This window comes from Carettochelys insculpta, chromosome 18 (genome assembly GCF_033958435.1).
Source record: "Carettochelys insculpta isolate YL-2023 chromosome 18, ASM3395843v1, whole genome shotgun sequence".
NCBI lineage: Eukaryota > Metazoa > Chordata > Testudines > Carettochelyidae > Carettochelys > Carettochelys insculpta.
Genome location: NC_134154.1, coordinates 1382617 through 1504512, shown reverse-complemented (window position 1 = coordinate 1504512; position 121896 = coordinate 1382617). Strand labels below are relative to the sequence as shown.

Below are 121896 nucleotides of genomic sequence, written 5' to 3'. Positions count from 1 at the left end.
GGGGGCGCGCACCTGCTCTCCCATGGGGAAGAGGAAGAAGCCTGAAGAGCGGGGGATGGGAATGGGGAGGGGTGGAGCAGAGCAGAGCTCAGGGCCAATTTGTGGCACTCTCCTCCCCTCCGCAGAGCTCTAAGCACCGAGAGGCAAAGTAGCACTGTCTCCATCTGCCAGACTGGATCCCCACACAGGGAACTGCCGCCTTCCCGCACAGCAACGGAGCTGGCGCCCAGGGGGCTGCTGGGAGAGACGCAGGGCAGGTCTGCGCTCCGGGAGTGGGAAGACCGGCAGAATGGAAGGAAAGTCCCCAAGGGACTGGGCGTGGATTTAATACCCACCTGCTTTGGCCAGCAGGCTGAGCAGCACCACCTGGATCCTAAAGCCCGAGCCCTGGTTACCTGAACTCTCAGGAGCTGCCGCGGCACTGGAAGAGGTCACCCCATAGACGCAGACTGTGGGGGGGCCTACAGCTGGCCAAGGACATAAGAGAAAGCCCTGGAACTGGCAGCAGGGGACCATGGTGGAGGCCCAGCAGGAAACCAGGATCAGCCCAGCTGGGCAGTGCCCTGGGCCTAGCCTTGCAGGTGACTAAATGGCACTGCCAGCTGGGGCCGGCAGGAGCAAGCTCCCCCACCCCACCATCCACTTCCTGCTCTGCGAGCTGGGCTTTTTCTGCTGTCAGCTGGCACGCTGCCAACAACAGGCGCCAGGCTGCAGCATCACTTCCATTAAGGGGCTATTTTTATCCTCAGTCTCAGTCTTCATCAGCACAGACAGGGGGCCGGTCGCTGGGCAGAACAGAGCGGCAGGCGAGACAGGAGGGGGTGAAATCAAGGCAATTTCATGGGTGGGGGGAAATCAACAAAGCCAAGCTAATTCCAGGAGCCCCCTGCTGCCAGGTCTCTGAGCAAACCCTGAGCTAGGAGACCTGTTGCCCCCTCTGAGCAAGGGCCCAGCCAAACTCCTGCAGCTGTGGGGTCGCACCCCCCCCAGCCCACCTCCCACTGCCAGGGGCTCCTGGTAATCCAGGGAAGTGGCTCTGCAGTCAGTGGAATGGGGTCCTCCATCTCCGACAGCAGCACTGCACGGCAGGAGGGTTGCCGGGGTGGGCGATGATCGAAGGCCTCTTGTGGGCCCAGCAGAAGGGCAGGAGGGGCCTGCCCTGCCCCAGAAGGGAATGGCAGTCCAGTGACATCTACACAGAAGCCTGGAGACTGCTAGCTGCTGACCCACACCCTGGGGACAACCCTTTGGAGAAGCTGTGAGCAGACATACCTAACGAGTGGTGCTCGCAATGCCCCAGCTGTGGTCAGAGCCGCACACGCGCTGCAGGGGGCCTTCCCGCACCAGTGAGACAGAGACCTTTCCTCAGCCGGCATTTAATGCTTCAGAGCAGTCCCAGGAAGCGCTGCTGGAGCGAGCGCCTTGCACAGGGGAGGTTCCTGACCCCTAACCGGCTGCAGGGAGAGGCGGGTGCTGGAGAGCTCAATGGCAGAGGCAGGACAAGCTCAGCGGTGACTGAAGAACCCCTGTGGGTGGTTGTACTTGAACGGCTTCATCCGGCTGGGCCCCCTGCGAGAGGAGAGGACGTCAGGTGGCAGGACGCACTGGACCAGGGCTCTCAAAGGCCAGTTCTCAAGTCTTCCAAGTGCGCCACTGGGCAGCCCCCTCTGGCAGTACTCTGGGGTCTCATCCCCCTCCCTCCTACCCCAGTACATCGCCCTTCCCTGCCTACCACTTCTAGGCCATTTAAAGAGCCCTGGGGCCCCGACGCCACCAAGGGCAGGGCAGGAAAAAAAAGCAGAAGAGCAGCTGCCAGAGCAGGAGGCTGCGTGTTAAATGAGGGGTGCATGGGGCAGGTTCAGCGGGCGATGCCCCGGCAGGGGTGCTAAGTCTAGGGCACGGGGGAGAAGTTTCTGTCCAAAGGCAGGACTGACCATGGGGATGAATCACTTTCCAGGCCAGTCACTCACACCAGTCTTACTCCTGGGCGGCTGCAGGTGGTGGCGCTGCCATCAGAGCTGAGCAGCAGCTGCTGGTTTGCAGAGGCTCTGAAGACAGCGTTGCCAGCAGCAACGCTGCAGGAGTGAGGCTGGCATGGCACTGCACCATGAGCCTTACTTCTGCGCTGGCCCTCCGCAGCCGCCACTCTCTGGCCAGCTCTAAAAACAGCAGCACAGAGTAAGGGCAACATGGGGATGGCTTTGCTGCCCTTACTTCTGTGCTGCTGCCAGCAGGGCGCTGCCTTCAGAGCCGGGCACCCGGCCTGCAGCAGCCACTCTCCAGCCATCCAGCTCTGAAGGCAGTGCCCAAGTGTGGCAACAGCCCAAGCCCCCTAAAACAGCCTTGCAAACTCTCTGCAACATCATTTTGGGTTTGAGAAGTACAGGTCTCCCGTGACACCTACCCAGCGTAAGGTAAACGCACACAAAGCAAGGCTCACAGTGGGAGAGCAGACATCACGGCTTGTGACATGTTCTTCCTGGTTGTGAATTTGGCAGGGTCAAGGGCCAGTGCAGCAGGTGAGGCTGAGCCCAAGGCAGCTTCCTTACCAAGATGCAGCTGGCATCTGGGCTATGCTATGGCAGAAAGCAAGGGGCAGCCACCAGAGAGACAGGAGCCTCAGCTCACAGGCTGCCATACTGCACGGCTCTGCCCAGGATCTTGGCAGCTCAGGTGCAGGAGTCAGTCAAGGGCGTGCATGGTGCAGATCAGTGGAGGGGGAGGAGAGAGATCCTCTACAGAGACTGAGGCTTGGAACAGAGGGGTAAATGGTACTGGCTGATCTCGGAGTGGCCCAGAACCACTCCTGGGAGGAGCTGTTCCACATGCCACTGGCAGCAGGGAGAATCTGGGGGCTGGAGGAACCAGATGCTCACAGGGGTGAGGTGAGCTCTCTCTTCTGGCAGCAACAGGAGATGCTCTGAGTGATGCTCAGCTGGTAACCGGGGAGGGGAGCGAGGGCTCTGCAGAACTGCACATTACAGGAACAGGACAGCTCTGGAAACCACCTCACCGAATCGCCTCTGAATTGCTTCAGTTAATAATTGGCTTAGCTCTCTGGCCAGCAAGAGGGATGTACAGTCCTGGCATGTGTCTGCACTGGCTGCAGGGCAGCCCTGAGCCCACTCCCCAGGGCCTCCGGGCAGCAGGCTGGGCCCTCACCTAACGAGACGCAGGCACATCTTCTCCTGGGGGAACTCCTTGGGCCCTTCCACGCTGGTGTCATGGGACTCCGTTTCCAGGTAGACGTCCAGAACCATGCACAAGCGCTGCAGCTGATTGGTCAGCAGCTGGTGGCCAGGTCTTGGCCCACACAGCTCCTTGTAGCACACGTTGACCTCGCTCTCCATTGCCTGCAGAGCCCGGGGATGAGATTAGTCTCATAGGGAACTCTGGCTGGCTGACCCCTTGGTCCTCTCTGCTACAGTGTCTTTCCAGGGAGCCCCAGTCTGCCGCAGGAACCTCTCGTTATGGTGAAGTGGCTGGCTCAGCATCCCCCGAAACCCACAACCCACCCCCGTGTCAGGCCTGGCACAGCTGCTACCCAGGTGCTTCAGCCAGGCAACCTGCGAAAGGCCAGAGGAGTTCAAACCCAGAGCCCATTCCGCTCCCGGCCTTGGCTGAGCTGGTGAGGACAGTCACCCAGGGCACAGCAGATCTCCCCCCCGCAACAGGCCAGCTGCCCCAGCACTGCCAAACCGCACCCCAGGTGAGACGGCTCCCCAGGTCACGGCAGCCCATCTCTGTCCCTCCAGCTTACCTGAATGTTGTCATCATTGCTATTGGTTTTCTCCCCTTTCCAGCTCAGGCACAGGCTGAAGATGGGGGGCATGGAGGAGTAGCCCGGATTCAGCACGACAGCAGCCTGGAGTTTGGCTGAGACAGGCAAGGGAAGAGATCTAGGACTGCACACGACCCACAAACCTCTCCGCCCCTTGGGGAAGCACAAGGCCCCTGCCCTGCTCTCCAGCCTATGGGCAGCTCCCCGTCCCCTCATCCCATTCAGCATCTTCCCAGCACGCTGGAGCAGCTTTTCCGACTCTCCAGTTTGATGGCCTGGGAAGACTGACTCTCCTCCAACCAGCCACTCTGAGTTACCAAGTCAGAGCACAGGGGGAGCAGCCCTGCTGCTGCCAGGAGGCGATGAGGGAAGGAAAGGCAGCGTAGGTTCTGCCTGTCAGCACTCCAGGGGGGACCCAGGATGCAGGCCGACAGACAGGAGGGCAGCCAGCTTTCCTGGCCCCCAAATGGCAGACTGTAGCCACGGGCCGGCCCCGTCTGTCACTGTTTGGGGAAGAACCATGGCAGAGCCACTGCCTAGCAAAAGAACACAGTTCTCCACAAAGGTTGAGACCCACTGTCCCAACAGCTCATGATGGCTCAGCCTCTCCAGGTCAGTCAACATTTGCTAACACAGCCCAGGGGTGCATGCCCTGCTGCAGAGGCTCCTGGGTGTAATGGAACCAAAGAAAGCCACACATGGCAATCCCTGGAGCCTGAAGGATGGGAACACACCCACCTGTCCCTCTCTCTACCAGCGCCATATAATAGAGGTGAGTGTCTTCAGCCAAGCCAGCCTCCACGACCTCTTTGGTGTAGGACAGCTCCTGCAAGGGACAGACAAAGCTGTGCGCTTAGATCTGCAGCATGGGCCCGGGGATGGGGAAGCACAGGGTTACGGGGCTGCTTCTCCCATGGGGAGCAGGAAGCATGGGGAGCCAATGCAGGTTACTTCCCTGGCACGGCACCTACCAAGTAATCCTCGTAGGAGAGCGCTGCCCACTTCACCAAGCGTGACACCACCTTGGAAGGGAAGAGGTGCTGGCACTCGCTGGAGACTGGCACGATACCATGTTCTGAAAGCAACCACAAAGCTGCTGAGCACTGAAAATCCCCAGGCTGGGTAGCACCCACTACTACTGTGGGCACAACCAAGACAAGGGGAGGAGGGAGAAGAGAAAAGTTCAGGTGCGGTCAAATCTGGAGTCCAGGAGCCTCAATAGTTGAAGATGATGTCTACAGACACTAAATAGAGGGTGCCAAGAGCATCCGGCAGTCTCACCAATCTATGCTGTCACCCCACCAGAGCCCATGGGCTGGGCAAGGCAGGTCTGCACATCCTGGGACTCTCCGTCCACGCACCAAACTGAAGGCCCAGCCTGGCGTTAGAGGGCAGAGAGCAAACCCTGCCCCTCCCTCTGCACAGCCGACAAGGGTGGGGACAGCCCACAGGCTGGAAGAACGGCTGGGCTTCCTGAAGCCAGGTGGGACTGGCAGCACTGGCCAGTCAGACAAACTCCCCAGATGCCATGGGGAAGGCTGGGGCTGGCCTCAGAAGACACCCCTAGAGCTGCTGGTGCAGAGCCACTGTATGCAGAGCTCCAACAAGGGGACCCTCGCTGCAGAGACCAGAGTCTTGTTTTCCTGCTCTGAAGGCAGGAGCTGCATGCTGTGCCTGCAGGAAGGACAAGGGAGCACGGGGCAGCCCCGGACTCTCTTCAAAGGAAAATCTTTTCCCTTCTAAACAGGCTCCAAGTGGGCAGCCCTGCTCTGACAGCCGAAGTGCTGCACGCAGAGGACAAGGGCACCGATGTCAGGAGGTAGCGTCTTTACCAAGTGAAGCAAACTGCTTATGGAGAGCTAGGCGGGACTGCAGCCTCGTCCTGAGAAGCTTCATCGTCCTCTCCATGTGGCTGGCACTCAGCGAGTTGTCTGCAGTCACCGTGTGCTGCAAACAGGAAGGGCTGTGACCTAGAGCCTGGATTTCCCGCCTCATGCACTAGCAGGGGCCTCCAGCTGCACAGGAATCCCTTGGGCAGAGTGGTCCACAGTGCACAATACATTTACCAAGGCTTGCCCTCTGGGACACACCCATCCCTCTCCAGCAAGGTCCCTTCCTTCAGGCCAGCGCCTGCTTGGGAAGAGGAGTCAGATTTGGCTCCAGCCAAGTCAACAAGGCTGGGCCCTGGTTGAGCCAGACTGCAAACACCAACTGGTACCTGCTCCAAGGAAGCCCCTCAAGCTGCGGTCAGATTCCTGCCAGTGAAGGCACAGCTGCCGGCCTCATGGCACTGGCACCTCAAAGCACAGACCCGTCAGCTGGAGAAGCACCCGCGGGCAGAGAAGAGGGGACAACGGCCTGGAAGCGAAGTTCTCGCTAAGCTGCACGCCAAGGGCCATGCAGGCAGGGAGAGGTGTCCCTCCCCGGCTCAGCTCAGCTGTGCCCTGCATGAGCTACCACACCAAGAAGCAGTGCCTCTCACCTGGCCCTGAGCTGCTGCAGCAAGAGAGGGCTGGGGGGCTTCTCTCCCTGCCACAGTCCTGGGGCAGCCCGCACCCCAAAGCCCTCATTCCCTGCATTCCCAGCCAAGCCCTCACCCCCGCCCCCAACCCAGCCTTCCAGCCTACCCTGAGCGCCTCACACTCCGAACCTCTTCCCCCACCAATCACACACAACCCCATATTGGGGCACTTAACAAGCTTCAGTCTATACGTGGATGTAAAAAACTAGAGGAAACGTTGCCTGGCTGGGCTCCAGAGAGCCCCTCCCCTCCCCAGGGCTTTGCTTTGCAGGGGCTGTGTCACACATGTAGGTACCTGGGGCTGATCCTTGGGGAAGTGCAGACCACCCAGCTTCTGCACCCACACGTAGGGGTGCCCCAGCTCTGCCACGTAATCGCTCAGGGTCAGGATGCTAGCAGACAAAAGGGAAACATTGCACGGACATGCTGGACGGGGTGTGCAGGCCAGCCTGAGTGCCCGAAGCAGGCAGATACCTCCATCCCTCCCTGAGGCCGGGCCCTGGTCAGCCATGCACGCACCAAACAGGCAGGCTTTTGCACCCCATACTGCAGGGATCCAAGCTCTTTTCCCAGCTAAACAAGGCTGCCATTAGAGATGAGCCGTCCTTTCACCCAGCCTTAAGCATAGGGGACTGCCCTTTGGCCTGCCTGCCCCAGCCATCCCGGGCTAGCGGTGGGTGGCTTCCATCTCACAATGGACCAGCACAAAAAACCCAGTCCACTGTTCGAGGCGGCCTTAGTGGTGCTCAGGAGAGCGCTGGACATGACGCAGCATGGGGCAGACGTGCAGCCAACTCACCCAACTTTATCAAACTGGAACTGGTTGGCAGGGTTTGGAGTTCTCCTCCCGTGATCGCCGGGGTAGAGGCAGTTCAACAAGGAGCCTGGAGACAGCAGATCTCTGCGGGAGGGTGGGGGGGAGGTAAGGCGAGTCAGCCACATGGTTTCCACAGCTCCAGGGTTTTTGGGAGCTGCATGGCCTGGCCACAGATGAGGCACATTTCAAGCAGGGCCCCAGAGCCACAGATTTTAGCCCTTGATGTAGAACTGGGATCCAGAATCTATCTCCTGCCCTGCCTGCAGCTATGCCCTGGAAACCAGGGCTCGACTGTAACCCGAGGCACAGCAGGAACCTGGGGCGCAGCTGCGAGAAGCAAGCTCTGCTAAGCCATGGGACTCCGAAGCCCAAATGCGGGCAACCCGCTGAAAAGCTACTGCAGGACTGGCAGCCAAAGTCCCTGCAGACAAGGGGGCAGCTGGCTGATCACACCACACCACAAGAGCCTCCCTTTGGAAGGTGTCTGCAGTCACCACACCCTGCGAGGCACAGGACACCTGCGGCAGAACTCAGGGTGACGGCAACAGAGGACCCAGCTGGGACAGGTGCGCAGGCACCCTACGGCCCACAACAACTCCACCAGTGGAAGTGTTTGCTGCACAGAAACCCCCAGCCCAAAGCTGGCAAGGGGGAGCCTCCTTCCCCACCCCTGGTCAGAATGCAGGCACTGCCAGGGAAAAAGCTCTCCCAGCCAGGGGCTGTCCACTGGCACGTGGACACAAGGTGCACAGACAAGCAGCCCCCACTTCCCATCCTGCCCCGAGAGCTCCTTCTGCACTGGACTTTCGCTGCTGAATTAATGCCTGGGCAGGCTTCTGAAGCTGCCATTTCAGCCCCGTTTTCACATTAACCAAGCTTGGCTGGGTTCTCTGGCAGAAGGCCTTATCCATGGCAGCTCAGACAAGGTGACCCGGAGAGCCTGGAGGTGGAGGGAGAGTGCCAGACAGGCCTGGGGAAGGGAAGGGAACAATACATCTGCAAGACAGTAATTAAATGTGGCAAGCAGACAAGGTGCCCCAGCTCCTCCTCTGCCTGGCGCTAACCTATTAATCTGGGCCTGCTGGCTGCAGCAGCAGACACATGGCACTCCAAGGGGTGCAGACTGGTTTCCCCAGCGATCAAACCCAAGCGACTCTCTCTCTTTACTCTGCCCCTCCGTTTCACCACAGGGGATAAATCAGACTGGAGAAGAAGTTGGTCTCTATGCCAACAACCCCCCATCCCCAAACTGCAGCCGAGTGAGTAGCTGCGTCACCCTGGCAGCTGACTGACAAAGGGAGGTGGGACCGGTCCCCCTTGCTCAAGGGAAGGGCACTGCATGAGCAGTGTGGGAGGATTTTCAGGTCTCTGGCTCTCCCTGCTGGTAGTCTCTTCACCCTGTGCCTCACGCAGGGCAGGCTGAGAAAAAGACCCCAGATTCAAGCTCTGCTGAGCTGCTGCAGCCAAGGCAGGAGGAAAAACACAAGCAGCTTTTCAACTGCAAGTAGCTGTAACTTTGCCGCCAGGGAAGGGAGGAGCAGGGCACCTCTGAGGACAGCTCTCCTTTCTCAGCCCCACCGCTGCTTTGTAGAGATCTGGAAAGGAGTCCTGCTAAGCACTCTGCCAGCCAGGACTTCGTTATGTGGGGTGCTTGTGACCTTCCCTTAGGGTCCCTTTGCAAGAGAAGATCAATGCCAGACAAATTTCATCCCCAACGCCAGGGCTGGGAACAGACCTGGCCTTGACACCTCCCTGGGCTCGGCTTACCCAGCACTTATGGGCGTGGTCATCTCCGTAGCAGTGGTCACCTTGGTTTTCACAGTCATGACGTTGAGGTTCATCAGGTAGTAGAAGATCAAGTGGAGCACGCTGTCGTCTGCACCATGACATTGGCGATGGGCGGGGGAAGGAAGGCCGTTTGTGGGAAGGAAGGAGCAGAGCAGAGAGGGAACAGTCAATAGGAGCAGAAACTCCATGACACTTTCACTGGCTCAAGTGGCTGCTGACCGACCAGCCAGATGCAAATGGGAGGAACCAGGTACCGATCACAGCTAGAAATCAGGGAAGGAAGCCTGAGATAAGGGAATCCCGAGGAACTGAGACCACTGGGGCAGCATGTAATAACTCACCCTGAGCTGGCCAGGCCATCGGGGCTAACACCCCTTCTCTACAGAAATGTGCTGGGGACCTCTACTAAGCAGAGGTGGGAGGACTTTGGGTCTAGGTCTTCTCTGGAAGGCAGTCAGATCTCTGCCTCACAGGCAAGTGCTGGGGCAACGCAGACTCAAAGCAAAGCACACCCCTCACCGAACCACCAGCACCACTCCGCTGGGAGCTTTCCCATCCTACTTCTGTCCAGCCAGCTCCTGGACAAGCTCTGGAGCCTGGCGGGACTACAGTCTGCTCCTGTGGAGAATCCCAACCACGTGAGAAGAGTGCAACCTGGGCCAAGCAGCCCCTCATGCCACCAGGACACGGCGCACAGTCACCTATGAAAGGCCCACACCAGCACAACCGCTGTCCTCTGCTGGGAGGTACCAACTGCAGGGTGAGGATCCCCTTCGACATGCTCCTGGCCAGCTTGCCGAGACCGGCCCCTGAATTCGGGCTTTGCAGGCTGCCAAGTGCTTCTGTGTGAGCGCAGAGAGCCCTGGGTTTTGTAGCAACAGGTAAAACTCTGCTCCCTCTGTGCCTGAGCAGTGACTGCCTAGCGATTCGGGACAGCAAACGTCCTGGCCCAAGCCACGAAGTAGGAAGCCCCACAAGTTTCTCCCCCCAGCACAGCTGCTCTGGCAACTCCACCACTTCCACAGCTTAATCTCACTCTCCCCTGTGCGGGGGAGGCCAGGGTGCTGCTCTGCCCTTTATCCTCCATCGCCCACCTGCCCCGATCAGTGCCCATCCACACAAGTGGGCTCTGGTGGAACTCACCCCAGCTACTCAGAAAGGAGGCTCTTTGCAACTCAGGGCCACACTCTGATCTCACAGGGGCTGCTGCTCATCCAGCACTCAGCTGAGTCAGTGGATCAGAACCTGCCTCTCACTGTCCCAGCCCTCGTACCTTTGCACTTGAGGTCAATGGTAACAGACAGTGGGTGTCTCTTCAGCATCTCCTTGCGCTTGTCGTCCAACTGCACCCCCAGCGTGGGGCGGCGACGCTTCTGCAGCAGGGGAGAGCAGAATCACAGCACCTGAGAGCATGTCTCATTCCCCCCACCATGGCGACGCGCTCTACGTGGGCAAAGGAGGCAGGCCTCCCTTTGAGGCAAAACAATGCTTCTTGCTTATGCAGTACAGGAAACTCTTTTATATCCAGCATTCTGTTATCCAGAAGTCTCAAATAAGTGGCATTTTAATCATGTCAGCATGGTTTCTGTAGAGGGAAGTTGTGTCTCACTAATCTATTAGAGTTCTTTGAAGGGGTTAACAAACATGCAGACACGGGGGATCCAGTGGACATAATATACTTAGATTTGCAGAAAGCCTTTGACAAGGTCCCTCACCAAAGGCTCTTATGTAAATTAGGTGGTCATGGGATAGGAGGAAAGATCCTTTCATGGAGTGGAAACTGGTTAAAAGACAGGAAACAAAGGGTTGGAATAAATGGTAAATTTTCACAATGGAGGGAGGTAACTAGTGGTGTTCACCAAGGGTCAGTCCTGGGACCAATCCTGTTCAACTTGTTCATCAGTGATCTAGAGAAAGGGGTAAGCAGTGAGGTGGCAAAGTTTGCAGATGATACCAAACTGTTCAGGACAGTCAAAACCAAAGCAGAGGTGAAGAACTTCAAAAAGATCTCAGCAAACTGAGTGATTGGGCAGCAAAATGGCAAATGAAATTTAATGTGGGTAAGTGTAAGGTAATGCACATTGCGAAAAACAACCCCAATTATATATACAATGTGATGGGGGCAAATTTAGATACAACAGATCAGGAAAGGGATCTTGGAATTATAGTGGATAGTTCTCTGAAAACATCCACACAGCGTGCAGCGGCAGTCAGTAAAGCAAATAAGATGTTAGGAATTATTAAGAAAGGGACAGAGAATAAGACGAAGAATATCTTACTTCCCCTGTATAAAACTATGGTACGCCCACATCTTGAGTACTGCGTGCAGATGTGGTCTCCTCACCTCAAAAAAGATATACTGGCATTAGAAAAAGTTCAGAAAAGGGCAACTAAAATGATTAAGGGTTTGGAAAGGGTCCCATATGAGGAGAGGCTAGAGAGACTGGGACTTTTCAGTCTAGAAAAGAGGAGATTGAGGGGCGATATGATAGAGGTATATAAAATCATGAATGGTGTGGAGAAAGTGAATATTGAAAAGTTATTTACTTGTTCCCATAATATAAGAACTAGAGGACACCAAATGAAATTGATGGGTAGTAGGTTCAAAACTAATAAAAGAAAATTTTTCTTCACACAGCGCACAGTCAACCTGTGGAACTCCTTGCCGGAGGAGGCTGTGAAGGCCAGGACTCTAACAGAGTTTAAAAAAGAGCTTGATAAATTTTTGAAGGTTAGGTCCATAAATGGCTATTAGCCAAGGGTAAAGTATGGTGCCCCTGGCCTTTAGTCAAAGGCTGGAGACAGATGGCAGGAGACAAATCACTTGATCATTGTCTTTGGTTCACCTCCTCTGGGGCACCTGGCACTGGCCACTGTCGGCAGACAGGATACTGGGCTGGATGGACCTTTGGTCTGACCCAGTGTGGCCGTTCTTATGCTCTCATGTCAATTTTAGTTACGTTTTCCACACACACAGTATAGTAAAGGTAAATACAAATACACACAGCAAGTACAGTGCACGTTTACAGTGTACAACACTCCTGTTTGTAAATAAAGTACTCTCGTACATTTGGTTTTTTTACTATCTAATCTTGTTTTCCTGCAGTGCGATGCATTGCTAGGTCTACCTCTCTTTTATCCAGAATATTTGAATATCCGGCCACCTCCCAGTCCCGGGGCTGCTGGATATGAAAGAGTTCATGGTCTGTTCGTTACAACTGCTCCATGCAGCATCTTGGGCGCTCGGGTAGGGAACTTCCAGCAAGGGAAACTGAGGGTCAGAGGTGTGATTCAACAACTCCATCAAGGGCAATTGGGGCCAGAGCTCAGGAGCTGCTGAGTCCTCTCCGCTATAGCATCTGCCCACCTGACTGCCATGTGCACCTTCTCCCAAGGTGCTACGAACCAGAGCCCTGCCAGAGCCAGCTATGGGCAATGCTTGGCACACAGACAGCCCAGCCACACAAACCTTCCAGCAGGAGAGTTTCAAAGACACTCAGGGCAGTTGGTGCTCAACACCAATTGCCTTAAAAAAAATCTAACACCTGGGGGCACTGCAGCACCCCAGCAACACCCCCCACTTCCCCCAATCACAAGCCCACCTAGGGACCTACTCTTCTGCCCCTATGTCAATCCCCAGCCAGCTGCTGGCAGGAGTGCTGGGGCAGGCAAGCAAGAGGCTGTCTGCCCCTCAGCCAGACCAGAGCACACACATCTGGGCTGAGGCTGTGAGCTGGGTGGGCCGTGTTGAGAATGGCTGCTCAGGAACACAGCACAAGCCTCATGGTGGACTCTGGATTGGCTGGATTTGCTCCAGGGAACCAAAGAAAGAGTCAGGAAAGGGCCTACTTGGGTGTCCTGGAAGACACGGGCCTGCGCGTGTGGAACTGAGAGGTGCCCGGCACACGAAGGGATTGATTAGAGGCTGGGCTGGGCATGGACCAGCCCCTGCGAATCCATGACAAGGAGACACCATCATTCCTGTTTTACAGACAGGCACGTGGAGGTGTGCGGATGAGAACTGCTCAGGGAAGAGAGCCCCAGCCCCAACTCAGCCCTCCACTCAAGCACTACCCAAGGCTTTGCTGGCAGAAGCAGCAGTGGGTCCCTGCATGCAAGGTCAGAGAGCAGGCCCTAGAATGTCGGTCAATACTGGGGCAGGGCTAGTCCCTTACCGTGGTCTGCTCCTCTTCCGCATCAGAATCACTCTCATCATCTACACAAACAAGAACAATAAGCAAGAGTCATGTGCTGGGATTCACTTGCCCAGAAGGAGGCAGCCAGACACTGCACACCCCAGAGCCCCACTACCTCTGCTCTGCAGGGACACTCAGAAGCACCAGCACTGCCAGGGGAGACCCCAGTGTTCCACAAAGGGTTACTTGGCACAGCCAAGGCCCTCGATGTGCTACATGCCTCTTGGTCCCCGTATTACCAGCATTCCCTGAGTGCCACTCAGAAGCGCTGCAAGAACTCGTGCTACCGCGTGGCAGCTTGTCTCTCCAGCAGGAGCCGCATGTGAGGAAGGAGCCAAGACTATGTGAGCAGCCACTGTGCTGATATAAGACAGTGGGCTATTTCAGCCCTGCCCCAGGAACAACACTGCTCCTCCTATCCTGCAGCCCCCAGCTGGGGCAAGGCAGTCTGGGCACCAAGTTGTTGCGTACCTTGTGAGTCCTCTGGTGGCTTGTAGAGGGCTTTAGCTTCTTCTACGCTCCCTTCAATTGCCACGGCCAGCTTCTTGTCTGGGGACGACAAAGCCATTCATTCAGGACACCTTGTGATGGGGAAGCCAGGCAGGCAGGCAGGCAGAATGTTGCTGCTGCCAGCCACCCAGAGAGGGAGCAAGCTCAGAAGCACGTCAAGTTACTTCTGAACCCTCTTCCCCTCGCACGCCATGCAGACTCAGTGCCTAGTCGGCAGCTGCTCTGAACCACGCTCACTCAAACAGTGCTGCTGAGATGCAAGGCATGTGTGTGTGTAAGCATGCTCCAGAGCTGCTGGACAAGCACTCCCCCAGCCCAGGCTTTGTGCACCTCTCCACAGGTGCAACAGCAGTAATGACACTTGTGATACTGCAGTGCAAGGAGGGGCACAAATTTCTCACTCCGATTACCACTTGGCATCCTCCAGGTTTACATCAGCAAGTACCTCCCAGGCATCGATACGCCCTACCCCGAAACGCAGGCATCTCCCGTGTGAGACCACCACACAAGGCTGGTTGTGACCCTGTCTAACACGGATTTTATGCAACGTGATATCGGTCAAGGCCTTTCTCCCAGGCTCGTTGCTCTTACAGGGCACCTGGGCTGAGAGGCCTGACCTGAGACAGCACAAGAAAGGAGAAAGGGAGATGAAAGCTGGTTAGCGATTTGCTGCACACATCTCTGTGTGTCAGCAACTGGAAAGGGTGAGTAAAAGAACAGTTTAAAGCTGATCGAAGCTCAACCCCCTTTCACGCCTCATTCAATCAACCAGTGGAACAGGAAGTCGTTGAAGCCAAGAACTTGACAAGAAGGGTTGGGCACATATATGGACAACAGAACAGCCAGTGACAGTGATCAGTGCGGGAGGTTTGGGACACAACTATCAGGGATCAGGCGGAAATCCCATCTGGGGGAACACTGCATCCCACACCTGCTATGCAGAGTTCTTATGCCTTAAAACAAACAAGAGGAAGCTCTTCACACAGCACACGGTTGACCTGTGGAACTCCTTGCCAGAGGATATTGTGAACACCAGGACTTCAACAGGGTTCAAAACAGAACTAGATCAATTCATGGAGGTTAGGTCCATCAGTGGCTAGTAGCCAGGCTGGCTAGGAATTGTGTCCCTGGGCTCTGTCTGTCAGAGGCTGGAAATGGGTGACAGGAGAGGGGTCGCTCAATGACTGCCACTGCATGTTTAGTGGATGTTTTCAGAGAACTAGCCCCAATGACTCCACGATCTCTCTCAGTAGTAACTAATTTAGTCCCCAGCATTTTACAGGCATGCTGGGATGATGTACTTTGGATCGTCTCTCCCTGCCATTTCACAGGCTTTGTCCCCCTACAGGAAGCTGATTTCCCTCTGTACCCAGTAAGCAGCAAGGCCTGGTTCCTGCCACTACATCATTCAGAGTTTGAAAAGCCCACCTCTCCGAGTGCCTCAGCTATGCTGACCAAACTCAGGGTGTAGACACAGCTAGGCTGACAGAAGAATGCTTCCGTTGCTCAGAGCACTAGAAACCCCTTGCTGTCACAGGGCTATGCCTATATTGATCCACCACACAGCTAGGTCACTGTTGTCCCAATGCAGACATGGCCAGCAATGCAGCCCTCTCTCAATGGCCATGTATCAAGAAAGCCCAAGAGGCAGGAATGCCAAGTACTAATGCCATGCCACAGGGGGGAGGGGGGGTGCACATGGCATATCTGAGCTGCAGTGCCCACAATCCCTGATCACCTTGACTGGGGCAGCAGGGACGGCAGAGAGGTTTGAAAAGTGCTCCCAGAGCAACTCTTCCAGGAGAGGCACGGTTGGCGGGTGCGAGGGATTCAGCCCCAGCAGCCAAAGGAATTAGGTTCTCCAATGACGCTGCCTCATCAGGAGACAGCAGCTCCACAGTGGGCGCTGAGGGTGGAGGAGCTACACGGGGCATGCAGCACCAGCACAGGCAGAGTGGGTCAGATGAAGCGAGTCTCACGGCAGCAGGGCTTTCTGCAGGGAGCTGTGAAATCTGGCCCCGTCGGGAACAGAGTCCAACTTGCCAGGCCCGTTCAGACCACAGGTTTCAATGACACAGATGAAGGCTGCCTCGGCCTCTGTACCCCCGCCCTCCCCCCAACACGGACACTCACCACAGGCCTGGCCGTAGGCATTGGCTTGGACAAAGAGAACATAGAGCGGCGGAGGCAAGTGTCTAGCTGTCTCATACTGCTTGTGTGCCTGGTCGAAAGGCATGAAGAGATACTCCTGGACAGGGAGGGAGGCCTGGCGGGACACAAATCACACATCCACCATTGGTACTGCAATCGTCTGCACCCCAGCCCAGTCACCAAGTGGTCTGTGCTGGAGACTGGAACCTGCACCGGGGCGCACGACCCTCTGGGCTACAGTTGCTCTCCAGGGAAGATCCTGTCTAACAAGCACCCAGCACCTTAGCAGGAGCCCCACACAGAGAGGCTGCCCTAGGACAGTATGCAGGAGCAGGTAAAGCAACAAGGAGCAGTTCCACCAGCTCTGAATAGACTCAGTCCCCTCACTACCAGTGCTCTAAACCTCCTTTTCTCTGGATTTAGTCAGCCTGTCCCCAACCCATCCACTTCCCAGCCAGTGCTCCAATTTGCCCATCCAGGGGCAAAATAAATGTTATTATGTGCACCACCAACGGAAACATATGCCAGCTGTGGGCGCTCTGCTAATCAGCTGGGTGACACCTACGTCGACCTCGCAGGAAATACACAGACTCTCACTGCAAACAGTCTCCCAGGCAAAGAGGAAGGCTGAGTTAAGCCCTGAAAGTACCTGCATGATGCTGTTGAGCCGAGGCTGGAGGCTGCTCAGATATTCCTTCTTCACTTCTATCTCCTTCAGGATCTTCTCCTTGTTGGCCAGACACTCCTTATACTTCTCCGCCAGCCTGCACAAGAGAAGCTGTTACAGCCCGCACTCACAAAGGAGACAGATGTCAGAGAAACAGGACTGGAAGGGACCTCAAGAGGTCATCAACACCAGCCCCCTGCACTCATGGCAGGACCAACCACCATCTAGGCCCATGGCTTCCAACCAGTTCTGAAGCAGTAGCCACTGCAGTGACTACTGCTATAGCAACTAGCCACATTATTCTGAAAATCAGAGAAACATAGAACACTAGAACTGGACGGGACCTCAAGAATTCATCAAGTCCAGTCCCCTGCCCTCACAGCACGACCAAGCACCGTCCAGAGTCTAAACCATCCCCGATAGGTGTCTGTCTAACCTGCTCTTAAATATGTCCAGCGATGGAGATTCCACAACCTCCCCGGGCGATTTATTCCAGTGTTTCACCACCCTGACAGTTCGGAAGCTTTTCCTAATGTCCAACCTAAACCTCCAATGTATTTATTGTTCAAGCCAACTAGGCGCCCTCAACCAGCCAAACAGCCACATGTGGCTCGCGTGTTGGACACCACACAGCTAGACTCTCAGAGCCCCAGATGTTACCGCCCATGCTCACCATTTTTAACTGCGAGAGGAGGATAACCACTGGTCAGAAAATGGCACTTTCCTTCCGTGCTTATTTCATCAAATAACAAGAGCCTGGAAAGTCAGAATATTTTGATTTGGAAATGCTGCCACAGTATCTGATTGCAACTGTATTTTGAGTGCCTAACGCTTCCATTCTGCACTACGCCAGCTCCTTGCTTGGGCTACATCTCCCAGCATGCATCACAGTTTCCTGCTTCAAGAGGGATGACATATCATCTCAGTTTTGCACCAGGGCAGACGAAGCCCAGCTGCAGAGCCTGGCCCATGGAGAAAGGAGAAGAATGGAAGTGTGAGGCAGCCAAACCCCAATTTCAACTGCATACTGTGGTAGCATTTCAGAATCAAAAATATTTCAGCTTTCGAGCATTCTGTTTTTTACCCCAAACTGAGATTTGCCCCAGAAAGTGTATTGCTCTGTGGAAAACCCAATTTTCTGTCTGGAAACCAGTTTCAACCAAAACGGCAGAGGGGCTGCAAGTGGAGCTGTGGACACAAACATGGAACCCCATAATTTCAGTTTTGCACAAGCCCTCGCTTCGAAATGTAGCATTCTACAAAGGAGCAGAGTCATGAATATCCCATGCTCTCATGGGCTGGCATGACTGGCTGGGCAGCGACAACAGCTAAACACACCACAAAGCTTCCAGGCCAAAGAGTTAGCATACAAATAAAATATACTTTGAAGCTAGGTCAAGAGACTACACTCCACAAGTCTGAGGTGCTGAGCAAGGGGAGAGAGACCACGAACACTGTAGGCACTAGGGCTAGGATTTGCACAGATGACACCACTTCCATGCACTTCTGGGGAAAGCCCTTCTTTGCTCTTTAAAGACAACTTGCAGTGTGCAAACACTTCTAGCGAAACACTAAAGCAATCTGATGGCGGGATGCTCCTGTGTAGGTAACCTAACTGAGGGATGATTTAGGATGGGTGATGGCTGATGATGACCTTTACAATGCAGCAATGGATAAAGAACTGTGTGCTTTCAGCTCCACCCTGTGGTGCATATAATGCGTGCAACTAGCACAAATTCACAGCCATGGACTTGCCAAGAGTTGTATGTCTGTTTGCTGCATGGTCAGCTACACCATAAAGACTATGGTAATCCCCCTTCTAGCACAGGACTGCTCATCAATTCCACAGCCAGTCTTCTGGACACTGCATTTCAGGGGAGCTAAGCACTGCCACCAAGGCTGTACTGCTGGCCCACTGCTTGCAGTAAGGATCAGCTCCTCATGCCACTGAAGACAAGCGGCCGTAGTTCAAAAACATGGTTCTGTATGGGACAACCTGAATCAATGACACCACAGTATGTCCCTCATAAGAGCCGCCTTCCAGCAAAAGGGAATTAGAGTTGCTGACTAGGCATCTTTCACACTTGTTTGATCCATGGAGCTCTTATGCTTTCAAAATGCAGAGTTACACTCTTCACAGCTCACTTCTGTGAAGCAATGGGTGCTGCTCTTCTGAGAAGAGACAAGGGCATAGCTCTGGCTCCCTTTAAGTAGTCACATGAGTGAAGACCTGAACCAAGAAACAGGATAAAGAAACTTCGGAAGAAATCAGAAGCCTGCGTGGTGCTTCTGAGAGTCAGGCCCACCCATGTGTTCTAAAAGGATCTAGAATTTGTCCTTCCGGAATTCACTTGAGCCACGCAGCTTTTGTTGTTACTGTATCGCTTGTTTCATTTAGTGACTGACGCAAGAACTACAAAAGATTCTTTTCAAGGAGCAAGTCCCTGTGCTGGGGGGTATTCTCCAGCACATGCTTTGCACCTGGCAGAGGCAGGGCCAATCTGAATGGGGGCCAGATGGCCTACTGGCTTACCTTTTGCGCTGCTCCAACTCCCAGTCGAGGCGGGCCAGGGTCTGCTGGTGGGGCTCATTGAGGGTGATGTCAGGCTTGCTGATTTCTGGAGGAGCCTCTTTGTAAAATTCTTCCACACTCACTAGCTCAATCTCTTCATGTTTTGATCTGGAAAACCAGAGGAGGGCTAAGCCTGGGGTAGGCTGGGAATCCACGTGCAGAGCTGTACCATCACGAGCAATTTATTTCCTAATTATGGGGACTTCTCTCCTTTGCAACATGAAGTACTATAGTTCCAGAGGGGAAAATGGCAACAGGCCCCATGGTGTATGGGGTTCGTGTCTGAACAGGGCCATTCCTTTCTGGCTCTCAACAACATGTGTGCCCTGTGATTTACTGAGGAATCAGCCAAGAGAGACTCTCTTTGTAGCAGCTCAGAGATGTGACTAGGGAAGGTGCAGCCTCTGGAATAACACCAAAGTGATTAAACATTTTAGAAGCTGAGCCAAACAAAACCAGACTGGCAGGGCTCCTGTCAACCCTTTCCTGATATTTATCCCGACTTCCCTGACTATGCACCAGTCTCCTGCCCGTCACCCCAGAAACCTCCAGAGGACCCAGATCACACACCAGCTCCCCGGCCCCAGTATGGTGGAATTCAGGGTTCTTGTGGTCCTTCAGTGACTGGAGATAGGTTCTGCTTGTGACTCTGTGCATCACACCCTCCCTAAGCCCCCTTACAGCTGACACGTGCAGATCAAGTTAGTACTCACTTAAACTCCAGACATTTGGTGATCTCCTTCTGCAGATGCATCACCTCATACAACAGGTTCTGGAGCTGCAGGTGATAGGCATCTACTTTCTGCTTTGCCTGAAAGAAGAATGCTGTCAAGTGAGTGTAAAAATTACAGTGCAGATACAACTGGGATTAACAGAGCAATATGCGCGACAGACAATGAGAGATCGTGGGCTAGTCACAGTGAAACCCAGGAGATATCAGGGACACTGGTAGGTACCTCACCACCAGCCTGTACAAAATGGCCTTGAGCTCATGTGCGGAGATCAGGACATGCAAGGTGAGAACCAAACCAAAGTGGATATTCTTCCAAAAGATCTGTGCTACTTCAAAGAAGAATTCATTCAGAGACTTCTACTGTCCACGTTGGACAGGTCAGACCAGCTCGTCGGTGTTTCCTTTTGCATGTACAGCTGCTGCAAATGAATGTTGCCAGGTCACAAAAGACGCTGGCTTTGTAACTCTACGTGCCTGTTACACAGGACCCCACAACAGCATGTCATCACATTGGACACTGGGCATTCCGAAAAGGTTTTGTAAAACTGAAAACCAGCGAATAGGTTAGAACAAACAGGCAGGTATGTCGGGTTCCAGGAGAGGGTCAGTCTGGGAAGGTTCTAATGCAGCGGTCCCCCAGACGTCTTACCTCAGGCCCCACTCCTACCCCTGGTCTGCAGCATACCACCCTACCCCCCAGGAATGGAGCTGGGAGAGGGGAGCTGTGAACAGGGGTAAGGAAGCCAAGGCTGGACCAGCAGCTGAGGCCAGAAGCAGAGCTGGGTAGTTCTCTCTTTCTATTCCCCACAGTGCCCCAGATTGCGGGACCTCTGTTTTAAGGAGTTCAGTGGTATCGACTTCACTTTCTTGGAGGCTTATGAATAATCAAGGTTTACCTTATATACAAATGTGTGTAATATACCTCATGAGTCTGATCTCTCCCTTTCTTTAATCGAATGTGAGCCAAACGGTTGAGTTTCTTCAGGGTCATGAAGTGCATGCAGCTCTGGATCCGCCGCTCTTCTATCGCAACAGCCTGCCAGGAAAGGATAGGTGAGGTAAAGACAGTTTACTCACTAGTCACTGTTGTTTGAGTAGCTTGTTACTGTGCACTGAAGAAATACCTACACCAAGCAGGGACCTGTAGTGACTGGAAACAAGATGTGCATTTTTGGCAGGGAGGGCAATTACCCACTGAACAATTTGCCAGGGGTCAGGTGGATCACTGACAATTTTTAAATCAAGACTGGATGTGTGTGAGAAGCTCTGCCCTAGGAATCTTTGTGAGGCTGGTCTCTGGCCTGTGCTATACATGAGCTCAAACTGGATGATTACAATGGTCCCTTGTGTATTTGGGATCTGTGAGACAATTCCCAACAAAGAAATAAGTGTCACTGTTCTCTAGGATGGCCTAAGATGCTACTCGTTTCCAGGCTCACTGGAAAAAGACATGTAGATGTTCCTTTTTCCCCATTCCCACCCTGTGGCTGCCCCCCTCCCTTAGTCTGGAAGAGATCAGGATCACTAAATTCCTCATAGGCTCAGTACAGGACTCATTCTCGCTAGGGGGACCAGTTTCACGAAATCTTTCACTGTGATTTAACCCTTTAAGAGGCCAAGAGCGTTGACCCTTCAGTTCAACCGTCAAAGAAGCCTGACTATTATCAGGTGGATCGATCCTACCTTGGAGGTACAGAGACGTCAGTCAATGACTCACCTCCATGCTTCCACCATATTAGGTGTAGTCAGAGGTGCTAACCCATCCCACTCACATCCACAGACAAGGCACAGAACACACAGCAGCACTGGAAGCTTTCCCCACCAGTATGCCTCAGTGCTGATCTAACATAGCCAGTCCACGGGGGCAAGAGGCAAGTTCAATCTTCATGCTCTTCGCTCATTATATTCAGCATGCTATGGGAACACCTGCGTAACAGCCACTAGAACAAGACCCACTGAGTCACTTCCCACAGCCACTCAAACAGCTGTCAGGCAGGGGTAACTAATCACTTGGGCTGGATTCTCTCCCTGGTAAAAGGCCTCCTGGTCCCATACTCTCCTGAGCTATTCAGTCCTTACATTCTGTTGGTTTTGCTGAGACTGTAGCGAACAACTTCCCCATTTGCACACCTTGCTAGGATGTCATGAGGAATTTCAAACCCACTGCTTTCTTGGAGCAGCAGAAAGGTATTTAAAAATGCTCATGGGAAAGAACCCTCAGGGCTTTTCTTACACTGTCTTTGCTGCCTTTGCTCTTCAGATCCTGGATTTCTGCCATGAGCCTCTGAAGCTCCTGGCAGGTTTGCTTGTAAAGTTCATAGTCTTTGTTGGGATCTCGTAGCTCCACCTCAGCCTCTTCACTGTAATACTTCACATCCTGCAAAGAGACAGAAATTCAGAGCAGCACTTAACACTGCAACTTGCCCCCCTGTGCTCCTCTAAAAAGTCCCTATGGAAATGGCACTGTGAGGTCTCAAACCACCAGTCCCTCCATTCTAAATTCAAAGCAGCTTTCCACACCACAGACAAATCTAACAGCTTGTGTGGCAAATCTCACAGAGGCTCTAAAAATCTAGTCACTCATACAGTCACGACAGAGCAGTATCAGTTCTCATCCCTCATTGCTAATAGTTTGACAATCAAGAGAACAGGAAGAGCAGAGAATAAAATTCTTTCAATTATCAGACAATATGGAAGACAGGCTTCACCCACACCCTTTCCTCTCAATCTCTTAAAGACTTCTAAAAACCTTCTTTTAGGGGGCTGGGGCAAAATCTGGCTCCTAGGGTCATAAACCTCCTTTTCTCAGGACGCTGGCAACTGCAACTGGTTCATTGACGCCAATGGTAAAATTCCCACTGACTTCAGTAAGAGTAGAGTAAAGCTAACCCTGAGTGCTGTTAAAAAGTTCACCCTTATCACAAAGCATATGTATAGGGTGGTATTTTTCTGAAAGCAAAATCTTTCAAAATACAGCACTGAGCTGAGTGACAGCCTCTTCTGCATACCTGCCATGCCCACGGGAATCTGACCTGCCTGAAGAATTGCCACAGGCTTACATCACTACCCCACCTGGTCAGGGTCAGCCCTGCTCCGCTTGCTCTCTTGCGGAGCTCCGTCAGTGCGAATGACCTTGGGTTTCCTCTTCTTGCTTGAATCAGACGACATTTCTTATTTCCCAGGCTGCAGAGCAGAGACAAAGACAAAAATGGCTTATTTCCAAAGGGGAATCCTTTGATTACTTTGGTAAAAGCTAGAGCTACTGTCAGAGCCCTAGTACTTCAATAGGAGGGTAATGCAACCCCTTCCCCCCTCCCTCCCTAGTGCAGTCACTGCGATGCTCATCCTGATCGCCACCTCAAATCAACACCCCCCCCCTCAGAGCACATCTGCTAAAATGAGACTCCTCCTGACCCGCCCACACCTCCGAGTCCTTCCACCGCCTCCCCATTTCTGGGTCAAACCTTTCCCACTCACCTCAGGCCCTCCAGCACTCCGCCTCTGCTTATCCCCCAGAGCCGCATCCCACCGCATGCCCAGCCCACTTCCGACGCTGCCTGGCCTTCCCCACAGCCATCGCTGCACCGTTGTCAACGCCACCGATGCACGAAGGCCCTCCCCGGTGTGCCGTGGGCAGCCAGTCCCCACGCTCGCTCAAACCCCTCCTCCTCACCCGCTGCCCACGAAACAGCGCCCAAGGGACCCGAGCCCCGGCCCCGGCCCCGGCCCCCTGCTTCGCTTACTCGCGGGGGCGCTGCGGCACCGCTGGGGCGGCGGCGCTCCGGGGTCGGGCTCTCGTCCGTCCCTGGGGCGCCGCTCCCTGGCGCAGCTCTGGGGCTCACGCGCCCGGCCTCCCGCCCTCGCGCGGGGACTTCGGCCGGACCCGCGCCCGGGGTCGGGGCAGCCCGGGGGGGAGGGGCAGCCCTGGCGCGCGGCGGGCCCCAGCAGCGGCCTAAGGGCCCCGCCCCCACAGACGGACACCTCGGCACCCGCAACCCGCCCTGCGTGGGGCCCCCACGCCCCGGCCCTCCCCACACGACCGAGGACCCCCCCGGGGCTCTCACCAGCTCCCGCCGGAAGTGACGAGCAGGAGCAGACGAGTCCGCGGGCGGCGACGGATAGAGCGTCTGCCGCCCTGTAGCGCCCTCTGCTGGCCGTCCGTGGAGCGGCAGGAGGGCAGGGCCAGGCAGCTCCCTCCCCGCCGGACACGGTCCCTCCACTCCCCTGGTGGAGTCCCGGGACTGCAGCTGCCCCGTCTGCAGCACCTGGGGTGTCTCCCTGCCCCACCTATGAGGTATGCAGGGGCCAGGCAGGTAAATGCCCGGGTGGCTCTGCCCCACACCACGGGGTGTGTCCCTGCCACACCTATGGGGCACACGGGGGGCAGGCAGGTAGATGCCCAGGCGGATCCGCCCCACACTGCAGGGGTGTTAGCATGGGACATGGTAGTAGGACCCAGCTGGGCAGCGCTTGGCAGGCAGGAGGAATCAGATTGGCTGTAGTCCCTGGCCTGTGAGAGTGGGGGTTCTGGAAGTTAGTGCCTGCCCCACAGCCCCCACTGCCCTCTCCCCATCAGGGCTGGAGGGGGTCTGAGCCCACTGGTGTCTGAGGGGCATGGAGCAGCAGGCGTTAGAGCAGTGCTTCTCTCAGGTGGAGGCTGCCTGTGCGACCCACAGGGTGTTACATGGACTGCAGGCTGTGAACCACAATGCCAGATGCTCTGCGCCCCCCACCCAGAGACCGTTCCACAGAGTGGGGACCTAAGCCATGGCACACAGGCCCGGGCATCCAGGAACAAGCTCGGCCCCAGGGCCAGGAGCACAGCCCTGGGCATAGGAAGGGCACCTAGGACCCAAAGAGTATGGCCAGGAGCAGAATCCCACATAAACCCTGGGTTGCTGCAGCCCCCCCAGTGCAACCCAGTGTAGTTCTTTGAGTGCTCATTAAACCCCGTGCCAATCATTGTGTGCATGAGTGTCGAAGTTTTCCCCTAGTGTTCCTGCCAGGGACAGCTGTGGAGCCCCCAAGAGTGGCACAATGAAGGCTTCCTTTATATGCCACTGCTGCCCTGACCCCTCCACCACATCTTTCTCACCATCCGTGGTGGCCTCAGGACAGCTTCTCTCTCCTTGCCTTCAGGAAGCCTCCTCCAGTCCCTTAGCAGCCTTCAGCACAATGGTTTTCAACCCTGTGTTCTGATGTGCCTTGAGAACTGCTCAAGTGCACCATGAAATTTTGTCCATTTCCTCTTCCTGCGGCTCTTTGCAGCAGGGTCTCACCGGGCATGTGGCCTTGCACCAGGGTCTCTCTGGTTCTCCCACATGGGATTTCCAGCTAGGTGGCCTCTGATCTGACCACTGTGAGTTTGTGATTCCCAACTCCAACCCCACCGCCAGGGTGTAGCTGCTTGGGACTCACCTGACTGGCAGCAATGGTAGCAGGCAGTTGAAGGAGGAAAGGTGGTTACTTGTTCGCTCCTAAATTGCTGCTCTTCCAGATGGGTTCACGTCCATTCCAAAACCCACCCACTTCTCCCTGTTGGTGTAGCCAGCAAGAAGGACCCAAGGGATGGATCCGGCTGCAGTGGTAATATCAAGGCAGCCATAGCAGCACCACTTTAGGGAGCTCCACAGCTGACCCTCGGGGGAGCTGCTCTGATGCTCAGGTGCACCACACACCTGCACCTGATTGGAATGGACGTGACCACCACAGCCCAGAGAACAGCTAACTCTTTCCCTGTTCCTTTGCTGCCCAGTGGTCCCCCCAGCCCCGGGGCACTCACCGTCCCTTTGCTAGCAGGAGTGCTCTGGCCTCCCTCACCCCAACATAGGCATTGTGTTGGGGTGCAGAGGGGGCCACATGTATCCCTCAGGATTGTTCCTCCCCACACTCACCATCAGTGCTATGCTGCTTTCGATGAATTTCAGCCAGTGCCGTCCTTCCCCGTAGAGCCCCAGCAGTGCGAGCTTCCTAGCTCACGCTACTCTCAGGATGTGCCACGCCGGGGGGAGCTGGGGGACTGCCCTGTGCTCACTGGCAGCAGCGGAGCATAGGAGGAGCCTGGGCTGGAAAGGGGTGGGGCATGGATGGAGAAGGGGTGGGAAGGGGTAGGGCAGGGCACATGGGTGGTGCTCCCTCCACCCCTGAATCCCCACACGGGTTGCGTCTGCAGCCAGCCCTGCCCTATGCCACCCAGCAGTGGTAAATTTGGAAAAAGTTTTTAGCACACAGCTGGGCAGCCGCTGCTGACTGAGCTACACGCAGCCATGGGCTGAAACCCTCTGGGTTAGTGTAGGGCCGCAATAACCACCTTCTCCTCCCCAGCAGGCAGAGGTGGCCCCTATGCTCCTGCCAGCACCAGGGGAACCTCCTCACAGGGTTCCCAGGCAGTTCTAACACCGCTCGTTCTGACAGTGCCAAGCTGGGCTATAACCAGGGTCCCATGGCCACAGCAAAAGTGTGCTGCCATCATGCCTGCTTTACAACACTAATCCTGGCTTGTGGCTACTGCCTTGTAAAGTATCAGAGCTGCAGCCGTGTTAGTCTGGATCTGCAAAAGCAACAAGGGGTCCTGGAGCACCTCAGAGACTAACACATGTATGAGCATAAGCTTTCGTGGGCAAAGAGGGATGTTAGTCTATGAGGTGCCACAGGACCCCTCGCTGGTTTTGCCTTGTAAAGAGGGCCCCTCCCAGAACAGGATGGACAAGACAAATGGGGCATCAGGTTGGTCATGGAGGGGAACAATGACCAGGGCAGGCGGCCAGTCACGTGGCTAATGCACAAGACAACAAACCACGTGACCTGGCCTCTCTTCTTGACACTACTGCACATTTCCCCATCTGTGCCTCAGTTTCCCCCTCACTAAAATGGGGATAACAGGTCCCTACAACTGCAGCTTTGGTCATCGCATTGGTAAGTCTTGGTGACAGCCTTGGATGAAGAGGAGAGTTGCAGAGAGAACATAAAACGTGTGGGATCTGCAGATGGCCACTCCCCACGTGATCACTGATCTGACATGTCATAACACCGCGCACACAGCTCTGCCTCTGAGCCCAGATGGATTCCTCCCCAGACTCCCATAAAGAGGCTGATTGAATCTCAGCCCATGAGAACATAACTCCAAAGCAGAGCTTTGCTGGGATATTTTCCTCTATGTACAGTACCATCCTCAGCTCAGCCCCAGATGTCATCAGCACAAACCATCTTATGGGGATGGGGATACCCGGTACTTTTCTATCTTGTCTTCTCTACCCTCAGCACTGTGGGTACAATCCCCCACCCCCAGCTTCTGCCATCTAAGAACACCTCCCCTCTATCATACTGCCCTCTCCAGTTCACCGATCTCTCTCTTGTGCCTCTCAACCCTTTGTTTCAATGGCATCATGTCTGTAAGCTGTAGGTTATCCAACAGTGCTGCCTGCAATAGACACGGGATATGGCTTCCTCTTTCACATGGTCCAGCTGAGAGCACTTTGGGGTAGCCTGTACCGTGAACAAGCCAGCAGGGGCTCATTCTGCAGAGAAAAGCTTATTAAGTGGTTGCTGTTGACTCTCCTAGGCAGGTGGACATGAGAGAGGCAGGAGTGGTTCTCTGGGGACAAAAGATGTGGGATGGGCCATCCCAAGAGAGGAAGCCCAGGAACAGACAAGTCCAGGAAGAAAAGTCCGAAAAGAGCTTATAGCTTTACTGACAAATCACCAAGCCCCGCAGAGGAGCCAAGTTTGGACCTTCCAGCCTGCTTCATGGACCGTGCCCATAGAGCAAGGCAGAACAGGCGTCTGCTTGAGGATCACACTCGACAGCAGGCTGCGCTGTACCCCACAATGAACGCGCGCAAAGCTGGCAGCTGAAATGTTTAGTTACATTTGCAATTAAACACACATGAGCTCCCTGGAAAAACATGCTTCTCACACAGAACAGGTCTTCTGGGCTTTGTCACCTGGCCATTAGTCAGAATTAAGAAAAATAACACACAAGAGTAATTGACCTCCATCAGCAAGGCCTGCGTAGAAGAACCACCACCTCTGACTCCTTCAGGCGATCCTCTCTCCCCCCTCTCCATGCTGGGGACAGGCATAAATGCCACTATGACAGAGGACTGCCCACACAAGGAAGAAACTAAGTCTTCAAGAGAGACATGGTTCCTTGCCAAACCCTATGGGCACAAACCTCCAATCAGGATGTGTTTAGCAGTCAGGCCACTGCCATCCAGGGCCTTCTGCACTGGTGCACAGATTGGATTGCAAGGCTGAGCCTTAAAGTAGAAGAAAGGCGATTAGAACTGGCAGCTCATTTCATGTCTGCTCCTTCAGGCTAGGCAGGTGCAGGACAGAGACCCTCTATTCACACCCACGGTAGAGGCATAGCACAGGCCGGTCCGATGGCTGTTAGTCTCGGATCCGATTGGCACTAGAGCACAGGGCAGTGGAAGCCCTGGCTACACAGCTACCGCTGCTGGAGAACGGCAGGTGGCATTTGGGCCAGAGCAGACACTATGCAGATCTGCTGATGCAGCCCAGCTTGTACTTTTCACACCAGCAGAGCCCGCGCGGTTCTGGGAGGCGGTTTCTAGGGTTAGCTAAGCTGCAATTGCTCCCTGGGATAATGGAAGGGGAAGGACTCGGCTTCTGTCCCAAGGCCTCAACCCCTTGTGGGGCTGCATGCTCTCCAGAGCCACCAAGACACAGCACCCTGCCTCTCCGACCTCCCCAGCACCCAGCACTGTACGTCAGGCCAGCAGCAGCTGCACAGAAGTCCTTGGCCTCCACTCTGCTCCCTGAAAAGAGGGGCCCTGGCCAGGGGCGAACAATAAATTTCTTACAGGTACTTCCTATCATGACCTAATACATTTGTTAGTCTTTAAGGTGCCCCAGGGCTGCCTGTCATTTGTGAGCCAGTTTTTGTCACTATACCAGCAGCCTCTGGAGCCGCAACCCCAGCCAGCCAGTCTCTGTCCACACTAGGGCGCACCCGCCCCCCGCAGTCTCCACCCACACTAGGGCGCACCCGCCCCCCCCAGTCTCCACCCACACTGGGGACACACACCCCCAGCTGGTCTCCGCCCACACTGGGGACACCCCCCCCAGTCTCCGCCCACACTGGGGAGACACACCCCCAGCTGGTCTCCACCCACACTGGGGACACACACCCCCAGCTGGTCTCCGCCCACACTGGGGGACACACCCCCAGCCGGTCTCTGCCCACAGTGGGGCAAACATGCACCCCCGCCCCAGGCCACAAGTTTCTGCCCACACTGGAGTGCACATCCCCAGGTGCTCAGTCTCTGCCCACACTGGGGCACTCTGGCTCACATTCACTGCTGGACATGACCCAGCAGACGTGTGGCCTGGCAGGAGGACTTCCTGTTCCCAGGGTACGGGGAGCACCGAGACTTGTTGGGAAGAGGCTACCCGAGCCAGGGACTGGAATGCCAACCTGGCAGGGGTCCGGCGCGTGAGCAGCTCTCTCGCGCACTGAGCTAGCCTTGGGCTGACCGTTACAGGAACTGACACGGCCAGGCATGATGAAGGTCCCTCCCTGTGGCCCTTGCAGCCCCTCTGCCCGTGGTGGGAGCAACGGCTTGCAGGGGAGGGGGGCTTAACCCTTCAGTTGCCTGGACATTGCCTTCACCCCAAGGAGCAGCGAGCACTGACCCAGCCTGCTCTGTTCTGTGCTCAGCACAGGGGCTCGGATCAGCTGTGCAGCGTTCCCTGGTCTTGTCTGTCAGCCCCAGCAGCCTCCCCCCAACAGCAGTAGGGCCAAGGGGAGTTCTTTATCCATGGCCCATTCACACAGAGCTGGGGACCCAGGGACAGGAAAGCACGTGCAGCTGCCTGGGCTGGCTCAGCCTTCTTCAGTCAAATCCCTCCAGGGTCTCAACATTGCTGAGCAGTCTGGCATGGGCAGCGCCTGGCCTGAGCATGGTCTTGAACTGAGGGAGAGGGAGAGAGGGAGGGAGGGAGAGACCAGTCTCGCTCCTGTCTGTTCACCAACCCTGGCGCTGGCAGGATCACTGGAGTGGGGAGATCTTCAGGGGGATCATGATCCGCGACTCCATGTTCCGAACCAGGGGGACTGCAAATCCAAAGGAACAAACGTCACTGTGCGGGAGTGCTGGGCAGAGGAGGGTGGGAGCTCCGCCCTTGCCTCAGCTCCCCAGGCACTCAGAGCTACTGGCGTCTGCCAGCAGGAGGCATTGCCAGGAGCGGGGCAGTGCACGGATTACAGGGGAGTTCTCACTCATGCTGGCTCCAGCCTCTCCCAGGAAGCAGCACTGTGGCAGTACGGGTAGAGTGCTGGCGACAGAGAAGCTAATCTCCTCCTTCTGCCTGTGAGCAGCCAACACCGTTTCACAGGCCAGTGTAAAATCCTCACTGGGCAATACTACACCGAAGGAGGCTTTTCTTCCTGACCACAGCTGGCAACTGGCCTCAGATTAAGGCTCAGAACTACGCAAGCCCCAGCTCGGCAGCTCCAGAGAAGCATTCACCTGTATAGTACACGTTCTCATCCCAGCCGCGCTTCCTCCAGGCCGAATTCCTTGTTTCCTCTCGGGAATGCAAGTCCTTGTAGGCTGAAAGAAGAAAACGCCAGGTGGAGAGGTGGGGGCATCAGCAAGAAATCCAGGCTAAAGGGAGCACGGCTTGGTGGACACAGCCTACCCTCTCTTGGCGCACTTTAATACTGGGGGTGGGGTGGGGCTGTGAGGATGGTCTTTGATGTGAGGGTTGTGTACAAGAATGCAATGGCAGGTTTGCTCTGTGGGAGCAATTCCATCATACCCAGGTGCTAGAGTTAGCAGTGGGTTTTGTGACAAGGGCAGAGGTCCACTTCAAAGTGGGCTGAGACCCACCAAACTGACGGAACACAGGTGATCTGCCATTGGAGAAGGGTGCAGCTGTGGCAGAGCTGGCCAGACACTTGGAGGCTGCTCAGAGGCGGTTCATGGCCATCTCCGTAGATTGCTTTTCGCAGAAGCTGAGGGTTGGTTCTCCCCTGTGTCTTTCTGGTTTTAGTGCAAGTACCACCACTTTGCTCCCTGCACTTTCAACCAGACACAGAGTCATTCTCCCTTCTTGTCATATGGGAGGTACCAAGGAGAGCTGAGCATTGTTAAACAGCCACCATGTTCTGCCACATTTTGCTGGCACTCCATTAGGGAGGAGTTTGCAAAACACATAGGGATCCTTTCAGATGACAGACACAAAGGAAATGTACACTGTTCCTATTTAAAAACCAATTAGGCTGTGGTTGCCAAGCAGCAGGGGTAACTAGATCTAGTAGGAAAATTTTGTATGAAATTTTTTTTCCTGAGAATTTGGACACATTTTGTGGACTGCGTTGATTTGGCTGGAAGTCCACCAGAAACCAGCATGAAAAACCAGCCTGAAGCTGTGGTACTTCGCCTGCCACTGGAAATCTGTCTGCTTTGCTCTCAGCTTGATAGATTTATAGGAGCCCAGAGATATGCTGCAGTTTAAGCACCCCCGGATGGCCTGTGTCAGCTGATTCAGGCTACGGGGCTGTAACACTGCAGTGTGGACATTCAGGTCTGAGTTGACATCTGAGTGAGGATCTCAGAGCCTGGGCTCCAGTCCAAGCCTGAAAGTCCACATGGCACTTTTTGTCTGATGCAACTCAGCCCTTGGGGGGTTAAGTGCAGTGCAGACATACCAGAGAGTTCAGACCTCAGGTGCCTGCGCCGGCCAGGCTGTCAGGCCCCTGGCGCCCATCGGCCCACCCTGTGGAGTGTCCGAGCACTGGGGCTACCAGTAGAGGTGGAGAACAGGAATTCGATTGTGGGGAAATGTGTGGTTTCGTTCTGTGCTTGTACAGTGCCTGGCATAATGGTTACCTGCTGCATCACTAGTGTGCCTATGTGCTACAACAATAGCCTATGAGCATTTAGAAAGGAGGGTGGGGTGTTGTTCTGAACTGGAACAAACCCGAATTTTGACACCTTGAGCCCCTCCCTGAAATAAAATCCTGCTCTCGGCCTGTCTCTCACCACCATGCACAATCCAGGAGACAAAATGCAACTGATGGGACAGGAGCTGCTCTAAAGGGCACTCGGTGATAAGAAGCCACCTCGCAATGCTTTCAGCCCTACAGTCAGGCCCAGCCGCTAACAGCAGCCCAGAGGGTAAAGACAGAGGCCTCGGGGTAAAAGGGACGGGGGCATGTTAGGAGTGGGATAGAGCAGGAGCGGAGGGAAGAAATGTAGGGCCAGCGTTCACACTAGGTGTCCCCTCCTATGGGACAGCCTGGGTCTGAGCTGATTAAGAGGCAAGACAGCACGCAGGAGTTTGGTATCCTGGAACGTGCCCCTTGTGTTGCTGTGCTGGCAGAGCAGAGTGACCCACCAGCCGAAGTTCAGGAAGAAGAAAGCCACCTACCCCAGAGGTGATGCACCACGTAGAGCTCTCCAATCTGGGAGAAGAACCCGCCCACAGCTTCCTGGTTTTCCTGACGGTATTTAATAGCCCGAGCCCTGGCAGTCAAAGGAGGAGAGACGCGATCAGGCGGCATTGCTCTGGGACACAACCGGCATCACCAAAGGCATTCTGAAGTTTCTATACAATCCTAATTTTCCAACCTCGGGCTATGAAAACTCGTTAATGACTTCAGGCTACTGGCCAGCCAAAACCTACCCATCACCGCCCACCTGCCACAAGGAGTGGTCACGTGCACACCACCAGGGTCAGCAGAAAGGATCAAACAAGCAGCTCGTGGGGTCTCAGCAATCCTGAATGAGGGATTTTGCCGGACCAGGGGAGGTTAATGCCCTGCCCTGCAAGGCCAGCCCCTGGCCTGCCGCAGCTCCCTGACCAGCATTGTCAAGTGATCCTTCCCATTACTCATTCCCAGCTCCTGCCAGCCAGGCCAGAGACACCACCACTGTGTATCCCAGCCAAGAGCCACCAGTGGATCTCTCCTCCATGCATGTATCTAGTTCTTTTCTGAACCCTGTTATAGTCTTGGCCTTCACAGCCTGCTCTGGTAAGGAGCTCCCAGGCTGAGCTTCCTTTCCTTTGATTTAAACCTGCTGCCCATTACTTTCATTTGGTGACCCCAATTCTTGTACCAAGAGGAGTCAATAACACTTCCTTATTTACTTTCTGCACAACAGTCAAACCTTTACAGACCCTGTCACATCCTCCTTTAGTCTTCTCTCTTCCAAGCTGAACAGTCCCAGTCTTACTAATCTCTCCTCCTACAGCACCTGTTTCAAACCCCTCATAGCTGCTGCTGCTCTTTTTTAGACCTTTTCCAATTCCAATGTACCTTTTTTAAGATGGGGTGGCCGGACCTGCACGCACTATTCAAGATGTGGGCGTACCATGGGTTTATACAAAGACAATATGATATTTGCTGTCATGTTAGCTAACACTTGCCTCTTAATTCCCAACAGTCTGTTCACTTCTCTGCTTGCTGCTGCAGAGTGCATGTTTTCAGAGAACGACCCACAATGATGCCAAAATCTCTCTCGAGTCACAGCAGCTAACTTAATCCCCTTCATTTTATACGTATAACTGGGATTCTGTTTGCCAATGTACATAACTTTATCAACATTGAATTTCATATGCCATTTTGTCCAGTCACCCAGTTTTGTAACTCTCGGCAGTTTGCCTGGGACTTAACTATCCTGGGTAGGTTTTTATCATCGGCAATTTTTGCCACCTTGCCATGTACCTCTCTCCCCAGATAACTTCTGGGTCTTTGTGCAGCCACAGAGAGATCCCCGCAGGTCTGGGGTTTGTCCCCACTTTGCATAGCACCGGGATAACATCTGCAGCTGCTTACTAGTCAGGGATGCACAGAGGCTTGAAGAATCGGTGCTTACCAGTTATTCCCCCACTCAATCATGGTCCCTGGCTGGAAACAAAGAGAAGGAATTACAACTAAGTCACAGCTGCATTTAGCCTCTGGAAGGTGGGGATCAAGAACATTCTCTGGCTCTGCTTGTGCACCTGGGTCAGAGAGGATTCCCACACCCTCACTGATCCGGTACAGGAGGGCACGACTGACTAGTTGTACGAACAGAGGTGCTCACTATCCCAACACGGCAGGCACAGCAGGCCAATATGCGGGATGGTGAAGGGTGCAAACACAGCCCACAAATTTCATAATAGGTAAAGGCTCTGAAATGACATCTGCCAATTCCCTCAATACCCTTAGATGAATTAAATCCGGACCCAGGGATTTGTGTGTGTCTAGCTTTTCTGAATAGCTCTTAACCTGTTCCTTCTCCACTAAGGGCTGCCCACTCACTTCCCATACTGCATCGCCTAGTGCAGTAGTCTGGGAACTGACTTTGTCCTTGAAGACTTAGGCAAAAAAAAGCATTGAGTACTTCAGCCTTTCCCACATCATCTGCCGCCAGGTTGCCTCCCTCATCCAGTAACGGCCCTACACTCTCCCTGCTAACCCTCTTTTTGTTAACATGCCTGTAGAAACCCTTCTTGTTGCCCTTCACATTCCTTGACAGCCACAGTTCCAACTGTACTTTCCCTTTCCTGATTACCTCCAGGCGTTCTCCAGCCATGTATTTATACTCCTCCCTAGTCATCTGTCCAAGTTTTCACTTCTTATACGCATCCTTTTCTAGTTTAAGCTCGCCAAGGGTTTCCCTTGTAAGCCAAGCTGGTTGCCTACCGTTATTTGCTTTTCTTACTACGCATCTGGATGGTTTGTTCCTGTGCCTTCAATAAGACCTCTTTAAAATACTGCCAGTTCTCCTGAACTCCTTTCCCCTTCATATGAGCTTCCCGGGGGTCCTGTCCATCAGTTTTCTCAGGGAGTTGAAGTCTGCTCTTCTGAAATCAAGGGTCTGTATTTTACTGCTCACCTTTTTTCCTTTTGTCAGAAGCCTGAAATCTACCATCTCATGATCACTGCAGCCCAGGTTTCCACCCACTTCTATTTCTCCTATTGTTTCTTCCCTGTTTGTGAGCAGCAGGTCAAACTGCACATGGCCCCTGGTTGGTTCCTTCAGCACTTGCACCAGGAAGTTATCCCCAGTTTTCTTCCATTTACTTACACTGACTACGGTTACAGTCTTACTAGAGAGGTCGTGCAGACAACAGGCTAAACCAGGATCAAATGCATTAATGTTTCAACAATCCCCCCAGGTACCCTGTCAGACAGCGAGCATGGACACATTTTCAAAATCTGCTCAGTGCCCTGCTAGGGACAGTGAGTAACCGACTAACCGCTGAAAGCAGCTCCCCTCCCCGCCGGCCCACTGGAGCCGGGACGTGGCCTTGAAACCATGTCCCAGCTGCAACAGGCTCCCACCCTCCCTCCTCCTCACCACAGCAGGGAGAGGACACGGGCTCCCCGCCAGCTTTTTCGGACCAGGAAGCGACATTTCAGCTACCGCCTGGCACGAACTGGCCCCGCAAGGTCGGCATTCCCCCTCACAGTGGCTCCACAAAGAGCCAGCGCAGGGAACCTGATGCATCCTGCACCAGCTGGGAGTCAGGAAGCCTTACTGCATGAGCCCCACCTAGCATGAGGTCGTCAACTTCCCTGCCCACTCCAGCTCTACGAAGAGCCACAGCCAGGAGAAACTGGCAAAATGTCAGGGCACACGGGTTGAAAACCACTGCTCTATACTACTGCTGTGGCACATGGCAGGGGGGAGGATGAAACTTGATCGAGCAGGAGATGAAAAAGCCCAGCAGGGAGCGAGAAAGTGCTCGATCGTTATTAGATGGAGGAGCTGTGTCCCCCACTCATTTAGTTCCTCGGACTGCCAGGAATTCTGGGTTCAGATAACCCCAGGTAACAAGGCCTGCTCCAAGCGCGGGATGGGTATCTGCCAGTGTCCAGGTCTAAAGGCTGTGCTGCTTCATTGCTCCACTGTGCTTAGCCCAGCTGCAGGGTTAGCAGCCCCAAGCAGCCCTGGCCACTGCTCCCCCACAGGACTCAGGAAGGAGCGATTCACCTTTAGCTTGTATGTTCTCAGCTCGTAGATGTTGGGCCCAGCCCGGGGCAAAGGCTCATTCCAGAAACTGAATTCCAGGAGTAACTGGTTCCTACGGGACAGCAGCATTTTACTCCTCTCCATGCGGAACGCCAGGTACTCCTGCAAGAGAGCAAAGCTGAGGGAAGCTGCTGCCACCAGGGACAGCGCAGCAGCGTTCCAACGTGCAAGTCTTGGATTTACTGCGCCAAGCGTGGGAAGGTTCACTGCCTGGAGCACCTGCAGAGGGAGGGCTGCCAGCTGGAGAAGTGGCACGGTGCATTTCCCCAGCTGGCAGCCCCAGGGCAGGAGCTTGGTGTATCTGCAGCGCCATGGGGGTTGCAGGGCAGAGGGGAGGCAGATTACGGTCAGCAGGAGTTGTGGTGAGCAGCGTGGTACCTTGTTCTGTTTCAGTTTGTTCATACAATCCATGAGGGCTGGGTACCCGCCAGAGAACCGCCAAAGGTGCACTGCAACGAGAGAGGAAGACCTGGCTGGGAGTCCTTGTGAGTGCCCAGCGACTGTACAGGGAACTGGGCACTCCACCCAAGCTGCCTCCGGCTCCAGGGCCAATCCTATCTGCTCTGCAAACTCCAGCCGCTGGCCCAGCCACGCTCAGCCTGCGTAACAGGGCTGAGGAAGTCAGGATGTGCACACTGTGACCCACAGCTAGGCCTCCGCGCTGCCGCCCTGACCTTCACTGCCAGTTTACCCTCTGGCCCACCGTTGATTTGCTGCCCGACACAGGCCCGGGGGCTGTTCGGTAGGACTTAGCACGTATGGAATCAGAAGCAACAAAGCCATCATCCCTCAGCACAAGAAGGGCTAATGGGACTGGGAAGAGCAGGGACTGGGTTGGCTGCTGCTTCTTCACAGCTAGAGACCCAGGTTCCGGTCCCCAGTGACAGAGCCAGCTGTTTCCCTGCATCAGAACCGCCCCCCGCTCCCCCCCAAGACTGACAGTGTCTGCTCAAGACACAGCCTGACTGTAGAAGAGCGGGGGCGTGAGGAGGTGGGAAGAGAACTGAGACTGGACCAGCAGGGAGCGGTACACCGGTCAGGACTGAAGTGCGTGGGGAGAGCTGTGCAGAACAGGTCTGCAACAAGAGGGTGTAGTGCCAGAGCTGTTTGCATTTCCTGTAACACATGTGGCTCCAGGCAACATGCTGACGAGCCCCCCGCACACCCCAGTTTCAGGAAGATCAAGTCCACATGGTGCGCAGAGATTAGCGTCTAGAACCCGAGTGGGGTTTGCTAACTCCTGTGTTATACCCACCTCCCAGCTGTTTCACCTGAGTGGTTTAATGTGAACCCCCCTCTCCCTGGCATTGCTGCCTGTCTCCCTCAGAGGGCAGGAGAGCCACAGCCACACTGCTCCAGGCTGTGTAGCTGAGGCCAGCCCTGGGTCAGGAGCAATTCAGGTCTCCCTGCCACACCCCAAGGCAACGTGCCCAGCCCTGGCTAAGGCAGGGAACACCTCCCCTGCCACCTGTCCAGCTGCACTCTGGGGCAGCAAGGGCCATGCAAGGCCCACCAGCCCGGCTCAGTGGCCGCCAGCTCACCTGCCTGGTCCTGCTCTCCATACCAGGTGTTCCAGTTTCCAACCAGATCACAAGGGTAATCGGCGTCAAAGTGCAGCTTGGGCAGCACCTCCTCCCTGCAGAGAAAGCAGAAGGGTCAGAGGGGAAGGTCTGCTGACTGCCTTCAGAAGAGCTGCATTTAAACCTGTCCTCCTGCTGCCCAGGCTATGGGGCTGGGCAACAGAGAGCAAGAGGCAGAGACAGGAGGCTGGCCAGGGGAGGGGCCGGTATCGCTTCTCACCCCTCCAGCTAATGGGGGCGGTCCCAGCTGCCCCTCCCCAGCAGAGACTTCAGTACATGCTGAGGCCGGGGGTCAGTGTGAGAGCACACAGGGCTCTCTCTGGCCATGACCAAACATTCCTCCCCCTTATGAGGTAAGGGGTGTGTCCCTGTCGCCCCCCAACTCCCCCAGTTCAGCAGGGAATGACGAGTGTGAACTGGAGGCCACACTGGGTCAGACCAAAGGTCCAACTCGCTTCATCTGTTTGCCAACTGTGGCCAGTGTGGTGCCCCGAGGGAGTGAACAGAGCAGGGGATCCAGCAGTGCCTCCCCATCGGCCATTCCCAGTCTCTGGGCAAATCAGGGTCTGTGAAGCTGGGGAGGGAGGAAAGAGGAGACAGCAGGTAGAGCAGGGACTGGGGAAGGAACATGGAACTGCAGAAGAAAACAGAGCTGGGGCCTCACCTCGGCCTGCTGAGGGTCTCAGAGCCCTTTGGAAACACACAGGAGTGAGACCCCCCCACTGTACAGAGAGGGAAACTGAGGCACAAGAGGGGAAGCGACTTGCTGAAGGTCACAAAGAACCCAGGAGTCCTGGCCCTGAGTCCTGTGCCTCACCCACAAGGCACTTCTCCTCCTTATCCAGGGACCCATACAAGGAACAGCTCCATCAGTCAACCTGACTGGGACCTGTTGCACGGCAGGAGGGTGGGGAGGCACTCACGTCAGGCTGTTGTAAGCGTCCAGGCATTCAGGCTTCACATTGTGAACTGCAGCAGGGAAACAGGCAGAAAAGTCACATCAGTGGCGCCAAAATCAGCCCCGAGCCCTCAGGCACACAAGGGCACAGCTGGGAGCAGACAGCCATCTTCCCGGGCAGGGGAAAGTGATATGCAGGTGCCTGGCCCCCATGCAGCTGGGAGCTGGTGAGAAATGGCCAGCGCAGCATCTCCCCAGGTAGCACAGTCCAGCAGAAACCCTGCCTTCTCGTAACCCCCCAGTGTGCTGCTCAGCCCTGGGTCTAACGCACAGCAGGGGTGGGCACTGGAGACCAAGAACTAGCAGGACTGGCAATCTCACTTCAAGACCACCAGGAGTGGCCAGCAGGGGGGCTGCAGGGCAGGGCTAAGACATGGGGAGAGACAGGCTGGCCCCACAGCAGGGGTGTGTAGGGCAGTGGGATGAGCCCCGTGTGCACACACCCCGTGGCAGATCCCGGAGGTTTCCTAACCTCCCGGCAGACTCCTTGCTGGCCGGCTGGGTGACTGGCCAGTCAGATACTCCTCCCCCCTTGGCCCAGATCACCAGGCAGACAAGCCCTCCATGCCCCAGTAACATCACCTGCATGGGGCCAGCTCTAAACACACACAAAGCAAACATCTGCCTGGCACCCTGCTCTGCAGCAGCTCACCACTGGGCTGCCCCTCCTGCCATGGGGGGAGAGGGGAGGAGGGGGATGGAGGCACACCTCTGGCAGGATTTGGCCTGGGGGTGGGGGGCTCCAGAGCACCCCCCCCCCAGCAGAAAGGAGCCTGGCAGCTACCTCTGGACACTGACCAACCCCCCTGCCTGGGGCCAGCCTGGGAAGGGACACACGAGCGGGGGCGGGGCAGCTCACACTGGATCTTGTACAGGTTGCTGGTTTCTTTCTTCGACAAGAGCGTGGAATGAGCATCCTTCCGGGGATCCACTTTGTGGACAAAGAGCGACCGGAACCAGCTGCCCTCATGCTCCTTGGAGTACGACCTGGGGGAGGCGCCGGAAGGAGTCAATACCCGGGGCTGCAGGCAGACCCTCTCTCTCTGGCACCCACAGGCTGCAGTGCCGAGGTCCCTCCTCTGACAGTCACAAATGGGAGTCTCCGCCCCACTGAGCCAGGCTGGGTTATGCAGCACCGGAGCCTGAGCACATTCAGGCGACACTGCGATGCAGGGCCTTGCTGGAGGGGTGTGGGGTGCAAAGCGTCCCAGCCAAGGAGAAGGCAAAGCAGTAGCAGAGCTTGGCTGCTCTGGCCCCTTTCTGGGGTCTGGCACCAGAGGCCCTGCAGATGATGTTTGCCAGGCTCTCCAGCAGAAGCACTGCTTACATATGTTACAGGCAGAGGAGCAGTGGCCTGTGTACCAAGGCAGATACAGATCCCCTTTACCCCTCTGGCCCTCCCGTGGAACTCAGCAGCTGCAACATCCAGTTTGTGCCTGGCAAGACCTTTGGCCCAATGCTACAACTGCTAGTAAGGCATTAACAACCCAGAGGAAGACAAACAACCCTTCTCCCTCCCGGCTTTGAACAAACCAGCCAGATGCTGCCTGAACATTTCCAACCCACGCTGGGGCTCTGGGCCCCTTCCCCCATCCTTCCACCCCTTAGCCTAGTTATCCAGAGCCCCCAGAGCAAGCCCAGAGTGGGAAGCTGCCCACATGCCCCTTGCCACATCATTGCTACAAAGAGGTCTGAACTCTTACTGGCTGGGCAGGGCCATCTGTTACGCCCAGGTTAGGCGGCAGATTGTCTCCAAAGGTTTGGGGGCTGCAGGCCTGTCTCCTCTTACTCCTTTGATTTCAGCGCCATTACTCTCAATGTCGTGGTGGGCACAATCAGGTCCTTTGGTTTAAGGGTAAACGAGTCCCACAATTTGCAAGTCAGCTGCTAGGGCTGCCTCCCTCTCGCCTGCTTGTCTCAATGGTCTGAAAGTCACAGAAAGGGATTCCCACTTCCTCCAAATACTCCGTGCCTGGGGCAGAGGGCTGATGTGACACACCCAGCTACTGGTGGTTTTGTGAGCATGCCGAGCTCAGTCAGAGCCTGGGCCTGTCCTGCACCAGCCAGGCCAACAGCTTCCCCAGGGTGGGATTTTGCCAACTCAGGTACTAAAGTGCCTCCACGAGCCAGAGGATAAGGCTCGCAAGCCACTGCCCAGCCAGGAGCCAAGGTCACAGTGATGGAGGGGCTGCACCCTGGGGCACAGAGCTCCAGGGTAGGAGGGGCTGGGGAGGGACAAGATGACACAGGGGGGTGGGGAGAGGTGATAAAGAGCTGGCAGGGGTGGGTGAATGTTGGGGAGGGCATGGTGCCCCACGTATAGAGAGGCCCTTACAAGAGGTAATGGAGGGGGGGACGGGGCGGACAGGCGCCAGAGACAATGGCGGTACGAGAGGCAGGGATGCAGAAGACAGACACACTGGGGAACGGGGGCCAAACATTATCGGGACACACAGGTTGGATGGCAAGGGCCAGAGCTAAAGGGAGTACAAGGACACAGAGGATGGACATATTGGGGCGGAGCCCCAGGTTAGTGGGGACACAGGGCCACGAGGAATGGCCACACAGGGGACAGAGGACTGAGCTAACGGGGCCCTGGGGATAGACATGTTGGGGGACAGGGGCTGAAGCAATGGGGATATGGGGGCCCCGGGGCAGGGGGGTTGTGGCCATGGAGGACTGACATGTTTGGGGGACGGGGCTGAGACAATGGGGGATGGACACGTTGGGGGCAGAGCCCTGGAAGACAGGGGCACCAGGCGCATTAGGGCACAGGAGTTAGGACAATCGAGGTAAAGGGTCACTGGGGACGGACACAGTGGGGGGCAGGCACGGGGGGGGCACTGGGGGTGCAGGACGCCGGGGCGGACACTGGAGATGCGGGGCAATGGGGATGGACAGTGGGGGGGGGCCGGGGCTCACCGTGCTCCGCTCAGTGCCTGGCCGGGCTCCCGCAGCAGCCGCCGCAGCGCCGGAGCCCCGCACGCCCGCGTCGCCATCTTCGCGCTGCGGAGGCTGAGCCGCGGCGCGGGGCGGGGCCCGCGGGAGACGCGTGGGGCGGGCGCTGGGGCGGCGCTCGGGGAAGCTGCGGGGCTCCTCTGCCCTGCGGGTGGGGGCCTGAGCCCGCACCGCCGCCAGCTCCCTCTGCGGAGCCCGCACGTGTGCGGCCGGAGCCCGGCGGGTCGGAGCCCCGGGGGCAGCACAGGCACTCGGGCGAGCAAAGCCAGCCCGCAGGGCGGCCAACACGCCGAGGCCCCGGTCCGTCGCAGGGCCCCGGGGGCAGCTCCGGACGCGCCGCTGGCTGCTCCGTGCCCCAGTTTCCCTCTCTGAGCACACGGGCCTGGCTGGAAAGTCGGTTGGTTCAGTCCATGTCTCTGTGGATATCCAGCAGCAACGTGCCACCAAACCAGCCTCCCCTGTCGGGAGGGAAGGGGCCCTCATCCCTCCTGTGCTCCCCAGGACAGGGCCTGGCAACCAAACGAGCAAGAGGAGCCAGTTTTCCAATCTCGGTAAAACCTCAGTACTTCGAGCCCCGCAAGGCACGTGACTGTGAGACAGGCCGTAGTAAATAACGCCCAACGTACTCCGTGTGACCCCGATTTCCCAACCAGCCAGCACGCCCTGATTTGCGACGCGGTACGTGGTTACTGCAGCACCACCACAAACTTCGTACATATTCTACTTCCTCTCACTCTACGTGTGTGTTTGTAGCACTGCCGCCGGCCTGACTCCCACTCCCAAACCTCCTCTCTCTAGCGCATACTAGATGTCATCTCTTCCCGCCTGTCAAATACACTAGGCATGCAAGGGCTTTGCCCACGAAAGCTTATGCTCCAAAATCAGTTAGTTGCTAAAGTGCCACCGGACTGCTTGTTGCCTTAACAATTGTATTGTTTGAAACAAATACACTGTTAATGTGAAAGCATATAAATGAAACGGCACATTTAATTATGTTTTCAGAAATACGCACTACCAATGTGAGTTCATAGCAAAGAAATGGGACATTTAATTATTTCAGTCGTTTACTGTTTACTGGAAATAATCAGGAGGGATTTTTTTCTTTGCAAGTATAGCATCAGGAGCCACGAAGAAGTCCTCCAAGAGCTGCATGCAGCTCCAGAGCAGCACTTGCAGACCTCTGCCCTGGGAGCTCTGTGTGGGGGTGGTGCTGAACAAGCACAGAACAGAAAGATGGTCTCAGGTACTTATCTGGCCCCATTACTATTGTAAGGAGGGTTTTAAGAGCAGGTTAGACAAGCGCTGCTTGAGGTGGTCCTGCTAATACTTACCTTGCCTCTGTGGCAGGGGGCTGGACTAGAAGTCTGTGCTTTCCAGCCCCCATTTCTACAATTCTCTGCCAGTATCTTTGGAAAATGGGGGAGATCAGAGGCGACGTAGGGGAGTACAAGGGGTCACATGCTCCCCAAACAGGCCTGCCAATGGGGGACCAAGGAGGTAGCTGCCCCTGGGCATGGCATTTCACCGGAACCCAGAACTCTGGCTGCCACTGCTGCCACTGGTCAGCAGTCAATGGGAGGACCAGCGGGGGTGGGGATCTGGAGCCCACAACAGTGGTCTGCACCTAGTGGGGCCAACAGCCACTGTGGGCCTGGAGGCAGGGTGTGGGGAGTCCTGGCTCCACGCCCCCAGAATGGGCAGAGCCTTGGGCAGAAGCAGGGGCTCGGGGCAGCTGACCCTAGCAACACCTGGAGAACAGCACGAGGCCCACCCTGCACCCCCAGAAGCAGTAGTGGCAGTGGCCGGGAGGTCTGGGCCCCTTTGAAATGCTGGGCCCCTATTCAGTTGCCTCCCTGGCCTCCCTATCATTGGGCCTGCCAGCGGAGGGGTGGGGAAGCGAAGCAAAGGGGTCCTGCTGCTTTGTTCTCCTGGCTGCACCGCTCCTGGGGAGGGAGCAGGACCGCCCCTGCACTGCCCAGCATGAAAGGGAGAAAGGCAGCGCCTGGGAAAGCAAAGCGGAGGGGTCACCTTGCACTGCTCCTCCAGTGCTGCTGGCAAGTGCAGGGGGTGGAGATGATGGTGGATCCCTGCTGCTGACGACAGCCGGCTAATATTCCAGGCTGTCTTGGTTGGGAGAAGGGGAAGAGCAAAAGGGGGGGCAGGTTCACCCCAACTAGTCACCCTTGGGTGTGATGGGATCCATGGGGTGCACGTGGGAACTGAGGGTCCACAGTGCCCCTTGAACTCTCCAAGCCAGACTGCCTCTACAATGCCTGGCAGGATCAGGGCCTTTGACCGGGGCAGGGACCATCATTTCCTAGGACTATGTAGGCCACCTAGCACACCTGGCATCCAGCCTTGCTTGGGCCCCTTTGATGATGTTGTAACATAATTCAGTGATTGGTTTTGTCTTATTTATGCTGTTTATCTACAATAATGACTTGGTGTCTCTTTGCTATTCATTCCTTTATGTGTCAACAGAGTCTGCAAAGGAATCTCTATTGTTTGCCTCAGTGGTGTCCAATAGTAATTGAAGGATTGCCACACTTTTGGTTGTCCTCCTTCCTTACATGCCACAGCCCCGCCCCCGCTCTAACAATGCCTGCCCCTCCTCCAGAGCCAGGCACCCACAGCCTATCACACCCCCATATATTCCACCCAACTCACCCGAGACGCCGCCGCTCGAGCCGGGGCTGCCAGGGTCGCAGGAGCCATGCTGCTCTGGGCTGGGGCCTCCAGGGCTGCGCTGGGGCTCAGGGGCCATGCTGGGTTGCAGATACTGGAGCAAGCAGGAGCTGTGCCAGGCCACAGTCATCGGGGCCACGTTGGACCACAGGAGCTGTGCTGGGGAAACTCCTGCAGGGGTCGCCTCTGCCACAGCCGCCATGCACGTGTCCCACCACGTGGTGGGGTGCACGTGTGGAGCAGGTGGAGGGGCGCTCCGTGTGTGTGACTGCACCAAGCAGCATTTCGCCACATCCCAGTACCCCACTCGCCACATGTGGTGAGCAGGGAGCATTTTGGACCCCGCGAGCTTACCGTATAAAGTCACGCTTTTTCTAGTCCCTTTTTCCTGGACAGATCAATAGATGTGCGGGGAGCCCTTCGGGCTATGACCTTACAGGTATCCATGCTGTAAAACCACAATAGCTGAGCCAGTGATTGAAATTCACAATAGCTGAAAAGTGTTTAACGTCTATCCATTCAAATGCTCACTAAGGAGCTGGGAGAAGAGTTCTCCACCCCTTTCCAAAATGTCTCTTAACTAAGTTAGGAGACTCCAGACTGGATGTTGCTGCTATTTGTAAGACATAAAAGTGAGGAGAGGTGGATTCAGTAACTTTTTTCTTATCTATGGCAAAAGAGCAAACACAGCCAGGCAATTGTTTTCTTCTTGCAGGTTGCAGCTACACTAATCCTATTTGGCAAGGAGGCATGATTTACACTAATTCTTCAGATGGATTCTCTGCCCCCATTTTTACACAGGATAAAGCAAAAGTGCTGGGCAGACAGCCAGGAGGAGGCATTGCTGCCTGCATTCTGCATCTTTTAAAAAAGCTCCTCTAAGCCCACAAGTTACCTCTGGTTGGGGCAGCCATTCTGCCACAGGAACAGCTCAATTCATTACCATAGGGCTGATTACATGCCTAACACCCTCGAAGGGTGAGCCGAAGGAGGTGAGTTTTGAAAGCATTTCATAGCTTTGACTTTCCACGAGTTTCTAAACAATCCAAGGCAACTATTCAGAGGCCACACAGCTAGTTGGAGGCATGGACGCATGCTGGGCCTTAATAAAGATATATTACAGCTAACAGATTCTGTAGTCTTAAGCACGCCAGGACTGGGGTTAAATTTCCTTGCGCTCAGGAAAAAGCACAAACAATGAGACCCGTAACACCTTAGGGTAGGGGTGAGAAAACTTTTTACATTGGGCCTCACTTTTCGGTTCTGCAGTTAGCTGGTCTCCCCACAACCTGTGGGAGGACCACAGAAAGAGATGTGGTGGGGGGCACTCAGGAGGGGGTGGGATGCTTGGGAAGAGGATGGGATGCTCAGTAGGGGTGGCTGGAGGACTCCAGGGGGTGCCCTGAAGGGGGAAGGGTGCTTGGGGGAAGATCCAAGGAGGGTATGTGGGAGACTCCAGGGATGCCCCAAAGGGAGAGCGGTACTTGGGGGGCAATGTCTCAAAGGGAGGACCCTGGGGCCTCAGCTGCATCACCACCTCCACCTCGTAGGCATTGCCCTTGCTGAGCTGATGACTATGGAACTTGGCACTGCTGTAGATCAGGGAGATGGTGACCCCGGGCTGTGCTCTGTTGACGGGCAGTGGTACCACCAGCCTGAACGTGGCCCTGCACCACAGCAAGCAGCAGCACTCATGGGGTCCTGTGTGCCAGTGTGACACAGGCTGCGGGAACCACTGCAGCTGCCTTACTGAGCTGGGAACACGCTGGCTGCCTGGGCCGCTTGGCTCAGGGCCTCTGCACTTTCTTATTGGCTGGGCTGGGGGGGCAGCAGAAACCACAGGGAAGGTGGGGGAGCTGATCACACTTGTGCCCCCCCTTAAAAATGTGTACACCTCTGTCTTAGAGACTAATGGATTTATTAGGGCACATGTAACCTCAGAGGTGCTGCTCGACAGCCTTTGCTAAGAGCCAGCTGCCTTTTAGCTCATGTGCTGGGTCATCCCCTCCTGCAGAGGACCCAGTCTGTCAGCCTGACACATAGTTAGTCTCTAAGGCTAAGTCTAGACTGCTGAGAACTGTCAGCACAACACATTTGCCTGTCTTTGGCTGACAGCTCTGTTGGTGGAGGCTTTTCTGGCATTTGGCCTGTCCGCCAAATGCCAGAAAACCCCCCTCTGTCGAGACATCCCTTCTTCCTTGGGGAATGACGTGTACTGGGATGTCGACAGATGCTCCCAGCTGGCAGATCTCTGGACAGATCTGCATTATGGAGGGAAGCGCAGTTGACAAAACTTCTGTCGACAGACGCGTGCAGTCTAGACATAGGCTCACTGAGATGGCGGTGGAGGGGGATGGAGTGCAAATCAGCAGCTCTGTGCTGCTCTGAAAGGGTGGGGAGAAAAGGGGGAGTAGGAAGTGTGGGCTCCGGTGCCCCAGTGGGAGAGGTGTGTGGGTGGGTGGGGGGCAGGAGCTGAAGGCAGCACAGCTGTGGTCCTGGTGTGATGCACTCCCTGCTGTGGGGGCACTGACATGAGATGCACGTCTGGGCCCCCCGGGGCAGCACTTGCAGGAGTACAGTACTAGCAAACACCAGCACCTGGTTGCCACAGTTTCCAGCCCCCCCGCCAGCCAGCGCCCCTACCGCCATGCGCGCGTCCGGGCCGTACGCCCCAGGCCGGCCCGCGGGCCCTGAGGCTGGGCGGGGTTGGGGCCACCGCTAGGGGGAGCTAGAGCACGTGTTCCGCCTGCCCACCTCAGCTCTCTCAACCAACCCTGCTGGGAAGGCGGATCTACGAACCCAACGGCTGAGGAGTGGCAGTGCCCAGAGCCAGTCACAATGTAGCTTGCGCCGAGGCTGGTGGGGCGGACCTGTCGATTGGCTGACATGTCCGTCCGAAGGCGGGCTGCGGACCAATGGCGGAGAGCGCTGGGGTTAGGCTGCGCCGGCTGAGGCGAGCGGAGCTTTGTGGGGCAGGTAGTGCTGGTCCCTGCCCGGCCCGAGTCTGTGCAGTCCCCCCCACACGGTAGGGCCCGAGCCCCCGCACCCACCGACCTGGGGAGGCCGCCCCGTGCTGCGGGTTGGGCCCCCTGGCTAGGGCTCCTCCCCTGCCCCCTTTTCCGGGGCTAGGCCCCCGCCCCCGCCCCCGCCAGGTCGCGCAGCCCCGAGCCGGGGGCCTGACCCCAGGTCCGTGCAGTGCCCCACTGCGAGCCGCAGTTCGGCCGAGCTGCCGGGGGCTCATCCAGACCCGGCTCGGCCCCCGCCTAGTGCTGCTAGCCCACGGGTCTGCCCTGGGCTTCGGGCCCTCCCTGGGCTCTGGGCAGCCCGTCTGGGGGCAGGGGCGGGCCCTGGCCCGCGTGGAGGCTCAGCGCTGCGGCCCCCACCATGGCTGGGGCCATCGCGTCGAGGATGAGCTTCAGCTCGCTGAAGAGAAAACAGCCTAAAACCTTCACCGTGCGGATTATTACCATGGACGCCGAGATGGAGTTCAGCTGCGAGGTAACAGCGGCCGCAAAGCCCGGCGTTGTGCGCCTGTGCCCAGCCGCTGGCTGGGGCTCCCGCGCGTCCCCGCCACACGGGGATCTACGCGGTGCCTGTCCGCCCAGCTCACCTGCTGCCGTGCTCGGGCTGCCTGGGCTGGCCACGGAAACACGCCCGCTGCTGGAGTGGGCAGCGGCAGCCGTTGGGCAGCGCACCGCGCACCAGTGTGGCACGGGACAGGCCCCGGAGATGAATCTCCTGACTACTTGACTTCAGGGAGACACGAGAGAAGCAAACTGTAGGCCTGCACAGTGGAGTGTGAGCAGAATGTCCTTGTGAAGAGCTTTATATGAATTTTAATGAGCAGCAAGGGGCTTGATGCCCTCTAAAGCGAGGCTGAGCAAACTTCCTGCGGCGGAGTGCTGATATTTGACCTTATGACCTCTGTGTACAACGATACTTTTTAAAGTCACTAATAGTCCTACTTACAAAGCTTCATTTAATAACTTAAGATACAGAGTTTTACTGTTTAGGTGATGGCTGGTAGCATTAGCTGGTGTTTTGTTAATCCACAGGGAGCACAGCTTTGATCAAGCTCCCCAATGTGTGGGGGAGGAGGGGCGGGGCTGAACTCCCACCTCGTGTTCCCATGAAAATTGGCTCGCATGCCGCTCTTGGCAGCCGTGCCAGGGATTGCTGACCACTGATCTAAAGATTAGTATCTCCAGTAGTATAAATGGCCTGCAGCATTCTGTTGGGGCTCAGGCATATTGGTAAATCAGAGTAAAGTCCTCCTTACTGAATACACTTTCTGGTGCTTTGCAGCCTCCGGATTTTCCTATCTCTGAGTGGTGGGGAGAAGTTGCTAGCCAAATGCAGATCTTGCAGTTTCTCTTGAGAGAAGAGCATTTATAGCCAAAGATGGAATATGTCAGAGTTCAGTTTGAATGTCCTCATGGCTGCCTGCATCTGTCCTGGTTAGGAAGGCCTGTTCATATGTAGTACTACTTTTTGCATGTCTGCATTGTACAGGCAAATAGAAGACTATTGAAAGGCTCTCTAGCAATCTATTGTTAATCTGGCACTGAAGTGCAAGGTGTTACCCCAAAGGAGTGTTGGGAGAGAAACTTAATATAAAGCAGTCATGTCTCAGTGCAGGAGTTTCCTGAGTACCATGACACAGCTGAGGGGATGCATTTGTGGCTTGTTGTGGGAGGTTCCAGGGTGCTGTGCTGTAGTATAGAAGATGGGAAGTCCTGTTCTGGTAGAACATTCTATGATGCACCTCTCTTGTGACTCTCAACTACAGTAGATGGGGTCATATCTAACCTCTACCAGGATATGGTGCAACACATCCTTAACAAAAGAGTTGAGGATGGTATCAAAAATAATTGCTCTGACTATATTACAAGGTAACAAAATCAGCTTTAGCTCACCTGCAATTTTGTAGGTTAATTAGGTACTTTACTCCCTTAGCCCTTAAAAACTCCTCCTGTTCAATTTGTAAGCAGAAAATGTGAACAAATAACTGTAGTTTATGGTGAGGCTTTTGAATGACTTGAAATATCTTTTTGGGGACACTAACAACTAAATTTTGAATGAGGGCTCCAAATATGCATTTGGCTTTTCATCTTCGTGATCACCAACAACATTACTACTTTAGCCTGCTCTAGGAAATGCAAACGATTAGCTGTTTTGATCTTGCCAACTGGCAGACAGCAAATTCCGGAGATCAAATTTTGCAAAGAGCACAGTCGACATAACAATTTGCCCTTGTTGGCATTACAGTGATGTAGTGCTAGCAGTCTGTGAGATGTAGTTCAAAATAGAAGTATGATGAAGTATCCAAAGGCGCAGTGGGATTTCTTGAATGTCTTCACAACATGATGGGGCCCTAATCCTGAATCAGGCCAGTAGGTATCAATGCAATATAAATAACTTGTTCCTAGACAAAACATTTAAACCAGAGTCCTGAGAATATACAATATCTGGGCACTTGCTATCTGCAGAATTATTCAGAGTTTGAGGGGGGATTTGCAGAGGTCGATCAGATAAATTCAGGGGCAGTGCTCTGAGAAATCTCTGTCTCTCAACAACTGCTGGTGGTGGTGGTGGTGGGCGGGGGGGGGTGCGTCCTGAAATTCCTGGCAGACTGGAGTCCCAGTCAAGTCTGGAGTCAGCATCTGGTTTATTAGTTCACAGCTAGAAGGCGTCTAATTACACTTGAAGCATCTTTTCAATACTCCTGTCTGGTTGTTGCCATGTATGGGGGCCACCCTGCTGGTCTCTTTCTAGGGACACCTAATATCACCTGCTTCCTTGCCTTCCTCCCATTCCCTGCAAGCTGCCCCCCGCTTCCTCCATCCTAGCTTTGCTTTCTGCTCCCCCTGCCTCCACCAGTATAAGTGTGCGTGTGTATATTGGCAGCTGTATGGTGAAATGGAGGAGCTTGAGGGGACCTGGTGATTATACTGGCTGATAGCGCACGTTCTTTGAAGTTGTGATGCGTGTTACGTATATGTTCTGTAGCTCTAAATGGTGGCTTACAGGCTTTGTATTCTTGCTGGGAAATTAATGTCACCAATTTTAACTCTTATTTTAAAAGGTCGTCTTGTGGGAATAATATAATTCTTTGCATTTCCCTCCTGCCTTTCATCTAAGACTCAAAACCGTTAGCAAATGTCAATGAATTAAGCCTCTAAAACTCCTGTGGGTGTGACATCCCCTAAGATACAATCGGGGCTGTGGAACAGCAGGTGTCCCCTTAAGTCTGTAGCCAGGGATGTCTTTACACTGCCTTGCTAGAACAGCCAATCCTGTCTTGCTTGTGCAGCCTTCAGCATGCAGATTGACTCCAAGCTAAAACGGTTAGCATGCCTAGAAGTCACTCATGAATTGTATACAGGGTGAAATTTTTTGTTGCAGCCTTGTCACCCAGAAATGTTTTGTGCTGCTCAATATCTTTCTGCATGGTACAAGCTCATAAAAATGTCATCAAAGGAAAATGCACCATATACAATAAAAAAAACAAAAAAAGCTGTCAAGTAGCTCTTTAAAGACTAACAAAATAATTTATTAGGTGGAGAGCTTTCATGGGACAGACCCACTTCTTCAGACCATAGCCATACCAGAACAGACTCGATATTTAAGGCACAAAGAACCAAAAGAGTAATCAAGGTTGACAAATCAGAAAAAAATTAAGGTGAGCAAATCAGAGAGTAGAGGGGCAGAAAGGTGGGGGGAAAGTCAAGAATTTGATTATAAACTCTTTCATATCTGACATTCTATCCTCTGGAACACTCAGATAAATGGCATTTTAACCATAAGTACAGTATAGTGAAAGTAAATACAAATACATACAGGAAATACAGTATAAGTTTACAGTGTACAATACTGCTGTTGTTGGTAAATAAAGTACTCTCCATACATATTTGTTTGTTTCTAAATATGTAATCTTGTTTTTCTTTAGTGTTATCCATTGCTAGATATACCTCTCTGTTATACAGAATATTTGAATATCTGGCAACCTCTCAGTCCTGGGGCTGCTGTATATGAAAGAGATTACTGTATGCAGCAGACTTGCTAACCCAAATGGATTTTTCACCACATGCTCTAATTCAAACACACTAGATAAGGTAAAACAATAACATTAGTTTATTAACTACAGAAAAATTTTAAGTGACCATAGGTAATGATGAATAAAAGTAAGGGTTGATTACAAAAGAAGTAAGCAATATGGTAGCTAATATTTAATAAACTAAATATTTTTAAAAGCAAAGGTTTTGTCTCGTGCTATTGTAAATTTCACAGGCTGACAAGTATCAGAGAGGTAGCTGTGTTAGTCTGTCTTTGAGAACAACAAGAAGTCCTGTGGCACCTTATAGACTAACAGGTATTTTGGAGCATAAGCATCTGATGAAGCGGGTCTTTGCCCACAAAAGCTTATGCTCCAAAATATCTGTTAGTTTATAAGGTGCCACAGGACTTCTTGTTGTTCACCAGTTGAGTCTCCTTCTAGCATGGACCCTTTCAGTTCTTTGAGCGAGGCTCATGTCATGAGCGGAGAGATGGGAGGAGAACTCCAGTGATTTCCTCCATTTTTATAACTAAATTTCTTTTGCTAGAAACATCCTTGCTGAGTCATGGTGACACACCCATTGTGGATGTGAGGTTTCAATGGTCCCTGTAATGGAGAGGAAAATTCTTGTTTATACCTGGCTGTTGCTGAAGAATGGTGGCTTAAGCCTATGATAACACCTGGCTGGGGTACTAGTGGCTTTGTCTCTGAATGCTTGTTTGGGCTTGCTTTACTTAAAACTGGAGCATGTTACAGCAATGATAGGTGGTGTAATCTTTTATAACTCTACATATAATATTAATACACATATTTTATCACAAAGATAATGTTCAGTAGGTTGTCAATTTTCAAATGATACCTTGTAAGGCATAGTTGATACACTTTTTTTACAAAGGTTTCTCACAGCCTCCTCTTCCCGTCATTTGTACTAAACCTCGTAGAGCACTAGTTTTGCTTTGTTTAAATATATTCTGTTTTAAATCTGTCCTTTAGCAATTACCAGAAGTGTATTTTGGGAAATTAAGCTTCCTTTGCATCTGCCTGCAGTGCAACCAACATCTCTAAATTAAACCCAAATCTATAATAATTCCTAGAAATGGCAGCTTAATGTCTCTTACACTATAAAACTTAAATAAAACCCTGTGCTTACTTAAAGCTTTTCATTTGTTTAGGGAAACCTTAAAGGCATAAACTCACCCTCTCCCAGTTTTCTACTTTTATTGTGGCCATTGAAATGTGAAGTTTTAAACAGTCAGCAGCATATTAAGGATGGAGAGCTAGGCCTGGTTTATGCTAGAAGGGTGTGACATTCTGTACCCTGAGCACTGCAGTTAACCCAGCCTAGGCTGCCCTGTAGAGAGCACTAGGTAGACAGAAGTATTCTTCCGTCAACTTAGCGACTCTCTCTGGGAGATGGACTTACTACAGTGACGGGAGAATCGCTCTTGTTGCTATAGTGTCTGTGCTGAAGTACTCCTGCAGTGCAGTGGCAGCATTTTAAGTGGGGACATACCCTACTTATCTAGCTCTTAAAATTACTGAATTATGGAAAAGCGGGGTTTGCCCCACATCCCTGAGACCTAGAGCAGAGAGATTTTATAACACAGACAGATGACTTTGTGCAGGTGACTTTCTTGGAGATCAACATAGACCTTCATTCAGTAAGATTGTCTTATTTATATGTTCCAGTAACATTAGCACTGCATCATGATGGTCAAGATTTTGTTAGTCATGGACAGGTTGTAGGAACTTGTCCTGTCCGTGATTTTTAAATGGAGAAAAACAAACACCCTCAGTCTTTCATCACCTCTTCTGGGTACTTTCCCCTAAGGTACCCAGTGATACCTGGTAGAATTTCCATCACTGCATCCTCATGTCTAGATCCCAGGCAGATGCTGAGAAATGTGCTTGTCTACACCATCTGTGTTGATGTGCCTTAGTTCATTTTCAGCCTCCTTGGTGTTCAACTGAAGTAAAGCTTAATTAAAAACTCATTATCAGGTTGTCCTATAGCATTAGTAGATAATAACTTTTACGGCTGTCTCTTGTGACTTAGTAAGTGGTAGTTTAAACAATTTGACATTTCTTTTTAAAGACTCTCTGAAGAATGTTGAATATTTTTATTTCATTTGCTTTCAGAAGGTTTTAAGTCAAACATATATAATTCTCTCCTGGCTGTCTGCAATAGCTCAGTATTCCCGAAAGGGGGTGAGGAACACTCCATGGCAGGCTGCCTTGTGTTTGCTTTGTTTGGATTTATAAGATGCCGTTAGAGGCATGTGGATGCTTCTATCTCTTGTTATAACCAGTTGTTTGATGCCCCCTCCTATTTAAAAAGCACGGCTTGCGATTTTCAGCCTGTCTCATTTCTCTCCGCTTTAACCTACCCTCCTTCAGGCAATCCCACTACTTTCAGTTTTGCTAGTGAATCCTGCTTCATTTCTTCCCTCCCCTTGTCACTCTTTTGTTCTGTTCCCTACATCTAGATCCTCCTTCTTTTTGCAGCATAATAGGTGCCCGTCTTTTCATTCCAGTCTGACCTCAAAAGCTCACTTTTATCTACAAGGCTCAGAAACACAAGCGTCATGTTGAGTTAGCCCTGTTCTCTAGGACTCTGTCTCACTCCATTGTGCTCGTTTGGCTAGGGCTGGAATGGGGCCCAGTACAATCTCAGTGAAATAAATACAGCAGTCCCTTGAGTTATGTGAACGTTGTGTTCCCGTGCCCCCTCACAAAACTCAAATTTTGCTAGGTTGGGGGTGGGGGGAAGCTTTTTTCCCTTGGAAGAACGCACGTTCTGCAGCCAGGGAAGCAGCAGGAGCACCTGCAGCTCTTTTTGCAAGTTGAGACCTGGGGTTGGGGGCGGGGATAGTTGGAGTGGATTAAGCCTGACGGTGGGTTGGAGACATGGGAGGGGGCCAGGTGGGTTAAGCCTGTGGTGGGTTAGGGCTGCAGAGGGAGCAAGGGGGTGGAGTTGAGCCAGGGCCACGCGGGGCTGAGGGGGTTGAGCGAGGGCCAGGGGAGCGGGATTTTGAGTTGCACTTACTTCACATTAATGTGAGTTAAGCACAACTGGAAATGGCACATTTCGAGGGATTACTGTAATAAAGTTACCTGTTTGGCTGAGTGTTCGTTTTCTGCATTAATCACTCAGTAAAGTAGTCGGATCAAACATTGCTCTCGGCTTGAATCATCTCTTCAAACTGACTTTCAGTTGGCTGTTTGACCCTTGATCATTTGAGTCTAAAGAGTGGCTGTATGAATAATTTGCAAAAGAGCATACTTGGCTTAATCTAATTCTTGACTCCCCACTCCCACCCCTTCTGCCCCTCTAGTCTCTGATTTGCTCACCTTGATAATATTTTTCTGATTTGTCAACCCGTGATTACTATTTTTGGTTCTCTGTGCCTCAAATATTGAGTCTGTTCTTGTATGGCTATGATCTGAAGAAGTGGGTTTGTCCCATGAAAGCTCATCACCTAATAAATTATTTTGTTAGTCTTTAAAGTGCTACTGGACTGCTTTTTTGTTTTACAATAGAGCAAGCTGAATTTTGTTGTGATTCATGCATCATCAGTTATAGTCCTGTTGCTGGACCCAGTTGTGCTCTAGTTAACCATGTGCAATATCAGTGGTGTTTCACGGGTGTGACAACTGAAAGCAGAATTTGACCTGCAGAGCTGTTTTCCTGATGAAACTCCAGAACATAAGAACTTAGTCTGACTTTCGGGTGGCAGAGTTTCTTGAGTTACCAGTTTGCAGGGCTTGTAGTTAAAAAAGCTATTTTTCCTTGTGAATTGAGTCCATTTGGTCTGGAGTAATTGATACCAAAACCATGGAACAGCATGGTGCCTGTTGCGTAGCCATTTTGCAGAATAGACCCATACATTCACTTTCTCCCACAGTGTCACGTTGTCCTGCATCCTCTCCTCATGTACATGTTCACTAATATTTGGCCACCCTACCATTCCCCCTGCTATGTTTATGGAAGTTCTATCAATGTCTGTTCATACTTGCAGCAACTGTGTAGACCGTAATTGCCTAAGTAGTAGTTGTGGCCCGTGTAATAATGATGCTATACCAAAGTAAATTGTATGATCAGAGTGAGCTTTGGCTACCTGTCAATTGCAAATGACTCCTGGTGCTGGTTAGTAAATATTGTACACCCTGTTAATAGATCCCAAATCTGATGTCTTTGCTATAGAAGGAGTTTGTTGCAATAACCCAGGGTGAAAATGCTGTATTCCAGCAACCAACTGCTGAGATTTTAAGTGCGTAGTGTTGTTTACTTTAAACACTTTCTGCTGATAAATTACAAGCACTCTGCACTTAGTAAAGAAAATAAATTCCAGCCCCACAAAATAACAGCTCTGCAGCACTTAACCCTGTTTATAGAGAAGTGCATCCACGTATTCTGCCAAGACTTGCAAATATAGCTAACAAACCATGTGACGATAATATGAGACCACACATGCAAGACCATGCTTTCTGGAGGTTCTGGCTCAACTGTGACATTGAAGAAGCATGGTGGCCCCAAGCCCTGTTGTCCCTGGACAGCAGCAGAGATATTGTTTGAATGTTCATCTAAGGTAGTTTTCATCTGATGATTTAGATTTTATTACAGCAACTGATCTAGTTTGTAACCAACGAGGAGAATGTTATAAATCTTGGTGTCAGGCACTTAGAACGTTCTAAAGGTGGATCCTTTACACTGAAATATTCTGTGATTATTATAGGCAGCAGAATGGTCGTGTAAAGCACAGGTTGGAGAATCAAGAATTCTTGAGTTTTCTTCCTGACTCTGTCCTAGGCTCTCTGTATAACCAGGACAGATAATCTGTCTGATAGGGGCTGGGGGCTTACATCAGGATCTTCTGTAAAGCACTTGGAGTTCATGCTGTCTAAATGCAAAGTATTGTAAGTACCAAGGTGTGGAATTAAGTCATGTGTATTTAAATAAACTCAGTTGCTGTTCAGCTTTTTTTTTTTTCAATTAAAGTGTGTGAGGTGAGTATGCTAATGTGATGCTGTGGTTGGAATTTTAACTCCACAGTAAAATACAGTTCCCACAGCAACCATAATTCTGTCATTACATGTGGATTAAGGCCTAAAATTTAACTGCTCATTCAAAATATTTGTTTATATACAAGGGGTAAATTTACATTTATGGGAGAACACGCAGAGCTCAGTTAAATGTTCACAGCCAATATTTTAAACTAACTGTAGACATCTTTCTGCAACTGAGAGAATCTTTGAATTTCCTTACTTGTATTAGTTAATGCAGTGTTTGTAGCTGAGAATTTTAACATTGCTTTTTTTCCATGAAATTATGTAACTGCAGATCATTTGTAGTCTGCAGGCTGGTTTAAACTCCAGCTGGGGGAGCCTCATTGTAGTTTGCAGTCTAAAGCACAGCTGGAGTTTCAAAACATTGATTCCATAGAGTACAGATCTGCACCTGTGGATGAAAGCATCTCAATGGCAATACGCAGTAACCTGCATTTAAGAACGCTTTCTTTCTCATCTATTTGACTGATGGATAAATGTCTGCACGTAAATGTTAATTAGTCCTTTAAAACAATAGCCATGAAGATGGCCTTTAAAAATTGCTGATTCAACTTTACGCAAAACATTTTAGTCCTAGTTAGGAAATAACCTCTTGCTAAATATGTTAGCAACCCAAATCTGTGTTCTGAATTTTAAAAGCATAAAATTACAGCTTAGATCTTTAATTTTGTTCTCTCTCTCTCTCTCTGTTTTGCTTAAAACTCCAGATTAAACTTTCCTGAGGGGAAAAAGGCCAGAAAAAGCTCCCTCTGAGACCGAGCCTTCGTACACCAAGTGCTGTCTCATTTTGGGGAAGGAAGAGTGTACATTTGAACCTGTGGAATTAAGGCTTTCTAGTGGCAACTCTGGAAAGTCAGTTCCTCCGGAGCCTTTCAGCATATAGGTTTTGACTGTATTGAATGTGAATGTCAGAGATGCTCTCTGACATTTGATTTGTTTTTATTTTCACATTCACATGCTTCCTTTCTCCAGAATACTCTAGTAATGTTTGTGCATGTCTTGGGTGGAGGAAGTTCTGGCCTGTTCTCTTTGGCTGAAAATAGCCACCGAATAATGAAAGGAACTACATATTCCTTGGAGGGGTAGCCATGTTAGTCTGTATCTTCACAAAACAAAGAGCAGTTCTGTAGCACCTGAAATACTAACAGTATCATTAGGTGATGAGCGTTTCCGTGAAATAACAGTTAGTCTTTCAGGTGCTACAGGACTGCTTTCTTTGTTTTGTACATGTTCCTTGACTGTGTTACCCACAAGGTGGCAGTGTGTGACTGCAGCTGATGCAGGTGCAGCACGGTCTCTGCCATTCTTTAGCGTTAATATTGGAGCTGTCCAGGTGGTACTAAGATAAAACAGCAGTGACAGGTTCTCTGCCTTTGGGTTTTATCAAAGTAGCCATATGTCCATGTCCATCCATGTTTCCAGACGTGCAAGAGGCAAAGTGAAGTGGCCTTGGAATAGAGGCTCTTCTGTTTATATTCCTTGTCATCTCCCTGCCCCGTCTCCCACCGTCATTTTTAACAATAAAACTTTAGTAAGGCTGAGGTAGCTGTGAAAGAGTTGAAAGGACTTGGCCTGTGGCCTGAATCACTTTTCTCAGCTCCAGCAGTTACTTTTTCTTACCAAATGTCTCCAGCATAGAGTGTGGTTGTACTCTGTGTGAAAATGACCATTTGGGACTCACAGCACAGCTGCTTCTTGTGCCTGTCTAGAGCAGACCTGCAAACTCCCATGATGAAAATGAAGGTTTTGTTGCTTTTTATTCCTATCAGTCCTGTAGAGCTAATGGCTTGGGGAGAATAAGTTAGATCCTATTCTGGTTTGTGCATCACCATTAGAAATAGTTGAAGTTCTAGTTGCAGGGTCAAACTGTGCTCACTGTGTCCTCCATGACACCCCATAAAAGATATTGAAGTGAGTGTAAGGGTAGCTGGCAATAGGAATTGAAGGCATGGGGTTGCATGTATTCAATTAAGGGCAGAATTTTTCCTGCTGAATATTGACGTCCTTCCCCTCTAGTGGTGTTGCAGGTGTCCCAAAGAAACCAGATGACTTTTTCATATTCCAGATTAGGTTTGGTGCATTATCAGTAAGAGAAACTTACCTCTAAAGTGAACCAAGTTGATACAGATTCACCAAGAGATGCTCAGCATGGGACCCCATAATGTCATGTTTGTGGTCAATCCAGAGTAAAGCCATCCTTCAATCCAGGTGCAGGGTAAAATTGCTGTTGAGCTGTCAGCATTCTATGGGAGGATTTAAAGTACAGTGTAATTGCAGTAGGTTGGCATTGGTATTCCTAGTGCAGAGTCTGCATTATGAGGAATGACAGTGGAAGTAGTGGTGGAGAGGGCAAACACATGGACAGGAGAAAGTGAATTAGATGGAGATGAAAGGAAAAACAGGCATGGAAGAGTGGGTTTTAAAATACCGTTTGCTGTTTGTTCTGTTGCTGCAGGTGAAGTGGAAAGGAAAGGATTTGTTCGACTTGGTGTGCAGGACACTAGGACTCCGAGAAACCTGGTTCTTTGGACTTCAGTACACAATCAAGGATACTGTGGCCTGGCTCAAAATGGACAAGAAGGTTGGACTAGAACTTTCTTTTAGGGGATGTGTGTGCAGGCGGGGGATCTTTCATGTGTATGAAACTCAGAGATGCATCAGTGGGAATTCTGGGGGATGCAGCAGGGCAGAACGAGGCTTCATCTGATCTTAAGCACATTGGTCAGGTGATCCAAACGCAGCTTGATTGTCCTCCAGCATAGTTAGTGTTAGGTCATATCTTCAGTCTATCCTTGAACCATCACAAAACCTTAGAAACTATGCAAACAAGATCCCTTCAATGCTATAGAACTGGTGCTTTAGCTGTTTCAGGGGACAGCCATTTTATAACCATGCTTCCAAGATGATTGTAGTGGAAATGGGGTCTAATGTCCTGTTTAGAGAGTCTCCATGTGCTCATGAAGGGCAGACCATATAGAGATGGTAGCTTTCCAAAATGTACTGTGCAAATAGTAGAAAAGAGAGGTTGCAGTCTGCAATCTCTTTACTAACACTCTGCCAGATGTATGGAAGTGCTTAGGAAGGAGAGAAAATAGTGAAAGTGTATGGGAGATGAAATTAAGGAAAGAAATATTTCCCATTCGTGTAATCCTTTCATCTGTTGACAGGAACAACCGTTATTTCCTTTGGGTGCTTCATTTGAAACTAAACCGGACAAGACACTAGAAAATGTACAAGAGGGAATAACCGTACACAATGGTTCTGTGCCCTTGGGTACTCTTCCTTCTGGTGCCTGAGATGAGCCTTTCTTGAACAATACTGGAACAAGGGGCTGGTTGGGTCTCCATTTCCAAACATGGGATATTTAGTTCAGAGAGATTCAGGAGTGGAGAGCTGCCAAGAGGTGGTAAGGCTGTACGTCTCTCCAGGCTCACCAGATGTCTTTGTAGTTTGAAGAGAGATTTGTGTGTGTTGGTAGAACCCCGTAAGTGCTCAGCATGGAAGACAAAAAAATGAATCCTGCCTCATGGAAAACTGCGCACAGTGGCATGCAAGGTGATTTGTTTCTGTTCTGAGTTGGATTTATAAATATGTAGAAGCCTGCAGGGCAGTGGTTCCCAGAGTGCACCATATTGACCAGGTAACCTGGATAGAGGATGCTGCAGTTTGTGGGAAAGTAATTTTGGCACCTGTGTCTAAGCTGTGTTGGGGAAGTTGGAGTCACTGACTGATTATCCAATTCTGCAGGTCCTGGATCATGATGTTCCAACAGAGGAGCCAGTCACTTTTCACTTCCTTGCTAAGTTTTACCCTGAGAATGCGGAGGAGGAGCTGGTTCAGGAGATCACACAGCACTTGTTTTTTTTGCAGGTATCTGCTTGAGCAATTGATTGCCCTTCCCAAGAGCTGGTGGATGGTGGGGCTGTATGTGCGTATCTCAGTGTTGACAGGCTCTGGCCATCCCAGCATGGACTCTTCACTTTAAGTTCAAACCCACTCTAAACTGAGCAGTTTTAACAAGCATATGGTAGCGTAAAAATAGAGAAAAGGTTAGCTGTGTAAACCTAGCAACATTCAGCATACTCAGTCTGTAAGTCTGACTAACAGGATTAATAGGTTATACCTGAGTAGGGGAGTATCTGTGAGAGAGGGGCGGTTGCAGGAGCTAAGCATAGTGGGGGAGGCAGCATACCCTTGCATCTAGTGCAAATGCCTTGTATCAAGGTATGCCAGCTGTCTGTAATGCATGGCTATCGTTTTTCATGAAATCGTAGAACGCTAGAACTGGAAGGGAGCTCAAGAGATCATCAAGTCCAGTCCTCTGCCCTCACAGCAGGACCAGGCACCATCTAGATCATCCCTGACAGATGCTTATCCAACCTGTTCTTGTATATCTCCAATGACTGAGATTTCACAACCTCCCTAGGCAATTTATTCCAGTGTGTAGCCACCCTGACAGTTAGGAAGGTTTTTCCAATGTCCAATCTAAATCTCCCTTGCTGCAGTTTAAGACCACTGTGTAACACACAGGCATGTCCTCCTGAAGGAGAGTAGGACAGGTCCAGTCCTGAACGTAGCAGGGGTGCAGTATAAAACACTCTTCTTCATCAGAGTAGGTCCCAAATAACTGCAGCAGAAGAAAGTCCCAGAAGCTCCGTGGAGTCAGAAGCTGGTGGCTGATGGAGTAGGATGGAGTAGTTTGCAATCTGCGTAATAATCATGCCTCGCTCTCTCCTGCAGCACTGTACATCAGTGGCTCTCAAAGTACTGGACAAAGGAGGGTAGCGTCATTATCGCTTTTTTTTTACAGGTGGGAAATGTGAAGCACAGAGAGCTGAAGTGGAGTGCCCAAGATTTCTTGAGTGCCGCTCCTGGGCAGTCCACGAGGCCATTCTTGCAGCAATAGGCTCTTTAGCTTGAGGGATTTCTAGAGCGAAGGAAAATGCCATGCAACTTTATGTAGGGGAAATCTGCTTGGATGCTGCTAAAGAGCTGCCACTGCACTTGTGGCTAGGGAGGTGCTTTCATGAGGAGTCCATTTTTTTCAGGCAAGGACAGTTTTTGAAATAACTACCTTTCGGGCTGCAACTTTCCCAGTCTCTTGTCAGCCCATCAGGGGGCTTGTGTATATGAGACTTATCAGACTGGGAAAAATTAGCGTTGTCTAATGGTTATGGTAGGATTCCAGGGTTCTTGTCCCCAAGTATTTTCCTTGAGCAAGTGATTTATGCTTAACCTTTCAAAAGCCTGCTCCAGATGGGACCAGAACCCCACATAAATCCATCTTGCTCTGTGTGAGTGTAAGTGTTTTGCCCAGAGAAAGCTCATAAGGTCTGCATACTTTATGAATGAAAGAGAGAAATGGACAGTGGTGGCACCCCCCCACCTCTGGGCAACAGTGATGATAAAACTGTTTTTATTAGGTACAATAGAAGGTTTTAAGTGGTTGCAAGTGAAGACAGATCACAGGAAGTTACTTAACTAAAATGTTAGCCAGGTATACTCCATTAAGAAGCTTGTTACATATAAATTCTTACCCTATACAGCTGTTCTTATCGCAAGTAAAAAAGCCTGAAGTCAGAGTTGTTCTTTACTCTGACCTGGGTCTACAGCTTCTTCAAAGTTGTTTGTATTCTGTGAGGGTGGTGGCTCAGACAGTTTCAAAAGCCACCTGAAGGCGAACGCTTGATGGCTTCTGAGAGTGGGATCCCTTTGTGTGGTACACCCCCAACCAGAGGAATAATTCCAGATGGATTACAGTATCAAGTGGCATGGTCACATGTCTTTCTAGGACCAGCCACAGTTTGCGTGTCTAGGAAAGACATTCACAGGTCGTTGGTTTGAGTACTGAGTCATTAAGTTTCTGGAGTATTAATAATGGCCCTTGTTTGCACATTCAGAATCAAAACCAGTTCATAATTCTTATTTCTAAATTCAAATTCAAGAATATCTGCACAAAAATAGGGTAAATGCAGTCAGCAGATTGTAACATTAAAATTGATTTTTTTCATGAGGTATTTTGTCTCAAGCAGCTTTGAGTTATCCATATTCAAATTCATAAGCCAGTTTTCTTGAGGCATGGGTGGGCCCTGTGACGGTTGCATCTTGCATAGCTCCACTAAAGCAGTGTTGTTTCTCCTTTGATGCTTTGCTCAGGTAAAGAAACAGATTTTAGATGAGAAGATCTACTGTCCTCCCGAGGCATCTGTGCTGCTGGCTTCCTATGCTGTTCAAGCCAAGGTAAGCACGGGGGAATGATCGGAAATCTTTGAGCTCACTGGTATGAGAGTGGTTTGGTTTTGTTTCCCCATGCCTTTTGAGATCTCAGGTGCTCATTGATAGGCTCTCATCTGCTGAGGAACTGGGACAGTTTTGCACAGGCTTGAGTGAATGGCAAGAAGTGCCCCAGTTTCACGGCCTTTTCGGTGCTAGGAAGTGTTCGGTCTTTAGGATAGACCATGCATCCCCTTTTAAGTCTCTGAATCAAGGGCTGAGCTTATAAATGGCAGTACCAATACCAGCTGGTACTGCCCCAGAAGCTAATCAGTTGTCATACCTTACCTTGACTCTCTGCAGAAACCCTTTTTATCCCCTGGTCTTGCACTTTTCAGCTCCTTTTTCTGCAAAGGGTTCCCAGATAGACCGCCACCAGGGGATTAAATAAACGCTCCATTGCTGACCACAAGCCTTGCTTCTATCCATCTTCTGTTAATGTTAGTCTAAACTTGTTGGGGTGAAGGAAATAACTGTAGTGAGGTGTTTCCCCCTTTTCCTTTCTCTTGGGCATCAGATCATGGGTTCTTTGTTACTTCTGATCCCAGGCCTTGTTGTAACTGGGGGTTAACTGGGGGTTCCTCTCTTTGGACGAAATTTTTGTTTTGCATTCTAAACCCGAATTGTGCTGAGGACCTAGCTGAAAGTGACTGGAAGGGAGGAGAAGTAGAGTCAGAACTGAGAGCAGCCACATGGTCACTGTACAGACCTCCAGGTTGTAGTCACAGCTTTCTACAAACCTGCTAACGAGAGCTTTTGGTGAAAGGAGTGGTGTACCTCATGGATCCACTGGCCTGCCTGAGAGAATGGATAATGGGCATAGACACACCCTGCTTCTGTTGAACCATTCATGATGGCTCCTCTTTATGAACGGCAGTTGCAGGGTGAATTTGTCTTGTCTTCGAGCCAATGCTTTCCTTGCCTTTCCCTGCCTAGCTGTGCTTTGCCTCTCATTTCATCCTACTCCTTTGTTCAGAGTATGTCACTGGTGGTGTTACCTTTGCATAGTTGAGCAGCATTTGACATAAGTATGTATTGGCAAGGGCTGGGAATTATTAAAGTGTAGTGCTTGTGGGTTTTATCTGTTTTGTAACTAAAACATCTTGTCTCTGGTTTTTAACAAAATGTTTTATTTTTATTTAGAGCAGTTAACGGCCAGCCGGGGAAATGGCCTCTCTGAAAATATTTATTGGCTAAAAAGCATTGTACTGAATATTCATTGAGCACCCTTGTGTTCAAGGGCATGAGTGAACATTTGTTTTCCTTTCTCTTATTATCTGTTCATGCAGAATATACATATAGTCTGTGTATTACAGCTTCTGTCAGCGTAATTTATCATTCGGGGTGTAAATAAAGCACCCCCCAAGTGACACAAATTACGTAAGTGCTCGTGTAGACAGCACTGTGGTGGCAAGGGAGCTTCTTCCACCGACATAGCTACAGTTGCTTACACGGGGGGCTTTATTATGCTGGCAGGAGAGCCCTTTACTGTTGGAATAGTGTCATTGCCAGCTGCGCTGTAGTGGTGCAGTGTGTTTGTGTAGACCAGCCTTCACTGATTCTTTCCATGACAAAAATAGCAGAATGGTTGAGTGAACACTCTGCCATTAGTTCCCAGCCACTGTAGCTACCGCTCACATGTTCAGTGCCAGGCTGAAGTTAGATAAGATGGATATGGTCTTGTCACTGTACTCTGTTTCCTGCCCCTTCTGCTGGTCTTCCACTTGCCACGTGCTCATTAACACCCTGTTGCATTGTGCTGGATACCTGTAAGGCTTTAGGTAGGGTCTCCTGCTTCTGAGTTGTGATATCCTAGGGAATTACAAAAAGGCAGGAAAAAAAATCTCACTTGACTTTCAGCATCTTAATCCCAGTGCTTTAATGACTGCTTCCTCTAATGACCTCACCACTGGCTGAGTAGCCTGGCTGACTGACTTGAGCTGGACTGGTGCTGGGGCACATTCTGTGGTCACAGAGCTAGGAGGAGAGAAAATCCTAACCGCTGGTCTCTCCCCGATAAACAGTGGGACAATGACCTCTAGCAGCACGGATGAAGCCACTAAACAGGCATTTCCTAATGATCATCTGTTTGTTGTTTAACATTAAACAGATGCATTGTGTGATTTCATTGATTGACATGGGCATGTTAGCGTAGCTGTTTTACCTTTATCTATAACAACAAAGTACTCATTAGGGAAATACAAAAACATGCCTTTATTTTGTAATGCTACTCTGCTCATTCTGGGAATTTCTGGAAATTTTCCTTTGAGTATTGCTGTCAGATTACCTCCATCATTCTCAGATGTTGCTGTAATCTTCAGTTTTAAATAGCAAGTGTAAGGATACAATCTACTGGAAAATATATTGTTGCTGAAAACAATAAAATCAGATATTTTCCCTATTTTTTGTCAGTCATTCTGACTCTTAATTTGTTCAGCTTCTCTGATGTAGGATTCCAGGATCTGCAAGGTTTTTCCCCATTTATTTTAATTTTTTCCTAAAGAAATACTGCATTTCATTTGTGTACAAAATATTAATGTATACAGATTTATACAGTACAATATAAACCAGATGTCTGAGAGATATAAAGACAGTGTCAGAGCGTAAACACAATCATAAATCCATATAGTTCATTTAACAAAAACTAAATTGCCATGACAGGTTTTGAATTATAATTTAATTGAAATATTTTAATGTTTGCCAAATCACTTGAACCCCAATATATCTTGCAACAGTTTTGTCATTTGTTGATTTTTGTTTTTGAATAATTTAATGTTCTTATCCAATGTAGCTCCCTTCGTGCACATTCCTTTAGGATGTGGTGACATCCTTGACCATATTAAAATCACATATTCCTTATGTAGCCTTCAGTCTCCATGGTAGATCACAGCCTACAAGAATTCTATTTATCATTTTTTTCCATCCAGAAATAATTTTTCTGCCTATCAGAAATTTAAAGGAGTTGTTCCCCCCCACACCACTCCTGCATTTTATTGTTGTTTCCCAGTTGACATGTGTTCAATAGACCCATGCAGCGTGTTTTTGAGAAGCACTGAGCACCTGCAGCTGTGGCTGAAGCCCATGTGGAGTTGCCAGGTGCTCAGCACCTCAGGATCAGACCACTTGTGTATCCGTTGTATTCGTTTACATCTGAGCCGGTTGTTGATTATTGCATTTTTCCTTTGCATCTGTGTTGGCTCTAGATCAATAATTCTGTCTCCAATGCCCACTTGTCTGCGATGCTGAATGTTTTGTTGCTGAGAGTTATATGTATAGATTGTTGATTCTGAGCTCTAGTGTATGTCATTGCAGCTCAGACATTAAATGGAGACTGATTTGGAATGTCCTTTGACTTCCTGCTGTTGCTGCATTGTGTTATTTGTCTCTCTTGTAAGAATTGCGACTGTTTGTTCTTTCCAAGCAACGTTCCCCTCAAGAAAAACAGGCGAAGGGCATTTTTCATCATGAAATGAGTGACTTAGGAAATGATGTCCTGTCTTTATAATTGGATGATGCCATATTGTGACTCTTGCCTTGAGAGAGGAATTACAATCAATGTATTTCCCGTACATATCACTTGTAAATCATCTCCTTTTCAGTCAAGGGACTTGTTTCAGGCACTGTGACTTGGCCGTTACATGCCCTGCATACTGTGCAGGAGGAACGTTGTTTCACATACACTGCAGAGAGAGGCATTCAGTGCTTGAATTTTAACAGATGCTCTTTATTTCTGAAGTGTTTTGCCAATTTCGTTTTATGTGAAGCTTGAAACGATTTATAATCTAAGCTAGGGTGAATAATTATTGGGCACTCCTTTCAAATATGAATAGTATTTTGTGACCAAGTACCAGAAGGAGAACTTCTGGCAGCGGTACAGACTCCTGTCTGAGAAGCGTCCCCAAATGTCCATTGAAATCTCTCTTTAAAAAAATGTTCCTAATGTTAAACTTATTAAATAGGACACTGAAAGGGGTGCATGCCAGCTGCATCAAATGAGTTGCCGGTCTTGGTCCGTGCCACAAAAATCACCAGTGCAGCTGGACCTCTTGTGGACAGCTTCAGCTGCGAGAGGTCAAGGTCTAAATGGCTGAAGAGTGAACTCTTGTCTTGCTGCTAGAAGTGGACCCTAGAAGGTGGAGCTGAGGCCCATTGGTTGGCTTTGAGAGGTGTTTGCTCTGCTACTGTCCACCCTCTGTCTGCTCAGGAGATAAAAGAAAGCATTGGGTCTTCAGGCCTGCCAGCCCAGCACCATACAGCACTAACATCTGAAAACATGGGCCTAATGCATGGTGGCCAGCGTGTGCTCCCTTGTCTCACTGAATTAAAGTTTAAGAGTGTCGATGGTTCCTATCTCCTCCTCATCAGAGGGAGTCTGTGTGTCTTGTTGCCATCTTAAACATTCAGTGTCTGTGTTCCTTTTCAGTATGGTGATTACGATCCCACTGTCCACCAGCGTGGCTTCTTGGCACAAGAGGAGTTGCTCCCAAAACGGGTAAGGAGTTCTACCAGGCAGAAGCCTAAATTCATGGCAGAGACTCTAGGACTTACTGACGTCATCTGCGGAATAGCCCGGTAAAACTACCTACGAAAGCCACAATGGTAAATTATTTTCTCTTGATGAAAGTTTCCATACTGAGGAAAGTGACAAAATGTGCCATGCCTCTTGGCCCCAAATGGTCTTCTGGTAACATTGTACCAGCACAGCTGTCTAGTGTGGACACAGCTTAGGCTGGAAGTAGATATAGCAAAACCGGCCCCTTTTCTTTTGTTTTCACATAGCTGCACCAGCACAGGGGGTTTGCTGGCACAGCATGGGGAGTTCCTATGTTTCAGTGGGAGTGGGCCGCCCAACATGTGTGGGCAGACATGCTAGCGTGGCTCAAGCTTGAGCACTAGAAGTAGCAATGTGGAGATTGTGGCTTGGGCTGTCAGGGCCCCAAGATTCTCAGGCTTGAGAGCCTGAGCACCAGTCTAAGCCGCCACATCCAGGCAGCTGTTTTTAGCATGCTAACAGGAGCCCTGCCAGCACAAGGCTGTCTCCCCAGCTGCAGTGTAGACATATGTTCCATGGCTGGCTGAGGCTCATAAGTGTTCCTGCAGAACTTTGTCCTGTAGATCTGGCCATACTGAATGAGAAACCCTTAATTTATAGCTAGGATATCTATCTATAGGTAGATATAGATATGGAAGTGAATGTTTTTTGCCAATGGGCTTTTCCCAAAATAGCAGCTGCGGGCATCTTGGTGTTGGTTTGGGAGTGGTTGGAGCATTCTGTGCTCAGAACAGCTAACTGGATGCTGGTTAAGTAGACAGCACGGGTTGGGCTTGGATTGGTCACAAGGGCATAGCAAAGGCATCCAAACTGGAGATCAGACATTAGGACTGGGGTGGTGTATGTGAGGGGGCAAGAAGGACATTTTGAGTTTGAGGTTCCTTCTTCCTAGCTTATTCATCGGGGAGGAGACAGCACCACAGGCAGGACAATGTGAGCTGAAGATGTCCCTTCCTGTCTCTTTCAGGTAATTAACTTGTACCAGATGACTCCAGAAATGTGGGAGGAAAGAATAACAGCCTGGTATGCAGAACATCGAGGCCGGGCAAGGTGAGTGCCTGTTGGGTGTCCCATTGGCTGGTGTGAATTCTCTCAGAATTCAGAGTGTGGGTAAAGTCGCTAAGCTCCGTAGCAAACTATGGATGACTTCTGCTAAGAAAGCACCTCTGTGAGGACGTGCTCAGTAGAAGTAGTAGTAAGCCTCCTCCACTCCTGTAACTTAGAGCATAGGTCATTGACAGCCATTCGCCAACATCCCATGTCCTTGGTGATCTTTTCCAGTTCTGACCAGGTGTATTCCTTCTTTTTAGTGTTTGCCTTCAGATCTCTATATCAGGTGTTTCTTGGTTACCGTCTTCTACTTGCGGTTCCCACTTAAGGCTTGCCTTGTGATGTTAGTGTTTGGTTTTCTGAGGGTAAGAACAAGCTCAGGGCTCTACCAAATTCATGGCCTTGAAAAATGTGTCACAGACCATGAAATCTGATCTTTTATGTGCTTTTGCCACCGTGACTTCTGTGCTGCATTCAGAGCTGGGCTGCGGGCAAGTGAGGACTGCCGACTGACAGTCCAGCTCTGCAGGCAGCAGCATGGAAGTAAGGGTGGCAACACTCCATCATAGTGTCCTCACTTTTGTGCTGTTGCTGGGGGTGGTGCTACTTCCAGAGCTGGACTCCTGGCCAGAAGCCAGTGCTGTCCACCTGCGAGGCTCTGAAGAGAGCACTGCCACCAGCAGCCTCATAGAAATGAGAGTAGCAGTATTGCAACACCCCCTACACTATCCTTGAAACACCCACCCACCCCAATTCCTTTGTGGGTCAGGACTCTACAATTACAACACAGACATTTCAGATTTAAATGGCTGAAATCATGAAAAGTATAATTTTTAAAATCTTAGGACCATGAAATTGACCAGAATGGGTAGTGCATTTGGAAGGGAGGGCCCCAGTCATGCTGGTTCCCGAAAAGGATGGCACTGTGAAAGAGTGACTTAAGTTCCATATACTGTCTTGTGGGGCAGCAGAGGAAAGGGTATGAGTAATTATATTTTGGATGATTAGTCAGTTTTGCAAGGCATCTTCCCTCTCCCCAGGCTCCCAGCACAGGGGAGCTAACGCTTATGATGAAGAATGGGTCTGCGAAGTTTTTTTGTGCACTAAACTATCTCACCTAGGAGATTTCCCACCAAACTTGTTTAATCAGCACAGCCCCTTGTGTGGATGTAGATGTACTGCTATAAGACACCTGCATAACAATCTAGCATATACCTTTTCCCCTGCAGAAATCAGGTGTACCTGCTTCAGCACCATTATATCAGTAGAACTGCAGCAGCGTGACAATATTTATACCCCTGCAGTTCTGTGTATGGCTAACGTGGTACAATTATTGTATGTAGATGAGGTGTGCTTTCACCACTCCTAGTACCCTTGGCTGGCCAGTTGTAATAGTACATTGATGAGGTCCAGAGGATGGTCCCAGATGAGCCGTTCCTTGTTGGACAGATGAGTATGGGTAGTTACACGCTCACTGGACAGTACACTCCTCCTTTGGATGAGCACAAAACAAGAGCTGTGTGAAACCAAGCCTGCCCAAATGGAGTCTGTTGAAGGGATTGGGGGCAGAGACCAGGCAGGGCTTGAAAGGTCACATATATAGTGCTGTCTCTACTGGGCATTAGGATGCAGGTAAGATACAAACTAGGTTTGCTGGGATCTTTATCCACATGCTGGGAAACAGGTGTGACCTTTGCAATAGGAAAAGTCCTGGTTCCAAAGAATTATGTGCCTTCAAAGCTTAACAGGGATCGGGAACCTATGGCCCACGGGCTGGATCTGGCCCACAGCTTGCCCAGATCTAGTCCGCAAAGCTTGGGGCTCCTCACCTGCACTCCAGCTCCAGCCGGCTGCGGGATGGGGCGTGTGGAGTCCCGAGCCTCACAGGGTAGAGTCAGGCAAGTTAGAGATGGATCTAGCCCAGGAAGAAGTGTCTCTGTGCACTGTTGCTCCCCCTCCGCTAGTCTGGGAACAGCAGTGCAAGGAGGTGCTGTCTGGAGGCTTTCCCCACACTGCTCTGGCTGGCTGGAATTGTGTCCAGTAGGAGTAATGGGAAGTGGTGCCTGGGAATGGCAGGGTACACGGAGCCACATGTGTCCTGGGGAGCTAGGCAGGTGAGCACCCCCCATTGTCATGCCCTGCACCCACCACCCCACTACTACATCCTACTCCTTCCCAGATCCCCACTCACACTTTGCTCTTGCACTCCTCCTCCTGCCCAGATGCCCACCCTGTCCCACTCCTCCATCTCCCTTCACACCCACGCATCTGCCCAGATCCCGTATCTCCAGTCCACTCGTGTGCCTACCTCCTGCCCACACCCCAAGCCTGCTTCCTGGCAGCCCCTCCCACACAGAACCCCTCCTTTTTCACCCCGCCCCAGAGCCTAAGGCAGTCCCCAGAACTCCCTGGGTCTGGCGCCCTGTGGGTTGTGGGCTGATGTATGAGGGGAGCGTCTTTGTTTCCCTGTTTTTCAGTCAGGGATCATGTCAGTGAGGTGTGTGGCCCCTGAGTGATTTTTCTGAGGATCAGTGGCCCTGCCAACCCAGAATAAGGACCCTCCCACCTGCTTAGAAGGTGCTGTTCCCCCCTTTCTTTTCTTGTCAGTAACTTTGGCCTTGATTTTTATCTGACAGAGATGAAGCTGAAATGGAATATTTGAAGATCGCTCAGGACTTGGAGATGTATGGCGTAAACTACTTTGCAATTAGGGTGAGTCCAGGCTTTGAGTCGTGTCCTCAAGGCATTTTGAGTTCATTGTGTGTCTGGTGCAGGGGACGGGTAGTGAGAGAGGCAGATGACAGGGATTCTTCTGGTATTAAATGTTCTCTTTCCAACTCTCCCTTGAGACTACTGTCTGGAACTCCTATGGTATTTTATCTGTGAGTGGGGATTGGATCAGCTGCTGCCAGAAGCCTCCCAAAAGGATGAGTGAATGAGTCACTACTGTAGCGAACTGAGGCTGGGGCCTGGGAAGCAGGATCCTCTCTGGGATAGTAGGTGTTGGATCCCTGGTCAGGGCTGGATGAAACTAGTAGAATGTAAGGGGTTGTCAGATCCTCCCTGAGCTAAATAAAAATCTTCCTGCTTTAAGTGGAAATGGTGTTCTGCTCTGTTCATCTCTCCTGCAGAATAAGAAAGGTACTGAACTGCTGCTTGGAGTTGATGCCTTGGGGCTTCACATCTACGACCCAGAAAACAGGCTGACTCCCAAAATCTCCTTTCCATGGAATGAGATCCGGAATATCTCTTACAGTGATAAGGAGGTAGGGCACATCTGCCCTCATTCTGAGTACATATACCAGTGAGGATGCCTTAACAAATCAGGGGGCTTTCTTTATCACCTATTTCATTTCCATTTGCCATCAAAGTCACAGCCAAAGCGGTCACAGGCTTTCCAGTACAACCATTAATTCCAGCCTTTTGTATGGTTTTTGAAAGCAGGCATTCAAGAGCCTAGCCCCCAAGCTATTCTTTGTTGTGTGTGTTTTTTGTTTTTTTTTTTTAGAGCATTTACCAAATCTTTGTTTAACCATATAAAAGAGAAAACTGCCTCTAGTCTAGTGTGTTCAGCCAGCCTTCTGAAAGTCTGGAAGAGGAGGCTCTTGTCTTACTGTGAATATGTCCTGGCATTGTGAAGTATAATTAAGTATATTGCTGATAAGAAGAGCTTTTGGCTCTTACTGTTACATTATAATGCTCTGAGTTTTCCAACTTTCAGGCTTCCAAGCTTGGTGCAACTGATTGAACCTTTTCTTAGGTATCATACCTAAGGAACACCTATGGAATTGCCTGAATAGTTGTAATTCAAACACCAGCACCACGAATACTAGACTAAGGAGTTAACTTTTTTTTTTTAAAGTTTTAAACATGGTATCATTGAAGGCAAAAAAATAAAGATTGCTGACTTCAGTTGAGTTTATGCAATTGCCATTAAGTGAGTAGCACATGATTTAATTCCTTTATATTTGGACTTTAAAACTAACGCTGTCCTTTGAGAGCAACAGCCCAAACACATTTTTTTCTTCTTAAGACTCTTTTTCGCACATATGCAGGTCAGCGCAGTGAAAGCTCCCTGGTCATGCACCACTAAAGAAATCTGAGGGCTGAAGCAGCTTCTAGCAGGCCTTGACAGAGTAGACTGGAATAGATCTTTCTCCTGGGGAAAGGCACTGTCACCTTCTATCATGTCAGTATTCCTTGTAATAAGATGACACAAATTGACTTGACGTGTTAGTAAGCAGGTTTAATAGCAGTGTGTGATAGCTTTATTGACACAGTGGAGGTGTTTAATCTGTTATAACAATGATCAACTGCATGTAGTACTGCACTGCACTTTTCATCCATTAGTGAATAACAGTGTTGGAGTTAAACTTCAAAAAAGTTCATGCCTGCCAGCCTATGGGAGAGACTTAGTTTGTATTATTTTGTCAGTTTGCCAAGATCAGTTCTGCTGAATTCTTTATGCAATACAATGTACTGGCCTGCTTTAATCTTTGATCTTTGTACAGACAACCCTTGTGCATAAGCAGGTCTTTTTTTGTGGGGGAGGAGGAAGGACCTCTAGAACTGCACTGATCTTAGAGAGTATCATTTTGTTAACCTTGCCCCATCCATTTGGATTATGGTATGGCTCGCAGCACCATGATGCTTGAACCCCCCTCCTTGGCAATATCACTAGTTTCATGTCATCTCAAGCCAGGGAGGGCTGGTTGTAGTTGTGAAGTAGCTCAAATGCAGTAAACACAAAGAGTAGATGAAATTGTTTAGGGTTGAAATTTGAGCTCTGCTGTCTCAAAGGAACGCCTGTACCATAAGGTTAAATTAGTCGGTATCTGGGAGACCAGTGTGTGTGGAACAATCACATGCTGGCCCTCATGGCTTGGGGGGAGAGACTAGATTCGTGGATGGAATATAATTAGGCTTGGAAGGATTAGATTTTTATCAGTAAATGTCAGTTTCTCCACATACGCACAAACCAGTGAAAAACGGTGTGTCAATAATCAAAATTCTCAGATAGACAAAGAGAAATTACGCTTGAGAACTTTAGTTTGATTTAAGGATGTTTATTTTGTATATTTTGTCATGTGCTGTTGACAGTTTGTCTTAATGATCAAAAAGCTTAAAATTTATCGATCTCAGTGGATGCTGAGATTAAATTGCCTAACCCCCTGATGTCTGAAACACCAAGTTTCCTGCAGTTGTGAATTTTTAAAATCAATATATGTTGAAAAATACTTAAAAATAAACATCAGTATTATCCGTCAAGATTGTATCTACATTAAAAAGTCCCATTCTGTTGAGCCTAAATAGAATTGTTTGTTTCCATCTCTGTGTGTTTTAATTAAGCACCAACCCAGAAGTCAGTTCAGACTGGTTCTTCTACCCTGATGGGCCACAATGCCTGTTCCTAGTCCCCTGTAGCCAAAAAAATTAAACAGCTAATTTGCTCATCTTTCGTAAAGGTACTGTCACTCCTTTCCTTAGTGCAATACCCTCAGACAGGACAGGGAACTGGTCTGTTTCATTTTCTATAATCAATTTTAACTCCTTAGTTTAGTGTTAGTGGTGTTGGTGTTTGGAGCCCTGCTCTGTTCCTGTAGCTTGAGGACATTGCTTCTGGGAGGCACTTGACGAGGAACAGCAGTTCTTGATTGCTTTTGATCCTAGCTAGCCTGCTTGGCAGGAAGCCAGGAGACTGCTCTCAGACTGAATTGTCCAACAGTCCATTGACCTGCTCTTGCCTCCCCACTGTTCATTTCTTCCTGCTGTCCTGCTTTGTTCCAGTCTCTGATCACTTCTTTCTTTTTCCTCTCCTTTCAGTTTACAATTAAGCCATTGGACAAAAAGATCGATGTCTTTAAATTCAATTCATCAAAGCTGCGTGTGAATAAGCTGGTAAGTTCTCAGGCATGGTGATTTTATTGCTTGCAGCAGTGGCTCTTGAGGATGGCTGTGTAGGCAATGTGAAGCAGTATTCTTTCAAGCATCTTGGCTACTGTCAGGGGTAGCAAACTGGACTTGGTGATTAGTGCAGGTCTTATCCAGGGTTTTCTCTCTGATCAAGAATTCATAGTGTCTGGGGGTGGGGATTGAGGTTGAGGTCCTCTTGAGGTCTCTTTGAACCCTGTGATTCTGAGTGAGGCAGGGAAGAGTCAAGCTCTTTCATGGAATTTCTCCCCATCTCTTCCATTTATCCTGTTTATGGAGCTTTCTGGTTACATCTGTCCTGCCCTGCAAATCAAATGTTCCCATCTCCACTGTTCCCCGAATCGCCTTTGCTTCCATGGGGCTTCTGCAGGCTGCTCTGATACAGTGTCTGCCATAAAACACTAACTGGTCTGTGCTGGTCAGTCCAGAGCCTCTGTTAAGTCCCATCCCTTGAGTCATGAGAAGTGATTGTCTGAAGAGAGGGGCTATATCCAATCCATTGCATTCATGCTACTTATGGCCATTTATGAAAGACTGGAGTGGGAGAGCCACTTTACACGATAATGTCTATTTTGATGCTGAAGTTTACGGCCAGAACATCACCTAAGAAATTGCTCAGAACCAGCAGTGCCTGTTGAGTATCCAGATTAATGACTGGACTTTTAGCAGCACATTCTGAGATAAGTAAGAACTGCTGGCTCTTGAAAATCTGACCTAGAATCTGTAATACCCCAATTACTCAGCGGTACTCTGTAGAGGGTATTGCAGTATACTTTGGCTTTGCTTGGGGTAGGCAGAGGGATTTCTGCCTGACTCTAATGCCAACATAGCCTGCCCTGCACCTACTGTAGTCTCAGGAAAGGTACTGTTACCTTGCCAAGGCAGGGCCTAGTCCTTGGGCCTTATTCTTACTGCACTCTCCTGAGTCTTTCACTGGGGTAGCTCCACTGACTTTACTGTTTTTAGTTCTGTTTTATACCAGCATAGGGGAGGTCTGAATAAGGCCCTTAAAGAGAAGTCTAAGGGAAGAGGTAGAGTTTTCATTTGCCCTTAAGCTTTTTTCTACTATTCTTCCACTATTGTCAGTTTTCTGATCATCCTCTTCCTTTGAGTGCTAAAGTCAAGTATGTTGCTCCACAGGCTGTGCAGCAGGCATGGCTGACTGCCTTCAGTAAGGCTGTGATCCTGCTCCAGGTTGGTTGGTGCAAGCAAGTTGAAAACTGTGCATTGGGTAGCCATTCTCTCTTGTCACCCATCTGCACTGAGACTGAAGATACGTTTTTATGGTGCAGTAAACCTCATCCTATTGTGGTCTTAGACCCCAACAGGGTGGTGTGATCTAGCACATATTAAACTGCATTGGGTTTTAGTCCTGAAGGTAACTGACCACCTTCCTGTGCCTTTGTTTCCCCATCTGTAGAATGGGGATAATGATAGTTTTAAGTGCTTTTGGATCCATGGATGAAGGTGCTATATCAACAGTAAGTATTAAGAACTTTGGCTTTGTGCTGACAGTACAGGTCATGTCATTCAAGTATGTGTGTGTTCGGTTCTTTCCTTCCCCATTACCTTTGACTGGGGCAGATTCTTCAGCTGTGCATTGGAAACCATGATCTATTCATGAGGAGGAGGAAGGCAGACTCACTGGAGGTCCAGCAGATGAAAGCTCAGGCAAGGGAGGAGAAGGCAAGAAAGCAGGTGAGACACCTTATAATACAAACCAGATGGGAGCCAAAATCCAAAGCATAAATATACCAGGAGGGAAGAGCCTCCAGAATAGCACAAACCACCCGCACGGCAGACCCTGCTGAGCAGTTCAGTTGGTAGCCTGCACTGTTCCTATCGGTAGTTCTTACACAGGGCTGCCAGCTCACCAGACTCTAGGCTTGGGGGCAAAAGGGTGACCTGGCACAATGTACGTATGTTTGCATCTGTCCACCTAGTGCTGCAGCACCAAAGTTGTCCTGTCTTGGGGAGGATGGTTGTAATTAAGGCACCAACCATTCTTTGCCATTGCTCTGTGCAGTCCTTTCCTAATTAGATGGTGATAGAATGCGTGGCGACATTTTGGAGCATGCAGCCTGCATGCTGATTTGGTCTGGCCTTGATCCGCCACAGGTCAGGCGGCAGGAACGATGCATCACAAGCAGCAGCTTGTTGCCAATGAACATATACAGCAAATTGGGTTGTATGAATCATTGTTGTCTGTTCATAGACCTTTTCTACACACTGAAACCCACACAGCTAATCAGTGCTGCTGCTTAGAATATAAATGTTCATTTCTGGCTAAGCCACTAGATAGCAGCAGTATCAGCCAGCTGCACCGAGAGACTTTAAACACAAGTGTGTGGCTCTTGGATTTGGACATGTCTGCTGGGATTTTTTGCAGAAGCTTGCGGGACAGAACCAAGTACTTTGCCCAGCCTCCTGATAGGTCTCTGCACGACACCAGAGCATATGTCGAGTTGTCCTTTCTTCAGCTTCCTAAGCTCAGAGCATGGCAGATGCAGCACCCTCTTCTTTGGTGGAAGGCAAGAATGCTTGCATGTAACATTGGCACCTCTGGCCAGTATAGGAATGGTGCTGGCATGCTGAAAGGAGACCCAGGCAATCCTCCCAGAGGTTGAGGATGGTGAGTGACCAGGAGCCTTCAGGGGCTAGTGGGGAAGGGAGCAGTGTTTGCAATTTGATGGCCTCCTTCAGGTATATGGAAGACTTGTCTGAATGAAGCCAGGAAGAACTGAGAAGCCCTGGGTGACCGCCTGGTAGGGGTCAAGGAGTTTGGGAAGAGTTACCAGGAAAGTGACCCTGTGGCTCAGGAGGTGTGGGCTCATGCTTATGAGTGAATTTGAGATGAAATGCCTAGAGGTTTCGCAAGGAGGTTCCGAGTGAGGGTTAATAGTACCCGTCCCGCATCTAGCACATTTAATCCATTGGTCTCGTGGTGCTTTGGAGAGGAGGTCAGGATCATGAACTCCTTTGATGGCGGGAAAGTGACTTGCCCAAAGCCACCCCACAGGCCAATGGCAGAGCTGTTTATTAAACCCAAGTTGCCTCATGGACAGCCCAGTGCCCTTTCCAGGAGGCCATATAAGAAATGTGGAGGTTTGCTGCCCTCCCTGGTGTGTTCTCACTCCATGCATGCCAGGTGTTCTGTGTGAACTCCTTTGGGCAGCTGTCTCATGTCCTGAGCCCCTGGAAGCCTTGAATGGGATCCTGATCGTGACAAGCGATAATTGATAAAGGACATCTCTTAATATGCACCACTCTTAAGCAGCGGATGTCCTGCTCTCATATCGTAGCCAGTGTCTGAGGGTCACGGAGAGAGGGCTTGCCACCTTGTTCGGCTCCTTGAACTCAGTATATGGGTGGGGGGGTGGGACCTGGAGAGGTACTGAATGAACTGGTTTTGCATTCACTTCCACCGCTTGGTTAGCGGAGGTGGCTGAGTTGTATAGTGTGCAGCTGCTGCTTGAAATAATGAAGGCCAGGTGCTTTCAGAGGCAGGAGGTGTGCTGTGCAGTCTCCTGGATGCCACTGGGAGGGATTAGGCTATCTCGGAGCAGGCCTCACGGGCTCTTTCTCACGTGAAGAAGTACCGTGACTGACTTGTAATGTGCCAGTAATCTGCCTCCTCTTATAGGAATTGCACAGTAGATAATCACACGTGTTCTTGTCTAGCCACTAAATGAATGGAATGGGGAAAAATTTCCAGTGTATTAAGCATTATGTGTTGTGTCTGAAAATGACAGCGGTCCCCATTCTTTGAACCATCCTTGTCATCCTAGGATCACGAAGTGCTTCACTTATTAATAGACCTGTTTGCTTGTGGTGGGGAGATATCCCTAGCTGACAAATGGGTAAGCTGGAGCAGAAAGAGGTGATCTTGCTCCTCTGAGTGCTCTCCTGTCCCTAGACAATGTGCCTATCCTGTCCGTGAAATGCACCATACTAGGGAACACGGAGCATGTTGGTTATTCTAATGTTTGCTAGTTCCTTTCCTCCTCCTCTCATCTCCCTAGATGGAACGACAGCGACTAGCTCGAGAGAAGCAGATGAGGGAAGAAGCAGAGCGAACAAGGGATGAGTTGGAGCGGAGGTTGTTGCAGTTAAAGGAAGAGGCGACTATGGCCAATGAGGCTCTGGTATGTCTTGGTGTTGGTCATTCTCCAGCCACTACACGTGTTCCTGACTTCTCTTGCTGAAGTCAGTGACTGTACACTGTGCATTCTGGGGCTATTCTTAAGCCATGGCTGGTGAACAGGGATTAGAAAGGCATATGGGTCTCTTGAGTGGTGTGGTGTGAGGGCTCTGCTGTGACAGGGTCACTGTAGAGCATTAATGGAGGCAGAGAGCCTGCGAGTATCAGTCTTGTCTGGGAGTTTATTGTACAATGAGCAGGGCACTGCAAGAATTATGGAAATGTAGAATTTGAGTCATGTGGATCAAAGTTAAAAGATGGGGTAGGGGACTTCAAGTCCCTACCATGGGAATCTAGGACATGTCAAGATGGGGATCTTGTACATTCTGACACCCCTGGATGTTTTGGTTTCCAGATGAGGTCTGAAGAGACAGCAGATTTGCTGGCTGAAAAAGCCCAGATCACAGAAGAAGAAGCTAAACTACTAGCTCAGAAAGCCGCTGAGGCAGAGCAGGAAATGCAGCGGATCAAAGCCACGGCGATCCGGACAGAGGAGGAGAAACGGTTAATGGAACAGAAAGTGCTGGAGGCAGAGATGTTGGCATTGAAGATGGCAGAAGAATCTGAAAGAAGGTCAGAGGGAGGAACTCTTCACCTGCTTCCGTCCTCCCCCTCCCTGATTTCCCAGTGAATGCAGCTGGTGCAGCATCCTGGGGTCGCAGCTTTATACAGGCCTTCCACACTGTGTGCTATGAGCCCTTGGTATCCCAGACATGTGATGCCTAGCGCCCACAAGACCAAACTAGTTTCTTCTTTAGGCAGCTCTGGTTATCCCAATTAGGCTGCTGTTGAAAGTTTATGAATGTATCAGGTCTCCTTAATTTTCATGTATTTGAGCCTAATGTTGGAGAATTCCTGAGAGAGAGAACCAGCAGAGGGACTTTCAACTACTGGCTTTGGTGGATGGCCGGAATATAGTCTGCCTTTCCCAGTATCCCATAGGAATCTTCTTCTCTGGCTCATCTTGGAGCACTAGTTAGATTGCGCAGCCGTTGGCCCAGATTCTCTTGCTGATCCTATGGCTCCTTGATAAACACCTGTTGTATTTGCCAAAGTATTTGACTCCATTAATTTATAACACTCGTGTTTTACTAGATACTGCACTAATTTCACCATTCCTCCCTCTTCCCTTTCCCTCCCCCCCGCAAGCCCTGGCCCCAAACTCCTGTGTTGCAGTCCCAGATCTCTTGCCTTCTCAACTAGTTGTGAAGCTTTTGGATTTTTGTTGCACGTTGGGCCTGGGGACCCTTTGTGCCAGAGTCCCTTTGGCATGTTAGAGTCATTGAAGATTACAGTTGGAGACCTCAGGAGGTCACCTAGTCCAACCCCTGCTCAAAGCTGGACCAACCCCAACTAAATCATCGCAGCCAGGGCTTTGTCAAGGTTGGCATTAAAAACCTCTAAGGATGGAAATTCCACCGCTGTGCCAAGTAACCCACTCCAGTGCTTCACCACCCTCCCAGTGAAATAGTTTTTGCTAATAGCCAACCTAGACTTCATCACTGCAACTTGAGACAATTGCTCCTTGTTCCATCATGTGCCACCACTGAGAACAGCCTGGCTCTATCCTCCTTAGAAACTTCCCTTCCTGTTCCCTCCTGGTGGTTGAAGACTGCTATCAAATCCTTCCCCCAACTCTTTTCTTCTGCAGATTAATTCCAGTTCCCTCAGCCTCTCCTTGCAAGTCACGTGCCCCAGCCCCATAAAAAATTTTTTGCCCACCACTGGACTCTCTTCAGTTTATCCACATCCTTTCTGTAGTGGGGGGGACCCAAAACTGGGTGCAGTACTCCAGGTGTGGCCTCACCAGTGCCCAATAGTGAGTGCCCTCATCAAAGTTTTTTTTGTCTCAATCCTCCAATTTTTCCAGGTCACCCCCTGCAACACTACAGCGTATCTACCTCTCCCCCTATCTTAGTGTTATCCATGATGTAGCTGAGGGTGCAATCCATCCCCACATCTGGAACATTAAAGAAGATGTTGAACAAAACCAGCCAGGACTGACTCCTGAGGCAGTCTGCTTGATACCAGCTGCCAAGTAGATACTGAGCTTGCCAGCTGCCAACTTTCCCATGCTGTAAAGAAGCGCTCAACTTTCACACTAAGCCAGAAATTAAGCTAATCCTATTTCAAACCAAAGCCAAAACCAAGTCAGTCTCTAAAAGAACCCCAACACTCTATGTGCCTACATGCTCCCAGAGGGCAGCCTTGATTTTGAGACTGTGTTGGGCCTGCTGTGCCACCCCCTGAACTTTCTTTCTTTCACCCCCTCTTTGCTGGAAGCTGACCAGAAAGAAACAACAAGCCAAAACAAAGCATGAGCTACAAGCAAAACCGCTGACCTTCATTCTCCATTGAGCCTGACGATCTAGCCAACTGCCTATCCACCTTTGTAGTTCGTTCATTCTGTACATACTGCTTTCACTTAGGCCTCGTGTTTGCAGCCTGGTATGCCAGCTCCTGTCGCATGTTGAATTAGTGAGTGAATTAAAAAACACCACTAACTTCCTTCCTGTTATCACTTAAGAGTGAATTGGACTTCAGCCTTCTTGCTTGTTCGGTAACTTTACCCATCCATCCCTTCCCAGTCTTGAGCTCCCTGTAAATTCTGATTTAGCAGTGAAGGCTTCCTTCTCTGTCTCCTCATCCCTTCTGTTTGCCTTCTATCCAGGGAATGTGCTCAGGAACTGCCATATGTCAGGGATAAATGGGAGCAGTAGAACCCTTGGGCTCTGAGATTGGCATGTTAAAGTCTATGAAGGACTTGTTGGCATTTTCCTCTGTTCCTTTTAAACAACGCTTAGTAGATGATTACTCAGAAGACCAAAGCTTCTGCTCCATAAGCCAAAGGTTCCTAATTCTGCTCTGATTTTGGTCAGTTCTGTGTTCCCAAGTAGTCCTCCCAAATCTAGCCAGGCTGAGCAGAGTCTACAGGTTTCAGTCTTTTTGCAAATACCCTTTTGTGACTTGGATCTCCTGCTGTGTCTTTGGAGTTCCTCCTTGCCCGGTACTCCTGAAACCTGATCCCCCTGCTCTCCCCCTTAAACCAACCTCGCATGAAACAAAGGGAGTCCATCACTAAAACTGACATAAAAATGACCTAAAAGTAGGCTGCCCTAAATTTAATGGATAACAGCCCTGTTTGTAGTAACAGATCCTAGCTAGAAGGAGAAGACCTATTAAATCATCTAGTTGGTCTTCTCCATCCTCATCAGTGTAGGTGTGTTTTCTTCAGTATTTGTCCAGCCTTAGTGGAAGGTTGCAAGTAATTTGGGTTTCCATCATCACCCCTTTGAAAATTATTCTGCAGCTCAGTAGTCCTCATTGCTAGATAAATCCCAACCCTCTATAAGCCCACACTTTGGTGCTGCTCCTTTTCCTCTTCTCCCCACTCTGTTCTTTCCCTGTCTTGCTCTAAGCTGATACTGTCCTTGTTTTTATTGCTGTGCGTAGGGCAAAGGAGGCTGATCAGCTGAAGCAGGACCTTCAGGAGGCTCGAGAATCTGAACGGAGAGCTAAGCAGAAGCTCTTGGAGATCACCAGCAAGTCGTCATACACGGTAAGAGTGTTTGTATTACAGCTCCCTTTTGTTCCCTGGAAGAGGCCAGCATTCCTCTGAGGGCTTTGTTTCGCATAGTGACCTTCTCATTGCAGGCTGTGGCACTAGTTTGTTGTGGAACTCTGTATGCAGTTCTCCTTCCTCTTGCGTGTGCTCATGATCTGCACTTTAGCAGTCAACAGACTGCTTCACTCTGTCTCCCCTCTACCCATTCTCCTAATACAAGAGCAGTGAGGTACAAATGAAATTGAAAAGACAACAGACTTAAACCAAATAAAAGTTGGTCTGTTAACCTGTGGAGCTGACAGATGTAAAGTACTAGAAGATTTATCCAACGCTGCTCAGGTCCTTACCTCAATTAATGTTTGTTTTTTGGAAAATAAAATGAAAACATACATGCTTCATTTGAATCATTGCTCTGACATGGGGCTGGAGATGAAAGGTTCACTATGTGGCTGCCCTGGGGAGAAGGTACTTACCCCAGTTCTCTCTTACCCCAGCAGCTTGTGGCCAGGTGCGAAGTACTTCTCCATGGCCACTGCAGCTACAGCTGACACAGTCAGGGGAGAGGTGCATACCTCCCAGGCAAAGCGTATCTAGGTTCATGTTCCTCCTGCACTCCCCAGCCAGACTGAGGAATGCAGCAAACTCTGCACTTTCCCCTTGCTCCCTGATGAAGGGGAACAGCCAGCAATGTTCTCACGTGAACTGTTGGATGGGGAGGGGGTATTCAGCCCTCCCCTCTCCACCCTCACTGAAGGATGCCTGGAGTGTTGGGGGCTTGGGGCAGGGGCAGTCCGAGGTGAGGGGGGAGTAGCACACCCCCAGTTAACCCTTGCACCTGCCTGGTGATGGTCTCCTTTCTGTATGGTTTTAGGAGCAGCAATCCCATTCCAGGCACATCCCGTTGTCCTGGCACAACCAGACCTTGACTGCTGTAAGTTAAGATGAGAGGAAACTGTCTACTGAATTTGGTGGTCCTAGCTCTTACCAGTAGAAGGAGTTCTTGAACAGACAGACTCGTAGACAAATCCTCTGATATATATTAGATTGGGGCCCAGGCCTTACCATCCAAAACTGGATTAAACACTTATGTGAATAAGGGCACGTCTGTTTCCTTAGAGCAGATAGAAGACTGATAGACTCATGCTTCAGGGCATTCACCCAACTTCTCCTTCCTGTGCTGACTCTCTAGCTGCTCATAAGAGGATTGCACACCTTCCTTTGATGCATCTGGGCCTGGATGCCATTGGATACCAGAATTGGGCTACATGACAGTTGTTCTGATCCAGTTTGGCAATTCCTTTTCTCCTGGCATCGCTTCATTTGCTCTGAGTCTGACTAGGACCTGTGAATGCCATCATGTGGTGTCCACCCTCCAACAGTCACCTGGTTTTCTTTCTGTCTAACCTGTTGCTGGTCAGCCCTTAGAGGTGGGACAATGCACCGTGAGGGATGTGAACAGTCTCCAGAGAGAGATCTCATCTGGAACAGTTACCAAACCTTTCCGCATTTCCATTTTTCTCTGAAAGGCCTTGATCCTTACGTAAGCACCACAAAGTGGTTTGAAGTAAGTGACTTCATGTCCACATTCTCCAGAGCTACCTGCAAATGCTCAGAATCTTAAAGGAGATTGCAGTGATGGAATAAGAGTGCTAGCTGCCTCTGTGCTTTATACGGGGCCATCCCTAGAGAGGTGAAAAGCCAGGACAACCTCCCTCTCTGCTCCACCCCTGCTCCTACTCCATCCTCTCCCTCCCGCAAGGCACCCCTTTCCTGAAGCCCCATCTCCTGAGCAACATGACCTTGGAGAGTTCGGGGGTGGGGGCCTGGTGCAGGGTGGCAGCAGCAAGCAGGCTCCCCCTACGGTCTCAGCAGTGGCAGGCCACAGGAAGCAGAGCGACCCAGTAGCTCATTCCATTCCCCTGCCATCTCCCAGCCAGGTCGTGCCACTTTGTTGTGTTGGTGGGAAGTGGAGCAAACTGGTGAGCATCAGGAGACCTGACCCCTGCTGCCATTCCCAGGCCTCCCAGGTAATCCCCAAGGTGCCCTGGGCCCCATGGGTGAGGTTGGTGCAAACCTCGATATGGGGGACTGTTCCATCCGTAGGACAGTTGGGGCACATGCTGTGGAGCTCTGGCTCTATAACCTGCTTGATGAACACATCTAGCTTTACCACCCTCTGTACAACAGGCTGCCTGGCTCCAGTTACTCTAATGATGACTTTGTTGTACCCAGATGGTGGAGGATCACGGTTTGGAAGCCCAGTGGTCATAGCAGCCAGGTATCAACAGCTGTGGGAAGCTTGCAGCTCCAAGTGCCCTCCGGCTGGTGGATCTGTCTTTTGTGTAAGGCAGTGACTAGCAAGTTCTCTCTTTTCCTGCACAGCCCCCTCTGTCTCATTCTGGGCTAATCAGCAGACTGCGTAGCTATATTTTGCCTATAGAATGGAAGTATAATTACAGGGAGGATTGCTGGATGGAATCAAGCTTGACTCCACCCCTCCAGCTGCATCTGTCCTAGAGGCTTTGCACAGAGTTGTTTTTCCTCCTGTATGTTATATTGCCTTCCTCCCACATCGCCTCATTTCCTTAGAGGCAGGGCCCCTTTTCCCACCAGTGCTTCCAGTGTGGAGAACGTAGTGGATTACCACTCTTCCAGCTACATGGCAGAGGATCCCTCTGGGTTTGCTGATGCTTCTGCTCCAGCCTCTTGGCTTAACTCTCCAGGTATGAACACATCGCACCAGACCAAAGGCTGCTATTTTCCAAGGTGCCAAGTGTCAGCAGTATGCAAGTACGACCATTGTACTTGCATAAACCACAATACTTTGCTGTATGCAGATTTTAAAGCTCTCTCCTGTCTTTCCATTACTCTGCCCGTCTGCTTTGCTCTTAGCTCTCTCACTGCTTTGCTCTGCTGCATGTGTATTCCAGGATAGTCATGTGAAATGTACTGAAATCCTGTTCTTGCACTTGTCTTCAGAGAGCTGGCTCTTGGTAAGTGTTCTTTACATCAGTCAGGGTCTCCACCTGAACCAGGAGAAACTTCACCTGAAAGCATGGCTCCTGTATGGTTCCATCACCACAAACTAGCCTTTTCGAAACAGGTTAAGCACATATTGAATAGCAGGAGTCGACCACATGTAATTCATACCTTCAAAAATGCAAAAGATTCTTCATGTGGTATTATTATAAACAATTCGTTGCAAGCACTACACCACTTCTGCTAGTGCTAGACTGCCTACAGGAATTTAGGCCTGTCCGTAAGCTCCATTAAAGTGCATGTCATGGTGATACCGCTTTCCATTATAAGACCGATGGAGTATCCGTATTCGTGCACCCAGTCACCAAGCATTTCCTCAGTGATATACAGAATCTGTCTGGCTGTTGTCACTGCTTCTGCTTGTACAAAATGTTCCCATTTCAGCTCCAGAGCTGCGGGACACATGAAATGTCATCTCCCTGGGGTTTGTTCCTTGCAAGCGAGGGACAGTAAGTTCCTACTAGCTGTGAGGTTCATGCTTGTGGCAAGGGAGTGTAGATTATTGTGCACAGCAAATCCATTGCTATTCCACTTGGAGGAGCTGCTGCTGCTGCCAACCTTGGACTTTCTTAATCCAGGCAGAAAGCGGGGGAGATCAAGCGCAGCATTCTAGTCTGTGAAATCCAGACAGTGCCTGTTCTCGGTCTCGGAGTCGGTGCACACAGAGCATGGCCTTATTCTTGAGTTGCCATCAAACCACCTGCCAGCCTGTTCTTCCTCAAAGCACCTTCTGCTATGGTACCCTCCAGGCTGATCCAAGTTGGGGCAGGTCACCCTTTGGCTAGGAGACCTTAAAATAACAGCATGTGCAAGAATTAGGAGCAATGACTTTAGTACCTGGCAAGGTAAGGTGCCAACTTTCAGAGGCAGCATAACATGGGCATTCTGACCAGTCGCAACCACTGACTAGACCGTGGAACTCTGCATGTCAGGGTGTGTTGGTCACAGTCCAAGGTGCTGACCAATTTCCAATTTGGGTAATTCCATTCTGCTGCCCTATGCTTTCTCTGCATTTCCAATGGAATGTATGGGAGCCTTCTATCACAGGGGGCTTTGTACTAGCACTCCTCACTTACTAGCCTTTACTAGTTTTTCTATTAAATGGCTGCCTAGTTTCACCCCAGAGGTGGCTGCATTTTGTCAGTCTTTAGTGATCCTTATATTTTTATTTAAGATAATACCTTGCTTTTGTGTATTGCTATTCTTCAGTACATCTCAAAGTTCATGGGAAAACTCAGGACTAGAGACTTGCCCAGCTCACTTAGCAGGCCAGTGAGAGAGCTGAGAATAGAACCCAGGTCCTCTGAGTACCAGCCAGGGTGCTGGGACTAGGCCATACTGCTTCTGTTAATTTTCATACCACGTTAGTGCCTGTCATGCTGCGGGGTTTGTATATTGAAAGTAGGTATCTTTTACTTCCACTGCAGCTTATGCTAGGTTCTTCTGATGCTTTTGATAATAGTGAAAGGTGCAAATCGCATTGACTCAGCAATACTCTCTGCCCTTGTAACACAGCACATGAAGATACTCCCTTGAGCTGCGTAGTTGGAGGTAGCAGAGTGTCCTTCAAAAGGGATGCAGTGATTTAGCACATAGCAGGCCTTTTCCCTGCAGTCAGGGAGCCAGTTCTTCACCAAAGCACCACAAAGTAGCTTCAAAAGCAACGAGGGGTCCTGTGACACCTTACAGACTAACAGAAATGTATGAGCATAAGTTTTCGTGGGCAAAGACCCACTTCGTCAGATGCAGGTCAGTCACAACCACTGACTAGACCGTGGAACTCTGCTTGTCAGGATGTGTTGGTCAGAGTCCAAGGTCCTGACCAATTTGTAATTTGGGAAACAAAGTAGCTTGTTGCATTACAAGGCCAGCCATTCTTATCTCTTTAGCTTTATGAAGCAGAACCCTTACAGATAGCAGTTGCTGTGTGTCTAAAGATGATTAATCTGTGCTCTCTCTTTAGCAGCCCATGAACTCAGGTACAACAGCACTGCCTGCTGACTTGCCAAGTTTCAACCTCATCAGTGAGAGCCTCTCCTTTGACTTCAAGGATACCGACATGAAGAGGCTTTCCATGGAAATAGAGAAAGAGAAGTATGTAGCTTGCTTCCACAGTCGCTGCACAAGTTGTACTAAACAAGGAACAGATACAACTTCGGTTTACTCCTGGTGAATGTGATGAGTTGTTTGGAAGTGGTAGATCTCAGATAGGTGGCATTGTGAGGTACAATGGGAAGGCCTTTACATTTCAACCTGCCAGAGCAAACCAACAGAATCCCCATCAGGTGTGTGGTGTAACTGTTTAGGATCTTGGCCAGCTGTCCTCTCAGGCTGGGTTCTCCATGTTGCTGTGATGGAATCCTGATCTCATTGAGACCAGGAGCTTAGCAGGAGTCAAAACAGGTTTGCATGTGATGAGGCTCCTTGGTTAGCAGCTTGAGAAACAGGTGGGATGTAGGCGAATTTGCTTTGGACATGAGCCAGCCAGCAGCTTCTTGGGATTTGGATAAAATGTTTATAGTTCAGTAGTCCATAATTCTCCATTGTGGGATTTCTTGCACCTTATTCTCAAGCATGTGGTGCTGACCATTGTTGGGGTGAGAGATTCAACTACACGACTCTCACTCTGGTCCAGTATGGCAGTTCCTATATGGGAAACTGAAGTGCAAAGAGGTAAGTGACTTGCCCAAGGCCGCGAAGGAGAGGACCAGCATCTGGGGTATGATATCAGGAGTGTCCAATTACCAGTCCAGTGCTTAAATCACTAGATCACATCATTCCTCTTAAACAAGACAGCTCAAATGATGTGAACCGAAGCATTTTGTTCATGTTGATCTATCACAGGAATGTCTGCACTCTTCAGGTGCTTGGATGCAGTTTGTAACAGGGCCTTACATTTAGAAAAGTAACCTGGGATAAACTGTTTTTTTGCATCCGTTGCCGTGTGTTACTGCTTGAATCTCGAAGCTGAGTCTTGGCTGCCTATAGTGGGCTAGGCAGTGTGTAGTGGGAGACAGTTAAGTCCAAGAGTGACTGACTGTTTTAGGCTCGTTGGTTTTGAGGGTACTCAACACCTTAAAGGGAGTTATTTTTGAGACAGTGCTGAGCCACCACTCTCCAAAAATTGGGAATCTTTAACCCATCTTGAATGCAGCAAAACTGAGACATCTCACATCACTAGTCGCTCTTGGGACATCTGGTCTAGAAGATTTGAGAACTTTGTGCATTTTGGTAGACAGGGTTTATAAGTACACCGTGGAATAGAACAGCGCGTTTTAAAGTTCCCTGTGGAGACGGAGGCATGTGATCTTTGTCTGGCCATACAACACTAGCTGTGTTTTCCATTCATGCATGACACAGGTTTGCTCTTGAATTGGATGTCTAGTCCTATTTTTAATAGTAAACAAAAGCGTTCAGTGTAGTTCACTGTGGAGCATAATCTAGTCTAATCACTATCAGACTCTCGGCATGATGAAGTTAAGTCTCTGCCGGTTGCCATGGTACTGCATAACCACAAGGCAACGTCTTGTGTCTACCAGGGTGGAGTACATGGAGAAGAGCAAGCACCTGCAAGAGCAACTGAATGAGCTGAAGACAGAGATCGAGGCGCTAAAATTGAAAGAGAGGGAGACAGCATTGGATATACTGCACAACGAGAATGCTGACCGAGGCAACAGCAAGCACAACACCATTAAAAAGGTACATGGGTTCCCTCCTTGCTCCTGAGGAGAACTTCCTATTTTTTAAACAGGACTTAGACTGCTCTTATGGAGCTGTAATAATATTTTGATTTAGGCACTTGTCCATGACTGCTTAGTCTAGCCCGAGATTTAGGGAGATTCTGTACAATAACACTAGATAGCTCAGACTGTGTGTGTGTTAGTCTGAGAGTGAGAGAGCCAGGAAGAACCACAGGGTCTCTTTATGTCCAGCAGCTTCAATACAACTTCTCATTTATACTCACCATGGCCAACTCCTGTCTGTTCTGTGCTGTGAGAGACATTAGACTGTACATTCTGGAGTTATGGGTCCTAGCCTGGATCTAGGCAGTGTGTAGTCTCAACCCTTCCAAGAGTAGGGTTCTTAAAATGCACCTATTGTATGAGGTAGTTGTTCGTTATTTCTTGTTTCAAGTCAGCCTCTGGACCCAGAAGCTACCTGTACTTGGCCAAAGAGTTTAAAATGACTGTGCGTTACCGGCATGGGCATTAAGCAAAGGACAAGGCCCCAACAAAACTGATCCTTTAACTCATTCAGTTTCTTCTGTTGCTGAGAAACTCTGCTACTCAGGCCCTCCAACCAGGGAAACTTTTAACAGGGGGCTGATCTTGTCACTATTAGTTGAAGTAGTAATAATAATAATATGGGAAATGTGAGCATAAAAATGGCTTTCAACCAGGTTTTCTTAGTCTCCTTTTTTCCTTTTGGAAGACTGAGAAGTCCTAAGATATGTCCCAGGGGCTACAGTTTAAAGAGGACAATGCTAGTGGTAAAGGTCACACTTGAAAAATTGGATCTTCCCAATGTTACTAATCCCACCTGAGAATATTAAAACAAGACATTTCAGAATTCTGCCTTTCACTACAGAGAGTTTGATTCTATTATCCCAAAAGAATGGGTAACAAAGAATAAAATAATCTAATCATTTTCACTTCCCAGCTCACCTGTTCTAGCCCTGTGTGCCTGGGTTCCTAGAAAGAGATACTTAGAGGATCACAGACCTTTGGGTTTTAGCATCTGGGAGCCTTTTTGTTCATATTAGGTTTTGCTAAAGCTCGTAAACTGCTGGAGAATCCCCTTTTAAGCTGAAAATGCTAAATTTGACCTCTGTACATACATCTCAAAAGCTGCTGACAGAGGAGAGGGAGTCCCATTTGTCTCATTCAGGACTGGCTAGGCAATTGTGAATTGTAATTGAGCAGACAGTCTTGATCACAGTCTTTGTTCACTAGCTGAAACTTCAGCCTTGTTCTCCCGTCTTGCCTTCTGTAGTATTTTTAAAAGGGCAGCAACAGAGAAGCTCTTACACCCATAGGCTTTGTTGCTTAGTGGATAAACCTCTGACAAAGGTCCCAGAAAACCAGGGTTTTGTTCCCAAGGCAGCTGCTGCATGCTTGCTCTTGGGCAAGTCACTTCAGTTGTGCTAAGAATTATTGTTGCTTTATTATCTCAGGGAAGTAGAGCAAAGATTTTTGAGAACTAAGTCTCTTAAGAGAAATTAAAGTAGAAACTCTGACAACTTGTTTCATGCCCTGTGGGTAAGAGGAGGGCTTTGATCTTGAATGCTATGAGAAAGGGAAGATTTGAGACACCTGAAATAGAAAATGACATCAGTAGTTTTGCTTCATTTAAGTAATGACCCCTCACCTCTCCTGGATACTGTGCTAAAGACTGCAGCCCAATGGGCAAACTGTACGAATTGCACAAATAACTTGGTGCTGCTCAAATGACAGAGGAATTTTTTTTGTTCATTTTATTTTGCTTGTTTAGACTCAAGCCCAGGGCAGAAGACCTATCTGCATTTGAGACTTGTTCCAAGGTACTCTGTGTGTGGTGATGGGCTTGCCATCTGTGATACTAACCAGTGCATGAGCTTGCCTCTGAAACATGCTGCTGTAGCCAGCTGTCAGTGCTGCAGCCCCCAAAATGCACCATAAGCCTGAACCATCCCAGTAGTGTGGTTTTTGCAGGTGAGACACCCAGTGCCACGTCCCACCCCAACCTGTATGTGGATCAGAAGAGTGTGTATCGGACACTAGCATTGTTCTGTGTCATCTTGTCTGTGAGGTTCACAGCTTTTGTCCATTCACTTCTGTCCAGAGTCCTCTGTCTTGGTGGTGTTTTCCTTGATGAAAGCTGAACAGGGACAGTAAGTGGGGAGTGGGCTAAATGCATAATGCCTCCCATGTGTGCTCACACTTCACTGCATGTGGGGGGCAATTTCCCAGAAAAATGGATGCCTTTTGCAGATTCTGCAGCCTGTTGCAAAGTAACGTGGAAGTTGCTTTGTCCTCGATGTGCTGCAGATGAAAATTCATGAGTTTAAAAAACAAAAGAAAATCTTCAGCTTAAATTCATTCTTGATGCTGCCACTTGTGCTTCATACCTGACCTGTAAAAGCCATACCGCTGTCTCAGACTAGAGCAAGCAGTACACACACACAGTCACTTGGCTGAAGAGAAATGTCAAAGGAAACAGTTGAAGCCAGCTGGTATTTGGAAGCCTCGACCAGACAGGTGTGCAGGTAAAGCTAGTCCCATGAGACTAATACAGTTAGAATTGGTTGCCACAATTGGTACCCAGAGACTGGTATTCTCAGTTTTAAGGGCCATGTTCTCAATCCTTATCTGCAGTCCGATGGAATCCTGGAAATGGACAAGAACCTTTTAAGTCCCATCTTTCCTGTCCTCCTGGGGGCACAGTTGTTCCCTCTAATACGTTCTCCAGGGCATCATCCAGTCCACTTTTAAATGACTCTGGTCATGGTGCTTCCATCACTTCCTCTGGGAAACTGGTTTATAGATAATGGGAAGTCCTGTGGTACCTTATTGACTCACAGATATATCGTTAGATGCTTAGGAAAGCTTGTGCTCCAATATAACTGTTAGTCTATAAGGTGCCACAGGGCTTCTCATTGTTTTTGTGGATACAGATTAACATGGCTACCTGTCTGATACTGTTTTATAGACGCAGTGTTAGTTGAGCATCTGTACTGCCTCTCTCTCTCTTTCATAGCGATGCCTATGGTTCAGAGTGTTGCAGGAGGAGGGAAATGGCCAGACGAGGCATCTGGGCAGGGAAGCAATAAATCTTTCTCTATTACCCTAATCTCTCGGGGACAAATTCTGGTCTGTTAACAAATGCACAACTCCACTGGAGTCGGTGGGAGCAGGATGCAGCCTTTGCAGCCTAAACAAGTGCTTCAGCGTGTCCCATTTTGTCTTTCTGATCTTTCATCCCTCTGCTGCAGTGATTTTGCCTTACTCCTTCTCCCCAACAGCACTAATGCCTCGTGCTCAGTTAACACCATATCTGTCTACAAAATACGGTTTTCTCTAAAGCCTTAGCCTCTTGGAATGGTGTTGGTCCATGGCAGCATGTGTGCAGTTTACTGACTGGTGTGCCTTTGTGAAGATCCTTTTGAAATCTTAAACAGCTTCAAAGGTGATATCTGTCTTTACTACAGCCAAAGAGAAAGCAGATGTGTCCTGATCTTCAGACACTGGAGGGCTGCGGTAGACCCTGATCATAGATAGCATTGAATGAAAAAATTCTGTGACTGCCTGCCACTCCTCAAAAATGCAAGCCGAAAGCCTCTTGGCAAATGCATTTTGAAATGCAGCGTTCTGTAGTGGAGTGGGTTTAGGTTGGCCTAATACATGAAAGGCCTGATTCAAACCCCTGAAGAGATGCTTTAGTCTTATGAGGATATGCAGCCTGTGGATAGAGTACTGTGCTTGGAATCAGGAGACCTAGCTTCTTCTGGCTCTGCTGCTGACTTCAGGCACGTCACTCCCGCCCTCCACGTCTCAGTTTCTCCATCTGTAAAATGGGGGAAATGGTTCTTTTCAAAGTGCTTGGAGTTATGTGTGTGTCAGGGCCAAGTATTATTTGGCATACAATTTTTATCATTGAATTGAACTTCATTTCATATTTAACGAACCACTATTCTGAAAACTAGGGGGAAGCTAAAGATGCCTAGAATGTAACTTTTCTGGATGTTCGTTTTTAAATAATTTTCCCTCCCCGACACATTTTACTTTTCAATTTGATCAGTGTCCTTGCAGGAGGATGTTTTGCTTTGTGTGAAAAGTAGCAGCGCTTGGTGTAGCCAGAAGTATTAATGCTTCTGTGTATAAAACAAATTATTGTAAGTGTTGGGTACCATCTAAAGGCTGACTGTGTGATCACTGTCTATAGCTAGAGCTCACCCTTAGGGTGATGATACAGGTTCATGTTAGCCATGAATGGTTCTTGCCTGGATTTGCATTGTTAACGGAGAGGGTTAAATGCTTATTTGAGCTGTCCAGACCTCTTGGATCTGCACAGCAGGGCTGTGCATGTTCACACAGGATTTCGTGTTAGCAGTGTGCACCCTGCTGCTCCTGGCTGAGCTGCAGGTGGCCCAAGAAAACATGTTCTCATTGTATTTGTCATTTTCTGGCCATAAGACCAAAGAGGGGAAGAAGGGGTGCGGAAAGAGGTTGTGTAGAGTGGCACTGAATGACTTGCTTTTACTGTTGTCACTCTTAAAGGAGGGGTGGGGAGCTCCTTGCCTGGATGCAGCCCTACAAGGCGCAGGGCTCCCCTCCCCAGCATGCAGCCCACGGTGGGCATGGAGCCCTGAGCCTCCGGGGCTGGATCCAGCCCACAGTCTCTGCCAGGTGGCACCAGGAAGTGGTGGCAGCAGTGCCATCACCTCTGCTGCTCCTCCTCCCAGCCAGACCCCTTACCCCAGCCTACTCTTCCACCCAGACCCACACCTCCTCCCTGGCCAGCCCCTTCCCTCACACTGAACCCTGAACCCCCAACCCTTGGCCCCAAGAAGAATTAATTTTGCCTGGGGGAACCCCCATTCATGCTTCTCCGCCCCCGGCCTGTGGCGCTGGAGCATGAGGAGATGGGGTCTCACTCAAGGGCCACATCAGTGAGGGGTGAGAGTGTGGTTTTGGCTTTTTTCCTTACTTCTCACTTTTAAGTAGCCACAAGTGGTTTTTCTGCAGGGTCAGTGGCTCCCAACCCCCAAAAGATTCCCCACCCCTGTTTGAAAGCGTTCGGTTCAGTGTTCAGATAGGGTGAGCTGAATGCTTATGTTGGAGCCTGTTGTCCCATCTCTTGATCTGCTGTTGTTTTTAAGAAACGCGGTCATCTTTTCATATGAGCAGAGCCTAATTCTAAGCACAACACTGGAATAGACTGAAGCACTGACAACTCTGGAAAAAAAATCAGTCAACTGTAAGAAACTCTGGGTCTGCAAGGATCCCCTCTTGTAATTAAACCTGATTCACGGCCAGTGTTTTCTTAGACCTTTGGGTTTTTGTTGCGTGCCTTTGAAGATGCCTACTAAATTTTTCATGTTTAATTATGTGGTGAACATGCTAATTCCTTTTTATGAGCTCTGTGGGCACAGCACAGGCACCTTGTCTGGAACGTGATTTCCTTCCCATGCAGCTGGCTCTCTTGGATGCTAATTGACTCTAACAACTCCAGTTGGCTCATCTTCGGTGGGGTTTGCTGCTTAGGATGGTGGAGAATATAAAACTCAAGTCATTTCCCTGCTCTACACTCGCTTTGACTTAAGGAGAGTTTTGTTACCTGTCCTGTCAGAGAAGCCCCTTAAGTCAAAGAATTTGTTGAGAAGTGGTTTCCCCCCATTTGCTTTTCTCTTGCCTGTATTTCTCCACCTATCATAATGACCCCCTGTGAAGTACCCAGTCTGGGAGCTAGGCACAGGTGGAGCTTGGAGGCCAAATGGCCCTAGGAGGAGAGGGGAAGCAATGTCATTCCTTTTAGCTAAGTCGGTATTCGTCTGCGTGATCTCTATGGCTGTGTGTAAGCTATGGCTGCTTTGTGCCAGTCCAGCCAATGGTTAATTCGTTCCTTTGTAGAGATGCTCTGAAGGTTTAAGTCAATATATAAAATTTGTCTTCTGTTTGTGCAACATCCTCTTCTATGTTGTCAGCTGGAGTTTTGATAACCCACTTCACCTGTCAGTTATTTACTGTCAATCAGCTGGGCCGGCTTACTTTTTGTCTTTGGGGTGGGAATTGTCGCCATGCTGCACTCCTCCAAGGGCAGCTTGCGCTGCTCTTTCGGATAGTTGGAAGCTGACTGGATACTGAGCAATAGAAGGGGCAAGTCAGGTTCCATCAGGAGTGAAACCATCTGGACAAACCGGAGAAGTGGGCTCAGGTAAATGGGATGAAGTTTAATAAGGACAAGTGCAAAGTACTGCACTTCAGAAGGAAAGGCCAGTTTCACACATACAGAATGGGAAGTAACTGTCTAGGAAGGAGCACTGCAGAAGGGGCTCTAGGGGTCAGAGTGGACCACTAGGTAAATATGAGTCAACAGTCTGCTGATGCTGTTGGGGGGAAAAAAAGCAAATATGCTTTTGGGATGCACTAACAGCAAGTGTTGTGAGCAGGACGGGGAGTCATTCTTTCGCTCTGCTCTGCACTGATTAGGCTTCAGTTGGAGCATTGTGTCCAGTTCTGGGCACCACATTTTGGGAAAGATGTGGAGAAATTGGCAGTCCAGAGAAGAACAAGAATAATTAAAGGTCTAGAGAACATGAGCTGTGAGGGAAGACTGAAAGAACTGGGCTTGTTTAGTTTAGAAAAGAGAAGACTGAGAAGGGACCAGATAGCGATTTACAAGTACCTAAAAGAAGCTGCGTCTACACGTGCACGCTACTTCGAAGTAGCGGCAGTAACTTCGAAATAGCGCCCATCACGTCTACACGTGTTGGGCGCTATTTCGAAGTTGAAATCGACGTTAGGCGGCGAGACGTCGAAGTCGCTAACCCCATGAGGGGATGGGAATAGCGCCCTACTTCGACGTTCAACATCGAAGTAGGGACGTGTAGACGATCCGCGTCCCGCAACATCGAAATAGCGGGGTCCTCCATGGCGGCCATCAGCTGGGGGGTTGAGAGATACTCTCTCTCCAGCCCTTGCGGGGCTCTGTGGTCACCGTGGGCAGCAGCCCTTAGCCCAGGGCTTCTGGCTGCTGCTGCTGCAGCTGGGGGTCCGTGCTGCATATACAGGGTCTGCAACTAGTTGTTGGCTCTGTGTATCTTGCACTGTTTAACGAAAGTGTGTCTGGGAGGGGCCCTTTAAGGGAGCGACTTGCTGTTGAGTCCGCCCCGTGACCCTGTCTGCAGCTGTGCCTGGCTCCCTTATTTCGATGTGTGCTACTTTGGCGTGTAGACGTTCCCTCGCTGTGCCTATTTCGATGTTGGGCTGAGCAACGTCGAAGTTGAACATCGACGTTGCCAGCCCTGGAGGACGTGTAGACGTTATTCATCGAAATAGCCTATTTCGATGTCGCAACATCGAAATAAGCTATTTCGAAGTTGGGTGCACGTGTAGACGTAGCCAGAGTGTTGCAAGGAGATGAGAGAAAAAAAATAGTTCTCTTTAGCCTCTGAGGACAGGACAAGGAGCAATGGGCTTAAATTGCAGCATGGAAGTTCTAGGCTGGACGTTAGGAAAAACTTCCTACCTGTCAGGGTGGTTAAACATTGGAACAAAATTGCCTGGGGAGGTCCGGGAATCTCTGTCATCAGAGATATTTAAGATAAAGGTTAGATAAATAACAGGGATGTTATAGGTGGTACGTAGTCCTGCCGTGAGGGCAGGGGACTGGACTTACTGACCTCTTGAGGTCCATTCCGGTTCTAGTGTTCTGTGATCCTATGCGGGGAGGAGAGGGAGAGAGTGGGAGAGGGGAGAGTGGTGTGCGGTGTTGGGAAGGTAAGATTTAAGATAGAATGTAGCTCTGCCAAGCATCTGAAGATGTACTGTGCCGTGCTTTGAATAGGATGCTGGGGGATGAGACTCTCCTCTCTTGGGTGCTATGGATCACTTGTCCCTGGAGACTGGCAGGGATTCAGCATAAACAGGGACCTGAGAGTTCTCTGTTGCAGTAATGGAGGTGGTGCTTGTAGCACAGGGAAGGATGTTGCTATTTAAACCAGGCTGCTGATAGGAGAATCCCATAAAGCAGGGGCCTCCAACTAATTTGTGCCCCTGAGCAGAAAGGAAATGTTTCACATGTGCCCAGGTCTTTTTGTTTTTCCCAGAGCTTTGTGGTTTTGTGGCATCCTTGTGTTGTGACCAGACTCCATGCCTAGACGCTCAGGCTCCTGCCCTGAAAGATCAACGTTTTATTCCTAGTACCTCTCCCTGCCAGCACCTTGGATCACCAGTGCCTTGGGGAGAATGTAAATGGATTGGTGGGCTTGTTTCAGTGCCACACCATTTTGCTGTGCCAGTAGACGTGCTGTGCATGCAGTTAGCGGGTTAGTTGCAGTAAAATGGGTTTGGATGTGACGGACTCGCTGTTTGCTTTAAAATCAAATCACAGTTGGAACCCCTGGACAGAGGCAGGGGCTCTGCAGAGAGAGACAGGGTCTGAATCTGTTGTTCCTTATCTCGATGCATTTTAGCTCTAGCTGCCTAATTGCTTCCCTCTCTCCCTCTAAATTTTCTTTAATGGTCCTAGTAGTGTGTTGTGGAGTCTGGCCTCCCTCCCCTTCTTGCGAGAAGGAGATTATCATAATGCTGCCTTGTAAATCAGTTTTTTCTCTGCACTGACAAAAATGTAATTTGCTCTTAATCACTCTGCTTTGGCTGCGCGATCTGATGTCACACACAGATATTTATTTATTCTTGCATCACTGTGGGGAAATGGAATTGGCATACGGAATGCTGAGGAGGGCAGCAGGGAGGCCTTGCAGCTGAGCCAGGGCCAGGCTTCCCACACAGGAGGGGCTGGAGTTGCTGCTAACAGCTAAGCTGGTGCCCGGGAGGTGAAGGGGCACCTCTCCGTTTCAGTTGCCAGACTTGCAGGAGTTATAGGGGGTGGTGTGGAAGAGGGACAGCTCTCAGCTCTTCTGGTCCCAGCCTGTGGCTGTGGGCAGCCATGTAGGAACACTGCCTATGTGGAGTACTGCAGTCTTCTTCCTTTATATACCAATGTCAAGGGCAGGTCAGTGTGAAGCTGGTGGTTCCCAGCATAGGAGGCGGGATTTCCCAGGCGCTGGTGCCTGTCTTTTGCAGCAGAAGTAAAATGAAAACAAGCTTGGTTCAAGGAGTCCCCCTGCACCTCCCACTTATATAAGTCCTCTGGCCACCCAGCCGTGCTCAATAGGATGAGTCAGTAAGGCTTGTTTCCTCTCTGCAGAAGCTGGGGACAGAGCCTTCATTGGCTCTGCCCTTCCTTTAACTTGAGTGGATGTGTCAGGCTTTGTCGTGCCTCTTGCAGTCTGGATTGAATTGCTGCGTGCAGCTCGTCAGGCAGCGCTGCCGCACAGTGGCTATCAAAAGCACTGGCAAAACACCACCTCTGGGACCAGAGCTTCCTTGAGCTGCTTCACCTGAGCCTTTCCAGTTGATGCTGAAGGTGGGGGGAGGGGATCAACCTAATGCCTCCCTTCTGGAATTTCTTGACAGCAGCAGAACAGGAATAAATATATTTACTAGCTCTTTGCAAAGCTCTGCATCCAGGAGCAGCATGTTGTCAATGACAGAAAGTAGCAATCTGCTCAGTCAAGAGCCAACTTAAATTTCTTTTGTATTATTCACACGGGATGGTAATCAGATGTGAGAGGGCAGCTGGGTGGCAGAGGTGGGTTAGCCCTGGGGCCTGGTGGAAGTGGCTCCCGATCTTTGAGGGCCTGTGGATGGCTGTCAGGCACTGTTCCCATGCCTGGGATAAAAGAGGCCAGGTAGCCTTGCACTTCTCTGCAGATTCCTGGGGTGCAGTTGCTGCTAGGGGCCTTTAACAGGAAGGTAAACCCATAGTGCCTGGAATCACTCACTCACCATTCGTATCAGGCCTTCTAGGCTACACCTGCTGGGAGGATAAGTGTGAGGCTTCTCCACACTCCTGCTTGTGGGCATACGGTGGGTCAGGAAAGAATTTGACTCCATGGAATTATGGGAAGGCTTATGGCTTTCTCAGAGCACCTAGCATTGTCAGTGACCCACAGGGCTGTTCTGGTGCAGCCGATTCAGTGTATGTGGCTATGTCTACACTGTGAGATAATATCGATTAAGTCATTTAGCCTGAATTGCCAAGTGCTTGGCCTCCCTGTAGATTCCATTAGCTCGGTTTATGGAGCGCTAAAATTGACATAATATCGATATAATAACCTGACGGGTGTGGTGCTTAGTTTGAATTTAAAATACCGAATGAAGGGCAGCGAGGAAGCGCCATGTCTTTAAGTCGAATTCATTAGCCTCCAGACATGTCCCGGATGTGCCCCACAGTTCTCCGTTCTGGCCTCTTCCATCTCCACTGCTCTCAGGTGTGGAAGAATCAGGCAACAGAGGGACCACTTCAGTTCGGCACCTGGAAGCCTGTGGCTGTAGGGTCATGAGAGGCTGAAAAACCTTTCTTTTTGTTTTCTAGTAGTGCGGCTGTGGGGTCTGAGGTTCTGTGTGCACCCTTGCTAGCTGCATTATTTTCTTTTTGTCTGTGCTGCCTGGCATCAGCCTCTGCCCCCCTCCTTGCACCGTGTGGCAGCTAGGCTGTGGGTGTTTGTCTGATAGGAAGAGAAACTTGTTGTCCTGCCCCTCACATCACCTCCCTTTCCTCCTGCCCCCCTGCCCCCCGGAGGTACCACAGTCTGCAACTTCCCTGCACCCAGCCGCATCAAGTGGCTTGACCCCGAACCAATAAAAGGACGTGCTGCCCAAGGCACCAGGCAGCTTGCATGCATTGAGGGTCCTGTAGCCAGCCAGGGAAAGTCTTCCTGGTCCGTCATGATTTTTGGGCAACAAAAGGAAATACTTTGTTGCTAGCATGGCTGTCCTCTGAGAGAGACATTTTTGAATGGGCTTTAGCCAAAGGCCAAGGGGCTGGCTGTAGATGGGGGTGGGGTCTTTTAGCTGCCTGGGGGAAGTCACCCTTGGCGGTCGTGATTTTTGGGGCTGGCTTATAGTGTAGGGACAGTTAGGTGCCCCAAACTGTAACTGTTTCAGTGATTCAGTGCAGTTTCAGTGTAGCACGTGTGTATCCTTAAACATATTCTTCTTTTAAGAGTCTCCTTTTCCAGGAGGTCTAAATCTAGATTCAGATCCAAACCTAGATCCAAGCTTAGGCACGCTGTTAATAGGGGCAGGTGATGCGTCTCCCTGGGTGTCTGTAGCTGGGGGGGTCTTTTAGCCAGCTGCTTCTTCTGAGCGTCTTCTGCAACAGGAGGTCTAAAATCCAGATCCAACCCTGCAAAGATCCAGTGCTTTTGCATCCCATTTTCAAAAACCTGTTGGTTAGGACAGGTTTACTATCCCTCCTCTCCCTCAATTACAAAAAAGGCAAGCCAGACACCGTCTGGAAAAGAGGATGTTTGTTTAACACTGCAGGGGAGATAGAGGAATGAAATGTGGGAAGGTGTTGTCAGATATCCACATCTACTTGTGGGGCATTTTTTCCCCCATGCTGCAGCAGTGAAAATAGCCAGAATGCTACAGGGCTCAGGGAACTGTGGGGTAGGTTCGCATAATACACTGATTCAGCATTCGATTTAAGCTACTTGAGTGTGGCAGCAATAAGTTGATTTTGTGGGGAGGTGAGGGTGCTCAAAATCGAACGGATAAAACCCAGTGTTAATAAATCAATGTTAATAAATTTGTGTTTAGCTCATAGTGTAGACGCAGCCTGTACCGGATCTGTGGCCAAAATTGGGCTCTGCTTATAGTGGTGCAAGTTCTGCAGGAGTCATCTGGGTCACTTGAATGTAACAGGGCAAAACCTGGCCCTCAGTGCTTGGTGTACGCCCTCTCTCCTGACTGGAATGTGAACCAACCCAGGAGGTTACAGGACCCCTGTATTCTGTTTCCGAATCTCCCAGTGGCTCACTTTGTGACCTTCAGCAAGTCACTTCATTGCTCTGGTGCCCCAGTTTCCTTGTGTATCCAATGGGGAGACTAAGGCAGATCTGCTCAGGAAAAGTGATGACACCGGCAGATCAGACACTGAGTGCTCTTAATACCTCAAAGGATAGAAAGGACGACTAGAGTTCTACTTGCTCCTCACATTTGTGTACAATCCACTCACTGCTGTGCTTTGGTATGCTCCAGGTTGATGTGAGCAGCGTTTACCCCGAGTTGTAAAACCTTCCACATAGAGGCAGTTGCAGAAAGAATGATTGTTATGGTTGCCAGTAACCTCCAGTCTACTTACACTGAGGGGTGAGGGACTCAGTGGAAGAACCCATGTACTTTGGAAGGTGTTAACAGTGCAAAGCTGAATCAAAGTTGGTTAGGCACTCCCCTCTGCAATCTGAGGGAAACATTAATAAGGTGAAGGAAAATATATAATCCAGTGTTCTTAACTGATCAGTTTTACTGTAGATTCTGAGCACTGAGTCTCTCTGGTCCCCAGCCAAAATAATCTTCCTTAAAATTTTCTCATGTGTCTTGTTCCAATTAACAGCTTCCTCTCTCATTAAGCATGTGCCTTGTTGGCAGCACCAACCAAAGGATTTGCAAGTGACTGTGGGGTTGGCGGGGGGGAGTCCCAGGTCGTTCTTGCAGTGATTGCAAAATTGAGGAGCCTAATGTGAGTGGGTGATTTTCTTAAACCTTAAGCTTTGTCTGTTTGCTAGACAGAGGTGTTCAAAGGCAGTAGCACATCTTCTCTTGCTCGCTTTCAGCTGAGGCGGAACACCAGCAAACTGTAGTGCCTGATGGTCTGATCAGGCCATAGGAGGAGAGAGTTATACTCTTTGGAGCAGGGAATCTACATCCGATGGACTCGGCAGGTACACGAGACATCTAGGTCTGACTAACCTCTCCGCAGATCCTCAGTGGAGGATGTGTCCCTGCTTTTACTTATGGCTCAGTTGACATCTGTCCCCCAACACCAGCTCATTGCCAGTAAAGTTAGGGTTAGAATGAGTCAGAATGCATATGATGGCAGCAGAGGCTTTGCTCCAAGGGAAGAAGGAACCCAGTGAAGTAAACTGGCATGGTGGTGGGAGGGGAGGTAGTGTTAACTTTTACAAGCTGGTCCCTCTTGCTGGCATATTGCAGTGTTTAGGCATATCCAAGCATGTATCCATAAGCCACATTTCTTCACTGGAAATCCTGAGACTGGTGAACTGCACCAAGTGATCATAAAGACCAGGTGTAGGATCTCAGTGAGTGTTTCTCGTATGGAATACCTCTCTTCTGTCTCTTTCCTCATCACAATCCCGCATAGCATTAATTTCTGCAAGTGCCTTGGGGAGGGCTGGGGCTTTGCAAGGGAAGTGGCTTGCCGGCAGAATGAGTCTTTCTACTCCCTAGTGTGTGGATGGGATGGGCTGTCCCTGGGATAAGCAGGAGGCAATTCTTAACCAAAGAATTGACTGACTCCTGGAAGTGGGGAAGTTGTCTGTTGAGCAAGCCCTGGCCTGGTTGTGATTGGAAATGTTCCAGACAGGGACATTAAGCCCCTGCAATCATTTTCTCTGAAGGAATGCAAGAACTGGAGGGGCATCACGTTACTGTCTATTCCAGGTAGCGTTCGATAGGATTCTCTTGGAGAGAACGACGACAGAAATTGATAGACAGCTCAGGGAAGAAAAAGCCGGTTTCCGATCTTGTACTGACCAAATAGCGACTCTGAGTGATCATAGAACAGTTGCTTGAGTGGAACTCCCCCACCCCATCCCGTACGTGACCTTCATAGACTTTGAAAAATCCTTTGACAGCGTTGACAGAGATACTTTGTGGAAACTGCTTCAACACTGTGGCATCCCATCCAAAATTATTAACTTGAGCGGTTCAGCTTGCAAACCCTCGATGTGCGAAGTTCACAATGGTGCCTTCACAGAATCCTTCAGCATGCTCTCAGGAGTGCAACAATGATACCTATTGTCACCTTTCCGGTCTCGATCACAATGGATTGGATTATGAACAGGACAGCCATCAATGGGGCATTCAGTGGACACTTTTTTCAAACAGCTGGAGGACATTGATTTTTACTGATGACGTCCTCCTTTCGCATGGACATGAAAGCATAGAAGAGAAGGTCACAACACTAGATAAAACTGCTCCAGTGACTGGACTGAGCATTAACAAGGGAAAGATCAAGACAATGAGAATCGACCAGTCCAACAACACCACCATCACACTGGGAGGGGATGGCCTGGAAGATGTGGAGCAGTTCACCTACTTAGGGAGTCTTATGGGCAGAGAGGGAGGAGGAGATAAGGGTACCAATGCCAAGATAGGGAAAACAACAGCTGCATTCAAGGCTCTCCATCCCATCTGGAGTTCACGAATAATATCTGTGAAGATGAAACTGCAGATCTTCAACACAAATGTGAAGAGTGCGCTCTTGTACGGATGCAAGACCTGGCATACTAAAAAGTCTTCAGATCACAAGTTACAGACATTCATAAACAGATGCCTGAGGGCACATCCTTTGGGCAGCCTGGGGTGGGTTAGACTCCAGTTCCCCAGTCTGCAAGCCAGGGGGTGAGAAGATGGGGACAAGACCAAAAAATAAAAAAAAACCCAACTCTCCACTTTCTGTACAGCTCAGTGGATCATACAGTTAATACTCCTAGTCAGAGAGGGGCTGCAAGGCCCAGGCAGTGGTGAGCTCCAGCGCAGGGAGAGGTCAGCTAAGTGCTTTAGCAACTTGCTAAAATACCAAATTCCTTAGCCAGTCAGCTCAAGACTCCAGAGAGTGCCTGGGAGCCCTGCCTGGGGTTGCGTAGCAATGGGCGGGGCAGTTCATGTGCTGATGAGGGAGAGGGAAGGGCTGTGCAGACTCCTCAACATAGTCGCTTTGGTCTGAAAGGTTCTTTCTCTGTTGCTCACAAAGCAAGGTGGGGGTGGGGAGGGAGATCTTGGGTCCTAGTAGTTGGCGAGATGAACAAGGCCTGAACCAGGAGCTGTCATCAGTTGTTGGGGGGCTGGGGACAGAGTAGGTCTTGTTGATGGACTCAGGTGAGGTGTTCCCCCCAATGGCACTTCACCTAAAGGCTCTTCCTGTGTCTCTTTCCCATCTTGGCTGGAAGGAATACTGGCTCCAGGATACCCTCTGGGCTGAATGATGGGCAATTCCTGCTCCTCACCTTCTTCTGGCTGCTACAGTGGGTGTCTCATTGTAGCTCCACAACTGCTAGGAGGTGCCAAGTGGCTCTAGACTAGGCAGCTTCTGGGGAAATCTAGTTCCCTCACACAACTCAGGAACAGCCTTGATAAACAGCTGGTCTCTGTAATACCAAACAGCAGTGCTGACTGAAAACATCCCCCCTCCTGAACGTATATGCCTCATACAAGGGTGCATTAAGGTCTGCTGCTTACTCATGAGCATCTCCTACAGAAGCAGCTTGGCTTCAGCAGATGGCCCCAGTGCTATAAGAGCCAGGGGGCGTTTGCTGTGGCTGATCAGACTGCCGGTGCTCTCACTCTATAGGACAGCTCTCGTACGAGGAAAAGGAGTAGGCTGGCACAGTCTGATCAGTGTTTGTAATCTGAAACAGACTTCCCACATCTTTACAGGTGTCCTAGCTGAGAGCCTGGGATTGTGGGTGGAATCTCCCCAGTGTGGATGAGGAAATACTTGTCCAGACCACAGCTGATGCCCCCTTCCATTGGGCAGACAGGAGGAGCTGCTTTCACACAGGCAGAAACATGTTTAGAGAGGCTCCTCCTTGGGTACCCAGCCTGGCCAGGAGAGAATTCTCAAGGGCATAATTAGATTCCTAAAGTGAGGCCTGCTCCTATGGGTTTCTGAGTGTACCAGTGGAGCTCACAGGTAAGTGCAGGTGCTCAGCACGCGTGTGTGTCAGGTCTCTGAACCTACCCTCGCCTGGGCTGCTGCTGCAATTCCGTGCCATGTATTGTGATAGCATTGTGCAGGGCTGGTGGGAGAGCAGGTCGAGCTCTTTCTTCAGGCTCTCTCTCCCCTCTCTTGCAGCTCACCTTGCAGAGCACCAAGTCCCGCGTGGCCTTCTTTGAGGAACTGTAGGAGGTGTCCCCGCCATCCTGCACTGCTGCGTCCAACAAGCCAGCCGGAGCCTCCTTCAGCCAGACGGAGGAGGCATATCCCAGGGGCTGGGGAGCCAGGCATGGAGCCCCTCTGAGACAAGATGCTGCTCCTGTGCCGTGGACTTGGTCCTTCAGCTCTCCAGGGATTTCAGCCTGACATTCTCCAGTTTAGTGTATCCTAATCTCCCTTGTAGGTTTTTCACTCGCTACCTTCTTTTGCCATTTATAATGCAGAGCTGAGTTATTTTCCCCTGCAGTTGTTTTAAGCAGCATTTGTATTTAGTGGTGATGTTCCTGTGATCTCCGGGGAGATAGCAGTCAGGGACGTGTGCCTTGGAGGGGCGCCTTTCTCTTCCAGCCCTGCCATAAGGAAGGTCTCACGCAACGTTTGCTGTCATGGGCAGAGATGTGACACCTTCAGCAGTGCAGGGGATGGGAGGAAAGACAGTTCTGCCCTCCCTTACAGAGGGGCTGTGTACCTGTAGCCCCCTGTAAGCCTTTGAAAAGTAAAGGACTTTTGGAAGGGAGATGGACCTTCCTGCTAGAGCGGAGAAGCTGACCTAGGACTAACACAGCTCAGGAGGGAATTTCCTCTGTGCACTAGTCATCCTATTGTTCCCTCCCACAGGGTTCTTTCACCGTCCTCTGAAGCGTTTGGTGCTGGCCCTGGCTAGATTGGGACTAGCTGGGCCCTGGGTCTGAGCCGCTGCAGCAGGTCACATGCACGTGAGCTGCCTGTGCTGAGCGCTCTGCACATCACCGCCCTTGCTCCTTTTCTGATTCCCAGTGAGTGGCGACTCCCCTGAGAAGTTCTCTGCTGCTGCCTCCGTGGTGAGCAGAAGCGATGGCAGGAGTCGCCTGGCTGTAGCCGAGGCTGTGGGGACCAGTCCCTGAAGGAGATGCTGTGAACATTTGTGCAGCCTGGGCCTGCCCTGAATCAGAGCCAAGCAAGAGGGTAGAGGCCTTAACACAGCAGAGGGATCAGCTGCTCGATGAAGTAGCTCTCTCCTGGAGAGGGACTTTGGGCAGCCATGTTGAAGAAGGCAGTGCCAGCCTCAGCTCTTGAGAGGGGCAAAGCCCTGGGTCACCTGCTGCCTTGGCAGGAGAGAAGTAACTCCTGACGCATGCCTTCCTTGTCCAGGCTAGCCCATTGTCCCCCCGTGCAGGACATGGGTGGGGAGAAATCATCCCAGTTCATCTCCCAGCTGCTGGACGTAGGCGGGTTGGGGCCCTGCTGTGCCCCTGGCTTGAAGTGGATTCCATCATCCCCAGGGGTTGCAGTTTGGTTCAGTGGTGCTCAGCATCCCCCCTACCACATTGTTCCGGCACCACAGCTGGCAGCCCCTTGCAACTGCATGACGTACTGTGGGCCTTCCCCTTGTGTAATGGCCTCTGACCGTTCCTCCTCCCCATACATACTACCTGCTCATAGGCTTCTGTTATCCCACCAGCTCTGGTCTATGGTTTGGCACCATTGTACAGCTTGTGTGCTCTGGCAGTTACATTAATCACATCCAAAGAAATACACTATTCAGTCCTTAAATGCTGCTCTTCCCAGACTGCCAGCCTGTTTGAATGGTGCAGCTCCTAAAGGGTTTAAGCCAGGTGCTCTCCTGGAATGCAGTGTCAGGTAAGCCCCAAGTTAATAGCAGCATCTGTCCCATGACTTGGGGACATGCGGAGTGTGGGGAAGCAGGATTCCTCTTAGTGCAAACAGCATTGACTCCTCGTGGCCTTTTGGTGATATTGCAAGGACAGCAGTTGTTAGGCACGTCTCCTGGCTGACAAATGCTTCAGGGGCTCGCCCATGGCTGATCTTTAATCCAACCTAACCATACCGTCTGCAGCTTCTCTCACAGCTACCACCATAAAAGGTTTATGCCATGGTGCTAAATGTTAATGTATCAGGTATCAGTGTTCTCTGCTGTCGTGAAGGGAGGCGTAAGAACAATGGTACCTGCACAGTTTCCTGCTGGAACCAACTGGGTATCCCACATGGTGGAGCAGGCTGTGAAGTTGCAATAACAATGAGCTACTGATTTCCTTTTCTCTTGAGGTGGCTCAGTTCACACGATGGGGGTAAGTCCGGCTCAATGTCTCCACCCTAACTTCTGCTTTTGGGGTTTCTGAGGTCGGCTCTTAGCACTCTCTCGCAGCTCCAACCTTTGCAGGTCTCAGCTTGGCTCAGGAGCAGTGTGACACTAAATTTGAATGGGAAAAACAGTTCAGTTGTTTTCACTTGTAAGAGCAGAAAAGTGACTTGCCATGAGGGATTAATTTTCAGGCCTGCGGAGGGTGCATCAGACATCCTTTGCAGTAGGTGCTGGTGCATATGGGATTGATCTGTAGCACTTCCTTTCGGACTGTTCAAGAAGAGCTCATAGTTGGCTCTGCGGGAGCCCTCTCTGGTTCCCTGCTTAGGTGGGACAGTGGACGATGAGGAGAGTAAAGGGACGCTAGGAGAGGGAAATCTTTTATTTGAAAGATGCTTTTCCATGGACACTCTCCTTGTTCATCTCACTCCCTAGTGGCCCAGTGGTGCCATATGTAGTGCCCCTTTGAAGGGTTGGGCCAGTGCCCTGGAGGTGGTCCAAAGTTCATACAGAACCCACAGCCATTTCAGCTGGAACTAGTCACTCCTGGCCCCAGTGAGTCCATGGGAACTCGATGGAGCCAGGCTTGCACTGAGTTTGCAGCTGGTTCATGTGCACTAGTCAGAAATGCACATCTTATGCCAGCGTTCTATGCCCGCGTTTAGGTCCAGCTCCTCAGACCTCATTGGGTTCCTAACATCCATTGGTTGTGTGGACATGAAACACCAAAATAACTTGGAGTATGTGGGCCTTAGACTTGGACCCTCAGCCACTTTTACACATGGTCAACTTTCAGCTCAGGACTGATCGCAGTAAAACGCTGGAGATTTACAGTCGAGCAGCTCTGTCTCTGACTGGTTGCAAACGGCTGGATTCAGGGGCAGTTGTTCCCACTGAAGACAGGAGCAGCGAGGAGTTATTTCCCCACCCCTTTCCCTTTCTTAAATCCAGCACACTCATAACACCAGAGCCAGAGGGCTCCCGTTGAAATTAGCAGGCATCAGGTTTCAAACAACTGTAAGGAAGAACTTCACGGAGCAGGCTGGTGGTGCTCTGCCAGAGATGTGATGGTCAAAACCATTAAGCAGGTTCAGTAAGGAATTTGGTAAGTTCCTGGTGGGCAGGTCCAGCAGTGGCTTTTAGCAAGGTGGTCAGGGATGGAACCCTAAGCTGTGGCTGTCCCGAAGCCTCTGACTGCTCTAGGTACTGGGACTGCCCCATTCTATAACTGTCCTGTGCTGTTCATTGCTGCTGAATTGTCAGGCACCAGCCGCTGTCTGAATTCAGGCCATGGGGCTAGATGGACCATTGGCTGCCCAGTACGGCTGTTCTTGTTTACACACGAGCAATCACATCCTTGTTGACCAGTCTTAGCAAGGCTGAGCAAACACAAATGGCCTCTTTTAGCCGCACATCACTTGCCTTTGTTTTATGTTTTTCAACAGCCACCACCCTCTTTGGTGATGGTCAGTAAAGTTATCAACAGAGGGGAGGCCGGGACAGGGGGTTATCCTGAGTCAACCCGTGGCTCAGCGTAGTATATCCTGGCTTTAGCAAATCACATCCTGGAGCCCTTATTTAAAAGTTTCCTGATGTTCGTTGAATCTCCTCCCATGTGGAAGTGTATGTGTCTGAAATTCAGATGGATAAAGCCGTCTTTTATGTGGGATGGTTGGCGACAAAGGCCTTGTCCCATTCCCATGGATTGTTATACGCTGAAGATACCTTTGTTTTCTCCTTTGTATCAATAAAACTTGAAAGCACTGGAGGTGCAGCTGCTTTTTTGGAGATTGTGTTAGAAAGAACGGGAATGTTGTTACTGTACTACTGCAGCAAGTCAGGGAGCACTTTTAACAAGAGCCATGATCGCCTCGGCTCCAGGGTCTGGGAGACCCCTCCTCACACCCCAGTTCTGAGACATCTGCCTCCCCTCTGCTCTGTCATAGTCCCTGTGGGAACACCTCCCCCCAACCCCAAGACCTGCCTGTCTCCCCTCTATCACAGCTCCTAGGAACCCTCTGTGCTGACACACACCTGCCTTCTACCTATATAGCTAAACACCATTTTCCTTAGTCCGCCTTGTCTGCGCCACTGAGTACCGGCGTCCCAGGGTTGTGTCTGCCTCTCTTGTCTGGGCTGGTGGTGCCACAGCTTGCAGTGCAGGAGGAGAAGGATGCATTGGACACTACTTTTACCCCCTAGAGATGGCCTGACTGTGGCTATACTATTCATCCGATAAATTGCCTCTTTCTGGCTCCTAGGGAGGTGGAAACTGTTTCATAAGTGTCAGCGGGGATTTCTTGGCAGCTGCCAATCCTGATGTGACATGGCTAGGGAAAGCACAAGTCTTCCTTGGCTCTGACCGCAGCTCTCCTATCCCCTGAAGTTTTGTGCTCTGACTGGCCTGGCATCTCTCCCTAAGTTTTTGAGTAAGGCCAGCCACACTGCTGGCACACAAGTAGTAACTCCTCTGTGGCAATGCCTCGTCCATCAGCTGTCATTGCTGAGCCACTTGTGCTGGCTGGGAAGCCCTGGCCTTGGGGTGCGGGAAGTGTCTGCAGAGCTGGGTTAATAGATATTTGACCTGGCTACTGCTCAGCTATGCTGGGAGCAGGAAATGTTTAATTTTCATTATCCATCATTCAGGCTGTCACAGAGGCACGAGGCCCTGCGCACACAAAGCCAGGCAGCTGTTCCCTCTGGCTGGCCCCTTTTTCTGCTATCTGAGCTGCAGGAAGGTGTTTGCATATGTCATTTAATGAATTCAGCAGCCGAGCTGTTTATCGGCTCTGTGTTTGCACAACCCGGCAGCAAAACCCCTGGAGATTAAATTTAGCTCTTGAGGAGGGCTCGGCCTAGCAGGATGGTTCTGTTTGTCACGTTTTGTACACTGTTTTCAGTCAATAATTGACTCAGCAGAAGGGGGGAGGCTGGTGGGACTTGGTTTGTGTCAATGTTGGGCCTGCCCCTAGCACAAGAGTTGACTTGATTTTTGAAGAGCTGCTGAACGGCTTGCCTCCGCCACTGCTCTATCAGGCCCGGCTGCAAAACAAAGGGAACAAAGAGCGGCTGACCTGATTTCCTTGCTAGCAACTGCAGAATATTTCTAAATAATACAGCTTGTGTCTCTGTGTGTGTGGCAGGCAAGAGCCTCAGGTCTCGGGGAACTTAGCTGAAGACGAAAAGGTTTTTATAAATGCTCCCTCAAGTCCCAGGCTGAGGTTTTGAGTGGACAAGTGGTATATTCCATAATGCACAGAGGAGTTAACTACATGAATGTAATTGGCAGCACTGGAAATGCTGGGGAGCAGTAACAGCCCATTTCTAGCAGCAAGCCTTGTTTCTCTTCTGCTCCCCCAGGCCTTCTGCAGGGTAGATGGGAGATGGGCTTGCAGGAGTAGGCTGGCTGAACCCCAGCTGTGCTTTGTGTCCTGTCACTACAGCTATTGTTACACACGCAGCACGTCCTGTAGTCCAGGAAAAGAAAATACACATAAAAAGGCCTTTATGGAAGTCTTGGCCAGATCAGTCTCAGGCCTCTGGAAAACAAGTTCTGAAAGCTCTAAGCAGACAGTGTTACTGTAAACCCACCTGAAAATGCCCAGCTCTAGGGGAGCGATGCAATAGTGTTACCTGGGTGAGCGCACACCTGCAGCAAGCGCCACCTTGGTTCTTTCTGAGACGTCAGCATTACGGACAGCAGCTGAGGGAGCGAAAGGTGAAATTCAGCCATCACTGCTTAGTCCTTCTTGTCTCCCGCTGGTTAATGATGCATAAGAACGGCCAGTCTGAGTCAGACCAAAGGTCTACTCAGTCCTGTGTCCTGTCTGCTGATGGGCCAATGCCAGGTGCTCCAGAGGGAGTGAACAGAACAGGGAATCGAGGGATCCCTCCCCTGCTGCCCATTCCCAGCTTCTGGCTGACACATTTTACGAGGTGCTGTCAGGACTCAGGCTTCAGGGCACAAGCAGATCACAAGTGTCAGGAGAGACTTCCTGGCAGTGCAAATGTGCTTCCCATCTCACACCCTTCAGTCCTCCCCCCCCCATCACCCACCCCCAGCCCTGCTCTGTGTTCCCTTCGGGCAAGTCTGTCACTTCCGCATCTCTCCGGGATTCTCCGCCGTTAACCGCCCCCAGAAAGAAACCTTCGCTTCAGTCTGTGCTGCAATGTGTTTGCATCAACGCCTTGGGGTTCCTGCCCTCCACCACCCAGTCCCGTTACTAGGCTGAGCTGGGGTCTTTCCACCTGCTTGTCATTGTTTCATTTAAATTGGTTCCCCTCCATGTCCCTCCCACTTCTTCAGTGCAGGACAGCATTCCCTCTGAGTCCTTTCCACCCGGCGGTGGGATAAATTGTGCTGTATCCGCTCAGGCAGGTGCGGCTGTGAACCACCTATTGGAACAGATGCTGCTGGCTGGGGTGCCCTGCTGACTAACTGGGCAGCACCTGAATCTCTCCTGGGCCACCACCCACGTGTTCAGCTCTAAGGGAACGCTGATGCAGGATCTCGGGGAAGGCAGCGAGCTGGGCGTGGGGCAGCAGGGGCAGGGCTCTGTTTCTCCAGCTTCAGCAAGAGGGAGTTGTGCTGAGGTGGCAAGCTGCAAATGTCACCTGACCCGGCAGCCAGAAGCCCATTGTGCAGCCAGCAACAAAGACGCAGGGCCTTGAGAGCAAAGCCACCTGAGCCTGCCACGGCTGGGGAAAGGTACCCAGCATGGCCGCACCAGTGCCACAGAAACGGCATGGCTTGGCCTTCCAACAGCTGTGAGTCTGTCAGCCAGCCCCGCTATTCCCAGGGCCCAGCCCACACCGGGGACTGCCTCTTCTGCCCCCAGCCAGGTGGTGCAGTGCTGAGGGCCTGAGCCCAACGCAGCTGAAGCCAGAGCTACTTGCCTGGCTGCTGGGGCGTGGTGTCTCATGGCAGAAAGGCTGTCCTCGGACAGGAGCAGCTGCTGGACTTGGGGTGGAGGCACATGTGTGGACAGTTCTGCTGCCCCATGCAGCCCAAGCACCTGCACTTCAGGCCTGGGGGGCAGGAGCTGTGGGGTGCAAGCCTAGAGCGGCAGGGGCAGGTCAGGGGGCAGAAAGGGTCACCCCCTCCACTCCTCAGGAAGTGAAGGGGGTTTGGGAGCAGTGGTGGGGGGAGTGGGGGCAGGGCACAGCATGAGGATTGTCCCAGGCTCTGTGCCCCGCTGGGGGGTGCAGCTCACTGGTGGGCTGCGAGCTGGAGCTGGCACCACCCCTAATACCATGCAGTGCCCTAGGACACCACCGAATGTGGGGTACATTTCCTGGTGCCCTCCCCGGCTGCGGCGTGTGCGCAGTGGCAGGGCTGGCCCTGCATGCAGCAGCAGGAGTGCCCTGCAGTGAGCTCTGAGGGGCTGTGTGCTAGCAGGGCCAAGGGCCTGAGTATCTCAAGGCCAGCAGGCCACCTTGTGACAGCTGAGCTGCATCTCCTGCAGAGCGCAGCCCAGAGACCTGCCCCTCCTCAGTCCTGTTTGATCTAGAACCAACCCTTCAAACAACAGCTAAGCTGGGGTTTCCAATGGCAGCTATTGGAGCACCACCCACAGCCCTCAGGAAATCAGGCCAGCGGCTCGTTACGCTCCCTGTGCAAATGGACTCTGTTTCTAGACAGAATTCCTCTGGCTGTATTGGCCAGGCCTGGGCTCTCGCTGTGCAGGTGTCTGCCAGGCCAAGTAGCTGTTCCTCAGGCAGGTACTTAAATTGGCTCAAGTCGCCCCTTTAGCTGCTCTGTGGCATGTTAACGAGGCTGCCCTGCCTCTATTGCTCTCGGCTGCGGGTTCTTCTCCAGCCCCAGCGTGGGCTGTGTGTGATGCCTGTGGCAGTGCTTGTCAGAGGCTGTCCCAGAGGCCCAAGCCTGAGACCACATCAGCCCAGCCACCCCAGGAGGGAGGCCTGGAACCTGCACCCCACCACCCAGGCATTTGGCTTTGTCCCGAGACGCTGAGGCTCAAGTGTGGCTCCAGGACCAAGCAAGTAGAAGGCCAGCCTTGGGGAGCCCATTAAAACGCGGGCACAACCAGCAGTGCAAGTGGGCGCTATGGACCAGCTGGCTGCCAGTTCCAGCTTGTACATGACTGAGGTTAGGGCATTGCCATGGGAGTGTGCAAATGACACTGCCCCTTTGGCAGCCCACCACTGGAGTCCTGATGGGATGGCCCGGCAGCGCCCACAACAAGAGAGCAGAAGAGGCAGCTACCGTAGGGGGCTGTGATTTAAAGGGCCTGGGTTCTATGGTACCACTACCACAGCAGCAGCCAGAGCCCCCACAGGAGCAGAGGGGCTTCCCCTGCTGCTGCTGCTGCTGCCATAACGCTAGGGCTCCTGCTGCACCCACCATAACCCTTGAGCTCCTAACCATCACTGTAGTCCCAGAGCTCCCGGCTGCTGCTGCCATAAACCCTGGGCTCCTGACTGCTGATGCCACGGCCCCAGGGCTCCTAACCTGGAGGAACAACTCTGCTGTGATGTCCAGCTCTGGTTTCTGAGAGCCTGAGACCCTGACTGCAAATGCATGGCTAGTGCCCTGGAGCAGCTCAGAACAATTAAACCCCAGTCACTCCGGTTAATTAAAACGTCTGGAAACCCATTCTCCTTCTGCAGCTGGGCTTCACCTCATTAAGGCATGTGGCACCTCTGCACCTGGCAGAGACATTCAAGCTGCAGCAGAGACGAGGGCTGTGCTGGCAGGGGACACCTCTGCTGACAGCCCGGGCAGGGAGCGTGATGGGGGCAAGAGGACAGGAACAGCTGAGGTGCCATAGGTCAGGTCTGAAGTGCACAGCCAGGGTCAGGGATATTTGTGAAAAAGTAGGTGCTCTGAGGCTTGTGGATTGTTGCTGAGAGCCAGCCAGCTCCTGTTGGGAACACGCCTCGGTCATTACAACCCCATGGGACTGAGTGCCAGGCTCCTTCTCTCACCAAGGTGCTCCCCATGCGGCATGGCCAAATGCCCCTCCTCTTCCTGTGGTGGTTACTAGCGGGCCTGGGCTGGACTCCCGCTGGGGTTGCTGCTACCACTCATTAGGTTGACTGGTAGGGGATGCTACTGAGCCACGTAAATCCCTGCTGGAGCCGCCCTCCTGTACCCCATCTTCCCCAGTCTCAGGGGGTGGTCGTGTTAATCTGCAGCTTCCCAAATAACAAGCAGTCCTGTGGCACCTTAGAAACTAATACATTTATTAGGCCATGCATGTTCATGGGTGAAACCTACTTCCTCAGATGGGCTTCACCCATGCAACCTCATGACCTAAAAAATGTGTTAGTTTCTAAGATGACACAGGGCTGCTTGTAAATGTGAACCGTCTCACGGGGAACAGAGGCAGAGGCTCCCCATGAGCAAGGTGGGAAGAAGGGCCTTGGGAATTGGATTCATCAGGTCCTGAGCTGTCACTGACAAACCCATCCCAGTGACTCACTAACCTGTACATGCATAGGAGCAATATAAACAGAATCAGCAACTCACAAGCTTTTAATAACTTATCTGTCCCACAATAAGGTTTGGCTGATACATATAAAAGTGGTTGCAACAATGAGTTATATGTTCATCTCAAAATTCAATAATGTCACATCATTAGCAAGAACCAAAACAGGACTGGATATCTGTAACGATATTGAGACTATCACAGTTGTTATAACTCATGAGAACAGTTTTGGAAAGGAAATAAAACTTGGTGCTCCAGAGCTTGAGCTGTTATACCTGAGCCCTAGGAATAGGTAAGGTTGGGTGCCCCAGACTGTGTGAATGACAGAGAATTTTGGGCAGGTGACAAATTTGGTGGAGAATGCAGGCAACCTAAGGGCTTTTTGACTGAACTGATAAGAGTCTAACAGTAAATAGCAAATAACAAGCCGTCCTGTAGCACCTTAAAAACTAACAAACCACCTTCCTTATGGTCTCTAGTTTATATAGTGAAGCTTGAGTTCTGCTTAGCGATACCTTCACCAATTATTTTGCTAACAAATCCTAACACACTGGAACAAATTATTTAATCAACCATACCCTACCTCCATAATTGATCTATCCCTAACAAAATAAATTATACAGCAACCAGAAATTATTAAAGAACCAGACAGAGCTCATATGGACAAACAATAGGGAAGCCGGGACCATAATGATAGAACAATAAATAAGAGGAGTTCACAACCTCACTATTGATAAGTAGTTTCTTGTCAGATAGAACGCTGTCAAATGAAGTTTTCTTTAACCATCTGTTTCTTCATCTGGTGATAGTGGTGCCATTAGGACAGGGGCTCTTTCTTAACAGCGTGGTCTCACATTATTATAATGCAATTTAGTTGGAAGTGAGGCGAGGATGTGACTTCCTGTTTCTTAGCTAACGGCTGCTGCTTTTTCAGTCTGGTTGCAGATGACGGCCCTAGGCATTATGCCTTACATTACAGCTACTTTACACTTACAACCTCTTTCTTAACGATGCTTTTACCAAAGCCATCATTACTGTTCCAGGAGTCCAATACTCAGACCTGCTGAGCCTGGGCTGAGTATTGTTAACCTTGCATGCCACCTTCCTGTAGCCTTCGAACAGTTCTCCATCCAGCAAGCCAAATCTATTATAATAAAGACAATTAGATTCCAGTGATCACCACAATGGGGTGAACATTATATTTAGCGTACCATTTGCAGAAGGTGACCACACTAATAGTGTTTCCCACCAGGAGTTATGTCTTGCAATAATTTTCAGTACATGAATAATTTCTGCATTATCATATTGCACTTCGATACATATATGTTCTCCTGTCTGTGCAATATACAGCTGCAAACATCTGGAAGATAACGAGGTGATAAGTAACAGTCAGCTGGATTTGTCAAGAACAAATTACATCAAACAATCTTATAGCTTTCTTTGACAGGATAACAAGCCCTGTGGATAAGGGGGAAGCTGTAGATGTGGCATACCTAGACTTCAGTGAAGCATTAGATAAAGTCTTGCATGATCTTTTCATTAGTGAACTCGGGAAATATAACCTAGAGGGGGCTCCTGTAAGGTAGGTGCATAACTGGTTGGACACGCATTCCCAGAGGATAGTTATCAATGGTTCTCAATCATGCTGGAAGGGCACAAAAAGTGGGGTTCCTCAGAGATCAGTTTTGGGGCTGGTTCTGTTCAATATCTTAATAAACAATTTAGGTAACGGCATAGAGAGTGTGCTTAAAAAGTTTGTGGATGATACCAAGCTGGGAGGGGTAGCAAGAGATTTGGAGCATAGGGTCATAATTCAAAACAATCTGGACTAACTGGAGAAATGGTCTGAGGTAAGTAGGGTGAAGCTCAGTAAGGACAAAAGGAGAGCACTGCACTGAGGGAGGAACAATCAGGTCACACATGCAGAATGGGAAGTGACTGTCTAGGACAGAGCACTGCAGAAAGGGCTTCAGAGGTCCCAGTGGGCCACAAGCAGAGTATGTCACCAGTGTGACACTGTTGTGAAAAAAAGCAGCATCGTTCCGGGATTTATTAACAGGTGTGTCATAGACGACCTGTGAGATGAAAGTTTTCTGCTCTACTCTGCAATGTTAGGCCTCAACTGTGGAGTGTTGTGTCTAGTTCTGGTCACCCCATGTCAGGAAAGATGTGGAGAAACTGGAGAGGGTCCAGGGAAGAAAACGATTGAAGGTCTGGAAATAATGACCTCTGAAGGAAGACTGACGGATCTGGGTTTGTTTAGTTTGGAAAAGAGAAGACTGAGAGGGGACATGATAACACCTTTCACATATCTAAAAAGTTGTTACAAGGAAGAGGGAGAAAATTATTCACCTTAAGCTCTGCGGACAGGACAAGAAGCAACGGGCTTAAACTGCAGCATGGGAGGTTTAAGTTGGACATTAGGAAAAACTTGCAAACTGTCGTGGTTAAACCCTGGAATAAATTGCCGAGGGAGGCTGTGGAATCTCCATCATTTGAGACATTTAAGAACAGGTTAGAACAGCGGTTCCCAACCTTTTCAAGATGGGGGCTCATTTTGGCAATTCAAGAATACTTTGTGACCCAAGGCAATTCAAAACTGGGACAGGGAAGAGGTTATCCCCTGGGAAAAATGCACCCCACCGCCCTCCCCCTGCTTAAACCCCTCTCAGCCCCAACAGCCCCCCCACCCCCAGCTTAAACCCCTCTCAGCCCCAAAAGCCCCCCCACCCCCAGCTTAAACCCCTCTCAGCTAGGGTTGCCAGATTTTTGGAAAACCTATGCAGGACAGGCAGCTCCACCCATGGGATCCCCAGCCAGGGCTGCCTGTCCTGCATAAGATTTCCAAAACCGGGGGCAGAGAATGGGGACCCAGCAGCCCTGTAGCTGGGAGCTGGCTGGGGCATGGAGCCCTAGCCGGCTCTCAGCCCCCCCGACCTCCCTGTCCGGAGGCTTAAATCCATCTCAGCCCTCCTGCCCCCCCACTTACCTCACATAAGTTGCATGCACTGCCGCTGCTGCCCCCTGTTGTTCTTTCACTGGGTCAGCACCACCACCTCCTCCTCTGCGTGGCTCCCCCCAGCCCTCTTATTCCCTTCCCCCACCTGCAGCCCAGGCAGTTCCCCACCTCAGCACACTGAAATGGGATGCCATTTAATTGGTTTAATGGCCGGATCCCTCCTGCTGGCCATTAAACCAGTTAAACCGTGTTTCATTTCAGCAGGGCAGGGCAGGGGCTGGGAGCCGGAGGAATGATCAGCAGCAGTCGCAAATGGCTCCTTTAAGAGCTACATGTAGCTTGGAGCTGCCCAGCTGGTGACGCTTAGCAAGTCTAATCCTGTCAGGGATGATCTAGATGGTGCTTGGTCCTGCTGTGAGGGCAGGGGGCTGGACTGGGCTAAATGACCTCTCGAGGTTCCTTCCAGTTCTTATATTCTATGATTCTGTGACTGAGCCTCCCCAGAGCTGAGCTGTTCTGTGTCTGTGTCCTTCTGCATCAAGCAGTGACCCTAGGTCTACTGCTGGGAGGGACCAGAGTTGCTGGCTCAGCAGGACAGAGTGGTGGGGCATCACTTAGGGCAGGCTGGCAGGCTCAGTGGTGATGAGCAGCACATCAGGTGATAGTCACCAAGGGGCTCTGTGAGTGAACCTGTCAGAAGGAGTAACCCCCATGAATTCAATGGCAGGACACCAGTGTAGACTATGATTTCGAAGTCCCAAAATATTATCTTGTCTTCCAGCCCCAGCTTCTGATGCCTAAAGGCTCAAAGGCCACAGGACAAACAAAAGGGAAATTTAAATGAGTTGAGCGACGGGGGAGGAAAGCTGCTGTTTCTCTGTTATTCCCCCTCCCCTTTCTGCTTACACTACTGCTGCATGTGTTTGGGGCGTGTCAGGGCATTACCGGGGATCAGCGTGGTCTCCCTCTCCAGCACATGCTGGGCAAGGAGAGAGTTCAGTATCGGTGTCTCTCTGAGCAGGGCCAGCTCCGGGGCTCTTCAGTGACAAGTGCACTTCTGGGTGCAGCTGTGGGCAAGGGAGAGTAATTGGAACGCTAGGAAAAAGTCTGGGAAGAAGGTGCGCTAGGCAGCAGCTCCTGGGAATCAGGCCAAGAGCTGAGGGCCAGGCTTTCGTATCCCCTGCGTTCTGATGTCTAAACTGATTCCAGTGCCACGGCTTTAATGAGTCCATCTGCAGCAGATTGCAGGTGCCATCAGGATAGAGCAATCCCACAGCTGGAGTGCAAATAACAAGGGCCTTTGTTTGGGTTTGCGTATGGTGTAATATGGCTGTAGTCCTCTGGCTTTATTGTCTTCCACAGTGCTTGTGGCTATTGCAAACTGCCCCAGGATCATCTACTCTTAGCACATGGCTCTGTCCTTGCTCTTCCAAAGGGAATTTTGTTCCCTGCAATCTGGTCCCAGTTCTGCTTCTAATCCAGCAGAGTTCACAGGTATGAACCTATTGCCTTGCCTGTGATGTTACAATGAAAGCTACTTGGAGGAGTTATTATTGTTTATATTCAGCGACAGCTGGAGAGTTCAGCCAAGAGCAGGACCCCATTGTGCTGGATGCCTCACAGAACTGAGTAAGAGACAGTCCATGGCTCTGAAGAGCTAACAAGCTAAACAAATGTAATTGGGGAAACCAAGGCACAGAACAGTCGTATAGCAAAGCCAGGAATAGACTCCAGATCTTCCAAGTCCTAGTGCAGCATCTCAGACACTGGAGCACCCCCTGTGGGAATGAACTGCCAAGGGTTGGCCTCACTAGAGAGTCCGGAAGATGTGAGAGAAATTCAGCATCCTTCTTCCCTGTCTCCACATTGGGTTTTTGTCTCCTGTGATGTTCTTAGTCATGGGAAAGCTCCCTGGAGAGACACTCAGGATGGGCCTACATGGAACACTCATATTGGCAGAGCTTTGCCCCTCAGAGGTGTGGCCTTCCCTGGGAGACGCAGGCCAATGCAGAGCAGGTGCTTGGCTTGTTCCCAGCCTGCTCCAAGCAGAGTAAGGACCTTCTCTGGCATGACTTCCTGTTCCTTATCCTCTGGTTACAGACCTTTCCCGAGCTCCCTCAGTTCCAGATCCTTCATAAACTCCACATTCATTATTATTTGATGGAGTAATCCTTTGGTTCACTAGCAGATCATCTACAGAAGATAATAGCTTACTGCTGCTGACAGTGAGTGGGGTCATTCTTTGAGTTCAAGTACGGGAGGGTCTGTGCTTTGGATCTAAAGCTCTAGATGTGCTTAAATCCACACAAAATGACCAAATCCATCAGTTACAGGTGAGCTTTTGAGAGACCTCACTGACGAGATCAATCCAGAGAAGCTTCACAGAAGTGGTCTGGAGAAGCAGAAGTGGGTGCTTGGCCAATCTGGGGTCCGCATTCCCCACTGCCTGGGGAGTTGTCCCAACCCTGCTTACCATTCCATTTGAAATTCAATGGTGTTCTAGGCACGTCAGGAAAGATCATTTGGATGCTTTGTTACGCCCATTCAAGTTTTACTACGTCTGAACCATGTGCACCAAAGGAACTCTTCGATCAAAATTCCTCACATGGGACATGGTCAGACGTTTCTGCACCTCTTATCTCAGCAAGGTACCAGGTGATCATTGTGGGATAGCTGGTTAATCTACACAATGAGGCATTTACAAAGTCTTCCAGAGCTGCAAGGTACAAATCCCAATTGGTAGTCCTGATAGATTGAATAAAAAGCAGTGAAGACTCAACTGACTTCATGCATCACTGCACCACCCTTCCTGAAAGCTGGCTTTATTGCTAATAATCTCACCCAGTGCTTGGCTTCCTACAGCCAGAGACTCATGCACAATGACTCCAAGGTCTTTCCTGAGGGGGAACAGCTAATTTGGAATCGTTAATAACAGGTACAGTTGGGATTATTTTTTCCAGTGTATTAGTTTGCTCCTATTGATACCAAATTTTATTGGTTCTTTTGTGCCCTTGTCATCCAGTTTTGTGAGACTCCCCTTGTGACTCTGCAGTCAGCTTTGGACATAACAATCTGGAATAATTTTGTACCCTCTGCAAACTTTGCCACTTCACTGTTCACTCTCTTACCAAGACAATATATCAAAGGGCAGAAATCTCAATACGGATCCTTGAGAACCCCCTGTTAATGTCTCTCTTTGTTGAAAACTGACCATTTGTGTTTCCCTTTATTCCTAGTCCCCTCTCTCAGACAGTTACTAGTCATGAGAGGACCTAGTTTCCTGAAGAGCTTTTGGTGTAGGACCTTGTTAAAACCTTTCTGAAAGTCCAAGTACACTATATCGACTGGATCGTCTTGCCCACATGCTTGTGGGTAACCTCAAAGAATGCTGAAAGGTTGGTGAAGCATGATTTGCCTTTACAAAAGCCGTGTTGACTCTTCCCTAACAGATTGTGTTTATCTGTGTGTCTGTCTGATAATTCTGTTCTTCACTATAAGCCTCTACCAGTCTGCCTGGTGCTGAAGTCAGGTTCATTGGCCTATGATTTGTCAGAATCTTCTCTGGACCCTTTTTAAAAAGTGGGGTTATGTTAATAACCATCCAATCATCAGGTCTAGAAGTTTGTTTCAGTGATAGGTTACACACAACAGTTGTTCTGCAGTTTCACGTGAGATCCTTCGAAACTCTTGAGCGTCACTGTCTGGTCCTAGTGACTCATCACTGTTGAATTAATCAGTTTCATCCAACTCCTCTTCTGCTGACCCATCGTTGTGGGACCGTGCTTTGGATTTATCGCCCCAAAGAACAGCTATGCCATGGGTCTCTTCCCATATTCTCTGCGGTGAAGATCAGTGCAAAGAGTGTATTTAATTTTTTATGCCTTTAACATCTTGCTTACCTACTGGGCTCACTGCCTGTTTGATAAGTTTCCTGCATCTGAGGCACTTAACAGACCCCTTACTAATAGTGTTTTGGTTGGTCACTGAGTGATGGTTGGAGAAAGGAGGAGGGGCACAGGGACAAGGTAGATGGGGTTAACAGACCTCTGGGAGCAGTAAGCAGAGCACAGATTGATGGGGTGCTTGGCCATCAGCAGCTTGCTCTGTCAGCGGATAGCATCGATTTATATAGGTGTTCTGCCTTGGTGCAGGAGCCTGAGTCCCCTATGGATTCTAAGAGTCCATTAACCCAGAAAAGCAGCTGTTAGTGGCGCATTGATATTCCAGAGAAGGTGCAGGGGGTACTTAAGCATGACCTGGCAAGCTGTGGGGCTGTTTGGCAGAAGAATGGCCCATTTAAATACCCTCAGGGGACCAAGGGAGCATGCGGGTGAGTGCCTTTGCACCAAGGTCTAGAGCCGGGCTTTGCATGCAGCTAAGACTCCCGTGGGGACAGGCTGAATGCTCTCCATGGCAGAGATGTGCAGCTGCTCCCTGAAGTGGTATAATGATGGAAGGGACAAGCTGGAAGGGCCATGGTAGCACATTCTCGTTGCATGGCCAGTAGCCTCCCTGCCTGAACCAAAGGGTCGACAGCCCAGTCCACATTCTGCGCTTGCTTCTTGTGTGCGGCCAGACCAGCCCCCTCCTGACGCTCAGAGCTGGTGTGCAGATGGGAGCGGCAGATTGTGCTGTGACTTCACACACCTTCCTCGTCTCCCAGCCACTTGCAGCCGACAGCCTCTCAGAGCGCCGATTAATCGCCCCTTATAAAGAGATGGCTTCCAGGGCACAGCTGTAGCGGTTTGCTCTGGTGAATGGTCCCGATAGCACTGAGCTGGGAGGTGCAGGGCCCAGGAGGTAGGAGATGAAGTGGAGACGACTTACGTGCTGAGATAACACAGAGCCCAATGTTCCTGCCTGCCCAAGCACCCTTTAACTCTGTCTTGCTGAGCCAGGATATTAACCCTGCTCCAGTGCAAGCACAGATGGAGCTGCACCCAACTGCAGAGCAATGGGCCTGTGAGATCAGCTTCAGAGACTTGTCACAGCGCCCAGCTGTGCACAGGGGCAGCAGGTTTGCAGTGCTCA

The 121896-nt window shown here is 50.5% G+C and overlaps 3 protein-coding genes across 9 annotated transcripts; 1 reads left to right on the top strand and 2 right to left on the bottom strand.

Annotated features, from left to right (window-relative positions):
• Positions 1–823: 823 nt before the first annotated feature.
• On the bottom strand, positions 824–23761 carry THOC5 (THO complex subunit 5). Of its 2 annotated transcripts, none has more exons than XM_075013165.1 (20): positions 23214–23761; positions 22809–22919; positions 21970–22113; positions 20659–20772; positions 19717–19814; positions 18965–19111; positions 16414–16528; positions 15747–15879; positions 13575–13652; positions 13083–13123; positions 10181–10280; positions 8887–8995; positions 7102–7203; positions 6598–6694; positions 5614–5728; positions 4753–4856; positions 4520–4607; positions 3761–3876; positions 3163–3353; positions 824–1569 (listed from the first exon to the last, which is right to left on the bottom strand). In XM_075013165.1, the coding sequence occupies exons 2-20, from the start codon at positions 22902–22904 to the stop codon at positions 1506–1508; spliced, it is 2052 nt and encodes a 683-aa protein (XP_074869266.1). In that variant the 5' UTR covers positions 22905–22919; positions 23214–23761; the 3' UTR covers positions 824–1505. The 2 variants fall into 2 exon arrangements, with proteins under 2 accessions (XP_074869266.1, XP_074869267.1); XM_075013166.1 differs by having other exon boundaries at positions 23480–23761.
• Positions 23762–27410: 3649 nt separating this feature from the next.
• NIPSNAP1 (nipsnap homolog 1) lies at positions 27411–41291 on the bottom strand. Of its 2 annotated transcripts, XM_075013220.1 has the most exons (11): positions 41189–41263; positions 39970–40108; positions 39126–39253; positions 38232–38277; positions 37270–37364; positions 36107–36177; positions 35690–35830; positions 33584–33615; positions 32136–32230; positions 30230–30313; positions 27411–29814 (listed from the first exon to the last, which is right to left on the bottom strand). In XM_075013220.1, the coding sequence occupies exons 2-11, from the start codon at positions 39984–39986 to the stop codon at positions 29750–29752; spliced, it is 774 nt and encodes a 257-aa protein (XP_074869321.1). In that variant the 5' UTR covers positions 39987–40108; positions 41189–41263; the 3' UTR covers positions 27411–29749. The 2 variants fall into 2 exon arrangements, with proteins under 2 accessions (XP_074869321.1, XP_074869320.1); XM_075013219.1 differs by lacking the exon at positions 39970–40108 and having other exon boundaries at positions 41189–41291.
• Positions 41292–46835: 5544 nt separating this feature from the next.
• NF2 (NF2, moesin-ezrin-radixin like (MERLIN) tumor suppressor) lies at positions 46836–108221 on the top strand. 5 transcript variants are annotated; one of them, XM_075013174.1, is made up of 18 exons: positions 46836–47407; positions 58489–58614; positions 59781–59903; positions 62190–62273; positions 66730–66798; positions 67826–67908; positions 70545–70620; positions 71040–71174; positions 73732–73806; positions 75424–75537; positions 77862–77984; positions 78396–78613; positions 81494–81599; positions 82477–82536; positions 86611–86738; positions 88184–88343; positions 90135–90183; positions 104292–108221. In XM_075013174.1, exons 1-17 carry the CDS (start codon positions 47294–47296, stop codon positions 90168–90170), a joined length of 1830 nt encoding a protein of 609 aa, XP_074869275.1. In that variant the 5' UTR covers positions 46836–47293; the 3' UTR covers positions 90171–90183; positions 104292–108221. The 5 variants fall into 5 exon arrangements, with proteins under 5 accessions (XP_074869275.1, XP_074869279.1, XP_074869274.1 ...); XM_075013178.1 differs by lacking the exon at positions 82477–82536; XM_075013173.1 differs by lacking the exon at positions 90135–90183.
• The last annotated feature ends 13675 nt before the right edge of the window (positions 108222–121896 follow it).

What these genes read in the sequence shown, in the direction of transcription:
- THOC5 (XM_075013165.1), bottom strand. Translation starts at nt 22,904, where the DNA reads ATGTCGTCTGATTCAAGCAAGAAGAGGAAACCCAAGGTCATTCGCACT. An exon ending in GGCTCAACAGCATCATGCAG is followed by an intron (nt 15,880 to 16,413) that starts GTACTTTCAGGG and finishes GTGTCCCGCCAG; the next exon opens with GCCTCCCTCCCTGTCCAGGA. An exon ending in CATTGACCTCAAGTGCAAAG is followed by an intron (nt 8,996 to 10,180) that starts GTACGAGGGCTG and finishes GTCATGGTGCAG; the next exon opens with ACGACAGCGTGCTCCACTTG.
- NIPSNAP1 (XM_075013219.1), bottom strand. Translation starts at nt 41,265, where the DNA reads ATGGCGACGCGGGCGTGCGGGGCTCCGGCGCTGCGGCGGCTGCTGCGG. An exon ending in TGGAGAGCAGGACCAGGCAG is followed by an intron (nt 36,178 to 37,269) that starts GTGAGCTGGCGG and finishes CTCTCGTTGCAG; the next exon opens with TGCACCTTTGGCGGTTCTCT. An exon ending in ATTGAGTGGGGGAATAACTG is followed by an intron (nt 32,231 to 33,583) that starts GTAAGCACCGAT and finishes TTTGACTGCCAG; the next exon opens with GGCTCGGGCTATTAAATACC.
- NF2 (XM_075013173.1), top strand. Translation starts at nt 47,294, where the DNA reads ATGGCTGGGGCCATCGCGTCGAGGATGAGCTTCAGCTCGCTGAAGAGA. An exon ending in CTATGGCCAATGAGGCTCTG is followed by an intron (nt 77,985 to 78,395) that starts GTATGTCTTGGT and finishes TTTGGTTTCCAG; the next exon opens with ATGAGGTCTGAAGAGACAGC. An exon ending in ATGGAAATAGAGAAAGAGAA is followed by an intron (nt 86,739 to 88,183) that starts GTATGTAGCTTG and finishes TGTGTCTACCAG; the next exon opens with GGTGGAGTACATGGAGAAGA.